Source organism: Loxodonta africana, chromosome 25, assembly GCF_030014295.1.
Source record: "Loxodonta africana isolate mLoxAfr1 chromosome 25, mLoxAfr1.hap2, whole genome shotgun sequence".
In the NCBI taxonomy this organism is placed as follows: domain Eukaryota; kingdom Metazoa; phylum Chordata; class Mammalia; order Proboscidea; family Elephantidae; genus Loxodonta; species Loxodonta africana.
The window spans coordinates 59,245,405-59,389,583 of record NC_087366.1 but is presented as its reverse complement, the minus strand read 5'-3'; the positions used below and the strand labels follow the sequence as shown (position 1 = coordinate 59,389,583).

Below are 144,179 nucleotides of genomic sequence, written 5' to 3'. Positions count from 1 at the left end.
TTCTATACAAAATGGGAGACAATAATGCCTGGTGGGTGAGAGCTGAGCCTTTAGACTCAAATGGATCTTGGCTCAAATACTTGCTCCGCCAATTACTAGTTGTAGGATCCTGGAACAGTTATTCAACTTCCCCAAACCTCAGACATCTCATCTATAAAATCCTAATTTTTAGGGTTGCTGTGAGGATTAAGGAGCCCTGGTGCCACAGTCGTTAAGAGCTCAGGCTGCTAACCAAAATGGCAGCAGTTCAAATCCACCAGCCGGTCCTTGGAGACCCTATGGGGCTGTTCTACTCTGTCCTATATGGTCACTATGAGTCAGAATCAACTTGACAGCACCTGGGTTGTTTTTTTTTTTTTTTAATGAAGATTAAGGAGCCCTGGTGATGTAGTGGTTAAGAGTTGGGCTGCCAAGAAAAATGTTGGCAGTTCGAATCTACCAGCTGCTCCTTGGAAACCCTGCTCTATCCTTTAGGGTCGCTACGAGTCAGAATCGACTTGATGGCAACAGGTTTGATATTCCCATTTCTTTTTTTAATGAGGATTATATAACATTGAATAATATGCAGGTGGGTGCTTTGCACACAAGAATTACTCAAATAACATAAGCCATTTCTAGTACTAAGAACAACAGTATAAAGTAAACTTCAGAATTTCCTAGAAATCTACACCTCCCCAAAGGTCTCATACAGAGGAATCTAAATAAGATATTTCCACATCACTGACCATTTTGAGAGCCTTGGGGGACACCAAATCCAAGAGACAACAATCCGCCCCCTGAAAAGATCCTGTGGGAGCCCTAGAATGAAGAAAGTTCTTCGTGATTCCTTTCTCCTGACTGGTTTTTAACACTTCGTTTTTGTTGTTGTTGATTTCAAGGCGGAACACACAGTGTATTGAACTTAAACCGCCACAGTAGCCATATACATAAAGAGCACAAATTACATAAAACCGGTTTTTGTAGATGTAAGAGTCTTTATTTCCAAGCAGATTGTTAGCCCCCAAGCCTAGAAACCTGAATTCAATTTTGTATTTCCAGCAGTTTTCATGGGACCTGGCACATAGTGGATATTAAATTAATGTTGCAAAAATAAATGAATGGATAAATTATTTTCCTCATCTCTAGAAAATGTTAAAAAATGAGTTTGATCACACCTGTTAGATGAAGAGTGATACCGCTTGAATTTCTTCCCAGGTAATTATATTGTGTCTGAACACAGGCATTTGAGAAGTTTGTGTAGTATTTGAGTCATAAAGAGTCTTTTAAAAAGCAATGTTTATTGATCTTTTTCCTTATATTAATATTTCTTTAGTTTTATTATAATTTATTATCTTTTAATTTATTCTGTGGTGTGCATGCATGTGTGTGTGTGTGTGAGAGAGAGATAAATGCAGGAGTGTGTGAATTTGCCTCCTTCTCAGTCTCTTCAGCTCACTGTCCAGCTGCACTAGACAAAGCCTTTAACTGAGACCTGACTGTGCACACACTTCATTATCGCTGCATTAAATGTAGCTCCCCCTTCACTGCCTGGAAACTCAAACCAACAAAACCAAACTCATTGCCAGTGAGTCGATTCTGGCTCATAGTGACCCAACAGGACAGAGTAGGACTGCCCCATAAGGTTTCCGGGGAGCAGCTGATAGATTCATACTGCCAACCTTTTGGTTAGTAGCCAAGTTCTTAACCACTGCACCTCCTGGAAACCCAGCGGGCAATAAAATAACCTAATTCAGAGAGCTCTACATCCTAAGTCAGGCTAATTTCTATTTGAAATAATGAAAACGTGAATTCAAGTAAGTTTTTCGTCAATTTATAAGACTTTTATTCCCCAAATTGCCCATCCTGGGCTGTTGTTTGTCATTGGCCCTCTTGGCAGCCTCAGGAACTGATCTCTATCTAATGTATAATAGAAATTCTTCAAATAAATGACAGGGAGCACGCCAATTAGCTATAATTTGTGTGGAATAGAAAAAATACAATCCAAATAGCTAAAAATACTTTTTTAGAATGCCAACAGATCAAACGGATTTGAAAACAATTGTTTACTTCGTTGAAACTCAGGATAATGTACGTGTGTTTCAGAGCCTTGCCTTGTGTGGGGCACACAGTAGGTACTCAGTGAACATTTGTTAACCGAGCTTTCTGAAATGAGTAGACATAGCCACAGTGAGCCAGTTTCAGCATTGGCAATGTAGTGGCTGTTCAGTCATTTCGAGGAACAAATAGCATCAGCTGTGCAGTAATCTCAGGAAAACTTTAATATTTTAAAAGAACCAGCAAGCTGAATCAGTACCTTGTATCAAACTGATGTTAGAGACCATTTCCGCCGTAGTCAACAGAAGCATCGTATGATATTACTGCAGTCCAGGAAAAGCAAATAAAGCACAAAACAAAAGCTCAAGGTGATATTATCTTCTAGCCATAAAAATAGACCCGCAGCCCTGATTAAGAAACACCAGCATTGATTTTAACAATAAATACAAAATTTTTAGCAGCAAGGACAAGTGTTTCTTTGCAAGTAGTCCTTTGCTGAAATGAGACAAAATACCCTCAGCAGTAAACTGAATATTTTAGTGGTGTGATCATCTAGAGACCTTGTCCTACATTCGTTACTATAAAACTTAATTTTTTGCTTTGTTTTTCTCTAAACTCTGTTTTAGCGGGTAAATAAATTCGGCAAACTACCTCAAACTGTTGATAAAAGAAAAGATAAATGCGTCCTCTGTCTAAACATCCTCTCCAGAAATTGGTATATCTAGGGATGCAACAAGAACTCTGGCTGCAAAGTGGATTTGAAAGGTAAACTAAAATCTGTCCTAGGGGAATGCAATGCATCCCATATAACACACTGAAGCAGCAGTATGGATAGTGTGGGGAAATGCATAAAGGTGAGTGTAGAATTAAGAAGTATACATACTACCCTGCATATGGTGTCATATAAATTGATTCGGCTATGGAAATTGGGCTCTGCTGATATTGTGATACTACGGTACATTTCTTATAGTACGTTTCTTAAAGTACTTTACAAATGGTATTTTGGTTTCTGATTCCATAAGAGGAAGACAACAAACAACAATAGAAAACAGAAAAATTAGCTATGTGATTCTGCTACTTATGAAAAAAGAAAATAATAGTGTTCCTTGAGTCTCCATGAATTCTGAGCCAACTGAGGAATAAGACAGAAGAGTCAGCGGATAAAACCAAAGTACCACCTTTATTGTCAATAAAGGACAAGTTGGACAATACAGCATATATTGAGTGCCAAATTGGCCTGCTAACTGAACTACAGAATTGGGCAGATTTACCTGCCAATCTCAAGATACGTAGAATTGATGATGGTGGAGCAGTAAATGCCTGCTCCCTATGAGCAACTTCCTCCCAAGATAGAGAAGGATACACCTAAGCTGAGCATTCTTAGTTTATTCTTTCCAATTTGACCAACAGCTACTCCACTTCTGTTAAGAAATGAGAGCCAAAATGCTACCTTGAGCATAACCCACCCGAATTTTGAGGCCATCTCAAGAATAGATTTGACAAAACTCCCTGAGGGACGGAATTGCTGTGCTGAGGGCTGTGGGGAACATGGTCTCAGGGAACATCTAGCTCAATTGGCATAACATAGTTCATAAAGAAAACGTTCTATGTTCTACTTTGGTGAGTAGTGTCTGGGGTCTTAAAAGCCTCTGAGCTGCCATCTCAGATATTCCGCTGGTCTCACCCCTTCAGGAGCAAGGAAGAATGAAGAAAACTAAAGATGCAAGGGAAAGATTAGTCCAAAGGACTAATGGACCACATCTACCACTGCCTCCACCAGACTGAGGCCAGTACAACTAGATGGTGCCTGGCTACCACCACTGACTGCTCCGGCAGGGATCACAATAGAGGGCCCCGGAGAGAGTTGGAGAAAAATGTAGGAGAAAATTTTAATTCAGAAAGAAAGACCAGGCTTGCTGGCCTAACAGAGACTGGAGAAACTCTGAGAGTATGGCCCCCGGATTCCCCTTCAGCTCAGTAATGAAGTCACTCCTGAAGTTCACCCTTCAGCCAAAGATTGGACAGGCCCATAAAACAAAATGAGACTAAAGGGGCACACTAGCCCAGAGGCAAGGACTAGAAGGCAAGAGGGGACAGAAAAGCTGGTAATAGGGAACCCAAGGTGAGAAGGGAGGGTGTTGACATGTCCTAGGGTTGTTAACCAATGTCATAAAACAATATGTTTACTACCTAATGAGAAACTAGTTTGTTCTGTAAACCTTCATCTAAAGTACAATAAAAAAGTATATATATTAAAAAAAAAAATAGATTTGATGCATTCAACGCTAATGACCAAAGACCAGATAAGTTGTGGGAAGACATCAAGGACATCATACATGAAGAAACCTAACGGTCATTAAAAAGGCAGGAAAGAAATAAAAGACCAAAATGGATGTCAAAAGAGACTCTGAAACTTGCTTTTGAATGTAGAGTAGAAGAAATGGTGAAGAAAGAGAGCTGAAAGAATAATTTCAAAGGGCAGCTCAAGAAGACAAAGTAAATTATTGTAATGAAATATGCAAAGACCTGGAGTTAGAAAACCAAAAGGGAAGAACACACTCAACATTTCTCAAGCTGAAAGAACTGCAGAAAAAATTTAAGCCTTGAGTTGCAATTGTGAAGAATTCTCTGTGCAAAATATTGAATGACGCAGGAAGCATCAATAGCAAATGGAAGGAATACACAGAGTCATTGTACTAAAAAGAATTGGTCGTAGTTCAAACATTTCAGGGAGCAGCACGTTATCAAGAACTGACGGTGTTGAAGGACGAAGTCCAAGCTGCTCTGAAGGCACTGGTGAAAAACAAAGCTCTAGGAATTGGAGGAATACCTATTGAGATGTTTCAACAAACAGATGCAGCACTGGAGATGCTCATTCATCTATGCCAAGAAATTTGGAAGAGAGCTACCTGGCCAACTGACAGGAAGAGATCCATATTTGTGCCCATTCCAAAGAAAGGTGATCCAACCAAATGCAGGAATTATTGAACAATATTATTAATATTATATACAAGTAAAATCTTGCTGAAATCATTCAAAAGTAGTTGCAGCAGTATATTGAGAAGGAACTGCGAGACATTCCACCGAGATTTGGAAGAGGACATGGAACAAGGGATACCGTTGCTAATGTCAGATGGACCCTGGCTGAAAGCAGAGAATATTAGACAGATGTTTACTTGTGTTTTATTGACTATGCAATGGTATCCCACTATGAAGATCATAACAAATTATGAATAATATTTCGAAGAATGGGAATTCCAGAAAACTTAACTGTACTCATGTAGAACCTGTACATACACCAAGAGGCAGTCATTTGGATAAATTAGGGGATATTGCATGTTTTAAGGAAACCCTCGTGGCATAGTGGTTAAGAGCTACAGCTGCTAAACAAAAAGGTAGACAGTTCGAATCTACCAGGGGCTCCTTGGAAACCCTATGGGGCAGTTCTACTCTGTCCTTTATGGTTGCTATAGTCTGAATCGACTTGACCACAATGCGTTTGGTTTTTTGGTTTGGTTGCTTGGTTTAAAATCAAGAAAGGTGTGCGTCAAGGTTGCATCATTTCACCATACTTACTCAATCTGTATGCCGAGCAGATAATCTGAGAAAGTGGACTGTATGAAGAAAAATATGGCTTCAGGATCAGAGGAAGACTTCTTAACAACCTGGGATATGCAGACGACACAACTTTGCTTATTGAAAATGAAGAGGGCTTGAAACAATTACTGATGAAGATCAAAGACTACAGCCTTCAGTATGGATTACAACTCAACATAAAGAAAACAAAAATCCTCACACCTGGACAAATAAGCAATATCATGATAAACGAAGAAAAAGTTGACATTGTCAAGGATTTCCTTTTACTTTGATCCACAATCAACACCCATGAAAGCAGCATTCAGGAAATCAAAGGAGGTATTGCATTGTGCAAATCTGCTGCAAAAGACCTCTTTAAAAAGTGTTCAAAAGCAAAGACGTCACATTGAGGACTGAGCTGCACCTGATCCAAGCCATGATATTTTCAATCATCTCATATGCGTGTGAAAGTTGGGCAATGAATAAGGAAGACTAAAGAAGAATTGATGCCTTTGAATTATGGTATTGGCAAAGAATATTGAATATACCATGGATTGCCAAAAGAACAAACAAATCTGTCTTGGAATAAATACAGCTAGAATGCTCCTCAAAAGCAAGGATGGCAAGACTTTGTCTTATGTACTTTGGACATGTTCTCAGGAGAGACTAGTCCCTGGAGAAAGACATCATGCTTGGTAAAGTAGAGGGTCAGTGACAAAGAGGAAGGCCCTCAACGAGATGGATTCACATAGTGGCTGCAACAATGGACGCAAACATGACAATAATTGTGAGGATGGTGCAAACCAGGCAGTATTTTATTTTGTTGTACGTGGGGTCGCTATGAGTCGGAACTGACTCAATGGTACCTAACAATAACAACACTCCCAACCTACTCCCCCACGTGTCTGTCAGTTTGTCGTACTGTGGGGGCTTGCGTGTTGCTGTGATGCTGGAAGCTATGCCACCGGTATTCAGATACCAGCAGGGTCACCCACGGAGGACAGGTTTCAGCTGAGCTTCCAGACTAAGACAGACTAGGAAGAAGGACCCGGCAGTCTATTTCTGAAAAGCATTAGCCAGTGAAAACCTTATGAATAGCAGCAGAACTCCCAAAATGCATATGATATTAATCTATAAACGAAACCAGTTGCCACTGAGTCAAGTCTCACTCACGGCAACCCATGTGTGTCAGAGTATAACTGTGCTTCAGAGGGTTCTCGATGACTGAGTTGTTAGAAGTAGCTTTCCAGGACTTTCTTTAGAGGGGCCCTTTGGATAGACTTAAACTTCCAACCACTCCATTAGCAGCCAAGCGTATTAACCCTTTGTACCATACGAGGATTCCTAACCTACGAGTGAAATAAATAACTTACTCTGGAAGCGATTTCATGTTTTCACTCTGTCCTCTGTAACTCTGTAACCTCATGTATTCTGATTTATGTTACATACTTCTAATGTCCAGGAAGGAGCAAGGCAGTGTAATTATGTTAGCATTGTGCTCAGCACAGTACTACATGCAATTAGGTGTATAACTTGTGCTAATGCTCTGGCCAAAACTCAGTCCCCCTGCACGCCCAGCAGTCATAATTTCTCCATCTATTTGTACATTAACAGTTTAACCATCTAATTTTGAAGGCCATGGGAAGTCAAGAAGACTTTAGCTAGAACAGAGCTATGGTCAGGGCAAGAGAGCACTACCTGTGCCATAAGCACGTTGTTAGCAAACATGAGTCATCGTTTTAGCATCAGCCATTGAGTTGTGTCTTAGTCTACGGTATATCTGCTCTTTTTTGCTTATTTGGGGGTTATTCACCTTAAAACAAGTGTAAAAAATGTGATAATGCTGAAAGAGTTGAAAGAGATAAACAGTCATTATAGAAATAGAAAAGAAACTAAAATTTACCAAGCTACTATGTCCTAATCAGTTGAATAATGTCACACTGGATTTGCTAACAAATAGAATTAGGAAAAACCTTCCAAATTCTAAACTATTTGTGAGGAGAGGTGCTTCTTTATCACATCAAGTAAGTTTTACGTTATAATTCAGCGTTAAATTATTTGTTCCTGTGTTTCAGCATATGCCAGATCAGGCTGAATTGTACCTTATTTGCATTCTGCACAGTAACAATGGAAACTTTTATTCTTAATTTATATATCCAATGCATGCAATTTCGCTGCTAAAATCAAAGAGGGGTTTCCCACTTTCAGATGTTTGGCACAACCGATGGCCTTCCCACTGTAAAACATACTTATTGATGCATTGCTAGGCTTAGAAATAGAAGGGAAAACTTCAAGTCCTTCCCTTCTACTAAAAGAGAGAGAGAAGATCATGGAGACAAAGCTTGGAGACTTTGCTGGGAGCAGCAAGTTGTGAGCAGCCTGGAGGACCAGTGGTGTCCTGAAAGCAATGACAGTGGCAGTACGACATCCTACAAATAAGGTGCCAAGCCTTCAGCCAGGCTGAACTGGAGCTGAACTGGACATCTCCTCATTAGGCAGGATCCTGGAGGGGAGCTGAAGAGGTCTTAGGTTGCTGGCACCACCTGCTCCCAGCAGGGGCAAATATATCTGGAGGAAAGTATCTCCAATTTGACTCTGCGTAATTTCCACAGATAAAAATTGTGCAATTTAGAGTTCACAAAAATCATCAAATTCAAAAGTGAGCAAGGCTTCACTGAAGAGAGTCAAAAAGCAGCAACAAAAGGCAGATTTAGATCCTCATGGGCTTCGTATATCTGAATCATCATAAACAGAATATTGAATAGTCTTGTCCAAAATATTTAAATAACTAAAGGATGGGATCACAAAATGAACAAGCAACAGGAGACCATCAGGAATGACTACACAGAGCTAAAAAAGAACAAAATGGAGCTTTGAAAGTGAAAATATAATTATTAAACAACACCCTCAATGGGTGGGTTAAACAGCTTGAATTAACAAATAGTTAATAAATAGTTCCCTAAAAGCATATCTGAAAAAAATTAATAAGAATGCAGTAAAAACTAACAAGATAGAAAATATGAAATAGAAATTAAGAGAGACAGGGTATGATGTGAGGTCTAATATACTTGTGTGCAATCAGAATTCTAAGAGAAAATCATAAAGGTAATTAGAATTATATTGTTGAGAATTTTCCATAAATGATGAAAAAAATGAACCCACATTCAGGAACTATAACATGTCTTAAGTAGGATAAATAAAAAGAAATCCATATCCAGATATAGCATAGTGACAGTGCAGAATGCCAAAGACAAAGGCTACTTCTTAAAAGCAGCTGGAGAAAGAAAGAAGGCCACATAGGATGGAATGGCAATTTGCCTGACAACAGACTTTTTAATTTCTCCACATCCTCATCAACATCCGTTGCTTTCCTTTTTTTAAATCATAGCTATTTTAGTGTGGGTGAGGTTGTATCTCATAGTGGTTTTGATTTGCATCTCCCTATTTGTAAGTTGTCTCTTCACCTTGTTGATAAAGTCCTTTGGTAAAAAAATGTATTTAATTTTTGGCCAATAAGGAAGTGCAAATCAAAACCACTATGAGATACAACCTCACCCCACTAAAACTAGAGTACCTATAATTAAAAAAAAAGAAGAGAAAAAAAAAAAAGGAAACAACAGGTGTTGACAAGGATGTGGAGAAATTAAATTGGAGCCCTGGTGGCACAGTGGTTAAGAGCTTGGCTGCTGACCAAAAGTTTGATGGTTGGAACCCACCAGCCACTCTGCAGCAGAAAGATGTGGCAGTCTGCTTCCCTAAAGATTGGCAGCCTTGGAAACCCTGTGTGGTAGTTCTGCTTTGTCCTATAAGGTCGCTATGAGTCAGAATCGGCTCAACGGCAGTGAGTTGGGTTGGTTAATGGCTAATGGCATTGAGTATGTTTTCATGTGCTTGTTGGCCATTTTATAGGCTCTTCAATGAAAAGTCTTTTCAAATCCTTCACCCGTTTTTTGATTAGATTGTGTTTTTAGTGCTAGGTTGTACAAGTCTTTGTTTTTTATATTCTGAATATTAGACCCTTTTTAGATATATGGTTCCTAAAATCTTTCTCCCAATCTATAACTCGTCTCTTCACTTTGTTGGTGAAGTCCTTTGATAGACAAGTGCATTTAATTTTTGAGGTCCCATTTATCTACCTTGTATTTTGTTGCTCGTGTTTTTGGTGTCATAGCTGATAACTCATTGTTAAATACTAGGTCCCATAACCTTACTCCTATGTTTCTTCTAAGAATTTTATGGCCTTAGTTCTCACATGCAGGCCCTTGATCCATTTTGAATTGGTTTTCATATATGGCGTGAGGCATAGATCCTGCTTCATCTCAAAGGGTTGTTTTGATGGTTACATTTGATAATCTATGCCAGATAAAAAGTAAGAGCTCAACAAATTATACACAACAGAAGTTGACAAGTATATACACACACACACTAAATTTAATAATATACTTACAGTTTGTGAGGAAATAAGTTGGGAGTTAAAGTGAAGAAGTAGCCCTCTCAAAGACTCCTGGATGGAGTTTGAACTGATACATGGCTTTCCAGAATGTCATTTTGAAGTATGAATGAAGAGTCTTAAAAATATTACATTCCCTTTTACCCAATAATTGCATATCCAGGGTTTGCTCCTAAGCAAACAATCAAAGAAAGGCAAGATTATTTCAATTACAAAGGTATGTATCTCAGAGTTATAGTAGCAAGAATTAGAGACAATCTAAATATTTAACAGTACGGGACTTGTTAAATAGAACACAGTACATTCGTATAAAGGAAATCTATATAGTCAATGGAAAAATGTTTTTAAAAAACTATAATGATGGGGGGAACAATTATAAGGTATTAAGTTAAAAAATATGTTAAAGCAGAATTCTTATAATAATCCAAATTTTATTTTAAAAAATTGATCTGTATTTGTCATCTTAAATCAGAAGTTGACAAACACTGTATAGGACAAGATAATAAATATTTTAATTTTTATGGGACACATTTGATCTCTGTTGCATATTCTTCTTTGTTTGCTTTTAACTCTTTTAAAAATGTAAAAACCACTGTTACCTCAAAGTTTATACAAAACAGCTTTTGTCCACAGACTGTAGTTTGCCAACACCCGGTCTTAGATAAAAGTTAATAGTGATTACCTGTGAGTAACAGGATTTGAAATATTTTTTCTTCTTTATATCTTTCCATGTCGTCTAAATTTTATAATAAAGCATATGCCATTGTAAACTCAAAAATGTTGTTTAAAAATTCCATAGAGATTTTTAAAGTTAAACCCAGATATTTTTGCTTCTTCCTATTACCTCTTTCTCTCTTTTGCTGACCCTCTGCCTTACCAAGCGTGATGTCCATTTCTAGGGGCTGGTCCCTCCTGATAACATGTCCATCCCTGTCCAAAGTACAGGAGATGAGATCTCACCATTCTTGCTTCCAAGGAGCATGCTGGCCTCAACGAGACAGATTGACACAATGACTGCAATAACGGGCTCAAACATAGCAACAATAGGGCAGTGTTTTGTTCTGTTGTACGTAGGGTCACTATGAGTCAGAACCAACTCAACGGCACCTAACAACAACAGTATATTATCTCTGAGATTGAACAAATGAGAGCTAGGCTGATAATATCATTAAAAAAAAAAATTATCGACCCTTAAATCAGAATCAAACTCTTATTTGCTTATGCTACAAAATTTATGCAAGCTTTTAGTGCAAAAAGACAAAAGAAGATGTGCTAGTCCTTACCAGCCCTCAAATGGCTTGGGAGGGGGAGGCACAATGCCATCATTTTATACCTCTTCTCTGGCTATACCTGCTGCTATCAGCATCTGAAATAGTAAAGTAATTGCAGTACACTAGTATTGCCATTATACTGAGGAAATCTCCACTGCAGGAAGAAAGAAAAATGCCATCGTGTTAAAGAAAAGAGTGCTGCTAAATACAACCACGTGGTTTTAAATCATCAGATGGGAGGGTATGGGAATCCCTGAGATTCACACCTTTCTTTCCTAAGAGCAAGCACCCCATTTCCTTTAGTGAAAAGGCACACAGGCATGCTATCATCAAACCAAACTCATTGCCATCTAGTTGATTCTGACTCGTAGAAACCCTATGGGACAGAGTAGAAATGCCCCATAGGGTTTCCAGGGAGAGCCTGGTGGATTCATACTATGGAGACAGACAGATTGTTTTTCAGGAACCTACTTCCAACAGGACAGACTCCTCACATGCCATACACATGACTTTGTATCACTACTCATGCTCTTTCCTCCTATCTAGGATATTCTTGTCTGCGGAAGAAGCTTTGCCTTTGTATTCAAACAGACATGTGCCTCACAAACTAGTTCTGTCACCTTGGCATGTCCACTGATTTCTCTGAACCCTAGTTTACACATACATTAACTGTGGATAACAGTACCTCATTTACATGGTTCTACCACGTCTCTGTCAGTTTGTCGCACCATGGTGGCTTGATTATTGCTGTGATGCTGGAAGCTCTGCCACCGGTATTTCAAACATTATCAGGGTCACCTATGATGGGCAGGCTTCAGTGGAGCTTCCAGACTAAGATAGACTAGGAAGAAAGGCCCAGTGATCTGAAAATTAACCAGTGAGAACCTTATGGATCACAACAGAATATGGCCCAACTTGCTTGCTTCGGACATGTCCTCAGGAGGGACCAATCTCTGGATCATCATGTTTGGTGAAGCAGAGAGCCAGTGACAGCGAGGGAGGCCCTTGATGAGATGGGTTGACGCAACAGCTATATGGATGAACTCAAGCATACCAATGACTGTGAGGATGATGCAGGAACAACCAGCATTGCATTCTGCTGTCAGGAGTTAGAGTAGACACGACGGCAGCTATCTATCTAGTTAGCTAGCTAGCTATCTCTCATATGGTTACTATGACATTAAATAAAATAATATATACTAATTACATGTAAATTGCTCGTAATGTATCTAATGTATAATAGGGGCATAATAAATCACAGATGTTAGATAAAATTAATTTCCTTCTACCATCCCAAATTTTACCAATTCTGCAATGTCCAGCTCTGATCTCAATTTCTCCCTCACTTACTTGCCTCTCTACTTAAGCCAACATTGACCTCACTTGTCTCTCCATTTCTATAGTGTTTATTTTCTGCTCACTAACTATAGCATTTAATTGTATAATATTTGATTTGTCATGTAGCTCTTGTTTAATTTCATTTATTTAGGTAAAAAAGATGAGCTGATTTAAAGAGAACTTTTAACACTAAGGCTGTTATATTAAAATAAATAATAGCCAGATAAAAGAATTAGTAAATAAATAAAAAGAGATATTACATATTAAGGAAAACATTGGAAAGTTACCAAAAAATGACTAAAATTTGGGTAAAGTGGCTGAATTCCATCCTGTCCTCTTCCTTTTGGATTCCTATGGAAACATTTGGGTGATTTGATCCAGCTTTCTCTTCTTTCCTACTCCCTTTCCCTTTCTGAAAGCATAAATGTTGATATCCTAGGCATTAGTGAGCTGAAATTGACTGGTATTGGTCATTTTGAATTGGACAATCATATGATCTACTATGCCAAGAATGACAACTTGAAAAGGAATGGCTTTGCATTCATCATCAGAAAGAACATTTCAAGATCTATCCAGTCAGTGGCAGAATAATATCCATACACCTACAAGGAAGACAAGCTAATATAACTATTATTCAAATTTACACATCAACTGCTGAGGCCAAAGATGAAGGAAATGAAGATTTTTACAAACGTCTGCAGTCTGAAATTGATCGAACGTGCAATCAGGATGCATTGGTAATTACTGGTGATTGGAATGTGAAAGTTGGAAACAAAGAAGCAGGATGGTAGTTGGAAAATATGGCCTTGGGTGATAGAAATAATGCCAGAGATCACGTGACTGAATTTTGCAAGACCAGTGACTTCTTCATTCCAAATACCTTTTTTCACCAACATAAATGGCGACTATACACATGGGCTTTGTCAAATAGAATACACAAGAATCAGACTGACTACATCTGTGGAAAGAGGTGATGAAAAGGCTCAATACCATCAGTCAGAACAAGGCCAGGAGCCAACTGCTGATCAGACCATCAATTACTCATATGCCAGTTCAAGTTGAAACTGAAGAAAATTAGAACAAGTCGATGAGAGCCAAAGTATAAACTTGAGTATATCCCACCTGGATTTAGAGACCATCTCAAGAATAGATTTGATGCATTGAACACTAATGACCAAAGACCAGATGAGTTGTAGAATGACATCAAGGACATCATACATAAAAAAAGCAAGAGGTCATTAAAAAGACAGGAGAGAAAGAAAAGACCTAAATGGATGTCAGAAGAGACTCTGAAACTTGTTCTTGAATGTTGAGTAGCTAAAGCAAAAGGAAAAAATGACGAAGTGAAAAGCTGAACAGAAGATTTCAAAGGGTGGCTCAAGAAAACAAAATAAAGCATTAGGATGACATGTGCAAAGAGAGGGAGATAGAAAACCGAAAGGGAAGAACACACTCAGCATTTCTCAAGTTGATAGAACTGAAGAAAAAATTCAAGCCTTGAGTTGCAATAGTGAAGGATTCTACGTGCAAAATATTAAACAACTCAAGAAGCATCAAAAGAAGATGGAAGGAATACATGGAGTCACTACAGGAAAAAGAATTGGTCAGTGTTCAGCCATTTCAGATGGTAGCATATGATCAGAACCGATGGTATTAAAGCAAGAAGTCCAAGCTGCACTGACGGCATTGGTGAAAAACAAGGCTCCAGGAATTGAGGGACTACCAATTGAGATGTTTCAACAAACATATGCAGCACTGGAAGTGCTCACTCTTCTATGCCAAGAAATTTGGAAGACAGCTACCTGACCAACCTACTGGAAGAGATACACATTTATGCCTATTCCCAAGAAAGGTGAACCAATCAAATGTGGAAATTATCAAAAAATATTATTAATATTACATGCAAGCAAAATTTTGCTGAAGATCTTTCAAAAGTGGCTGCAGCAGTATATCGACAGGGAACTGCTGGACATTCAAGCTGAATTCAGAAGAGGACGTGGAACTACAGATATCATTGCTGATGTCAGATGGATCCTGGCTAAAAGCAGAGAGTACCAGAAAGATGTTTATCTGTGTTTTATTGACTACACTAAGGCGTTCGACTGTGTGGATCATAGCAAATTATGGACAACATTGCAGAGGATGGAAATTCCAGAACACTTAATTGTACTCCTGAGAAATCTGTATATGGGATCAAGAGATAGTCATTTGAACAGAAAGAGGGGATACCGCATAGTTTAAAGGCAGGAAAGGTGTGTCCCAGGGTTGTATCCTTTCACCACACAATTCAATCTGTATGCTGAGCAAATAATCGGACAAGCTGGACTATATGAAGCAGAACGGGGCATCAGGATTGGAGGAAGAGTCATTAACAACCTGTGTTATGCAGATGACACAACTTTGCTGAAAGTGAAGACGACTTTAAACACTTGCTGATGAAGGTCAAGTACTGCAGCCTTCAGTATGGATTACACCACAACACAAAGAAAACAAAAATCATCACAAGTGAACCTATAAGCAACATCATGATAGATGGAGAAAATATTGAAGTCATCAAGGATTTCATTTTACTTGGATTCAAAATCAACACCCATGGAAGCATCAGTCAAGAAATCAGGCAGCATATTGCACTGGGAAAATCTGCTGCAAAAGGCCTTTTTAAAGTTTTGAAATGCAAGGATGTTACTTTGAGGACTAAGGTGAGCCTGGCCCAAACTATGGTATTTTCGATCACCTCATATGCATGTGAAAGCTAGAGAATGAATAAGGAAGACCAAAGAAAAATCGATGCCTTTGAACTGTAGTGTCGATGAAGAATATTGAATACACAATGAATACACCATGGACTGGCAAAAGAAAGAACAAATCTCTCTCGGACGAAGTGCAGACAGAATGCTCCTTAGAAGCAAGGATGGTAAGACTTCACCTCATGTACTTTGGACATGTTATCGGGAGGGACCAGCTTCTGGAGAAGATTGTGGGGATGTCGCAGCACCAGGCAGTGTTTCTTTCTGATTTACATAGGGTTGCTATGAGTCGGAAATGCCTCTACAGCATCTGAGAATAAGAACATTAAGGTATAATTTACATACCATAAAATTCACCCACATTGTAAGTGTACAATTAGTATGTATTTTTTTAATTGACAGAGTTTCTTACATATCTTTTATTTATTTTTGCCTTTTCTCTCTCTCACACACTCTTTTTTTAATCCTTAGATCTCTTTTGATTCCCTCTAGCTCCTGATACAATGTTGGGTATTAGAAGGCAGCCAATAAACCTTTATCGACAGATGAGTACATTATTTATAGATATTTAAGTACCTGACTAGACTTCTTGCTGCAGGTAATTCACTTGAGCTATTCACAAACCAAATCCATCATGACATGAGACTTTTCCTGGTGGCCTGAGCATTAGTGTTCTCTTAGCCCTGGTTGCAGTTAAGAGCTCGTCTGCTAACTAAAAGGTCGGCAGTTCAAATTCACCAGCTGCTCCTTGGAAACCCTGGGGGGAATCCTACTCTGTCCGTATTTAGGGTCACTATGAGTCGGAATCCACTCGATGGAACAGCAATGGTCTTAGCCCACAGAGAAGGGTAAAATGTGTTGTCAACCTTGCAGGGAGTGTTCGGATATACACATTTTGAGAGGGACTGGAGAGCTGGCAGCTTCAGCACTTAAGACTGGCTTGAAGATTGAACCCAGGCTAACTAAATTCCGTTTTTGAATAACCAAACTCTCTTAATTTCCCAGGCAATAACTAAACTTGCTTAATAAGCAGTTAACTTGTGGGGTAAAGTGCGTGTGAGACACAGGCTTTAATAATGCATAGTGAAGTCCTTTCCACCTTCTAAAGGAAATGAACGGAATTGAACATTGTGACTTATTCTCACTTATTTCCCCTGCTGAGTCATTGTAGCTTAGAGGGCATATCTCCTCTCCTCCAGCATTACCTCACACCAAAACCCATTGCCATCAAGTCAATTCAGATTCATAGTGACCCTGTAGGATAGAGTAGAACCGTCCCGTGTGGTTTCCAACACCGTAAATCTTTCTATAAGCAGACTGCCCCATCTTTCTCACACAGAGCAGCTAGTGGGTTCCAACTGCTGACATTTCCGTTAGCAGCCAAGCCCTTAACCACTGGGCCACCAGGGCTGCTTCCTCACACCCAACTTAAAGCTCTTCAATAAATCCTCATTGCTCTAAGTTCAAAGTCCTTAGCATGGTGCACAAGACCTTCTTCATATCTAGCCTATTCTACCTTTAGAGACAAGCCCCTGGCCACCAAACTCGCTTCAAGCCTCAGCATTATCAAATTATTCATATTTTCCAGAATAGTCCCTGTTGTTGCATGTCTTCTGCTTTTGCACAGCATTGCTGCTTGTTCCCTCTGTCCACCGCTCAAGACTGCCTGTGTGGAAAATCTTCATTCACTTTCTAAAGCCCCTTTCAGGATCCTCCTCAGGGACACCCTCCCTGCCTTATACACAAATAGAGTTAAATGTTTCCCTCCGCCTATTGTACTATTTCTGAACCAAGAGCAGAGTTCTATTATTTAACATTTCCCTCGGTGTTGTAATTATTTATTTACATGTCTGTCTCCCCTATGAAATTTGAGCTCTCTGATGTCAGGAACCACTCCTTGTTAACCTCTGTATAGTTCCTACATGGCACCAGGCCTGGCACATGCTCAGTAAATGTTTGTAAATCTCTTAAAATTGGAAGGCATGAACAAATAATATCATACTTTTCAAAATATATCCCTAAATTACTAATGATTTATATTCATTTATTTTGCCTCCAGAAGAAAAAAGTGAGTTTTGCCATAAACTTGCAGCATTGGGTGAGCTTCCTCTCATGGTTACACACGACAGGCAATGGTGGAGTGTACCAAGGTGGGGGCGGAGGGTACGTGGGGCGTGGAATTGTCTGGAAAATATAACCAAATACTTGCTTGCTGCCAGTAAGCCGGCCCCCAACTCATGGTGACCCTGTGCACAACCGGACAAAACACTGTCAGGACCGCTGTGATCCATAGGGTTTTCACTGGATGGTTTTAGATGTGGGTTGCAGGGCCGCTGTTTCTAGCTCATCTTAGCCTGGAAGCTCTACTGAAGTCTATTCAGCATCATAGCAACACGCAAGCCTCCACAGACAGATGAGTGGTGGCCATGCATGAGGTCACTGGCCAAGAATCAAACCCAGGTCTCCCGTATAGGAGGCAAGAATTCTACCCCTGAACCACCATTGCCCCTCTAACCAAAGGCTGGAAATGTGAAAACCGCTACCTTATATTTCTCAGATAGTGGGTGAGGGGCAGAGAGCTGGGAATACTTAATGAATTTGGTACCCTGGGTGCCTCTGGCTGAGTCTCTTTATGACTGGAAAGATCCATGTTGCACAGTGCCCTATCCTAGACACATTTGCAAAGTGAACAGTTAGCTGTGCTAATACTTGCTTTGGGGCAAGTCAAGGTTTTCCTCCCCTTCGTTATTCACAGCTGATTACGTGACTGTGAGTCTCAAGCCCTCTTCTGTCACATTCACACAGAATGAAAATCAACACTATTTTTAGTTCATTTGTTTTGGAAGCAAGGTGCATAAAATAGGAGTACCATGTGCCATTTTTATGCTAAGCTTCTTGGAAAGCTAAATAATTCTCTCCTTTCTCCTGTGTATAACTGTTTTCTAAAGATATTCCCTGTTTCACCAATAAGAGTAATCACATGAGACTTCCCCGCACCAAAGTGTTATTTTGATTTCCAGAATTAAGCTCTAATTGAGCAGCTGAGAAAGTACCTGCTATAAATGTTAACGATGGAGCCAGCTATCTAATGAACTCCGGCTGATAAGGGGGCAGGAGGGAGGAAAGGGGATAAGCAAGTGATATTAGGGGATGTGGTGTATGTTTGCCTACCCAGTAATTGTTGAGCACCTATTATTTCTCAGATACTGTGCTAGGTACTGCACATACAGTAATGAACAAGATAGGCACTAAGCAAACGTAGTATTTATATTGCTACCAGAGTGTAAAATAAGAGGGGTTAGTTCGAGGGTTTGCGGGAGACTTCCCTGAGTCATTGGTATTTTAAATAAGGCAAGCTGTGTGTAGGATTGTCCAGGTGAAAAGGAAGATGTTGAAGACCTTTACAGCTGAGAGAACCTAAACACTGAGAAAATTGTCCAAACCCTGAGATAGGAAGGAGCTTGGGCTAATGGAGAACATGTGTCTGGATCATGAGTGGAGCCATCTGTGACAAGATGGTGCAGGAGACACAGAGAGAACATAATAGAGGTCCTTGTAGGTTATGTTAAATGTTAAAGACTGTATCCTAAGGGCATTCGCAAGTCTTCTGAAGAATTTTTTAAAGATGTAATGTGATTAGAGTCACATTTTAAAGAGATCACTCTGTAGAGAAAAAATTGGACGGAGGCAAGAGTGGGTTCAGGACTACCAGTTAGGAAGCCATTGCAATGGCCCAGATAGGTAGCGATGATGACCTGGACTCTGATCTCGGTAGTGGAGATTTGAATGGATTTAGATCTATTTGGGGGAAAGATATCATAGGACTTAATATTAAAAGAAGAGAGTGATATGAACTTATGTCAAGAACGATTAGGTTACTGGCACTAACATATACTATGTGCCTAATGGAAAAGCTAGAAAAGGAACATGTTTTGGGGAGGCAATATCCCTGAATTTACTTTTGGGTTTGTTTTTGTACATGCCTTTGAGACATCTAAGTAGAGATGTAATGTTGGTCATTAAATATATAGGTATAAACATCAGACACTGTCAGGGGACAGCCCCAGCAAGGAAAGACCCTCGCTGTGCGTCCTGGCAGGTAATCCGAAGAACTGACACAAAGCCCTTTCCAGATTCATACGTTCAGGGAAACTTACTGACATGGGCAAGCAGCTGCACTCCAGTGGCAGCCGGCTGGAGTATTTTCCGCAACCACCTAGCAAGGGACGCAAGCTTATATACCATTCCAGTTGGGACCAAGGCTCGTCGTTTTCTCCCGTGTCCTTGGGCAGTCAGTTTTCCCAGGGACTTCATGTCCAGGCCCAGATGTTTGCCTTCTTGTTGCTAAGGCATTCTTTGGCCTTGGCTGCTGGCCCAGTCATGCCACTCCCGGCCTTGTACCTTAGCCCGAATCCAGCCCGAATTCATCCCCAGCCCCTCATGCTTCGGGAAGAGCAAAGCTGACTCCATTAGGGAGGTGATTCGTATAGCTGAATACCGTTACCCTACAGACACCATCTCTGGTTTGAAGATATAAACTCTAAGTCAAAGAACTAGATTGCATTTGAAACAGTGGGAGTGAAAGACATCATCAAATGAAAGAATGGAAGGAGAAAACAGAACCTGAGAAGAAGCACCCTTAAGGAGTCAGAGATATGCATTAAAAAAAGAAAATAAAGTTGGCAAAGAGACCAGAAGAAGCCTAGGTGGGTGTGATGTATTGAAGCCAAAGGAAAGAAGTGGTTTAAAGAGAAAATGATCAACGGGGTCAAAAGCTGACAGGTGTCTTGGTAAGATGAGAAGGGAAAATGTCTCTTGTATTTAGCAAAATGGAGAGCATTGGCGACCTTAACAAAAACTGTCAAAGTGGAGCCATAATGGACGGATTCAGGAGGTGCCTTGTGGGTCTGTATGAGTTGGAATCAACTCCACAGCCATGGGTTTGGTTTTATAAACCCCAAGAATGTGGAATGTCAGGGTGGCTGGGATTTGATGTTCATCCACACCCTAATGTTTCAGTGTTATAGAAGGCCCTTGAAACACACCTATTCCTCACTTATCGACTATCTCGTTATCCAACATTTTGCATTTACGACGGTGGTAAAAATTCTCCTATCTGACTATTTTATGTATTAACTACATACATCTGGCAGTAACAAACGCCGAGGTGTAAGGTAAGAGTAACACTGGCTGTGATGGTTAAGGTTATGTGTCAACTTGGCTGGGCCATGATTCTCAGTTATGTAATGATATAAATTGGCAGTCGTATAATGGTGTAGTCATCCTCCATTTTGTGATCTGATGCGGTCATCCTCCATTTTCGTATAATGCCGATTTTTGCGTAACAACCTGGTCTTTGGGACCTAACCAAGGTGATAAGTGAAGAGTGGATGTATTTCTGAGCTGTCTGAAATCTGTTTTTTTTTTTTTTTTAATGCCCTGGAAGAATGGAAACTTGACATAGAAATTAAGCTCAACCGTAAAGAAAGTCACATGTCTTTATACTTGTATTGGCCATTGAGACTCTTCTTGTACAATAAAATGAATTTGGGAAGCCTGAAGTTGAAGAGGAGGACATGAGTCAACCAGAAAAGAGAAGGAATATCCAGCACATTCAACCATGGTGAAAAATGTTTTCAAGTTCCCCAGCAAGGGTACCACCAGTTACCGTCGAGTTGGTTTCCTGTGTTTGCAGTATAGAACTGTACTCTATAGGGTTTTCAAGGCTGTAATCTTTTGGAAGCAGATCACCAGGCCTTCCTTCAAGGTGCCTCTGGGTGAGTTTGAACCACCAACCTTTCAGTTAGTAATGGTTTGTGCCACCCACTGACTCCCTAGCAAAGGTAAAGAGATTAAAAATCTTTACACAGGATTTGTATTTTATGCAGCATAGTTGGCTCCCTTGCCCTATTTCAGACCTTAAGCTATAGAAATTAGTATCTGTTTCTCCCAGCCATTCATCTACTCTGGGTTCAAGTAATGTGTGATTTGTCAAGTCTCTCAAGAAGTTCTGATGTTCAAATGGTCAAGGGGGAACCTCTGAGCTACATAACCTCTAATATTCCTTCAACACTAGTATTTTATGATTCAAAGAGGACAAAGAGAGAGGCAATGACAAACCCTGCCTTGGTGGTTTGATAGAGGCTATTTTTTTTTTTTTTTAATCCAGCTCATATCTGGTCTTCAGATGGCAGTATCCAATTATCAGTATGGGTTTCTGGCTTCATTTTCAAATAAAATTCAAAGACTGCCTACATGGGCAGAAACTAGATCCAAGAAAGTTTGATCAAAGGCATATCTTAGGAAGACATTTCAACAGCAAAATCCAAAGCCCTGTGTCTTTTAGTAAGGATCTAAATGTCATGACCTTCATTTAGTATATATAGTATAAAAAATATGTGTTTGCATTTTAAGGGAATTAACCTCATTTTGATAAAAGATGTCTTGTGAATTGAGCTGTCTCCCCAAAAAATGTGTGTCAACTTGGCTAGGCTATGAGTCCTAGTACTGTGTGGTTGTCCACCATTTTGTGATCTGAGGTGATTTTCCTGTGTGTTGTAAATCCTACCTCTAGGATGTTAATGAGGCAGGATTATAGGCAACTATGTTAATGAGGCAGGACTCTATCTACAAGATTAAGTTTTGTCTTAAGTCAATCTCTTCTAAGTTCTAAAAGACAGAAGCAAGCAGAGAGACAAGGGGACCTCACACCACCAAGAAACAAGAGCCAGGAGAATAGCGTGTCCTTTGGACCCGGGGTCCCTGCACTGAGAAGCTCCTCCATTGGGACCTTCCCCCAGAGCCAACAGAAAGAGAAAGCCTTCTCCTGGAGCTGGCACCCTGAATTCGGACTTCTAGCCTCCTAGGCTGTGAGAGAATAAATTACTCTTTGGTAAAGCCATCCACTTGTGGTATTTCCGTTACGGAACCACTAGAAATGACTGTGACAGTGTCCTTTCCAAAGCTTTTGACTTTTGAAATAAACAGTGTTTTTCTCTGAATCTTTTCCCAAAACAGCGTTTATCAGCTTTTTTGTGCATGTTTGCTATGATAAAATACGTGTTTAATCACCAAGCTGTAGACAGAATCTCGTGAACAATAGAATGTGACCACAAGAGATGAGAGGAAATGGCAACAGAGACAGACAACTCTACCATGGGTGGGTAAGTGCTAAGCCCAGCTCCTTCTCAGAAGGGAGCATGCTTCCGGAAGAAGCGTATAAGAAAGCATATGGGGGCAAGCCAGAGAGAGGAGGACAACCCAGAAAAGGCCAGGGAGGAGAAGTCTGCACCAGTATAGGCAGCTCATTTAGACTATTATTTCATTTAGTGCATTCTTTGATTCTCAAAACAACCTGTGGTGTAGTTAGCTTTTATTATTCTCATTTTTAAGATGATAGAATCATTTCTTCAAGAGATTAAAGTACACAGGTAAAAAAAGGTACAGCTGAGACTTGAATCCTGGTCTTCTCCATTATTATTGATAACTTCCAAAGCAATGTGTTGCTTCCCTTAAATATTTTTTACTTGATTCAATGCCTACATCTCAGTAGACATATAATAACTTCATATTCCTGACTAGAATAGTTTTAGCATTCAACTTGCAGAAAATCAATTTTGGTTCTGTTTACCAGTACAGAGGACAAGGTCTATTTTTGTCTCCCTCATTTGTTTAGGGGAAAACACACTGAGAAGAGAGTGTAATTCAAATGTTACTGTATGTCAAACGTACATTTCTTAAATGAAAGTAATAATAGTACTTAACTTACAGGCAGTTGTGAATATTTAAAGAGCCCATGCGTACTGTGTTTTTACGCAAATAACCTGTGCCTTCTTTGTTTGTTTGCCAACCGCGCCCTTTGCTGGAAAAAAAATTTAATATAGCATGTTTATGAAAATACCTCATGAGGGGGAGGACACGGTTGGCAAACAAACGTAGATAATGCTTAGTATAAAACCTGGAACATAGTACGTACTTAATAAATATCAGTCATATTATTCTTACCCTATTTATCTGCCATATGTTATATATTTTAAGGGCGATGTTTTTTTAATTATAACATTATTGGCAGTATGATAGGTTTTTGCTTCCCTATAAATACTTGAATATACATTTTCTTTTTAAAGCTGTTTTTAAACCTCTCTTGACTTGAATTAATTTACAGTGCAAATAACTAGGGAGGTGTTTCTTTTAAATAATTTTGGTATTTAAGACGATGAACTCCATTGATTAAGGGTAGAGTTGCACAGCTGATTATTATAATTGCAGTCAATAAGTTATACACCTGTAGAAAGTTGACAGGCAAAAACTGTGTGATAAATATATTTACAAAAACAACAACAAAAGAGTAGCTGCTGAGACTGCTGATGTACAACCAAACACCTAATGGAATTTGGCTCCTTGGTTTGAGGCTGAGTGCCACAGTTTCATGGGACATCCTGGTTAATTGGCCTAATAACGTGTTCAGTGCTTCTGTTCTACCTCCTAGCTCATTGAGTAGTTTCTAGTGTCTTAAAATTTGCAAGTGGCCATCCGAGATACAACACTGGTCTCTATTTGCCTACAGCGACAGAGGAAGAAGGACAGTCAGGAATAGGAAGGAAGATATGGAGTGTATGGCTAACTGCCTCCATAAACAACTGCTGCCTTTGGCATGAGATTAGGAGAACTGGATTGTGCCGGATTACCATTACAGAACATTTTGATAAAGAATCCTGATCAAGAATTCTGATACAAGAATCCTGATCAAAAGGGGGAAAATGTTAAACAGAATTTAAGAATCTTGTGGACTCTAGACTTTCTGGAGCCAAGAGGGCTAAATGAACCCCTGAAATAATCTTTAAAACTTAAACCAAAAATAAAAGAAGACCTGAAATCTTCTTAAAACTAAACAATAAACCACCAAAACCAAACCCACAGCAACTCATACCAACTCGATAGGGTCTCAAAAGCTGTAAATTTCTGCAGAAGTAGACTGCCACATCTTTCTCCCACAGAGCGGGTGGTAGTTTCAAACCAGTGACCTTTCAGTTAGCAGTCAATCACTTTAACCACGGAGCCATCAAGGCTCCTTAAAACTAATGAATAGTTTAGCTTAACTGGTAAAAAAGATCTGCCTTGAGTATTATGCTGTTTTAAATTTCATGTATCAGTAATTATGTCATGCATGCAAAAACATTTCTCGTATTGTAAAACATCATGCAAATCTAAATTCTTTGCTACTATTTTTTGTTATAATTTTTCCAAATCTAACACCCTCTTTCTATACCTGAGTACTTATGACACCAGGTATAAGCAGGTTGTATTGTTGTTGTTAGGTGCCCTTGAGCCGATTCTGACTCATAGCAACCCTATGTACAACAGAACATAACACTGCCTGGTCCTGTGCCATCCTCACAATCATTGCTATGCTTGAGCCTGTTGTTGGAGCCACCGTGTCAATCAATCACATTGAGGGCCTTCCTCTTTTTCACTGACCCTCAACTTTACCAAGTATGATATCCTTCTCCAAGGACTGATACCTCCTGATAACATGGCCAAAGTATGTGAGCCATAGTCTCGCCATTCTTGCTTCTAAGGGGCATTCTGGCTGTACTCCTTCCAAGACAGATTTCTGTGTTCTGCTGGCAGTCCATGATATATTCAGTATTCTTCACCAACACCACAATTCAAAGGCGTCAATTCTTCTTCAGTCTTCCTTACTTATTGTCCAACTTTTCGCATGCAGGCAGGCTATATAGGATATGGAAATAGTCCTCAAGTTTTGCTGTTCTAGAATAATTCTTGTCAACTAAATTTTGTTAAGTAGAAGTTAACATACTATTCTTGCATTCCAACGAACAGCCTTTAACCGACAGGAAAATCAATGCCATTTCCTCATCTGCAAATTATATTCTACTTCTGTGCATTATAGCACTTTTCTTAGAGTTGATAAATAAGGAAAAAATACTGGATGGTGATTTAACTTAGCAGGATTTACTTAAATGAACTTCCAGAAAAAAACTTAACTCTTAAAAATAATTGATTTTCCTGCACATCAGATGAAAAATGTACACTAGAGTAAACGAAGTCTTTGAAATAAAAGCAATTTTCTGTTTGTTAAAGGAAACACAAAATACACTCTAGGACTGAATTATTCAAATCTTCAGGAAAAAAATACTTGCAGGTTATTCACCTATTTTTACAGCAAAAAGCTTTAAACAGGGTCCAGAGCATTTCCCAACTTGGCATATGCATGGAGGTGAAGAAGTTTCAAACGAACAATCATTACGGCTGTGATGCTTTTCTACGTGCAAACGCACTAAAACAGCTGGATGTATTTAAATGATTTGAAAATGACAACTCTCATGACAGACAGGCATTGACACCAGGGAGACCTAGAGAAAAAAATCCATACTGACCTCACCACTGCTCAACTCCTATTGACACTTGTCACTCAAAAGGTGACATCAATAAAAGCTTTCCAATTTGTGGCTTAAGTTCCCACAGTAGGGCACAATCCTATTGCCTTCTACCCATCTCTCAGACACCTCTTCTCTTCTCTTCATGTTTGCAAACTACTGACAGTTTCTGCTCGGCAAAATTTTTTTTACTGAGAGTGGGTCTTGTTATCATCCATTTCCAACTTTCTTCTTGAAAAATAATCAATTGTGTCTAGTGAGATTCAGGTTTATTATATTTTTCTTAAAACTGTATTATGTAACACCCAAATGCACTTAACTTCCCTTCTGTCTTCACTGGTTTAACTAAGTTTCCTATTGCTGAAACCTTACTATTATTCAAATTGTTTTTTTTTTTTTTCAACTTAATGTTCATATATTTTGAATGCTTTGCTTGTTTATGTTCTTGAAATTCAGGAATTGAAAAAGATTGATTATGGACTCTATAAAGATTACCTATAGTTTAGAACATGTACAGAATTTATAGGATGTAGTCGTATTTAGTCGTAGTCTAACCAAGAGGTCGGCAGTTCAAATCCACCAGGCACTCCTTGGAAACTCTGTCAGGCAGTTCTACTCTGTCCTATACAGTTGCTATGAGTCGGAATCGACTTGATGGCAGTGTTTTTTGTTGTTTTTTTTTTTTTTTCATCCCAAAGAAGTTAGTTGAGGTTAAAATATATTTGTTCAATATTAAATTGCCTACTTATATGATGCAAGATCATCAGGATTTGCTTAATATTTCACCAGACTGTCTGTGTCTTGTAGATACAGTGTAGGATAAAAGGAATAGCAATACTCTCTTCTAAGAGCTCATCCGGTCAGAGATAGAAAGAGAGGCTTACAGGTGTTTTATATCAGAGGAACATAATCGTGATTGTGTAATCAGCCCAAGAACAGTGATTTGCAACCCAGTTTGGCCATACTGGTTTTGCATATCCCCAATCCTCTGGGCACAGGTGGAGGGGGTTTTCATGACATTGGCAAAGACTTACACAGCAGTTTAGGTTCCCATTCAATAATTTCTGCACAAGTTGTTCACTGACCTTGGTTACATTCTTCACAACGCATGAACATTCTCATTGTTTCTGTTCTGGATATTCCATTTGTCTAAAATTATTAATTCATTCAGAAGATATTTTTTCAATACCTCCTAGGTTCTTGATTCATTCCCTATACCTGGATGTCTTTTTCCCTCCATGAACTTCACCCCTATTCAACCTTCAATGTTTAGGACAGATGTTACTGCCTTCATGAAACCTTTACCCACCATTTTTTAAAATCTGTTGGTGGAATGAATCACATTATACTGGGTGTAGTAGTTAATTTTACTTGTCAACTTGGCTAGGTTATGGTGCCCAGCTGTTTGCTCAAACACTAGTCTAGGTGTTGCCATGAAGGTATTTTATAGATGTGATTAACATTTACAATTGGTTGACTTTAAATAAGTAGATTATCCTCCAGAGTATGGGTAGGGGTCATACAATCAGTTGATGGCCTTAAAATCAAAAACTGAGGTTCCCCTGAGGAGGAATTCAGCCTCAAATCTGTAACACAGAAACCCTACCTGAGCTCCCAGTTTGCTGGCCAATGGCACAGCGGTTAAGAGCTTGGCTGCTAACCAAAAGGTCAGTAGTTCGAATCCACTAGCTGTTCCTTGGAAACCCTATGGGGCAGTTCTGCTCTGTCCTATAGGGTCACTATGAATCTGAATCAACTAGATGGCAATGGGTTTGTTTGGCCTGCCCTATGGACTTTGGACTTGCCATCCCCCACAACAATCACAGGAACAAATTCCTTAAAATCACTATCTATCTATGTATCTACCTACCTATCTATATCTACCTATCTAACTACCTACTTATCTGTATCTATCTATCAATCTATCTATCATCTAATTATCTAAATAAATAAACAAAATCTCCTATTGATTGTTTCTCTGAGGACGATGACTGATGAACTGGAAATTTCTTCTTTTTTTTTAATAACATATTTATTGAGATATAAAGTTCATTTTAATATGTAAAATTTAGTGTTTTTTAGTATATTCACAAAGTTGTGCACTGATCACCACTGTCTATTCCAGAACATATTTATCCCCCCTACAAGAAGCCCATCTCATTATCATTCACTCCCCAGCTGCCTCCTCCCCCCAGCCCCTGGAAACCACTAATCTGCTTTCTGTCCATAGATTTGCCTATTCTGGACATATCCTATAAACGGAATCATACAACATGTAGCCTTTTGTGTCTGGCTTCTTTCACTTAGCATTGGGTTTCAAGGCTCAGCCATGGTGTATCATGTCTTTCTGTTCTAGGGCTGAATGATACTTCATTATATGGCTGTACCAGACTTGGTTTACCCATCCTTCGGCTGATAATCATTTGGTATTTTCCCACTTTGTACCAGACTTGGTTTACCCATCCATCGGCTGATAATCATTTGGTATTTTCTCACTTTGTACCAGACTTGGTTTACCCATCCATCGGCTGATAATCATTTGGTATTTTCCCACTTTGTACCAGACTTGGTTTACCCATCCATTGGCTGAAAATCATTTGGTATTTTCCCACTTTTTGGTTGTTACGAATAATGCTGCTAGGGACATTCATCCACAAGTTTTTATGTGGACATGTTTTCAGTTCTCTTGGGCGTCAAGTGGTAACTGTATGTGTAACTTTTTAAGGAATCAGCAAATTGTTTTCTGAAGCAACTGCACCATTCTGTGTTTCCACCAGCAATGGACATGGGTTCTAATTTCTCCACATCCTTGCTGAAGCCTGTCATTGTCTACCTTTTTGATTATAGCCATCCTACAGGGTGTGAAGTGGTTTTGGTTTGCATTTCCCTAATGGCTAATAATTCCCTCATAGCTAACACTGGTCAATGTATACTGGGAGTTTCTTAAGTGTGGGGCCCAAATATTACCTATTTTACTATCTCCAGTGCCAAATACAATCTGGCATATATCAGGAACACAATAATGTTTATAAAAGGAATTGATACATATTTAATATTTAACACTACTGTGCTATGAACTCCTCATAAGAAAGAGCCTCAAGACCTCATAGTCTGAGGCAGCGGTGGTTCAGGGCTAGAATTCTCACGTTTCACGCGGGAGACCTGGTTTGCCTTCCAGCCAGCGCAGCCGTGTGCACCCGCCACCCGTCCGTCAGTGGAGGCTTTTGTGCTGCTATGATGCTGAACAGGTTTCCACAGAGCTTCTAGACTAAAGCAGACTAAGAAGAAAGGTCTGTTGATCCACTTCTAAAAATCAGTCAATGAAAACCTTATGGATCGCAACGGTCCGATCCTCAACCAGTCATGGCAGTGGTGCAGAAACGGCAGCATTTCGTTTTATCATGCAGGAGGTTGCCATGGGTCAGGGGTCGACTCTGTGAAGCTAACACCAACAACTACAAGCACCTACTTCTTAGGAATACCCTTCTCAAACAGATCAAACACATCAGTCGACATACAGGAATGTGAAAACCAGAGACTCTTTAACCTCGTATGTAAAAACCAGGAAAGTAGCTGTTTTTTAATGAGAGCTCACTTTTTTTTTTCACTTGCTTAGATCCAGTTCAGACAAGCAGCATGTTAGGGCTCTTTAGGGGAATCAAGTTTAACCAAACTGAATTGTAGCTGTGTTCTTGGCAAGTTGTTTGTAGGGCCAGAAAACGAAGGTTTGGTGTGTGTGGAAGGCACTGGGAGATAGGGATCTAGCACGAGAGCCTGTCCCTTGAAATTAGAGATGGAGGCGTGATATGGATTTATTTTTCAGGATATGTTTCTTCCTGGATGTCAGATGCCATTTGTCACACCACAGATTTTGCTGTCTATCAAGATCTAGGTAAAATGGTATTTCAGGGCTTAAGGAGTCTCTCTCAAACAAGCATTTTATCCAAAGGAGAAGCCTCAATTCCTCTGAGAAGTTTAAAAAGTTGCAGAAAAGCACTACAGTATACCTTAGTCTTTCATAGGTTAGTTCTGTATCTCAGCTGCTTCCTCACTTGGGAATTTACATCAATCCAGTTATACATTCAGAATTATTTCAATAAATCTCTGTATCTGTGGGCTAAACACGACCCAAACGCGTAGCCCACAGTGTCCAAAAGTGTCAAATGGACTACCAGTGAGCAATTGAGATACTAGGAAAATCAGTTCATTAAGAGTTGCTGGTGAGGACAGAGTTTGACAATATGCTTTGAAAAACTAAAAAAAAAAAAAAAAAGATCACACCTAGCAATGCAGGAAGTTTATTTTTAGGACTGTAACTACAGGAAATAATTAGACAAGTGTGCAAAGACTTATGAACAAAGGTGTTCATTATAAGATTGTTTGAGATAGTGAAAAAGCTATAAACGACAGAACAGTCCAGCAATGGGGGCTCGATTTAATAAATTATAGTACATACACACTGGTGCCCTGGTGGGCACAGTGGTTAAGAGCTTGGCTGCTAACCAAAAGGTCAGAAGTTTGAATCCACTAGCTGCTCCCTGGAAACCCTATGGGGCATTTCTATCCTGTCCTATAGGGCCACTGCGTATAAGTAGGAGCCTACTTGATGGCAACAGATTTTTTTTTTTTGGTTTAGTACATACACATATACAAATTGTACAACACTATCCAGACAATACAAGTCATTTAGTAGAAGACTGTTTATTGATAAAGAAAATTTTCAAGATAACTGAAGTTTAAAGGCATATTTTAAGAATATATTATGTAGATTAAAATCCTCTCTTTAAATATGTCTGTGTGTGTACGTGTGTGTACACACTCTAAATGTGTGTATACAGAGAGGGAGAGAAAGAAAGAGAGAGAGAGGAACATACTTAACTCTGGGTAGTAATGTAGCAAGTGGCTTTTCTAGTTTTACTTGTGCCTTTTTGGATTTTCCACATTTTATAATTAATGCTATATGAGCAAGCACTGCTGCAAAAGACCTCTTTAAAGTGTTAAAAAGCAAAGATATCTCTTTGGGGACTAAGATGCACCTGGCCCAAGCCGTGGTATTTTCATTTGCTTTATAAAAAAACTAGACAGTGAATAAGGAAGGCTGAAAAAGAATTGATACCTTTGAATTATGACGCTGATGAAGAATACTGAATATACCATGGACTGCCAGAAGAGCAAACGTTTCTGTCTTGGAAGAAGTACAGCCAAAATGCTCTTAGGAGTGAGGATGGTGAGACTTCATCTCATATACTTCGGCCTTGTTATCAGGAGGGACCCGTCCCTGGAGAAGGACATCATCCTTGGTTGAGTAGAGGATCCGCAGAAAAGAGGATGACCGTCAGTGAGATGGACTGACACAGTGGCTGCAACAACGGGCTCAAGCGTCGCAAAGATTGTGGGGACGTCACAGGACCGCGCAGTGTTTCGTCCTGTTGTACATAAGGTCACTATCAGTTGGAATCGGCTCAACAGCACCTAACAACAACAACATGATTAACAATTTATTACTAAATGACACTTTGTTGTTGTTAGGTGCCTGCAAGCCAGTTCCGATTCATAGTGACCCTATGCACGACAGAAACACTACTTAAAAAAAAAAAAAAAACTCCTGTAAGGTACCATGTATGTAAGAGGTCCAGATTTTAGGAGATGATGTTTTAAATGGAACAGATTTTCATGGAGGTTTGATGGACATGATGTAAGGGGTGTATACACACACACACACACAGCAAATCACTTTTTGAGGCTGCTTTTAGCTTTTGCTTTCTGCATTTCTTTAATCTCTGTGAACTGGAGTGGCCGGTGTGGAATGTCGGAAGAAATTGGTGATTTCCCTCAGCCTCACATTTCCCTGACTGACGGCTCCAGCTTGAGTGGCATTCCTGGCCTCCCTTAGCCCCTGGCCTTGCTCTTGCCCCTGAGAGAAGGAGGACTTGTTTGATAGGAGCACTGGCTCTGCCCCTTGGGGCCTTCTCTCTCTCTGTGGATGTGCCTGTCCTCAGGACAGACTCTCTGCTTCTCTGTGGTGACCTCCTGCAGCAGCCTGGCGGGCACCTGTGGTTGCTCAGCTGTGTCTAAAAGCCGGTGGCCAAGAGGCTCAATACACAGCAACAGACAGCTACACGCTTGTCATATCTTTAAATCCAGATTCACTCAGTAAGACATCTGAGTTTTAAAATCTGTGTCTGTCTGCCTCCTCTATCCATAGAAGGATTGTTTCCTAACTTGAAAGACTAAGAAATATTTGTTATTTATGCACATCTCTCCCCCACCAACAACAACAAAAAAAAAAAAAAGAGAGAGAGAAACTTGGTGCTATAACATTATGGAAGAGCTGTTTGGAGAAGGTAGGGTTCTCAGGCAATTCTTGAGCAACCCGTAGTGAGTTGAACCTGACCAAGATGCTTATTGGTGAAAGGTGGGACAGATTAGCAAAAGGGACATTAATCTTCTCCTATGTAGTACATCAAAAAAGTAGGGACAGAATTTCAAGTGAGGAAATAAAGCAAAAGAGGCTGGAGTAGGTTTGTTTGATTAGAGAAGGAGGCAAGACAGGCCAAAGGTTACAAACTCAAGCTTAAGAGGCAATGTGCCTTTTGTGAATCTGGCTCTGTCCCTCACAGGCTGTGTGAGCTTGGACCAGCCATTCAACCTCTGGGGCCTCGGTTTCATCTGTAAAATGGGAATAATAATGTCAGTAAGCACTTAATAAGAACTAGTTATAGAACAGAGACTACCCAGGAATGTAGATCCTTCTCTTACAGTCCCTAGTTACTGTTGTACCTCAAGAATAGATGTGTCTGGCTGACTCTTGGGGTAAGGGTCATTTAGCCTAAAGGTCTTGATAAAAGGGGGAGCAAATGCAACAATGAATTCAACCAGGTTGAAGCAGAATAATAGTAAATAAAAAGGAAGACGCAGGCCAAGTATCACAGGTGAGATACCCTCTCTGTTTAGAAGCATCTGCAGGAACTTCCGATCCTTCTTGGAAAACAACGATAACGACGTTCCTATATGAAGCAACACAATGCTCCCTTTGGACGGGCGGGGATACACTGATCTTTTATTAAGCTCACCACGCTTTGCCTCAGGTCTCCTTGAAGTGGGGGAGAGAACTGCCGCCACCTCTTTGCTGTGGCATAATGTGGTTTTGTACAGAGCTAAGGGATGTGGTCAGGTTCGCCTCAGCTTCCTTTATGTGCGAACTTTCTCATCCCTCAGAAATGACTGGCAGGTGCTCCACCGGAAGTCAATAAAATGTGGCTATAGCATTCCGACTCGGTGGCAGTGGGTTTTAGTGGGTATAGCTCAATCATCAGTTTTATTCTTGATATTATTCTAACTAATATTTTTGAGGTGGTTAAATGCTTGTCCAACAGGCCATATAGCAAAGAAGTGACAGGGCCGATATTAGAGTAAGGCTTGTCTGCCATCCAAACTTACACACTTTGAACCGTTAGAAAAAAATTAAAATTCTTATTATAGTGTTAGAGTCAAAATCACGATTTATGTGAATAACTAAATTGAAATCTTATAGGATCAGCATTGGAAAGTATTTTTTAAAAAAATAAATCAGGTTTATGTCTTTGGAGTTACATGACACAAAGTAAGCCAACAAAGTCTTCCAAGAGAGACCCATCCACTGCACTTTCAAATAACTGAGAACCATTTTCAGTTAGCACATTAATTGCTGATATGTGGGTGGGCATTGCTAAAACACTCAGAAATAATGTGTTTCCACTGATAGGTAAATCCATCCCAAGATATTAAAAAAATATATATATATTAACTTCCTAATATTTACTTACCGAGCAAACTTTGTTTATAAGACAGTGCAAAGCTAAATAAGTCTGACCTCACTAAGTTTTTCATTTAATTGAGGTCTATATTTTAAGGCACTCCAAAAGAAATATAACCACAGCATGTGAGCTGAATGGTTCCAAAGGTTTCTTCAAAAAAATTTCTGATCCATGGTCTGCAAAGTATAAATTACCTCATCATCTACTGCCTACTCCTTCTGCCCAAGTGTTAGAATTTCAGCTGGGCACAGAATACTTTCATTTGGGGATGAAGAAATTTTTTTTTTTTTTTTTATGGGTAGAAGCATACCATTGCGAGTATGAATCACTAAGGGTGACATTAAATCTTGCAAAGAGATTATGTATGTCTGTGGTGGCTCAAGAGACAAACAATAAATGTTAACTATTAATAAGATGTGGAGCTTATCACGGATGCTGTCATGAAGTAGTAGCAGCAAAGGAGAAGAGACTGAGAGAAAATAAAAAGCAGGGATCTCCGTAATCGTCTGTACTGCAGTGCACTGCAAATTTCATATTTGGGCAAAAAGTAAATAAAGAGAAATGTTATTGGAACTCACGGGAAAAATACAGGTTTGGGGATATATGAAATCAAAAAGCAGACAATACTCTGTGGAGACAAATAGACAGTGGGCCTTCCTTTGTGCTAGGGGACAAGAGGTAAAATTAGTCTACACTTGGAGGAAGAATCCTCTCATGGAATCTTGAGAGGGAACCCATTTGCTTTTGAGTTCATGGTTTTCCTAACGTCTGCACTTGCTCTGGTGTCTGAAGATCACAGAAACAATAGTGCCTACAGAGGTTGATGGTGTCAACCCATCACTCAGACAGCAAGAGCTGGCTAGGCCAGGACATGGTGTTGCCTCATGGCTCTTCAAAGCCAGAGGCCTTCCAAGTCTCTAGAAGTAAACCTACAGACCAATTACAAGAGAGAGAGAGAGTTTCTGTCAATAACACTAGCTCACCCTGCACTTAATTCTGAAATGAGCCCTACTTTTAGACTCGTTTTCTTCTACCCTGACTACACGGAGCCTGATGGATGATGGGCATTCTGGCCAGTGGTCTCCGAATGAGGAGAAGATGCATTTTCTCACAAAGAAAAACAGGATGGAGAACAGTAAAATGAAAGCTGGAAAAGGCATGAAGGCACTATGCTTAGAGCCATTTGAGGGCTCAACACCGTGTCAGTTTGGATTGCTGCATCAAAAAAGAAAAAAAATCTGGATATACTGAGATAGCAGGTAAAACAGTGAAGGGAAGGATGAAAGGAAAACAGCAGAAGCTGGTTGTAGGGGAAGTCAAGTGTGCACCAGCCCATGGGGGGTATTTGCAGAGTCTCACTGAAGCACATTCCCTCCCCATCTAGATGCAGGAGGAGCTGGAATCTGAGCATGTGTGTGTGTGTGCACATGCGTGCGTGTGTGCATCTGTGTGTGTCTACACATAATTGGGGAGGAGGGAAGGATGAGACTACAGAGTGGAAAAGGACATTGAAAATAGGAGTTGGTATGTGAACAGAGTGTGACCAGAGGGCTGTGTCACCTACACACTTTGGCTTTACAGTATTACTGAGGCCCAGAAGTTTCCCCTTTCATGTGGGAGTCCCCGGTTTGGCTCCTGGCCAGTGCCCCTCAGGCACAGCCACCACTCGTCTGTCAGTGGAGGCTGCATGTTGCTATGATACGGAACATGTTTCACCAGAGCTTCTAGACTAAATGGACTGAGAAGGAAGGTCTGATGATCTCCTCTCAAAAATCAGCCAATGAAAACTCTGCGGATCACAGCGATCCGATCCCACTGTACTTAGTGTGGCCATGAACCGGGGACTGACTCAACAGCAGCTGACAACGCCACCAACTCAGAAGGATGGAAAAGAGATCTTATTTGAAAAGGTTTAAGGCCAATTCTTATTTGGACTTATTTCATCTGGGAAGGGAAGACTGATGAGGACTAAGTAAATATTTACAAGGGCATAAATTGTATTATTTGGAGAATATGTAATCAGTCCCCAGAGAAGGACATCATGCTTGGTAGAACACAGGGTCAGCAAAAAACAGGAAGACCCTCAACGAGATGGATTGATGCAGTGGCTGCAACAATGGGCTTAAGCATAACAAGGATTGTGGGCATGGCACAGGACCAGGCGGTGTTTCGTTCTGTGGTATATAGGGTCGCTATGAGTCAGCAGCACCTAACAAGAACATGTAATATTCTGAGTTTTCTTTTTGTGTGTTGTTGTTTTACATTTTTAAATGAAGAGATTCATTAAGCCAAAGGAAGAAATTCTTGACGAAAGTTTAATCAAATCCTACCAAAGATGATTTTGATTTCTCTCTCCTCAAGGATTGTCTTTAAAAACAGATAGTTGTCCATTTGCCTGGAATGTCTTGGGTTGTGATTTATGTAAAGTCAGAGATTGAGCCTGATGGCTCCTAGTGCTATTTCCAAATCCACATTTAATATTTCAAAGAAAGAAAATGTCTTTTTCAAGAATTCTAGTGATGGAAAAAGGGGCTTTCCTTCCGTGAAGGCACTGCCCTCCGTATGAGGAACGAGGAAGAGGGTCGGATCCCCAGCCTTCATTGAATTAGGGAATGCAGAGCTCAGGTATGGTCAGAGCAGAATGGAAAGCTCACTGCTTCTCACACACAGGAACAGTGGACAGGAGCAGCCCACAGGAGAAGGGTTAAATGACTCTGAAGGTCATACAATTTCTTCTGCTACCAAAAAATTGAATTTGACTTGGTGTCACTGGAGCATATTTTTATCTGGAATTAAAGAAAAAGGAGAATACAATGGACAAGTGGATGAGTGGTGTCCCTGTATGTTTTGCAAAAAGAGTACCTGAGGATGGCGGACTAGGCAGACGCTACCTCGGATCCCTCTTACAACAAAGACACGGAAAAACAAGTGAATCGATCACATACACAACAATCTACAAACCCTGAACAACAAACACAGATTTAGAGACGGAGAATGAACTAATACGGGGAAGCAGCGATTGTTTCCAGAGCCTGGAGCCAGCGTACCAGTCAGGTACGGCACAAGCACAGAGAGCGGCTCCACCCCCCTGAACTAACCCCGGGAGGGGGACCAGCCGGTTCCACGGGCGGCGTGGGACGCAGCCGGTAGGAGAAGTCCCCGGGAGGCAGTGACTGGTCTTGGAGCAGAAAGAGCAGCATCCGAGCCGGGGAACCGTCCTGCAGGGATTTGGACTGGAAGCAGGTACGGCATAAACACGGAGAGTTGCTCCACCCCCCTGAACTAACCCCGGGAAGGGGCCCAGCCAGGTCGCGCAGGCGGCGTGGGACGCAGCTGGTAGGAGAAGTCCCCGGGAGGCAGCGACTGGTATTGGAGCGGGGAGAACAGCGTCCCAGCCGGGACACTCGGTCACGGCACAAGCATGGGGAGCTGCTCCACCCATCTGAACTAACCTCGGGAGGAGGCCCAACTGGTTCTCGGGGACGGCATGGCCACGTGGCTGGAGGGACGAGAAGTCCCCGGGAGGCAGCGACTGATTTTGGAGTCGAGAGTGCACCGTCCCAGTAGGGGAGCCTTGACACTGGGCGTGGGGCTGGAAGCGGAGGATCTGACCGTGACTCCAGCGGGCCAGACCCCCCGGGGGCAATCTCCACACAGCCAGCACACATAGGCGACGAGCCCGCGGGAATCTCAGATATAATAGTCATTACAAGCAAGACAAGCAACTCTGGCTATATTCTGAGATGCTACTCTCCTATCTCTCTGTTCCCTCCCCCACCTTCCCCAGGCGGCTTCATTAACATCTGAATAGCCTGAGCCAGAGGGAGAACTCTGATAGGGATCTGACTGCATTTTTTTTTTAGCGGATTTTCTGGAAAAACTAGTTTCCCAGTGATGGCTCGGAGACAACAATCCATATCAAACCACTTAAAGAAGCAGACCATGACAGCTTCTCCAAGCCCTCAAACAAAAGAATCAAAATCTTTCCCAAATGAAGATACAATCCTGGAATTATCAGATACAGAATATAAAAAACTAATTTACAGAATGCTTAATGATATCACAAATGAAATTAGGATAACTGCAGAAAAAGCCAAGGAACACACCGATAAAACTGTTGAAGAACTCAAAAAGATTATTCAAGAACATAGTGGAAAAATTAATAAGTTGCAAGAATCCATAGAGAGACAACATGTAGAAATCCAAAAGATTAACAATAAAATAACAGAATTAGACAACGCACTAGGAAGTCAGAGGAGCAGACTCGAGCAATTAGAATGCAGACTGGGACATCTGGATGACCAGGGAATCAACACCAACATAGCTGAAAAAAATCAGATAAAAGAATTAAAAAAAATGAAGAAACCCTAAGAATTATGTGGGACTCTATCAAGAAGGATAACCTGCAGGTGATTGGAGTCCCAGAACAGGGAGGGGAGACAGAAAACACAGAGAAAATAGTTGAAGAACTCCTGACAGAAAACTTTCCTGACATCATGAAAGACGAAAGGATATCTATCCAAGATGCTCATCGAACTCCATTTAAGATTGATCCAAAAAGAAAAACACCAAGACATATTATCATCAAACTCACGAAAACCAAAGATAAACAGAAAATTTTAAAAGCAGCCAGGGAGAAAAGAAAGGTTTCCTTCAAGGGAGAATCAATAAGAATATGTTCTGACTACTCAGCAGAAACCATGCAGGCAAGAAGGGAATGGGACGACATACACAGAACACTGAAGGAGAAAAACTACCAGCCAAGGATCATATATCCAGCAAAACTCTCTCTGAAATATGAAGGCGAAATTAAAATATTTACAGACAAACACAAGTTTAGAGAATTTGCAAAAACCAAACCAAAGCTACAAGAAATACTAAAGGATATTGTTTGGTCAGAGAACCAATAATATCAGATATCAGCACAACACAAGGTCACAAAACAGAACGTCCTGATATCAACTCAAATAGGGAAATCACAAAAACAAACAAATTAAGATTAATTAAAAAAAAATACACATAACAGGGAATCATGGAAGTCAATAGGTAAAAGATCACAACAATCAAAAAGAGGGACTAAATACAGGAGGCATTGAACTGCCATATGGAGAGTGATACAAGGAAATATAGAACAATACAAGTTAGGTTTTTACTTAGAAAAAAAGGGGTAAATAATAAGGTAACCACAAAAAGGTATAACAACTCTATAACTCAAGATAAAAACCAAGAAAAATGTAACGACTCAACTAACATAAAGTCAAGCACTATGAAAATGAGGATCTCACAATTTACTAAGAAAAATGCCTCAGCACAAAAAAGTATGTGGAAAAATGAAATTGTCAACAACACACATAAAAAGGCATCAAAATGACAGCACTAAAAACTTATTTATCTATAATTACCCTGAATGTAAATGGACTAAATGCACCAATAAAGAGACAGAGAGTCACAGACTGGATAAAGAAACACGATCCATCTATATGCTGCCTACAAGAGACACACCTTAGACTTAGAGACACGAACAAACTAAAACTCAAAGGATGGAAAAAAGTATATCAAGCAAACAATAAGCAAAAAAGAAGAGGAGTAGCAATATTAATTGCTGACAAAATAGACTTTAGACTTAAATCCACCACAAAGGATAAAGAAGGACACTATATAATGATAAAAGGGACAATTGATCAGGAAGACATAACCATATTAAATATTTATGCACCCAATGACAGGGCTGCAAAATACATAAATCAAACTTTAACAGAACTGAAAAGCGAGATAGATACCTCCACAATTATAGTAGGAGACTTCAACACACCACTTTCGGAGAAGGACAGGACATCCAGTAAAAAGCTCAACAGAGACACGGAAGATCTAATTACAACAATCAACCAACTCGACCTCATTGACTTATACAGAACTCTCCACCCAACTGCTGCAAAATACACTTTTTCTTCTAGCGCACATGGAACATTCTCTAGAATAGACCACATCTTAGGTCATAAAACAAACCTTTGCAGAGTCCAAAACATCGAAATATTACAAAGCATCTTCTCAGACCACAAGGCAATAAAACTAGAGATCAATAACAGAAAAACTAGGGAAAAGAAATCAAATACTTGGAAAATGAACAATACCCTCCTGAAAAAAGACTGGGTTATAGAAGACATCAAGGAGGGAATAAGGAAATTCATAGAAAGCAATGAGAATGAAAATACTTCCTATCAAAACCTCTGGGACACAGCAAAAGCAGTGCTCAGAGGCCAATTTATATCAATAAATGCACACATACAAAAAGAAGAAAGAGCCAAAATCAGAGAACTGTCCCTACAACTTGAACAAATAGAAAGTGAGCAACAAAAGAATCCATCAGGCACCAGAAGAAAACAAATAATAAAAATTAGAGCTGAACTAAATGAATTAGAGAACAGAAAAACAATTGAAAGAATTAACAAAGCCAAAAGCTGGTTCTTTGAAAAAATTAACAAAATTGATAAACCATTGGCTAGACTGACTAAAGAAATACAGGAAAGGAAACAAATAACCCAAATAAGAAACGAGAAGGACCACATCACAACAGAACCAAATGAAATTAAAAGAATCATTTCAGATTATTATGAAAAATTGTACTCTAACAAATTTGAAAACCTAGAAGAAATGGATGAACTCCTGGAAAAACACTACCTACCTAAACTAACACATTCAGAAGTAGAACAACTAAATAGACCCATAACAAAAAAAGAGATTGAAACGGTAATCAAAAAACTCCCAACAAAAAAAAGCCCTGGCCCGGACGGCTTCACTGCAGAGTTCTACCAAACTTTCGGAGAAGAGTTAACACCACTACTACTAAAGGTATTCTAAAGCATAGAAAATGACGGAATACTACCCAACTCATTCTATGAAGCCACCATCTCCCTGATACCAAAACCAGGTAAAGACATTACAAAAAAAGAAAATTATAGACCTATATCCCTCATGAACATTGATGCAAAAATCCTCAACAAAATTCTAGCCAATAGAATCCAACAACACATCAAAAAAATAATTCACCCTGATCAAGTAGGATTTATACCAGGTATGTAAGGCTGGTTTAATATCAGAAAAACCATTAATGTAATCCATCACATAAATAAAACAAAAGACAAAAACCACATGATCTTATCAATTGATGCAGAAAAGGCATTTGACAAAGTCCAACACCCATTCATGATAAAAACTCTTACCAAAATAGGAATTGAAGGAAAATTCCTCAACATAATAAAGGGCATCTATGCAAAGCCAACAGCCAATATCACTCTAAATGGAGAGAACCTGAAAGCATTTCCCTTGAGAACGGGCACCAGACAAGGATGCCCTTTATCACCGCTCTTATTCAACATCGTGCTAGAAGTCCTAGCCAGGGCAATTAGGCTAGACAAAGAAATAAAAGGTATCCGGATTGGCAAGGAAGAAGTAAAGTTATCACTATTTGCAGATGACATAATTATATACACAGAAAACCCTAAGGAATCCTCCAGAAAACTACTGAAACTAATAGAAGAGTTTGGCAGAGTCTCAGGTTATAAAATAAACATACAAAAATCACTTGGATTCCTCTACATCAACAAAAAGAACACCGAAGAGGAAATAACCAAATCAATACCATTCACAGTAGCCCCCAAGAAGATAAGATACTTAGGAATAAATCTTACCAAGGATGTAAAAGACCTATACAAAGAAAACTACAAAGCTCTACTACAAGAAATTCAAAAGGACATACTTAAGTGGAAAAACATACCCTGCTCATGGATAGGAAGACTTAACATAGTAAAAATATCTATTCTACCAAAAGCCATCTATACATTTAACGCACTTCCGATCCAAATTCCAATGTCATATTTTAAGGGGATAGAGAAACAAATCACCAATTTCATATGGAAGGGAAAGAAGCCCCGGATAAGCAAAGCACTACTGAAAAAGAAGAAGAAAGTGGGAGGCCTCACCTTACCTGACTTCAGAACCTACTATACAGCCACAGTAGTCAAAACAGCCTGGTACTGGTACAACAACAGACACATAGACCAATGGAACAGAATTGAGAACCCAGACATAGATCCATCCACGTATGAGCAGCTGATATTTGACAAAGGACCAGTGTCAATTAACTGGGGAAAAGATAGCCTTTTTAACAAATGGTGCTGGCATAACTGGATATCCATTTGCAAAAAAATGAAACAGGACCCATACCTCACACCATGCACAAAAACTAACTCCAAGTGGATCAAAGACCTAAACATAAAGACTAAAACGATAAAGATCATGGAAGAAAAAATTGGGACAACCCTAGGAGCCCTAATACAAGGTATAAACAGAATACAAAACATTACCAAAAATGATGAAGAGAAACCCGATAACTGGGAGCTCCTAAAAATCAAACACCTATGCTCATCTAAAGACTTCTCCAAAAGAGTAAAAAGACCACCTACAGACTGGGAAAGAATTTTCAGCTATGACATCTCCGACCAGCGCCTGATCTCTAAAATCTACATGATTCTGTCAAAACTCAACCACAAAAAGACAAACAACCCAATCAAGAAGTGGGCAAAGGATATGAACACACATTTCACTAAAGAAGATATTCAAGCAGCCAACAGATACATGAGAAAACGCTCTCGATCATTAGCCATTAGAGAAATGCAAATTAAAACTACGATGAGATTCCATCTCATACCAGCAAGGCTGGCATTAATCCAAAAAACACAAAATAATAAACGTTGGAGAGGCTGCGGAGAGATTGGAACTCTCATACACTGCTGGTGGGAATATAACATGGTACAACCACTTTGGAAATCCATCTGGCGTTATCTTAAACAGTTAGAAATAGAACTACCATACAACCCGGAAATCCCACTCCTGGGAATATACCCTAGAGATACAAGAGCCTTCATACAAACAGATATATGCACACCCATGTTTATTGCAGCTCTGTTTACAATAGCAAAAAGTTGGAAGCAACCAAGGTGTCCATCTACGGATGAATGGGTAAATAAATTGTGGTATATTCACACAATGGAATACTAAGCATCGATAAAGAACAGTGACAAATCTCTGAAACATTTCATAACATGGAGGAACCTGGAAGGCATTATGCTGAGCGAAATTAGTCAGAGGCAAAAGGACAAATATTGTATAAGACCACTATTATAAGATCTTGAGAAATAGTAAACCTGAGAAGAACACATACTTTTGTGGTTACGAGGGGGGGAGGGAGGGAGGGTGGGAGAGGGTTTTTTATTGATTAATCAGTAGATAAGAACTGCTTTAGGTGAAGGGAAAGACAGCACTCAATAGATGGAAGGTCAGCTCAATTGGACTGGACCAAAAGCAAAGAAGTTTCCGGGATAAAATGAATGCTTCAAAGGTCAGTGGAGCAAGGGCGGGGGTCTGGGGAACATGGTTTGCGGGGACTTCTAAGTAAATTGGCAGAATAATTCTATTATGAAATCATTCTGCATCCCACTTTGAAATGTGGCGTCTGGGGTCTTAAATGCTAACAAGCGGCCATCTAAGATGCAGCAATTGGTCTCAACCCACCTGGAGCAAAGGAAAATGAAGAACACCAAGGCCACACGACAACTAAGAGCCCAAGAGACAGAAAGGGCCACATGAACCAGAGACCTACATCATCCTGAGACCAGAAGAACTAGTTGGTGCCCGGCCACAATCGATGACTGCCCTGACAGGGAGCACAGCAGAGGACCCCTGAGGGAGCAGGAGATCAGTGGGATACAGATCCCAAATTCTCATAAAAAGACCAAACTTAATGGTCTGACTGAGACTGGAGGAATCCCGGCGGCCATGGTCCCCAGACCTTCAGTTGACACAGGACAGGAACCATCCCCGAAGACAACTCATCAGAAATGAAAGGGACTGGTTAGCGGGTGGGAGAGAGACGCTGATGAAGAGTGAGCTAATGATATCAGGTGGACACTCGAGATTGTGTTGGCAACTCTTGTCTGGAGGGGGGATGGGAGGATAGAGAGAGAGGGAAGCCGGCAAAATTGTCAAGAAAGGAGAGATTGAAAGGGCTGACTCAAGAGGGGGAGAGCAAATGGGAGTAGGGAGTGAGATGTATGTAAACTTATATGTGACAGACTGATTGGATTGTAAACGTTCACTTGAAGCTTAATAAAAGTTATTAAAAAAAAAAAAAAAAGAGTACCTGAGCTTCATTTGGATAAACCACAATTACGTTAGGAAGCCAGATTTGGGGACAGACTGACATCATCTTAACCTTTTCATTCTCTGTGAAGAATAGTATTGCCCAGCACCATAATTCCCCTGTACAGTGTGTACAGGGGTGTCAAAGATGATGATATCTGGTCACTGTCCACAAAACGCATGTTTGAGAACCAGGAAGAAAGATCTCAGTGATATGATAGACCTTAGCGTGTGAGTGAGTTTGGCTAAAAGTAACCTTGCGTTACAGTAGCATATTTTCCTGACATAATTCAATGAAATGGCTTCTGGTGTTGGTTTAGCAGTTCCACAATGTTTCGGCTCATATTTCTCCAAATTCTATGGCTTCTCCATCACTGCTTCAAGATGGATTCTTTAGACCCAGCCATATGTCGACATCCAAAGCAGGATGAAAGAAAACATGGGAAAGGGAATAATTCTGTTGTGTCTCTCTCCTTTTATGGGAGAAACAAAAGCTTTCTCAGAAATCTCCTCCAGTAGACTTCTGGCCGTATCACATGGCCACCTCTAGCTGCAAGGGAGGCTGGGAAATTCAGGACCAGGATTGCCACGATTGATTAATCATGATCCATTACCTGGGCTGGCAACACTGCTTTGCTACCCTGACAAAACCGGTTTCCGTTAGCAAGGACAAAGAACGGAAGTGTTATGGGTAGGCAAATAAGATTGTCTACCACATATGGAAGGAGGCTTGGTGGCACAGTGGTTAAGGGTTCGGCTGCTAACCAAATGGTTGACAGTTCAAATCCATGAGCCAATTGTGAGAAACCCTATGGGGCAGTTCTACAATGTCTTATAGGGCAGTTATGAGTCAGAATCAACTCGATGGCAATGGGTATTGGTTTATCAAATACGGAAACTTGGAAAAAGTAAGGGATTTATTTTATATAGGACTGAGTTCCAAGTCGCAGCTCTAATGTTTATTATCTTGGGTGTAACAACTTGGTTTGGGATTGTATTTAAGCATGTATTCTAATCTCTTAGATAGATGTGATCTGAATTTTTGGTCACTGTTTTATTATATTTTGGGCATCGTCTTACACTAAAAAAAAAAAGAATATAATTTTTTTAGCTAATGAATTTTTCTGATTGACTAGAAATAGACAGTAAAATGGCAGAAGGTCTTTGTCTAACCTGAATGAAGCAGATTTTTTCAGTTGTTGGTGTTGCTTTCAGCTTCACTAGGGCTTTCATTTACCAGTCCTCCCTTTTCTGAGAGCTAACTGTCATCAAGCAAGCTTTGGCAGGCCATTTATCTATCCTGGACCTTGATTTCCTCATCTATAAAACGGGAAGTATAATACCAATCTCACTGTATTATTGTGAGAGTTAAGTGAACCAGCACATGCAAGGTACCACACATTGAGCATAGTATATAGTAGATATGTAATAAATGTTGAATTAAAATCCTTGTTGAACACCTATTGCATACATAATCTTAGGCAAGGTATGAAGTGGGTAGCCTGAAGGGGTATATAATGAAATGGTGACTTACGGCTTAGGTTTATAGAAAATTGAGTAAAACAAGTGTTAAATTCACAAAGGAAACAAGAACAGAATGGCATAATACAATGGAAGTCTGCATGCCAAAGAGGAGTATAAATAACAAAGATTTTGAGCTTTGTAGGAGGTAGATCAAGGATTCTGAAGATTTTTGAGAGCATCTCTAAGGTTTTTATTTTGATGTTATTTTTAATTGATGAAGATCTCTCTTGGCTTCAAACAATTGAGGCCTTTTTTTTTCCCCCCCAAAAACCTGTTTCCTCATCTATAAAACACGGATAATAATAACAACATTGTGAGGACTACATGAAATACAGTGTGTAATGTACTTAGTACAGAACCTGTATTAATAAATGCTCAGTAAACTGTAGCTATCGCTAATAGAATAATTGTAGGGAAGTATAAAAAGCTCCAGAAGCCTGAGCCCTTCATCTCTCTGGGTCTCTGAGGGAATGAAACTAGATGACTAGAAGACTCTAAAGGCCTTTTCAGCCTCTACATCCTATCATCCCGGGCTCAAGGTAATGTGCTATGACTGGGGTTTGAAAGGGTCACAATTCCTGCCCTCACCACCAGCTGTACAATAGGTGTTGGTGGGTGTTGCCTCTGGGGTGTTTCACCACCTTGGAAGATGTTGTATGAGGCAGAGGAAAGATGTATTTTTAGCATTTTGAGGTCAGAGAAACTTAGGTTTGAATTTTGGTCCTGCCGTTTACTAGTCTGACCTTGGCCGAGTGTCTTAACCTCTCTGAGTCCCAGTTTCCAAGTGGAAATAATAGGTCATACTTATATTGCAGGGTGCTGTGAGGAGCAGAGAAGGCACCTGGAGAGCACCTAGTGCAGTTTCTGGCACATGATGGACAACGTGGAATAAACAACAGCTGCTGTTACGGTAGGAGTCCCTGACTGGTGCGAATGGTTAACGTGTTCAACCGCCAACCAAAGATTAGAAGTTCACGCAGAGGCAACTCTAAAAACCAGCCACTGAAACCCTGTGGAGCACAGTTCTACTCTGACACATGTGACATTTCCATGAGTCGGAGTTCGCTCGACAGCAACTGGTACTACTTTTATGATGATGATGAAAATTATGTGTGATTGTTGTTATGACTCAAGTCTTCCTGAACCTAAGTAAAATAGGGAGATGGGAACTTGTCTTCAGCTCCCCCAGGCATTGCCCCTTCTCCTCCCACCCATGTGGCTCGTCTCACTCCCTCGCTTCCACCCTCCTTTTACCGACACCCACATGCAGTCCCACAACGGCTCATGACCATCTTCTCTTGGCCTTGTCCTGGTCCCTGCAGGAACGCTGCAAGCTCCCCTGCATATTTGTATCTCTGTCGGCCTGCTTCCTGTATTTCACACCGTTCCGTGTACCTGGGTCGCTGCTACTGGGCTGCAGATGTGATGCTGTGTTTGATACATGTTTATTCCATGGCCATTGGCAGACATGGCCTTCATCAATTTTAGCAAGTTAGTTTCATTTTCATTTCTACTAAAACCAATTTGAGTGAAAACAAAGTAAAACACATGCAAAAAAGTCCATCATATACAGTAAAACCTGTGAAAGCTGGAACCTGTGCAAGGCGGAAGCCTGTCAGAGAAGGAGAGCTCAAATATTTCCCGCTAATAGAGATCCGCAGAAAAGTGGTTAAGACTGCACCCTGTCAAAGGTGGAAAACGTGCAAGACCCAGAAAAACAAGGCAGTTCTGTCAATTCCAGGTCTCACAGGTTTCACTGCATTAAGTTCTGAAAATAACAATAAGACCACACCCCACAGACACAGCAGGCTTGTGAAAAATGCATTGTGGGAAACAGCTCTCACCAGCAATCCAACTTTGCAAATTAGTCCATTCCAGCCTCACTTCGAACCAGCCAGTCTGATCCCAGGAGATGCTGAAGTCAGAAAACCCCGAGGAAGTGGGGGCAGAAGTGAGAGAAGAGGGTTTCATAAGGTACTCTGTTAACAGCTAAGATGAGAGGCTGACATTTTTAAAAGACAGAGAGGGAAAAGGTGAGAAGCGAGCCTAAGAAGAAGGTATCAGCAGAGTTGAACCTACGATTTCAACTTAGATACGCAACTGGATTGCCAAGACAGCTGCGTCTGAGATATCTTGGGAAGAAAAAACATCCTGGATTGATAGGCTAGACGTGGGGAGTTTGTGGATTTAAAAGCAGCCTGTCTGGGCTGTCTGCCCCAGGTCTCAGCGAAAGTCTGTCTAACTGTGCCACTCAGACGGGAGTTAAAAGTTCCAATTTGGATGCTAGAGATTGCTTCGATTCTTACTCAGCGCTTCTCAGCCCCTGCCTATAGCTAACCGTGTACACAGTTTTTCTTTCTTTTTTATACCTTTCGTCATATGTAAATTGCTTTGAAGACAAAAAATCAGGACTTGCCCAATATTAAATTCCCCACCGCGGCCAGCACAGAGCTTTGCACATAGTGCTCTTCCCATTAAAATAAGCAATGCTTAGAGATCTAAGAAACCAGGGCTTCGTGATTTTCGGTTGATAGAATAATTCCATATTGTGTATACGGGAAGCCATATGAGGTTATGGGGAAAAGCATGGCCTTTTGAGTCAGGCTGATGTGGTCTAAGTCCTGGCCCAGCCACTCTTCACCTTGTGACCTAGGTAAGTTCTTTTGCCACATGTGTTCGTCTTTAAGCTCATCCCCAAGCTACATGTCTCTAAGCCTCAGCTTCTTTAGCTGTAAAATGGGTACTATCACATATAATGATAACAGCATCTACTTCAAAGAACCTAAAGAGTAAGTCCCCTATAATCCTTGGGAGGATTAAATGGCAATTATACAAACAGTCCCTGGGTGGCACAGACAGTTAAGTGCTCAGCTACCAACCAGAAGTCCAGCAGTTCGAATCTACCCCAAGGCGACTCTGAAGAAAGGCCTGGCTATCCATTCTGAAATATCAACTCAATGGCAACTTGATTTTCTGTTTTGTTTTGTGTTTACATAGCTCTCAGCACAGCTCCCAGTCTGGGCTCACCGGCCTCACGTCGGCGGCTCGAGTGCCGCTCTGCAGCCTGTTCTCCAGGACGGTGCTGCTGCGTTTGACCCTGTGCAGAAGCATCGCTGGGAATTATTCGTTTCGAAAGTTACATACTGTGCCTGATGCAGCCAGCCTTCACAGTGAACAACAACAGCGCTTTGGGAGGAGGAGTTCCATGCCACACACAGTGAACAACGACAGCGCTTTGAGAGGAGGAGTTCCATGCCACACACAGTGAACAACGACAGCGCTTTGAGAGGAGGAGTTCCATGCCACACACAGTGAACAACGACAGCGCTTTGAGAGGAGGAGTTCCACGCCACAGAACAGCCTCGTTGATCGTAACCTCCCTGAGTCTGCACGCACGCGCCTTCTGGTTCCTCCGGCACCGTCACGCACTGGTCTTTTTGAGTGGAACATACGTGACTTGTGGTTGGGGCATAACGGAACAAGTGCTCTTGCAAACATCCCCACGTTTTTAATTATCCTTAACTATTCTCTGGTGCCTTCTGGGTTTGGAAGTCCGAGATGTGAAAAAATGTATATATACCTTTGGCACAGATGTTTGAAGGAATGCGTACAGTGAATATCACAATTGCCTTCAGTTTTTATCCACCAATAAACAGTTATGGAGCTCCTGTTGTGTGCCAGGCACCATGCTAGGCTGATAGTGATATCAGGAGGGACCTGGGGTCTTCCCTTAAGAAGCTTACAGTCATGTAGGTGAGACTGACAGTCAGAACAAGAGTTTCACTCTAATTTGGGAAATGCTGGGGTAGATGTAGGCAGTATGCTGGGAGAACCCTGAAAGGCAAGGAGAAGTTGTGGAGGGTGAAGGCAAAGCAAGTCTGGAACATTGTCAAGTACATGAGCCCTGGTGGTGTGTGGTTAAGCACTCTGCTGTTGACCGAAAGGTCAGAGGTTTGAACTCATGAGCTGCTCCACAGGAGACAGATGTGGCAACCTACTTCCATAAAGATTATTGTTAGGTACGTCGAGTCAGTTCCAACTCACAGAGACCCTGTATACAACAGAATGAAACACTGCTGGTTCTGTGCCATCCTCACAAAAATTGTTATGCTTGAGCCCATTGTTGCAGCCACTGTGGCAATTCATGTCCTTGAGAGTCTTCCTCTTTTTCACCAACTCTCCACTTTACCAAGCATGCTGTCCTTCTCCAGGGACTGATTCCACCTGATAACACGTCCAAAGTATGTGAGATGAAGTCTCGCCATCTTTGCTTCTAAGGAGCATTCTGGCTGTACTTCTTCCATGACAGATTTGTCCATTCTTTTGGCAGTTCATGGTATATTCGATATTTTTTGCCAACACCACAAAACACCATAAAGCTTATAGCTTTTGGGACCTTATAGGACAGTTCTACTTTGTCCTATAGGGTCACTATGAATCTGAATCAGTTTTTTTTTTTTCTGTTTTTGGTCTCAGTTACTTGCAAAAAGTTTGGTGTTACTAGATTAGTGGTTCTCTAAGTCTTGTCCCTGGAAAGCTGCCATATAACTATTTGAGCCCTGAGGACATAGAAGGGAAAAAAAACCAAATTGATACAAATGAACACTTAAGGGCATAAGCCTCTGCTGCTAATAAGTTATATTGTTGTTTTTGGGTGCCGTCGAGGCAACCCCATGTGATAGAGTAGAACTGCCCCATAGGGTTTACTTGGTTGTAATCTTTATGGAGTAAAATTGACTATATCTGTGGAAAGAGATAATGGGAAAGTTCAATATCATCAGTCAGAACAATTCCAGGGGCTAACTGGGGAACAGACAACCAATTGCTCATATAGAAGTTCAAGTTGAACTAAAGGAAATTAGAACAAGTCCACGACAGCAAAAGTAGGACCTTGAGTATATTCCATCTGAATTTAGGGACCATTTTAGGAATAGATTTGACTCATTAAACACTAATAATTGAAGACCAGATGAGTTGTGGAATGACATCAAGGACATCACACATGAAGAAAACAAAACATCATTAAAAAGATAGGAAAGAAAGAAAAGATCAAAATCAATATCAGAAAAGACTCTGAAACTAGTTCTTGAATGAAGAGTAGCTAAAGTGAAAGGGAGAAATGATGAAGTAAAAGAGCTGAGCAGAAGATTTTAAAGGACAGCTTGAGAAGACAAAGTAAAGTATTATAATGAAATGTGCAAAGACCTAGAGTTAGAAAACCAAAAGGGAACAACGCACTCGGCATTTCTTGAGCTGAAAAAACCGAAGAGAAAATTCGAGCCTCAAGTTGCAATATTGAAGGATTCTTTGAGGAAAATATTGAACAACTCAAGAAGTATCAAAAGAAGATGGAAGGAATACACAGAGACAGTGTACCGAAAAGAATTGGTTGACGTTCAACCATTTCAGGAGGTAGAATATTATCAGGAAGTAACGGTACTGAAGGAAGAAGTCCAAGCTGCACTGAAGGCATTTGCAAAAAACAAGGCTCCTGGAATTGACAGAATACCAGTCAAGATGTTTCAACAAACAAATGCAGCACTGGAAGCACTTACTCATCCATGCCAAGAAATCTGGAAGACAGCTACCTGGCCAACTGACTGGAAGAGATCCATATTTATGCTTATTCTCAAGAAAGGTGATCCAACAGAATGTGGAAATTATTGAACAATGTCATTAATATCACACGCAAGTTTTGCTGAAAATCACTCAAAATCAGTTGCAGCAGTACATTGACAGGGAAATGGCAGAAATTCAAGTTGAATTCAGAAGAGGACATGGAACCAGGGATATCATTGCTGATGTCAGATGGATCTTGGCTGAAAGCAGAGAATACCACAAAGATGTTTACCTGTGTTTTATTGACTATGCAATGGCATTCGACTGTGTGGATCATAACAAACTATGGATAACATTGCAAAGAACGGGAATTCCAGAACACTTAATTGTGCTCATGAGTAACTTTTACGTATATCAAGAGGCAGTTGTCTGAACTGAACAGGAGATACTATGCAGTTTAGAATCAGGAAAGGTGTGTGTCAGGGTTGTATCCTTTCACCATACTTATTTAATCTGCATGCGGAGCACATAATCTGAGAAGGTGGACTATACGAAGAAGAACAGGGCATCAGGATCGGAGGAAGACTCATTAACCACCTGTGATATGCAAATGACACAATCTTCCTTGCTGAAAGTGAAGAGGACTTGAAGCACTTACTGATAAAGATCAAAGACTAGAGCCTACAGTATGGATTACACCTTAACATAAATAAAACAAAAATCTTCACAACTGGGCCAATAATCAACATCATGATAAATGCAGAAAAGATTGAAGTTGTTAAAGATTTCATTTTTCTTAGATCAGCAACCAATGCCCATGGAAGCAACAGTCAAAAGACGCGTTGCATTGGGCAAATCTGCTACAAAAGACCTCCTTAAAGTGTTAAAAACCAAAGATGTCACTTTAAGCACTAAGTTGTGCCTGACCCAAGCCATGATGTTTTCAATCACCTCATATGCATGTGAAAGCAGGGCAATGAATAAAGAAGACCGAAGAAGAATTGATGCCTTGAATTATTGTGCTCGAGAAAAATACCAAATATACCATGGACTGCCAGAAAAACAAACAAATCTCCCTCTGAAGAAGTACAGCCAGAATGATCCTTTGAAGTGAGAATGACGAGACTTCGTCTCATGTGCCTTGGATGTGTTATCGAGAGGGACCAGTGCCTGGAGAAGGACATCATTCTTGGTAGAAGATCAGTGAAAAAGAGGAAGATCCCCAGCCAGATGGATTGACACGGTGGCTGCAACGATAGGCTCAAGCATAGCAATTACGAGGACGTCACAGGACTGGGCAGTGTTTTGTTCTGTTGTTCGTGGGGTCATTATGAGTTGGAACTGACTTGAGGACACCTAATAACAACAACAATCTTTATGGAAGTAGATCACTGGGTCTTTTTCCCTCGATGCCACCAGGTGGATTTGAACCACCAACAATTTGGTTAGCAGCCAAGTGCTTTCTGTTGCACCACCAGAGCTCCTAATATATTATGTAACCCTAAGTAAGTCACTTCCCTTTTTCTGATTCATTCTTTCCAACTGTACAAAAGGGAAGTTGAAGGAGATAATCATTAAAGCTCTTTTGTCAACTTAGACTCCTTAAGATTCTATAAAATAAGACTATGAAGTGCTTAAATTTTTCAGCAAATATTATTGAGTACAACCATGAGCTATAAACAGCAACTATACACTTGGATCTCGTCAGATAGAATGCATAGGAATCAAATCAACTATATCTGTGGAAAGAGATGATGAAAAAGCTTAATATCATCAGTCGGAACAAGGCCAGGGGCTGACTGTGGAACAGACCATCAATTGCTCATATGCAAGTCCAAGTTGAAACTGAAGAAAATTAGAACAAGTCCATGAGAGCCAAGTATATGCCACACGAATTTAGAAACCATCTCAAGAATAGATTTGATGCATTGAACACTAATGACTGAAGACCAGATAAGTGGTGGAACGCATCCACATGAAGAAAGGAAAAAGACAGGAAAGAAAGAAAAGAACAAAATGAATGTCAAAAAAGACTCTGAAACTTGCTCTTGAACATCAAGTAGCTAAAGTGAAAGGAAGAGATGATGAAGTAAAAAAGCTGAAGAGAAGATGTCAAAGGGAGACTTGAGAAGACAAAGTATTATAAAGACGTGCAAAGAGCTGGAGATAGAAAACCAAAAGGGAAGAACGGTCCAGCATTTCTCAAGCTGAAAGAACTGAAGAAATAATTCAAGCCTCGAGTGGCAATAGTGAAGGATTCTACAGAAAAATTTTAAATGGTGCAGGAAGCCCCAAAAGAAGATGGAAGGAATACACACAGTCACTATAGCAAAAAGAATTAGTCGATGTTCAACTATTTTAGGAGGTAGCATATGATCAGGAACTGATGGTACCGAAGGAAGCAGTCCAAGCTGCACTGAAGGCACTGGTGAAAAGCCAGCCTCCAGAAATTGGTGGAATACCAACTGAGATGTTTCAACAAACAGATGCAGCACTGGAAGTGCTCACTCGTCTACGCCAAGAAATTTGGAAGACATCTACCTGGCCAACCGACTGGAAGAGATCCATATTTATGCCTATTCCCAGAAAGGTGATCCAAACAAAAGTAGAAATTATCAAACAATATCATTAATATCGCACATAAGTAAAATTTTGTGGAAGATCATTCAAAAGTAGCTGTGGCAGTACATCGATGGGGAACTGCCAGAAATTCAGGCTGGTTTCAGAAGAGGACGTGGAACGAGCGGTATCATTGCTGATGTCAGATGGATCCTGGGTGAAAGCAGAGAATACCACAAAGATGTTTACCTGTGTTTTATTGACTATGCAATGGCATTCGACTGTGTGGATCATAACAAACTATGGATAACACTGCAAAGAATGGGAACTCCAGAGCATTTAATTGTGCTCCTGAGGAACCTGTACATAGGTCAACAGGCAGTCATCTGAACAGAAAAAGGGGATACTACGTAGACTAGAATGAGGAAAGTTGTGCATCAGGGTTGTATCCTTTCCCCATGCTTACTCAGTCTGTATGCTGAGCAAATAATCTGAGAAGCTGGAAGAAGAACAGGGCATAAGGATTGGAAGAAGACTCATTAACAACTTGCATTATGCAGGTGACACAACGTTGCTTGCTGAAAGTGAAAAGGACTTGAAGCACTTACTAATGAAGATCAAAGACCACAGCCTTGGATTATACCTCAACAAAAAGAAAACAAAAAATTCTTACACTAGACCAAAAAGGAACATCATGGTAAACAGACTAAAGAATGAACTTGTCAAGGATTTCATTTTACTTGGATCCACAATCAACACCCATGGAAGTAGCAGTTGAGAAATCAAAAGGCGCATTGCATTGGGCAAATCTGCTGCAAAAGACCTCTTTGAAGAGTTAAAAAGCAAAGATGTCACCTTGAAAACTAAGGTGCGCCTGACCCAAGTCGTGATGTTTTAAGTGGCCTCATACTCGTGTGAAAGCTGGACAATGAATAAGGAAGACCGAAGGACTGACTCCTTTAAATTGTGGTGTTGGTGAAGAATGTTGAAGATACCGTGGACTGCCAAAAGAATGAACAAATCTGTCCTGGAAGAATACTACCAAAATACTCCTTAGAAGCAAGGATAGCGAGACTACGTCTCACATACTTTGGCCATATTATCAGGAGGGATCAGTCCTTGGAGAAGGGCATCATGCTTGGTAAAGTAGAGGGTCAGCGAAAAAGAGGAAGACCCTCAATGAGATGGATTGACACAGTGGCTGCAACAATGGGTTTAAGCATAACGACAATTGTAATTGTACCTAACGACATGAGCTATAGACCTGCAATCTGCTCCTGTAAATAGTACGGCTTAGGAAACCCTATGGGGCGGTTCTACTCTGTCTTATAGGGTCTCTAGGAGTCGGGTTCGACTTGAAGGAACACAACAGCTTGAACTTGTCTGATTTCCTTTCTTTCTTTTGTTTGTTTCTTTCTTTTTTTCCTTCCTTCCTTCTCCCTCCCTCCCTTCCTTTCTTGATGATGTCTCTGCTGCCTCTTCCTCCTTTCTTCTTCATCTTGTTCTTCTCTCTCTTTCTAATGCAACAATCACAACCATTTATTTCCAAAACTTTTTCATCACCTCGAACAAAAGCTCAGTACCCACTAAGCAGTAACTCCTTCTTCCCCAGGTCCCCCAGCTTTAGGTAACCACTAACCTACTTTCTGTTTCCATGCATTTGCCGAAGCTAGATATTTCATATAAGTGGAAGCACAATGCATTTGTCCTTGTGTGTCAAGCTTGTTTCACTCAGCAAAATGTCTTCAAGTTCATCTGTGTGGTAACATGTATCAGAACTTCATTTTTCCTTATAATTGAAAATACTCCATCATAGTCTGTGATTATCTTTGTCATTTATGTATTTGGTTAACAAAACTTTATATTTTAGATTGAGCAAAGTTTGTATGACATTTGTCTGAGTATCACCCAGTGCCACACACAGGCACAGGCACCCAAGAACACGGGAGGTGCTGCTGTGTCATTGTGCCCTTTGTCAAGCTGCTCCTTGACAGAGCCCCCTGAGACCCCAAGACAACTGGCTGCTTAGGAAGAAGCAAAGACAACTAAGGCCTTTGTGCCCAGGCTGGGAGAAAGGAGAACCACCCATTCTGCAGCACTCTCAGGTCTGATCTGGACTGTGGCTCCAGGAGATAACTGTGAACCGGCACAGCAGCAAGCATTTACTACTTGTGCTGTGAGCAGACAAGAGCAAAAGGAGCAAAGCTTCTCAGAGCAGCAGACTGCTGTCCTCAAAGTGCTTAATCCTGGCCGATAGGCTTTAGCACTGAATGGCCCACCAGGGAGAGCTGGGCTTCGCTGTGAGTAATTGTTGGAACCCAGGCTTAAAGAAGTTACGTGCTTTGTCCGCACTCCTATGGCACTTTGGTAAGACTGCTACAAGGTAAAAGAGGAGAGAGGAAAAAGAATGTCTGAGATTTCCACTCCCGTATAGTTATGGCTGAAAATTCACAGTTATAAATTACTGCTTGGGTCAAAAACACTGAATAATACCAGGCTGGGTTTATATTGATTATTTTCCTCAAAAGGACTCTAGAAAGATCATAGCATTTTTCTCATCATGACCCTAAAACTATCCATATGGATGGATTATCTGGTTAAAAAAAATTAAATTAAAAGGCACAGCCTGTTTAACTGACCCATTCAAGGTCACCTAGCAAGTGAATAACAGAGTAAGGAAGAAACTCAGATATTCCAACCTTTTTACCATTTATAACAGGCCAGGATAAGTTTCTTATTTTATTTTGGCATTTTCAGGAACTACAAATTAGCCTATATCAAACCTTTACCTTGGGGAAAAATATAATTGGTCCTTTCATTCATAAACTGAGAAATTCAGAGCAGCAAAAAAAAAAAAAAAAAGCCGTGGTGACACAGTGGTTAAGCACTCAGCTGCTAACCAAAAGGTTGGTGGTTTGAAGCCACCAACCGCTCCATGGGAGAAAGATACGGCATTCTGCTTGCATAGAGATTACAGCCTTGGAAACCCTATGGAGCAGTTCTACTCTGTCCTATAGGCTGCTAGGAGTTGCATTCGACTGGACAGCAACAGGCATAGACGAGAACGGGAAGAAAAGCTTCTGAGTTTAATCCCCATTCCACATTCCCTTCATGGGTGGTAAGGAGAGACACTCTTCCTTTCATGCCTGGCTCAGTGCAAGCGCAAGTACTGGGTCCCTCTCTCTCTTCAAGACAAAGAACTTGGAAATGAAGCAGGGTGAGGGTCTGTTGTTCTTGGGGTGAGGAGGAGGGAAACAGGGAGGATGATGCATTGCAGGTAGTTCTCTGTCTTCAGGGAAGCTGCAGCCTCTCCCAAACCTGGTATGACTGTGCTTTTCCAAAGCTCTCAGTGTCAGAGCTCTGTGATCAAAGGCCTTTGACATACAGTTCTACTGGGCAGTGACAGTGACATCAAGTGGATGTAGGAGTGAATTAAACACCCACGTTTACTCAGTGCAGGGGCCTTTTCAGGGGTGGGGGATTAAAAAAAAAAATTATCACCCTGTAAAAGATGCTTCCAGCACAGAGTTATATTTAGGGTTTGAATGTTTGGTTCTGCTCCATGCCCTTGTTCTTTTATGTGGGTGTTTCCCCAGTGTCACCCTTATATAGAAACTTTAGATCTCCTTGCACAGGTTGGAACCCTGGTGGCACAGTGGTTAAGCGTTTGGCTACTAACCAAAAGGTCAGGAGTTTGAATCTACCAGTCTCTCCTTGGAAACCCTATGGGGCAGTTCTACTCTCCCCTGTAGGGTTGCTCTATGTTGGAAGCGACCACGAGTTTGGATTTTTGTTTTTTGTACAGGTGAGTCGTTTTCTGAACTTACACATTCTGGTGTTTTTGCGAGGACTGGGGAAGGGATATGTTTAAGGGATACGTATTACGTGAAGTTGAGCTCAATATGTACGTGTTGGGCACCTACTGTGCCAGACACTGCCTTTGTATTGAGGATTTAAAGACAGTTCTTACACTCAAGAAATTCGCTGTGAGAAAGATGATGAACACAGAGAAGAGGTATCTAATCCATCCTAGCAGAAGAGAGTGACACCTGAGTTGAGTCTTGAAGGGATAAGCCAGCCACACAAACCACTAGGAGGTGGTGGCCTTGGTAACAGCCTGAACAAAGATGTGGCGATGATTAATCACATCCTAAGTGCAGACAGAGATTTTGGGATTAGGCAAACACTGGGCTGAGATCTAGAGAGGTCTCTGAAGTGGTCCCAGCTTCCTCATCTGCAAGATGAGAAGGTGAATGCCAGTCTTTTCTTTCTCTAAGACATTTCCCAGGGAGAAGGTGAACTTGGTGGGTGGCTTTCTTGAGCGGCTCACCCAGGTCTGTATGCCTCCAAGACCTTTTGTTTTTAATTGAGATTTTTTTGCCTTTCAAGTGAGATGTCCCAGGCCACTTTGCTGCAGCACAAGATAGATGGAACTATCCAAACAGTCAAGCAATTCCACTCCTGGAAGAGGGACCTTTCTTTTTTCAGTTGCCGTGAGTTGACTCCAGCTCATGGTGGCACCATGTGTGTCAGAGTAGAACTGTGCTCCATGGGTTTTCAATGACTGATCTTTTAGAGGAACCCAGGTGGCGCAGTAGTTAAGGGTTCAGCTGCTAACCAAAAGGTGGGCAGATCGAAGCCATCAGCCGCTCCATGGAAACCCTGTGGGGAAGTTCTACTCTGTCCTGTAGGGCCGTTCTGAGTGGGAATTGATTTGACAGCAGTGGGTTTGGTTTTTGGTGTGATCCTTTAGACGTAGATCACCAGGCCTTTCTTCCAAAGCATCTCTGGGTGGACTGGAACCTCCAAACTCTTGGTTAGTAACCAAGCGCCCTAACCATATGCACCATCAGCTTTTCCATTCTTGCCACACCACTCCTTCTTAACTGAGTTTTGAAACCATGTCAGAGTTTCTCCTCCAAACCTGGAGCACAGAAGCCACCAGGGAGGCTAGGGCTCCCCCTACAGTTTAAGTGTCCCCTTGCAACAATCTAGGCAATAATAACAGGAAAAAAGTTTCAACTGCGGTGGAGGTGGGAAGGGAGGGGAAGGACACAGAGTGAGAGCCACCAGGGTGTAGGTAAGCACAACCTGTCCATGCCTCTGAAATAGCACCTCCTCCCCTCCTCTCTCTTCCTCTCACACTGGACTGCATTTCATAATCCTGCCAACACTTAAATCCCTTTTGCTTCCTGGGCTGTCCAGAGTAATTGATGATGCTGACGCTTTAGTAAGTAACACTATTCTTCAAATCGGTTTGGGACTAATGCTTCAGCAAGGGGCCACTGGGTTCCCAGGGTTGGCAGAAATCAAGTGAAACAAGAAACTTAGGCCCTGACCACTTCTGGTCCCAAATGACGGCTTGGCACTTCTTACAGGATGGACGCCTTCCTGCTTCTGGCATTAATCCTTGTTTACTGGCCAAGTTCCAATTCAGGTGATTACGTTCTCCCTTGCCCAAATCCCCCTGGCAGGTTTAGTCCTTTTGTATGTCTTCTTACAATCTTTAGTTTTTGCGGTGTTTTGCTCTGGACACAGCGTCTTTCTCAAGGGATTTTTGCTTTTCAGTGAAAGGACAGAGACAGGTGGGCCCACTGGCATTGTGTATCATCCTAAGAAGAATTGTAGGACAAGGTTAATGGTGGTGGAACAACATTGACAAGAGTGGAACCCTAGAGAATGAAAGACCTCATGATCTAATCCTCTCCCCTCTGGTAGGTGAGTGAGTAAAGTACTGATATTATTTATTTACTTCTTGCTATAAAGACTGGAGTTAGGCAGCCAGGCTTATCATTCTTCTGACAAATGATTCTAATTTATTGTCAAATGAAACTTTCATTGCTTGAATATTGCTAATCTACCCTGTGTTTGATTGGCAAATAGTTTATTGTTCAGTTTCCTATGGTTAAGATCTAGGTTTTACCTTGAGATAAAGGGATTATAGAGGTTTATATTATTCTGATGCAAAAATCACCAAAATGTACCAGCAATTTTCCAGTAATTGCACTTCATATATCACCTGACCCTCCAGATGTGATTAATTATACAAAGCACTTCTGCTGAATTCATGAAGCATTTATTGAACACCTGGGGGGAGGATGGCCAAGGGAGAGATATAAATTCAAGTTGTGGATCTACCACCTTGTACGCCTGTGACCTTGGGGAAGTTAGCTAACATTTTTGTGCTCCAGTTTTCTCATCTGCAAATTGAAGATGATAACAATAGCTACTTCTTAAGTTTGTTGTAATGATTAAAGAGTACATGGAAAGCCATTATTATTGTTACACATTGTGTTAAGCAAACATTGTGGAATTTATCTAGAAGACGATGAAATATTTGAAAAGTTTTTTAAATAAGATGAGGATAACGAGGTGCTCAAAATGCTCATGGACTAATGAAGGAGTCACATTTTCTTTTATTGCTGTAATTCTAACACCTAGACCCACGCCTGGCATAAATAGTGGGTGGCCAATACATATTTGTTGACAGAATGAACATGTAAAGAACTTCAACATGAACACACAGAAGGGAAACTATCAACTAGGGAAATTGAGTATAGCTTCATTGAAAAGTTTGCCTTTGATTTGAGTCTTGAAGAATGGGTACAGTTTTCACAGCCAGTGAAGGACATTGAAGTAACTTACTGGAACAGTACTTCCCAGTTTTTTGGGGGTCATAGCATATAATAATACTTATAATATTGATACAAGACACTGGCCAAAGGAAATTGGCTAGGAAGTTCTGGTTACCATTGATTTGAATCCTCTGAAGCCTGAAGGAATCAATATGATAGGCGTACAGGTAACCCATATGCACCTCATCAGTTGTGAAGGTCTACACTAGAATATAATCCCCAAGAGAAAAGGAACTTTAACCATTTTGGTCACTTTGTATCCCCAACACCTAGGGTAGTACCTGACGCATATTTGTTGAATGATAGCAGAGGGGAAAACCTGAGTAAAGACTTAGAGTTGGGCTGTGAGAGGCTTGGTTGGGGCCGTTGGATCACAGGATTCATAAGAAATTGTACAGTCTATAAAGGCAGGCCCCCACGTGTCTGTCAGTTTGTCGTACTGTGGGGGCTTGTGTGTTGCTGTGATGCTGAAAGCTATGCCACCGGTATTCAGATACCAGCAGGGTCACCCATGGAGGACAGGTATCAGCTGAGCTTCCAGACTAAGACAGACTAGGAAGAAGAATGCAGCAGTCTACTTCTGAAAAGCATTACCAGTGAAACCCTTATGAATAGCGCAGAACATTGTCTAATATAGTGCTGGAAGATGAGCCCCCCAGGTTGGAAGGCACTCAAAAGATGACTGGGGAAGAGCTGCCTTCTCAAAGTAAAGTTGACCTTAATGACGTGGATGGAGTAAAGCTTTTGGGATCTTCATTTCCTGACGTGGCACGACTCAAAATGAGAAGAAACAGCTGCAAACATCCATTAATAATCGGAACGTGGAATGTACGAAGTATGAATCTAGGAAAATTGGACATCGTCAAAAATGAAATGGAACGCAAAAACATCGATGTCCTAGGCATTAGTGAACTGAAATGGACTGGTATTGGCCATTTTGAATTGGATAATCATATGGTCTACTATGCTGGGAATGACAACTCGAAGAGGAATGGTGTTGCATTTGTTGTCGAAAAGAATGTTTCAAGATCTATCCTGAAGTACAACGCTGTCAGTGATAGGGTAATATCCATACGCCTACAAGGAAGACCAGTTAATACGACTATTATTCAAATTTACGCACCAACCACTAGGGCCAAAGATGAAGACATAGAAGATTTTTATCAGCTGCGACAGTCTGAAATTGATTGAACATGCAATCAAGATGCATTGATAATCACTGGCGATTGGAATGCAAAAGTTGGAAACAAAGAAGAAGGATCAGTAGTTGGAAAATATGGCCTTGGTGCTAGAAACAAGGCCGGAGATCGAACGATAGAATTTTGCAAGACCAACGACTTCTTCATTGCAAATACCTTCTTTCACCAACATAAACGGCGACTATACACCTGCACCTCGCCAGATGGAACACGCAGAAACCAAATTGACTACATCTGTGGAAAGAGACGATGGAAAAGCTCAATATCATCAGTCAGAACAAGGCCAGGGGCCCACTGTGGAACAGACCATCAATTGATCATATACAAGTTCAAGCTGAAACCAAAGAAAATCAGAGCAACTCCATGAGAGCCAAAATATGACCTTGAGTATATCCCACCTGAATTTAGAGACCATCTGAAGAACAGATTTGATGCACTGAACACGAGTGACCGCAGACCAGAAGAGTTGTGGAATGCCATCAAGGACATTATCCATGAAGAAAGCAAGAGGTCACTGAAAAGACAGGAAAGAAAGAAAAGACCAAGGTGGATGTCAGAGGAGGCTCTAAAAGTTGCTCTTGAGCTTTGAGCAGCTAAAGCAAAAGGAAGAATTCATGAAGTAAAAGAATTGAACACAAGATTTCAAAGGGCCTCTTGAGAAGACAAAATAAAGTATTACAATGACATGTGCAAAGAGCTGGAGATGGAAAACCAAAAGGGAAGAACACGCTGGGCGTTTCTCAAGCTGCAAGAACTGAAGAAAAAATTCAAGCCTTGAGTTGCAATAGTGAAGGATTCCATGGGGAAAATATTAAATGATCCAGGAAGCATCAAAAGAAGATGGAAGGAATACACAGAGTCATTATACCAAAAAGAATTAGTCGATATTCAACCATTTCGAGAGGTGGCATATGATCAGGAACTGATGGTACTGAAGGAAGAAGTCCAAGCTGCTCTGAAGGCATTGGCGAAAAACAAGGCTCCAGGAATTGATGGAATATCAATTGAGATGTTTCAACAAACAGACGCAGCAGTGGAGGTGCCCACTCGTCTATGCCAAGAAATATGGAAGACAGCTCCCTGGCCAACTGATTGGAAGAGATCCACATTTATGCCTATTCCCAAGAAAGGTGATCCAACCGAATGTGGAAATTATAGAACAATATCATTAATATCACATGCAAGCAAAATTTTGCTGAAGATCATTCAAAAATGGCTGCAGCAGTATATCGACAGGGAACTGCCGGAAATTCAGGCTGGTTTCAGAAGAGGACGTGGAATGAGGGGTATCATTGCCAATGTCAGATGCATCCTGGCTGAAAGCAGAGAATACCACAAGGATGTTTACCTGTGTTTTATTGATTATCCAAAGGCATTTGACTGTGTGGATCATAACAAACTACAGATAACACTGTGAAGAATGGGAATTCCCGAACACTTAATTGTGCTCATGAGGAACCTTTACATAGATCAAGAGGCAATTGTTCAGACAGAACAAGGGGATACCGATTGGTTTAAAGTCAGGAAAGGTGTGCGTCAGGGTTGTATTTTTTCACCATACCTATTCAATCTGTATGCTGAACAAATAATATGAGAAGCTGAACTATATGAATAAGAATGGGGCGTCAAGATTGGAGGAAGACTCATTAACAACCTGTGTTATGCAGATGACACAACTTTGCTTGCTGAAAGTGAAGAGGACTTGAAGCACTTACTAATGAAGATCAAAGACCACAGCCTTCAGTATGGATTACACTTCAACATAAAGAAAACAAAAATCCTCACAACTGGACCAATGAGCAATATCATGATAAATGGAGAAAAGATTGAAGTTGTCAAGAATTTCATTTTACTTGGATCCACAATCAACAGCCATGGAAGCAGCAGTCAAGAAATCAAAAGATGCATTGCATTGGGCAAATCTGCTGTAAAGGACCTCTTCAAAGTGTTGAAGAGCAAAGATGTCACCTTTAAGACTAAGGTGCTCCTGACCCAAGCCATGGTGTTTTCAGTCACATCATATGCGAGTTGACACCTTTGAATTGTGGTGTTGGCGAAGAATATTGAATATACCATGGACTGCCAAAAGAACGAACAAATTTGTCTTAGAAGAAGTACAACCAGAATGCTCCTTAGAAGCAAGGATGGTGAGACTGCGTCTTACATACTTTGGACATGTTGTCAGGAGGGATCAGTCCCTGGAGAAGGACATCATGCTTGGCAGAGTACAGGGTCAGTGGAAAAGAGGAAGACCCTCAACGAGGTGGACTGACACAGTGGCTGCAACAATAAGCTCAAGCATAACAACGATTGTAAGGATGGTGCAGGACCGGGCAGTGTTTCGTTCTACTGTGCACAGGGTTGCTATGAGTCAGAACCAACTGGACAGCACCTAACAACAACAACATAAAGGTAGGTAGAAGCAGACGTAGGGCACTTTTGATTTCTGCGCCAGATTGGCCCTTATTCATTAGGGCATGGGATCCGTCAGATTTTGACCCTTTGTCAGTCTATGCCTGGAAAAAAAAAGATGAATGAATGAGGTTGTGATGTGCAGACATCCCTTGGATTACATGTGCTGGCCACTGGGAAGTTAGAGTCAGATGCAATATGACAGGGGACAGGTAACATCTTTGGGTTTTTTTTTTTCCACAAGAAATCTCAAGAATCTAAATAATTTTCTTAACCTTTGTTTTCCTATAGCAATGATAGTTATTTGCAACTCAGCCTTTCCAATCCACATGTGGTTACCTGCCGAAACTTATTTGAAGGGTAGGGAATCAGTCATCCATCTTTTTCTCTTAGGACTAGAATACCTACAGTTATGTCCACAGAAATTCCATCAGCAGTATCAACACAGATTTTCTAGAATCAAGACCTAGAATGAGTTAACAAACACCAACACATTTGCTAAGCTTAAAAGAATATTGTTGTGCGGCAATTGGTAAAGAACTTATTAATTAAGGATATAAGATAGAAATCTCCCAGGAGGCAAAAAGCCATTACAAAGACATTGTGGAACCAATCTAGCAGTTAATGGAATCTCAGAGGTTCTTAAAAAAATAAAAAGAGGGGTCACTTTCCAAAAAAAAATAGGTGTCATCAAATTAGTGATGTTGGAGTTTAGGGGGGAGATTTACCAAAAGGCAGGTAAAATCCAGACTCAAAACAAAACCAAAAACCTCACAAATATTTGTTTTAATACAACCCGATCTTTGTATTATAACATTTCTGGGTCCCTAACAAACACACACATACCCACACCACCATAAAGCGTAAAAGTAAATTGAGATGGAAATCAAAGTCAAACTAGTGTTGCAAATGAGAACTCATGGTACATTCACTTTTGTCCTGATACTGGGGCATCAGAGGCAAAATAAAGAACTCATTTCAAATGGCTGTGAGTTCTTTGTTTAAGAAATAACTATCAAATTAATAAGAAATGCCAGACTCTCCCTCCAGTTCCCTTCTTACGGTGTAAGTTTTCCCCACGCACGTTATCTCATCATATTAGAACAGCAGTGTGTTTTAGAGAGGGATTTGGTGAGATGAATGAAACAGAGAGGGCTACCCAGAGAGCTGCCCTGGGGTGATGATGGTGATCTTACAAGCCTCTTCTTTGAAGATGTTTGTCTTTGGAAAGACTTGATAGCTCCAGACCTATGAGCAGGCACTTCTATGGACCAGCTGAAGAAATCCACCTAACCACACAGTATCACAAGCTCATGGTCGCTGGAATCTCTTAACTCAATGCGCTCGGCCCCACTGAGCCTTTCATTGCTGAGGCAAAATGAGACCTAAGCAATGTCTTCATCAGAGAAACAGCATATGTATTAGGAGCAGGGAGAAGAAAAAAATTAGGAATAGCTTGTTTACTTTGGAGTTCAAATCTAACCTAGTTAGATCCTCTCTATATCAACGGTATATTTTTCAATTAAAACTTGAGAATTATCTATTCTACTTTGTTTTCTTTGCTGAAAGGAAGTAGATGCCTTTAATTTAATCAGCATGAGATGGTTAAGTGTAAAGAACACTGGACATGGAATCCAAAGATCAGGTTTTGATTAGCAACTTCCTAGCTCTGTCATCTTGACTCAGACTTTCTGAAACTCCTCTTTCTCATCTGTTTGTTGTCGTTAGCTGCCGTGGAGTCTGCCTGAACTCATGGCGATGTCATACACTGTTGTGGTCCACTGGGTTTTCATTGGCTAGTTTTCAGAAATAAGATTGCCAGGCCTTTCTTCTTAGACCATCTTAGTCTGGAAGCTCTGCTGAAACGTGTTCAGCATCATAGCAACACTCAAACCTCCACTGACAGACAGGTTGTGACTGCATGTGGGGTGCGTTGGCCAGGAACTGAACCTGAGGTCTCTTGAGAAGTCAAGAATTCTACCACTGAACCACCACTGACTTCTCACTTGTAAAAGGAGGTAAAATAATACTTGCTTTGTTTGCCTCATAGAATAGATGTAAAAATCATAAAAGATACAGGATGCCACAAACTGTTAAGATGGGTTTGGTGATGATGATGATAATGAAGTATTAACTCAAGGTCATCATCTTGGTCTGTATTAAAAGAAAATGGCTAAGCTTTGTGGGTTCATCAGCCCCTACAACCACATGAATCAGGAGAAGCCTCCAGCCTGACACCTGACCCACGCATTTGGGACTTGCCAGCTTCCACAACTGCCTGAGCCATTTACGTGAAAATAAATAAATAAATAAATAAATTTTATATATATTGGAGCCCTGGTGGCACAGTGGTTAAGAACTTGACTGCTAACTAAAGGGTCAGAAATTCAAATCTACCAACCACTCCTTGGAAGCCCTATGGGACAGTTTCACTCTGTCGTATAGGGTCGCCATGAATTGGAATCAACTCGACAGCAATGGGTTTAGTTTGTTTTTGTTTTTGTTTTTGTTTTGGTTATACACGTGAATATATCCATGTGTGCGCACTTCTAGGTTTTGCTTCTCTAAAAAACCAAAACTAAGACATTTGGTACCAAGAGTGGTTCTAGAAGAACAAAATTGTACGAGTTTTCTCAATTGGTTCTCAAGTCTGGCTAGTCTTAAAGGTGCTGATGATTCTGCCTCTAGTAGTTAAGAGAGCACTGTTAATCCATGACATGATGTGACAATGCAAAAAAAATATATATATATATATCACCACCAACAGATTAAATATTTGTGAGAAAACAAGGCTCTGGGTGATTGCATATTGGATACTTTCCTACAATTTTGTCAGAATAAGAAGCATAATGAAGCTGGTTGATTGGTCCTACTTTCACTAGACAAAGTGGGGAAAGAAAGAGATGAGCTCAGAGCTTTAGAGTCACAGCTCAAGAGCCATATAAAAGACCTGAAAGTGGCCAATTGTGCCCTGAAAGAAAGCCTTATTTCTTATAGTAATATACCTAACATTGCTGCAAATCTAACCCAAAGTCTTATCATAAGAGTGGTTGAATTACAATGCCAGTTGAATTCCCAGCCTTAAATGGTGTCTAAAGTTAAAATGAGGGCATTGATTGGGAGGAAATAGGAACCTGAGAGTTGGGGTGGGGACATATGGGCAGGTAATCAGGAACATGGGGACACTGGACCCTTAAATTTGACTGAATCACTCCTGCCAACAGCACCATCCCTCCTATCTGGAGAGATTACTCCATCTTTGTCTGCTAAGCCACCCTCCCCAGAAAAACTATTATCCCTTCCACCCCTATTTGGTGAGATTGACCCAGCTGTGCCTGAAGCTGAGATATCACCTGAGGAGGCATCTGAGGCATTGCCTGGGGTGTTGCCTGAGGCAGATGCCTTACAAGACACTACTAAATGTTCCCAGGACCCACTCCACTTCTCATTTTTGCTTCTAGACCTATAACTGGACCTAAGTTCCAGTACGTAAAGTACAAAGTGTGACCCAGGAAGTGGTATGCTACACTCCAAAAAAACTGCTTGACTTTTCTACTATATACAAACAGAAACCTGGGGACTGCTATTAAGGGTGTGGGATAATGGTGCAAGGAACATAAAGCTAAATCAGCCTGAGTTTACTGATATGAACTCACTAAGCACAGATCCTTCATTCAGTGTTTCAGCTTGAGAGGTTAAAAAAGGATCTAATAGTTTATTTGGTTGGTTTGCTGAAGCATGGATTAAGCAGTGACCTACACTAAATTAAGTTGAGGTGCCAGACCTGACTTGGTATCCTGTAGAAGAAGGTATCCAAAAGCCTAAGGAAATTGGTGTGTTAGAGTGGCTTTAGCAGCCTAGACTCATAGACCCACCCATGGAGTGCCCAGAGGACACATTTTACCACAATGATGAGGAATAAATTTGTGAAAGGAGCCCTGGCATCCTTGAAGACTACTGAGATTGCCATTTTATGTAAACCAGGTTTGACATTGGGAACTGTTCTAACTGAATTAAGACACCTAACTACAGTGGGGTTGATAGGGCGCTGTGATGGTTGGGGCCAACTGGTGACACTTAATCAACAAAGACAAGGTGGGCATGGTTACCATAATGGACAGCAGAGTCAAAGCAGTAACCAGAATAGTCTGATTTGTATGGACTTATGGCATTGGCTACTTAGTCATGATGTCCCTAGGAGTGAAATAGATGGGAAATCTAATAAATATTTACTTGATCTGTACAATCAAAAGAATTCTTGGTTAAGTGAATGGCAGTCTAACTTGAATCATCAGAATAGAGTCACGGTTCCTCAATCAATTCCCAGGCTTGAGCCAGTTTACAGACCCACAAACCCTTGAATGAAGGGGAGGCTGGGTCCCCTTGAAGAAGGACCCGACTGCACTGCCAAAAATTTATATTGTAAATCATTCTCCCAGCCTTTTCCAAAGGGATCTACAGCCTGTTATGAGAGTGACTGTTCATTGGAGAAAAGGAAATAATTAGACTTTTCAGGGATTACTGGACACTGACTCTGAACGGACACTAATTCCAGGAGACCCAAAGCATCACTATGGACTACCAGTCAGAGTGGGAGCATATGGAGTTCAAGTTATTAATGGATTCTTAGCTCAAGTCCATCTCACAGTGGGTTCAGTGAGTCCCCGAACCCATCCTGTAGTAATTTTCCCAGTTCCAGAATGCATAGTTGAAATAGACATACTCAGCAACTGGCAGAACCCCCACGTTATCCCTGACATGTGGAATAAGAGCTATTGTGGAAGGAAAAGCCAAGTGGAAGCCATTAGAACTGCCTTTAGCCAGGAAGATAATGAAACAAAAGCAATACCGTATTCCTGGAGGGACTGCAGAGATTAGTGCTACCATCAAGGACTTGAAGGATGCAGGAATGGTGACTCCCACCACATGCCCCATTCGACTTACCTATTTGGCCTATGCAAAAAAAAACAGATGGATCTTTTAGAACGATAGTGGATTATGATAAACTTAACTAGGTCGTGACTCCAATTACAGCTGCTGTTCCAGATGTGATTTCATTGCTTGAGTAAATTAATACATCTCCTGGTACCTAGTATGCAGCTATTGATCCAGCTAATGCCTTTTTCTCCATCCATGTTTGAAGGAATACCAGAAGCAGTTTGCCTTCAGCTGGCAAGACCAGCAATACACTTACACTGTCCTACCTCAGTTGTATATCAACTCTTGAGCCCTATGCCATAATTCAGTCTGCAGGGGCCTTAACAGCCTTTCCCTCCCACAGGATGTCACTCTGGTTCATTACATTGATGACATTATGCTGATTGGACCTGGTAAGGAAGAAGCATCAATGACTCTGGATTTATTTGTAAGACATCTGCATGCTAGAGGGTGGGAAATTAATATGACAAAAATTCAGGTTCCTTCCACTTCAGTGAAATTTCTAGGAGTCCAGTGGTGTGGACTATGCTGAGAGATTCCTTCTAAAGTGAGGAATACATCTGGCCCCTCGTAAAACTATAAAGGAGGCACAAAGCTGGGTAGGCCTCTTTGGATTTTGGAGGCAACATATTCCACATTTGGGCATGGTTCTCCAACTTATTTATCAAGTGACTTGAAAAGCTGCTAGTTTTGAGTGGGACCCGGAACAACAGAAGGCCCTGCAACAGGTTTAGGCTGCCATGCAAGTGGCACTGCCCCTTGCACCATATGATCCGTTTGGTCCAATGGTCCTTGAAGTGTCAGTGACAGAAAGAGATATTGTTTGAATTCTTCAGAAGGCTGCTATTGGTGAATCACAGCACAGACTGCCAGGATTTTGGAGCAAAGCCCTGTCATCCTCTGTTGATAACTACTCTCCTTTTGAGAAACAGCTTTAGGCTTGTTACTCAGCCTTAGTAGAGACTGAACACTTAACCATGGGCCACCAAGTCACCAGGTAGCCTAAGCTGCTCATCATGAACTGAGTGTTGTGTGACCCATAGAGTCATAAAGGTGGACATGCATAGCAGAACTCCATCATTAAGTAGAAGTGGAATATAAGAGATCGGGCTCAAGTAGGAGCTGAGAGAACAAGTAAGTTGCATGAGGAAGTGGTCCAAATGCCTGCAGTCTCCATTCCTGTCACATTACCTGTCCTCTCCCAGTCTGCACCTCTGGCCTCATAGAGAGTTCCTTATGATCAGTTGACTGAGGCAGAAAAACCTCATGCCTGGCTTACAGATGGTTTTGCACAATACGCATGCACCACTTGAAAGTGGACAGCAGCAGCACTGTGACCCTTTTCTGGGACCTCCCTGAAGGACAGTAGTTGTTGTTACATGCCATCGAGTCAGTTCTAACCCACAGTTGCCCTATGAACAACAGAACGAAACACTGCCTGGCCCTGTGCCATGCTTGCAATCATTGATATGCTTGAGCCAATTGTTGCAGTCACTGTGTCAATAGTGAAGGGAAATTCTCCCAATCAGCAGAACTTTGAGAAGTGCACCTTGTTGTTCACTTTTCTTGGAAGGAAAAATGGCCAGATGTGCAACTGTATACTGACTCGTGGGCTGTGGCAGTGGTTTGTTTGGATGGTCAGGGACTTGGGAGAAACATGATTGGAAAATTCGAGACAAGGAGGTATGAGGAAGAGGTATGTGGATAGACCCCTCTGAACAGGCCAAAGAAGTAAAGATATTTGCATCTCATGTGAATGCTCATCGAAGGGTGACCTCGACAGAGGAGGGTTTTATCAATCAAGTGGATAGGATGACATGTTCTGTGGAAACCACTCATCCTTTTTCCCAAGACACTCCTGTCGTTGCCCAATGGGCTCATGAACAAAGTGGTCATGGTAGCAGGGATGGAGGCTATGCATGGGCTCAGCAACATGGACTTCCATTCACCAAGGCTTACTTGGCTACGGCCACTGCTGAGTGCCCAATCTGCCAGCAGCAGTGACTAGCACTGAGTCCCCAGTATGGCACCATTCCTCAAGGCGGTCAGCCAGCTACCTGGTGGCAGGTTGATTACATTGGATTGCTTCCATCATAGAAAGTGCAATGTTTCATTCTTAGTGGGATAGACACTTACTCTGGATATAGATTTGCCTTCCCTGCATGCAATTCTTCTGCCAAAACTACCATCTGTGGACTCACAGAACTCATTATCCACTGTTGTAGTATCCCAGACAGCATTGCCTCAGATCAAGGAACTTACTTCACAGTAAATGAAGTGCAGCAATGGGCCCACACTCATGGAATTCATTGGTCTTACCATGTTCCCCATCATCCTGAAGCAGCTGGCTTGATAGAACTATGGAATGGCCTTCTAAAAACACAATCATGGCACCAGCTAGGTGACAATACTTTTCAGGATTGGGGCACTGTTCTCCTGGAGGCTGTATATGCTCTATACCAGCATCCAATATATGGTGCCGTTTCTCCCATAGTCAGGATTCACGGGTCCAGGAATCAAGGGATGGAGATGGGTATGGCAACACTCACTACTACCTCTAGTGACCCACTCACAAAATTTTTGCTTCTTATCTCTGCGATCCTATGCTCTGTGGGTCTAGAGGTCTTAGTTCCAAAGGGAGGAATGTTTCCACCTGGAGACACAACACTGATTCCACTGCGCTGGAAGTTAAAAATGCCACCCAGCCACTTTGAGCTCCTCATGACTCTGGATTAAGGCAAAGAAGGGAGTTACCATACTGGCTGGTGTGATCAGTCCTGATTACAAAGGAGAAATTAGACTGCTATTGCACAATGGAGGTAAAGAAGAGTATGTCTGGAATACAGGAGTTCCCTTAGGGTGTCTCTTAGTGGTACCATCCCCTGTGATTAAAGTCAATGGAAAAAAATACAGCAACCCAATTCCAACATGACTACTAAATGCCCAGACCCTTCAGGAATGAAGGTTTGGGTCACTCCACCAAGCAAAGAACCATGACCAACTGAGGTGCTTGCTGAGGGTAAAGGGAATACCGAATGGGTGGTGGAAGAAGGTTGTTCTAAATACCAGTTATGACCTTGTGAACAGTTGCAGAAATGAGGGCTGTAATTATTATGAGTATTTTTACATTGTTTTATTACATGTGTATGTCCATATACGTGTGTGTGTGTATGTATACATATATATATACAATCTCAAATATTTTTGTTTTCTTCCCTCACTTACGTAAAATATAAATGTGGCTACTGTGTTTTCGGTTGTACACGTGCTAATTGCATCATTTTAGGCACGAGAATGACATTATAATTGTCTTTATTTAGAGATTATGCATGGTTTAAGGAGGTGTGTATAGATGCTGTGTTGACAAGGGATGAACTGTAGTGGTTAATGATATGTGTTAACTTGACTAGGCCATGATTTCCAGTATTGTATAATTGTCCTCCATTTTGTGATCTAACGTAGCTGTCCTCCATTTTATACCCAGACCCAGTGCCGATCATGTAATTAAGTGTTGTAAAACCTAAACCTCTACTGTATGTTAATGAGGCAGAAGTAGTGTGGGGTGTATCTTGGGGCATGCCCTTACTAAAGGGCATGACTCATGTTACAGCCTTATTCAAGTTACCGCCTTGCTCAGGTAAGGGGAGTTTCCTTGAGGGTGTGACCTGGATCTAATATATATGAATGCTCTGGTGGAGATCTCTCTCGCTCTGGATTGTGCCTCATCATCGTCCGACTTCTAGTTCTTGGGATTGAACCAGCAGCCTGCCATCTGACCTGCTGAATATGGGATTTGCCACATTCTGCAGCCTTGTGAGCCAGCAGCCTATTGTCTGACCTGATTTGCCAGCTTCCACAGCCCTGTGAGCCAGCAGACTGCTGTCTGACCTGATTCGCCAGCTTCTGCAGCCCCATGGGGTAGCAGCCTGTCATCTGACCTACTGGTTTGAGTTCATCAGCCTCTACAACCACATGAGTCAGGTGAAGCCTCCAGCCTGACACCTGATCCATGGATTTGGGACTTGAGACTTGCCAACCTCCACAACCACACAGCCATTTCCTTGAGATAAATCTCTTTATATATATATATATATGTTTATTTATTTATGTGTGTATATATGTATATATAAATACACATCACTGGTTTTGCTTCCAGCCTAAGACAGCTTGTGATAAATTAGAAGTGAAAAGACAGTTCAATGAGAAGGAAGTTCCATGAGAATGTAAACATCTGTCATAATAGAAATGATTCAATAGTTCTTTAAATACCATTAAACAAAATATATTTATTTGCCCTTGATTTTTAGACAAAACACAAACCACAATAATACCTGCTCAGGACACAAATTAGGACTTATTACCAACAAATAACTGTCCACTGCAATGTCAAATCTTCTCAGGCATATTCCCACATTTCTGCTGCTTCTTTTCCTGGGCCTGCTTCATCTGCATAAGAATCTCGTCAGGGTTGGCTATCCTGGAGCTCAATGACTTTTTCAGTATTCTTGTTCTACATGTTTAATTTTTGAGTATCATTGCACTTAATGAAAAAGGCTGAAGCCAAATGGGAATTGAGTAACTTGGTTTTCTTTCTGTAACCTACCTGCTAAATATTCCACCAAACATCCCACCATATGTATTTCTTCCATCTTTGTCCTCTTGTCTCCAAATATAAATTTTACTTTTATTGTTCTTCCCAGTTTCCATTCTTGGCTTCAGTCTTCCTAGCACTATCTTTTCACAGTATATATATATTTTAATGTAGTTAGATAGTTACAGTGCTTCCTGTAGACTTCCCTTCCAGCACTTTTTTTTTCCTTTGTCATTGGCATTGCTTAGGATTATTAAGCTTAAATTTCCTTTTTAGTGCCTCACAAATAACTTCCTTGACCATCTTTTAGGCTATCTTTTAGAACCTTTGTTCATAGGATTATTGAGTGCTTAAGAAGTCAGCTTATGGAGAATCCCTGTTTATACTCAAGGGTCTCTTCTTTGATATTACAAAATTTCATAGTAATAGCCTGTACTTCCCCGTCATACCATGTTTTCATTAGCTTTTATCCCTTAGGACTTTTGAAACTTTCTATTACCTCTGCCTGGAACATTCTTCCATGTCCATTCTTTACATGCCTGGCTCCTTCTCATTTTTAGGTCTTAGTTTAAACATCATCTCCTCTAGTATAGATGCTCTGACATGTTTAATTCTTCAGATCCCATGCATTAGAGATAAATCCTCCTTAGATGCTTTTTAAGGGAGCAGTTACGGAAAATATTTAGAAAGGAAGTAGGAAGTTAAGGACACCCAGACAAATCCTGATAGCCGGACTCCAAAACCATTAGCACACATTTAAATAGGGTTTATAAAATTAATAAAGCTAGAATCCAATTTTGTTGATTTATCTCCTGTGTTTTTAACTCGCAGCTATCAACTGTGGGCAAAACACCTAGGCTTTTCCAAAGCTGCGTTTACTAGAACCCACACAATGATAATCACAATAACCAAAACAAAGTATCAAACCTGTTGCCTTTGAGTTGATTCCAACTCATAGTGACCCTACGAGACAGAGTAGAACTGCCCCACGAGATTTTCAAAGCCGTAAATCTTTACGGAAGCAGGCTGCCTCGTCTCTCGCCCACAGATTGACTGGTGGGCCTGAACCACCAACTTTTCAGCTAGAAGCCAAGCACCTGACCACTGTGCCACCAGGGCTCCTTTAATAATCAAAATAATTACCGATAGTGTTTACTGTTCATCTTCTAAGTGTTAGATACTGTGCCTGGTACTTTCATAGCCATTCTTTCTAATCCCACAATAACCTTATGAGTAGGTATGATTTCCCTTTTACAAAAGAGGAAACCAAGGCTGAGAAATTAAAAAACTACCGCTAAACCACACAGCTAGTAAGGCGGAGAACTGGAATTCACACCAGGGTTAGCATATGCACTTTCCCCTCTGGCACTTGTCTCCCTTGGATTGATGGCAATGCAATTTCCCAGTTTCCTTTTACATATTAAGGATGCAGGTCATGAGTCCTACACCCAAAGGCTACCTGCAGGGACCACTCCTGAGCAAGAACGTAGAGTCATTGTCATGTATCAAAAAGTAAGTGATTTCACTCTCAAACAGCTTAAGTCTATTATCCTTGGTATACCCCTAGAAGAGCCTCCTCTTCATTCACAGCATTTATTTTTCAACCCAAATTTTGAAGAGGCAAAAAGGAATAATATGTTATCAACTAGACATATTTTCTGTAACTCAAGGCCAAATACAGTACAATAGTACCTTTTGAAACCACTGAATTAAGTTCCTAAAAACCTCACAAAGAAGAGCTGGATATTGAGGAACTTGAGAGGTCAGCACTGAGGCCACAAAAAGCCTTTATAAATATGTTTATGTTCCCAATAAGAAAACAGTGTATAGCACAGTCATCTCCACTAATGACATTTTGAACCTTCCTAAATTAGTGAAACTGGGCACTGTCCTTTTGATGTAATTTAATTACCCATCCCTTACCTCTTAAAAAACCGCCAGTGCTGGTAATATTTAAATATCTCCCTTCCCTCTCAGATTATAAATCATTTCACTGCTGCATTTAATAGGACTTTGTTTTCTGTCCGTCCCACACCAGATGCCCTTATAATTTGAAGACTAGAGTCTCACCTTGGGCTCCAGCTTCTGGGTCCTCAGATTTGCAATCATGTTTAGGCATGTTTGCAGCCCCTCCTTGATAGGTGGCTCCTAACTTTTGTCCTCATTGTACCCCAATGCCTAGGACAGTTCCTGACACACACGGGGACTTAATAGGTGATTGTCACATTGAATTATACATTTTTGTATCCCTGATTGACTTGACGGCAATGGGTTTGGTTTGGTTTTGGTCTTGTTCTACCCCTTACCCCACTTTGTACATGGAATTCTGTAAATATTTGTGAATGGCTCAATTAACAGAGGAACAATTGGAATGACCAGGCTAAGAAGAGATAATCATGATTGTAACCCAGTAAACCCAGTGCCATTGAGTCGATTCCAACTCATAGTGACCCTGTAGGCAGATCTTAAAGGCAGGTAGTCAATGACAATTTTCTTCTATTTTAATTTATTTTAGAAAGACAAGGATTCCTTTCCTTCATCAATTCCTTTTCCTCTATACTCCATATTAGGTATGTATCTTAGATACCTAGAGCTGCTGTAACAAAAAATACCACAAGGAGGTGACTTTAAAGACGGGAAATTTTTTTCTCATAGTTCTGGAGACTAGACATCTGAATTCAGGGCATGGTTCTAGGGGGAAGTCCTTCCTTGTCTATTTCAGCTTTTAGTAGTTGGCAATCCTTGGAGTCCCTGAGCTTCTCGTTGCATCTGCTGTTGGTATCTGACTTCATGTGATGTCTTCCTTCTTTGTGTGTCTCTGAGTCTAGTCTGCTGTTTTTCTAACTCAGAAGTGATTAGGTTTAGGATCCACCCTACTCTGGTATGACCTCATTAACATTAAAAAAAAAAAAAAAAAAAAAAAAAACCTCTATTTCCACAGGTACTGAGGCCAGGACTTCAATACATATTTTGAGGGGGACACAATTCAATCTACAACAGTATCTAAACCTGTTAAAGTAGGCTAGTTTTTCCCCCTGCACGATCAATTTTGTAAACATATTTCCGCCAACTTGCATGCCAGCCATTTTAAGAATCGCAGCCACTTGAACTTTCTCAAAATTTGTGAAGAATTAAGTGACCAAAGACACTTAAAAAGCACAGCTTAGTATTCTTTCAGGTCCCTTGAAAACAGCAGAGTTCTAAAGAAGCCAAATTGCAGAATCCAATTCAGGATGTAGATTACCACAACAGAAAGGAAACAGCGGCAGGAATCCCTCCTTGGCAGGTTACACCCACTAAGCTGAAACCCACGCAGAAGACTAGAGCATATTTTCAAACTAGTTTCCCTTGAGGTAGGACCACTGCTGCTTTGGTTCCTCTTCCATTCACCTGGACCAAACTCGTGTAGAAATGAAGTCATCCAGATGTCCGTGCTGGGCGATCAGGCAGTGCCAGGAGAGCACAGTGGATGAGAAGAGGGCAAGAGACAGGGAAAATGTCACATCCTGACTACAGGGAAACCGGGAAAAACATCTAATCACAGCCGTGCCAGGGAACTTGAACCTGTCCAAAAAGATCCTGAGCTCTCCATGTTTAATTGCCGTTGATGGCTGCTGGCCAGTCATGCGTGACAGTGCCCGTGCGTCTCGCGGCTCCCTGCCTGTGCTCATGCCTGTCAGCTTTCACTCCAGGTGATGAACATGGTCCTCGGACCATGGGAGGGGGGTCTGGGCCGGAGGTGGGGGCGGGGTGGACTGCAGAAGCCCGTCAGAGGCACAAAGCGGCTTGCACTCACATAACCCATGGCCCAGAGGTCTTTAAAACAGAGCTGTGATGCCCACCTTCAATCCCTCACTTCCTTTCTTCAGTATACAAGGTATTTATTTTCCATGAGAGGAAAAAACACAGTAGGCCACATGATGCAAATGGTAGGGCATCTGTTACCCGAGCTATGACAGTTGGCAGCATGAGAGCCACCAGTTTAGTTGATTCTGTTTGAGCACGGGCGTGAGGCTGGATAGAGAACTTTAAATTACAGCTGACTAGCAAAGAGCATTATCTTTTTGGTGACTGGCTGCTTTTAAACTTCCTCCTTCTGTCTTCACAAGAGGCAAAGTCATGTTTCTATTAATTACAATGACAAGAAAAACTCCCCCTATCTCCTGGGGGAAAGATCTGGTTTATCAAGTCTAGCATGGTGTTGACAGTGTGGAAGGGACATATCAATCTTTCCACCGCGTGATCATTCACTTTTAGTGTGAGATGAGCCTAGAACTTCCCTGGAGCTGCAGACCCCCAGATAGGCCTCTTCAACCCTCAACTCAGGAAGAAACCTCAAAGCACAAAAGTTCCAGGCAGAACACAATGGCGCCGGTGAGTTTAGGAACAACTTTCTGCAGAAGGCCTGTCAGGGTGAAGCTGGGAAGAGCTTACCTTCTCTGAGCTTTAATTGCCTTGTGTCTAAAAATAGATGTTTCCACCTCATGGAGATGCTATGAGGGTTAAATGAGCTGACGTCTACTGGCCTACGTCCTCTGTAGATAAATACACAAACTACAGGTACCTAAGGACAAGGAGAGGTGGTCTGTTTGTGTTTGTAAACTTGATGATAGAGCATAATGGTTCATGCTACAGCCTCTGCCATCAGTCAGGCCTGGGCTTGAATACTTACTGTCATTAACTGGCTCTGTAGTTTTGTGTTAATTTTCTCATCTTAAAAGATGGAGAAAGGGGGAGTGCGCTGTCACATTGTGGGGATTGCAACCAATGTCACAAAACAGTATGTGTATAAATTTTTGGATGAGAAATTAACTTGAGCTGCAAACTTTCACCTAAAGCGCAATAAAATTAAAAAAGAAAAAATGTAGATAATTATTCATACCTGATGGGGTTTCTTTTTGAGAAACAGTTGGGATGAGACAAACAGCAAATGCTCAGTAGATGGTAGGTAGCGCCTGTCTCCCAGGTCCTAGCTTATATATGCTTGCATACAAAGAGCAAAAAATTAGAAATAAACTTTTTGAGGATTTTGAAAATTAAATCATCCATGGCAGGAATAAGATTGCTGTTGATTGGTAATTTGATATAATTTGACATAAATTGTGTTTTCAATGCTATGTTATATTCTCAGCAACAACACAAAACAAATAGGAACAAGTAGATTTCATTTCATTGTCATAAAAACTCTTTTCCCCACCATAAACCTAGTTTTACTTTTTTCTAATTATACAAACAATACCTGCTTCTAGTGAATATAAAAAAGGCAATCAATAAAGGTAAAGAGAAGAAAGTAAGAATTACCTGAAATCCCACCCTCTTGTGATAATAACCATTAATATTTAGTAACCATCTTTCTTGCATAGGATTATGCATATATACAAATAAAAATTATAAGTGAGCTCCTATTATATTATAAATGATATTTTTATCTTGGCCTTTTTTAATAATTAAATTCATTTTGGCCTTTTAATTTTTAATTTCTAAAAAGGTATAATGTTGATATTTTGTGTGCTTATCAAGCCCTTTTGCATTTCTACCTGGGCAGGCAGCTAGACTTCATTGCTCAGCTTCCCAAGCAGTCACGGTGGCCGTGGGGCTGATATCCAGCCAAGAAATATGAGAAGAAGTGTTACGTATGGTTTCCAGGTCTGGCCCACAAAACCTTCCCATATTTGCACTTCCTTTTTTTTTTTTTCTCTTCTGCCCTTAGGTTTGATGCAGGTGAATACAGTGACTTAAAAAGCCTTGTGTTGACAATAATAGAATAAAAATAGTGAAAGAAAATTCATTCTTGAATAGTTCACTATAAGAAATCTACTTACCCTTCAGGAGCCCCCATTTTGGACTTCACATGAGCAGGAATGAAATCTCTAAGCCCCTGAAATCCCCAGGTTTATCTTAAAAGTAAGTTGCGTTACATACAGTGTGAAAGAACATTTTCTGACATCTTCAGCAGAAATCTTCTGTTTCTTGCTATCTGAAGTGGTATTTCCTTAAGACCTTCGTTTATATTTCTCTGAGTTAATGTGAATAAATTAAAAATGGAAATTAAGGTTCCCTACACACATGAGTAAGGAGCCCCAGTGTCACAATGGTTAAGTGCTCAGCTTAACCAAAAGGTCAGCAGTTCAAACCCACCAGCCAATCAGAGGGAGAAAGACATGGCAGTCAGCTTCTGTGACGATTACAGCCTTGGAAACCATATGGGGCGGTTCTCTTCTGTCCTACAGGGTTGCTTTGAGTTGGACTTGACTCAACGGCAGTGAGTTTTTATACACATGGGTCTGACCCTGAAGTTTCTATTCTGTCAGTGGGCTATTTGTTCATTATTAAATTGTACCTTAATAAAGTACTATGGTTTTTCAGAATATCTTAATATCCTAAGATATCTTAATATCCTAAAGCTAAGTTTCCCCTCTTACTTTTCTTTTTCATAGGTAACTCAACATTTAGTAGGTTTTTATTTTTCCGTATATAGATTTTAGAATAAATTCTTGATGTGATTCTAGAATACCTTTTTTAGTTCCTCAAACATTACAGCTAAAATTTTAATTTTGATTGTGAGGAATTTATATATTAATTTGGAGATAATTAACACCTTTACAGTATTAAGTTGTCCTACCCAAGAGCATAAAATGTCTTTTTATTTGTATGTTTTAAAAATAAATTCATGGTGCCTGTGTAATGGTAGATGTTTAATAACATTTAGAATATTTTTTATGCACTTTGTCTTAGGCTGGGTTCTCTAGAGAAGCAAAACCAGCAAAGCATATAAACATGAGAGATTTATATCAAAGAAACAGCTCGAGAGATTGTAGAGGCTGGATGGTCCCAAGTCCATGGATTAGGATAGAGGCTTCTCCCCATTCAAGTAGCCGCAGGGGCTGGTAAGCCCAAGATTGGCAAGTAAGCTGATAGCCCAAGTTCCAATAACTGGAGGTCAAATGAACAGGAGGCAGCAGCGGGATCAAGAGTGAGCAAAAAGCCAGAATGTCTGCTTACATTTGGATGCAGGTCACACCTCCAAGGAAACGCTCTTTAAACTGATTGGCTACTCACAGTAGATTCCATCATGCGAGAGATCACATGTAAACACTGAGAATCATGGCCCAGCCAAGTTGACACACTATCTTAACTATCGCACACTTCAAGTTTTCTTTCACATGAAGCAATTTTCTTCATAAATTTGTATCTATCTTTTACTTCCATCTTCTTTTGTTTGAGTGGTTATGATTTCTTTCTCATTCTAAATTTGTCTACTTTCGCTCTTTCACTTTTTCCGTAATTAAGCTTGAAGGGGACTTTCTATCTTATTAGTTTTATTTCTTCTCCTTTCTCCTAATAATCAAGGTTCCCACTTTTTAAATTCTTTCTACTAATTTTTTCTATTTCATTTATACAGTTTTATTTTTATCATTTTCATCTTTCTATTTTTGTTGTAATTGTTAAGATCTTTTTTAAATCTCTTAAAGTGTCTATTGAGGTAATTTATTTCTATTTTTTTAATTTTAATAACAATTTGAACTTCAATAATTCTATTAATTTTAATAGAGCAGTTAAAGTTGTAAACTATCCTAGTTATATTCCTGCATTCTATGAATATATCTTTTCATTGCTTTCTAAGTACTTTAAAATTTCAGTTTGGATTTTGTCTTTGAGTCAAAAGAGTGTTTCTTAATTTCCAAGTATTTAAGGGAGAATTTTTTTGTCAATTTTTAAGTACTTATTTCTAATTATGTTAGGTTACCATTAGAGGATGTGGCCTTTACAGTCATACTTTTAAGATTTTCTTTGCGCTCAAATACATAACCCAAACCCAAACCCATTGCTTTCGAGTCAATCTTGACACATAGTAACCCTACAGGGCAGAGTAGAACTGCCTCATAGGATTTCCAAGGTGATAATCTTTACAGAAGCAGACTGCCACGTCTTTCTCCCTGAGAGAGGCTGGTGGGTTAGAGCCTCCCACCTTTCTGTTAGCAGCCAAGTGCTTAAACAATGCACCACCAGGGCTCCTTAAATGCATGCCAATTTTTGTTTGTATTTCAAGGAAATATGAAAGTAATATGCATTCTCTACTTACAGTAAGTAAAGTTGGTTGATTAATTTTTAATTCCTCCACGTATGTCCTTACTTGTTTTTGTCTACTGTACCTGTCCATTTCTGAAAGATTATCTGTCCATTTCTGAAAGACATGTATTTAAATAATCCACAGTTTTTAATTTGGAAGTTCTGTGTTTTTTTTATACGCCCACTAGTAATTACGTTTCTATTCCTAATAGTCCTAATCAAACACATATTTCTGTACTATTTTATGAAAACAAAATCCCATTTACTTCCCTTCTTCCCTCTATCTTTTCCCCCACTGTACCTGCCCCCACCCAATAAGAAGGGACTTTGAGGAGGCTTTTACCTCCCTAATTCACAGCACGCACACACTCTCCCATGAATACAATTTCTGGAATGCTTTTATTCCCCACTCTTCCTACACCCAATAATTTCTAAGTTAGTTTTGCTTAGATAGTTTCATTCTGTTTAAGAATATTATTGATTTTTTCATTAGAGAATGTCTTTCCTATTTTAAGAATAATTCTTTAGCAGTTATATCACATGTTGCTAATTACTCTATCTTTTTTTTTATTCATATAGATTTCACTATATGCACTGCAGTGTTAGTTGTTCATCACTTGCATTCTCTTCTCTTAAATCTCTGTTCTTATTTTTTGCAATTTGACTGGAGCTTTTCCTTAGTGCTCTTCTCCATAGTACCAGGAGGAAAAATTCTCTGAGCCCGTGTCTATGCACAGATTTCTTTCTTTCATTCTGATAAATAAATATTATTTCAGCTGAGAATAAGTTTATACCTTACACCCAGGAGTCTACAACTGTTATTCCAAAGTCTCATTTTCAGTGTTGCGGCTGAGAAGTCTGATGCTTGTCTGATTCTTCTTTTTTAAATAACTTCTTTCCCTCAGTCTAGAATATGTAGAAGTTTCTCTTGGAGCTCACAAATTTAACCACATGCTGGTTAAGTGCTTTATCATCAAGCCTGCCTATGGCCTTAGGAATACTTTATTTACCCAGAGTGAAGCCTTTATTCTTCCTCTCATGCCTGTAACTTTCACCTTTCCTTCATCTATTCCTTTTATCTCCTTCTGGAACTCCTGTTATTTGTATGTTAGGGCTCCTGGAACTACTTAATTTTTTAAAATTTGATAAGAATTTTTCCAGAAAGCATTCTTAATGCTGTAATTTAGTCTTTTCTTTTTCTTTTTCTTTTTTTTTTTATCACTTTTGGTGGCCATTTAAGTCACCATCTGTTTCCCCCAAAAGTTCTGCTTCATTTTCTGGGTGCTCTGATGGCTTTTCCCCTCCCTGGGTAATGGGTCCCTTACATCAGCTATTACATCACTTTGCCTTCTCATAGTTTGGTTAATCTTTAAGGCTTAGCTCTCGCTGCTGGGGTCATTTGAACACTAACAATCCCAGGGGTGTTGGAGAAGCAAAGCCACTGCCCTGTGAGTCGGTGATAGAAAAGTAAACGAAAGAATAGAATCCACGCCGAGCGGACTGCGACCCGTGCCAACCGTGTGTGTGTCGCAGCAGAACTGCGCCCCAGAGGGGTTTCAACGGCCGGTTTTTTGGAATTAGATCACCAGGGCTTTCTCCTGAAGTACCTCTGGGTGGATTTGAACCACTGGCCTTTGGGTTAGTAGTCGGGTTAGTAGTTGAGTGCTTCACCATTTGCACCATGGAGGGACTCCAGGTCAGTGACGTACCAGCCAGCAAGTAGCCAGTTCCTTGCTCAGACACGCTTTCCTGTTTCTGCAGCTGAAAGTTTGTGCTTGCCCAGTCTTGGTGGTTGTTAGGACTCAGACTGCTTGCTCAATAACTCCTCAGTGTCTCACGGGAACACTCGTGCAGCCCATGAGCTCAGCCCATGGATGCATGACCTCCCTGGTCCATGAATTTCTACAGGCCAAGTATTACCCCTAGAAAATGCCTTGCACCACCTGTCATCACCCTCCAGCCCTGCTTGTCCATGGACGGCTGGAGCTAGTAGTTCAGGAGTGATGTTTGCAAAGAAGTTGTCTGGGGGGGCGAACATAGTGAGGATAGTCTCTTTTCCCAGAATTGCCCACATAAACTCTTAAATCAAATGAGATTTTCCTGTTATTTCTTACCCTGCAGCTATTAGTAATCAAAAAATCATTCAACTTGATGCTTTATATGATACTTAACAAGGAAAAGTCCAGATCTGAGCCTGTACCCACTTGGAACCCACTTTCCTCTACCTCTGTGTCCTTTACCTCTGTGTATTTCTATTGTCCATCATTTTCAACTACTACTGTGTTATTTAGAGTATGCATTGTCTTTAACTTGGAAATGCTTACTCATCTATGCCAAGAAATTTAGATAACAGCTACCTGCCAACTGACTGGAAGAAATTCATACTTGTGCCCATTCCAAAGAAAGGTGATCCAGTGGGATGAGGAAATTATTGAACAATATTATTAATATCACATGCAAGTGAAATTACACTGATGATAATTCAAAAATGGTTGAAGGAGCACATCAACAAAGAACTGCCAGAAATTCAATTTGGATTCAGAAGAAGACATGGAACAAGTGATATCATTGCTGAAGTCAGATGGATCCTGGCTGAAAGCAGAGAATACCAGAAAGATGTTTATCTGTGCTTTATTGACTATGCAAAGTCATTCGACTGTGTGGATCATAACAAATTATGGATAACATTTCAAAGAATGGGAATTCCAGAACATTAATTGTGCCCATGCAGAAACTGTACATAGACCAAGAGGCAGTCATTCAAACAGAACAAGGGGATACTGAGTGGTTTAAAATCAGAAAACGTGTATATCAGGGTTGTATCCTTTCACCATGCTTATTCAATCTGTATGCTGAGCACGTAATCTGAGAAGCTGGACTATATGAAGAAGAACAGGGCATCAGGATTGGAGCAAGACTCTTCAACAACCTGTGATATGCAGATGACACAACCTTGCTTGCTGAAAGTGAAGAGAACTTGAAGAAATTACTGATGAAAGCCAAAGACTACAGCCTCCAGTATGGTTTACACTTCAACAGAAAGTAAACAGAAATCTTCACAACTGGATCAATAAGCAACCCCATGATAAACGAAGAAAATATCGAAGTTGTCAAGGACTTCATTTTACTTGGATCCACAATCAATGTCCATGGAAGGACCAGCCAAGAAATCAGACAATGTGTTACATTGAGCAAATCTGCTGCAAAAGACCTCTTTAAAGTGTTCAAAAGAGAAGATGTCACTTTGAGGACTAAGGTATGCCTGACTCAAGCCACGGTATTTTCAATCACCTCATATGCATGGGAAATCTGGGAAATGAATAAGGAAGACAGAAGAAGAATTAATGCATTTGAATTGTGGTGTTGGTGAAGAATACTGAATATACTATGGGCTTCCAGAACATGAACCAAACCTGCCTTGGAGGAAGTACGGCCAGAATGCTGCTTAGAAGCGAGCATGGCAAGATTTCATCTTTGGACATATTATCAGGAGGGAGTAGTCCCTGGAGAAGGAGATCATGTTTGGTAAAATAGAGGTTCATCGAAAAAGAGGAAGACAACAAGATGGATTGCCACAGTGGCTTCAACAATTGGCTCAAACATAGCAATGATTGAGGTTGGTGCAGGGCTGGGCAGTGTTTCATTCTTTTGTGCATGGCTTTGCTGTGAGTTGGGGTGGACTCGATGGCACCTAACAACAACAATTATCTTTATGAGTTGCTTGCTTCTATTATTTTTTTGTTGTTTTTCTGTTGAAGGGCAGGTCTCTGCAATTCTCTGAGGCACCCCTTTAGAGTATTAATCTAGCGTCTTCATTGTGAAAATACAGACTTGAATAATTGCATGTCATTTATCCGATTGTTACACATTCGCGTGGTCTGACCCCCAACATCCTTCTACTTCCCTCCATTATCTGACTCTAGAGAAGGATGTTTAATTATTTTTTTTTAATGTGAAGAAAAACACCATTCCTAAGAGTGAGAAACAATGGATAAACACTTACTTTTCCTTGGATTTTTACTGGTAAAGAACTACTGACTGGAACTGTTTCTGAGAGTTCGTTTTAAGCACTGCCCTGCAGTCTGTGGGGAGGAAAGTTCACTTTGTGTGCTCATTTAGTTTGGGGACAGAAATCTGACAGCTCTGTCAAAGATGTGGATGTTTGGCTTGCAAGCAACAAATCCTGACAAGTTGGACTTCATCATCCTCCATAGCCTTGGGTGAGAGTGAGGCTGGTGGTGATAATAAACATGAATCAGAACTGGAAATGGAACTTTCTGGAAGGCAGGGAAGTCTGGGAGTAACCACATCATAAACACACACACATTATTCAACAAAGCTATGTGTAATTCAGAAAGATGAATTTTGGATCTCTTCGTGTAGAAATTATCAAAGAAATTCCATTGTCAGATGACTTCTCAACAAAGCCAGATTAAGGCACTTAGTTTTACATGTGATCGATGGCATGCATTTTCTGAGGAAATATGCCACAGTCCAGGTCAAATACTGGAAAATGCCAAGAAGGGGACTATGTCCCTGATCTCAGAGACTAATGCCATTAGACAACCCTTCAAAAGAGGAGTTGATTAAGCCACAAATGGTGAGCTGAAGATACAAACATTATAGGAGTGCAGAGAGAGGAGAGATTGGTATTTTCTGGAATAACCCAGAAAAATTCTGTGAGGTAAGTGTAGCTTGAGTTGAATCATAAAAGATGAATGGGATTTGGATTTGTCCGAAGGAGAAAGAACATTTACAAAGTCACAGAAGTGGAAATAACCACGACAGATGTAATGGAGAAGGAGAAAATTGTTCTGATTTCTGAGCTAATAGAAAATTACACTAAGGGGTATTATGATTTTTTTTTTTTTCCTCTTATACTCTAAGAATCTTGAGGTTAAAAATAATAAATCTTTTCATGGACATTTTTTGAAGGGGGACAGATCCTGGGAATCCTAGTGACTCAAAAGAGTCGGCATATGAAGAAACTATATCTGGAGACTGGCTTAGAACAGAGGCTTGGGGGTAGATGGTGAGGGTGGTTGTGAGGACCGAGGTACAGGGACGTGATAGCCAAGGTACTGGTACAAAATGACCCTCATTGTCTCCATTTCTTTGTGTTTAATATTCTCTTTTTAAAAGCCACTTTAGTGTTATATGTTACTTTCACGGATTGAATTGTGTCTCCCAAAATATGTGTCAACTTGGTTAGGCCATAATTCTCAGTATTGTGTGGTTGTCCTCCATTTTGTGATTGTAACTTTATGTTAAAGAGGATTAAGGTGGGATTGTAACACCTTTACGAAGGTCACATCCCTGATCCAATGTAAAGGGAGTTTCCCTGGGGTGTGGTCTACACCACCTTTCAAGAGATAAAATGGAAGAGAAGCAAGCAGAGACAGGAGGATCTCATACCACCAAGAAAGCAGTGCCAGGGACAAAGCATGTCCTTTGGACCCGGGGGGTTTCTGAGAGTAGAAGCTCCCAGCCCAGGGGAAGATTGATGAGAAGGACCTTCCCCAGAGCCGACAAAGACAGAAAGCCTTTCCCTAGAGCTGACGAGCTGAATTTGGACTTGTAGTGTACTTTACCATGAGGAAAGAAATTTCTCTTAGTTAAAGCCATCCGCTTGTGGTATTTCTGTTACAGCAGCACTTGATGGCTAAGACAGTTGCCATTTAACAAATCTTAGACGATTTGGACATTCTGTGCTTTTGGGTCTGTATGAGTTTCCATTGTGCCAATATGAAGGGAAAACGGGAGGCACATGCTGAAAACAGGAAGGGGAATTTGGGTGTGAGGTAGCATGGACTTGGAGGTGAGTCACTGTGCCCCTGTTACTCGCTGATTGAAGGATACTAACTGGAAAGTGAAGGCCATTCTTTCACTCAATAGTCAGCAGACATTGTCCCACATATGCCCCAGATGCCAGGGAGAAGTGTGACCAGATACCATTCCTGCCCTTAAAGAGCTTTAAAAAGTTGCCATTGAGTCATCACCAACTCATGGTGACCACGTGTGTGTCAGGGCAGAACCGTGCTCACAGGCTTTCAATGGCTGGTTTTTTGGAAGCAGGTCACTAGAACTTTCTTCCTAGGCACTTCTCGGGAGACTCCAACCTCCAGCCTTCTGGTTGGCAGCTGAGGACGTTACCTGTTTTCACAACCCAGGGACTCCTAACAATCGCAACCTTCAAAAATGAAAGCTGAAATTAGCCTGCAGTGGGGGTGAGTGAGTCCCTCACTACTGGACGTGTCTAAGCAGAGGTTAATTATTGAGGCAAGTTTTATGAGGTGACCCCAGTGATTTGGTGCCTCTCAGAATCACTGGGGATGGGGCCCAGAAATCACATTCTTAAAAAATTCACAGATGATTCTGAGGGGCAGCCAGGGTTAAGAACTCCTGTCATATATCTTCTTACTAGTGTTTCTAGCTCTGTCCTCTAAAATTACATTAAACAGAGACAAACTCCCCTTTCATTCAACAGTCCGAATACTTAAAGACGATTCTTATACCAGCTTCCCCAACCTCTCCCACTCCTGCTCTTACCTCTTCCACAGGTTAAAGATCGCCACCGGCTTCATCACTTCTTTATGTTATCTGATTTCTCTGCTCTCCCCACTACCATCACCATCTTTCATTAAATGAATACTACTTTGTCAGTATCCACATCTATTTGTGGTGCCAATATGAATATAAAATCCAGATATGATTTGGCCAAAGGGACATTTGCTTCCCTTGATTAGGACACGATGATCCAATAATGAAGTTTGTTTCTTGGAGCTATCTAGCTGCTTTCTAACCCTATTAGCTCATCTACAATTTGGGTCAAGTAACCCCAATCTCGGGAGCCCTGGGTGGTGCAAACAGTTCAGCCCTGTGCTACTAACCCGAAAGTCAGTGGCTTGAATCCACCCAGAGGCTTCTTGGAAGAAAGTCTTAGCAATCTGCTTCTACAGGTCACAACCGTTGAAAACTCTATGAAGCAAAGCTCTACTCTGAGGCACACGGGGTTGCCATGAGTTAGAATGAACTTGACAGCAACTGGTTTGTTTTTGTTTTTTTTTAACCTTCGCCCTAAGCATTTTCCACATGAACAGTTATCAAGCCAAGACCTGACCCTTTTACTATATTCATGCCATTAATTTTTAAATCTTAATGCAAGGCTTTGCTTTGATACCTATACAATTTAATTTAAGTTAGAGTTATTTAGAACCTTTCATCTCTCATCAATATATTTGTTTTCGATCAATGTTTGAAGCAAGTATGAAAACAAACTGTCAACAAATGGATGTGGATGGTGGATGATTGTTTTCATTTTCTGTTAGTTGAGCTTCCTTTTTAGCAACAAAACACTCAAAACAGAACACAGAGTGGCTTAATATACTTAATCCAAAAATAAAGTAAAAAAAAAGTGAAGCAGAGATGGACCCTGAGCATTCTGGAAGGCAGATAAATTTCCACCTGCAGGCCATTCCTTGAACCAATGGTCACCAAATCTCTGTTTCTCATCAGGCCACCCACACAGGCGCTCAAACGTAGAAGACAGAAGGGAGCAAATCTAATGAGGGTTTCCTGGGCAGGCAGGTATATGAATGATAAAAAACTTCTTAAAGTATCTCAACACAAATTAGACCGGTGCACGCTTTATAATAAGGGCAGTGATAATCAGGATGATTTAGACCCAATTTAATCAAAGACTATATTAGAATGTGGATCCCAGAGGTGAAAAGGCAGTTATAAGTTCACTGACTCACCCCAATCCCCAGGCATTCATAGCTCAACTCACACTGAAGGATTTTCATGTCTTTGTAAAAGAAAATCTCCTTCTGAAATTGCTTGGCTTGTTCAGAGTGGGAATGGTCTAGTAAAGATAAGAAGAGGTAAGGAAAAGATTTGGGAGTTGCAATGGAAAAAAATGAGTTGGAAGTTGAGTGGAAAATAAAGGTATATACATGAAAATTGAGATGGGACGGAAGACTTTGGTGCTGGAAATAATTTATAAATCTTTTGGTCGCATTGAAGTTTGAAGGATCTAGAAATAGACACTAGCAAAATATTTAAGCAGTTAATATATTTTTAAAGTATAATTTAGGAGGTTTACAAAACATTCTAAAGTTATCTATGTACACGCTGACAAATTCCAGGTTTCTGTCTCCAGGCTTGACCTCGTTCGTGAGCTCTCAGACTTTAACTCTCACTAGACAGCCCTACCTGGATGACTAAAAGGCAATTCAAACTTAAGTGTATAAAACACAACTCTTGATTCCTGTTTCCACCCCATAATCCTGCTACTCCCCAGTTTTTCTCACCTCAGTAAATAGCACTACCCGGTTTTTCAGGCATAAAACCTACGAGTCATCCTTGACTCCTCATTTTCCTTCCTACCCCACATCCAATCTATCAACAAGTCTCATATCCCTTCTCATTCCTTCCCTGTACACCCCACAGCCTAAGTCAACAGCCTCTTTCTCCTGGGCGACCACACAAACCTCCTAACTAGTCCCCTTCTTCTACATTTACTCCTTCCAGCTCATTTTCAAAACATGCCCAGAGTGATCCTCTTAAAACATAAATGAGTTCATGCCATCCTTCTGCTCAGTAACCTCCCAAGGCTTTCTGCACCCTCAGGATAAAACCCAGCTCCTCAGCACGGTCTGCAAAGCCCCCTACCAGCCTTAGAGACCTGGCCACATCTCCAACCTCATCACCTATTAGTCTCTGCCTCATTCAGCTGCCCTCTAGCCTCCCTAACTAAGTTCCTTGCTGTTTGTTCTTCAAGCTAACTAAGCATGATCCTATCTCAGGGCCTTTGAACTTGTGGTTCCTTTTGCCTGAAACAATCTTCCCCCAGAGAGCCACAAGACTTGCTCCCTCCTTTCAAATAAGTTTCTGCTCAAATGTTACCTCCTCAAAGAAGACACCCTATTTAAAATAACACTATCTCCCCAATACATTCTATTGTCATTTCTGTCTTTAGTTTACCTCACTGCATTATCACTATCTGAAATTATACCATTATATAATGAATTTATACCATTACCTATATTATGAATAATCATACCATTATGTATACCATGGAAACCCTGTTGGCACGGTGGTTAAGAGCTATGGCTGCTAATCAAAAGGTCAGCAGTTCAAACCCACTAGGTGCTCCTTGGAAACCCGATGGGGCAGTTCTACTCTGTCCTGTAGGGTCTCTATGAGTCAGAATTGACTCGACAGGAAGAGGTTTTTTTTTTTTTTTAATGTATACCATATATATATGCATATGTTCTGGGTTTATGTATACATGGATTCTTAATAGGCCACAGGTGATACCAGTGTGCAGTTGAAGGTGGCAACACACCAAACCCAAACCCACTGCTGTCAAGTCTATTCCAACTCATAGAACCCCATTGGATGGAATAGAACTGCCCCATAGGGTTTCCAAGGGTGTAAATCATTACAGAAGCAGACTGCCACATCTTTCTCCAGCGCAGTGGCTGGTGGGTTTGAATCGCCAACCTTTCGGTTAGTAGCCGAGCTGTTTAACCGCTGTGCCACCTGACATCCTTCTGGACTAGCTGGGGAGAGCAAAATACACAGAACAGACTTTCAACTGCTACAGTGGAATCAGGTTATTTACTACCGACCTTTTGTTGTTGTAATGCTGAAGGGGTGGATGTCTTAGAACCCCCTTCATTTCCATTACGGTGTTGTTAGCTGCCTGGAGCTGGTCCCTGACATGGGGGCCCCGTGCACAAGGCTGCCCAGTCCCACGCCATCCCCACGATAGGTTGTGGATCAAATCATTGTGATCCATACAGATTCCACTGGCTGACTTTCGGGAGTCGTCGATCACCAGGGCTTCCCTTTTAGTCAGTCTTAGTCTGGAGGCTTCGTTAAAACCTGCTCAGCATCATGGTAGTGCATAGCCTCCACTGACAGGCGGGCTGTGGCTGTGCACGAAGTGCATTGGCCGGGAATCGAACCCAGGTCTCCTGCATGGAAGGCAAGAAGCCTACCACTGAGCCAAATGTTTCAAAACAAAAAAGTCTAAGTTCAAGAGTTGCTTGTCTCTTTGTAACGTCTCCCTTCTTGAGGAAGAAGTGCATGGTTGTGAAAGCAATCTGTAGCCAGACAGCTCAGCTTCGAATCCTGGATCTACCACCTGGGCAAAGGACAACTATTCTGAGCTTCAGTCTCCTCATCTGTAAAACGAGAGTAACAACAATAACTTCCCCCAAAAGTCGCTGGGTTGAATTAAGCAGATTCTACATAAAGGATTTAGGGAAGTAGCTAACACAAAGTAAATGCTCTGAAAGCATTTGCTGCTATCTTCGAGGTAATGGCTCTCAGGCAGAAAATGCCTGGGGAAAAGTCCTTTGGCCGGTGATTTTGAAAGTAGCTTGGGGGTTTGGGTCAGACCATTTTCTCTGACACTCTAACTCCAACCAAGAACAGAGTTGGTTAATGATTAGACCCTATAAAATGTTCCATGTCGTGTGCCTTTTCCCCACCAGGCACTAGAAAGTAATTAAGGATTATGGGAAGGGGATTCACTGAGAGTGAGGCATGCCTTTCTAGGGACATGCTCCAAACCCTAACAAGGTTATTGGCACAGGTGTCTCCTGGAAATAAATTAATGGGGAGGCAGAGCCAATCATTAATCTGTCATCCAAACTTGGTGTTTAGAGTCATTTGGGGAGATTGGGCTTCCTTTGCCCAACCTTGGTGGTGTCTGGAGCAAAGATTAGGAAGCAGAGTGATTTCATTAGGATAACAAGGCTGTTAAAGAACAATCTGGCTCTTTAGATGGTATTTATAAAGCATTTCAAAGAAACTGTGTTCTGACAGCTGCTGTCAGTCTCTCAGATAGGAACTGGGGTGATTTATGGATACAGCAGGGAGCTGTTACTATCCTCATTTGCAGAAGTTTTACGCGTACTGAGTCTATCTTGACCATTTGCAAACTTTCCAGAGATGAATGCACCTAACTGCTTTCCCGGTGTGAGGTTTTTATCTAACAAAATATGATAAATTCACCATTACATTGTATTGTGTGCAGTTTTGTAAATTGCTTCAACTCCTTTTTGATAAAGAGGTGGTGTATTTACATTACATTCTCAATTATCTGTAACGTGGATTATAAAACCCGTTGCTGTCGAGTCAACTGCAACTCATAGCAACCCCAAAGGGCAGGGAGAACTGCCTCATAGGATTTCCAAGGGTGTAATCTTTATGGAAGCAGACTGCCCCATCTTTCTCCTGTAGAGCAGCTGGTGAGTTCCAACTGCCGATACTTTAGTTAGCAGCCGAGTGCTTAACCACTGTGCTACCAGGACTCCTTGTCTGTGGATCACCTACCACTAATTCTTCCTCTTGGCTGACACCTTGTTTCCTCCTGCTTGAGCACATTCACATTTCTGGATGCAGTGTGAATCAACAGAAAACACAGGCTAGTAATATTTTAGACAGAGGAATACATAATCACGTAGAAATCAGTGCTGCCCAAAATGTGGTACAATGCCAAAACCAAATAGGAGTAGCTTTTAATTAATCTTAATCTGTATTTATCCATGCTATTATACCTCTCGGGAACCCTGGTGGTGCAGTGGTTAAGTGCTACGGCTGCTAACCAAGGGATCGGCAGTGCGAATCCGCCAGGCGCTCCTTGGAAACTCTATGGGGCAGCTCTACTCTGTCCTATAGGATCGCTATGAGTCGGAATCGACTTGACGGCACTGGGTTTGGTTTTTTGGTTTACTATACCTCTCTGGTTTAGCTAATTGAGAATTGACTATATTTCAGTCAAATCATGAAATGATTTCACTCTACAGTAGGGCAGAGAACATAATACCTTTAAGGCTGCAAAGCATTACACAGTTGGTTGCCATCAGCAGTTAGCAAAAGGCAGATGGGAACTTTGTGCCATCATAAGGAATAGGTGCATCCATTCACCACCGTGTGCTTAGGAGAACAGCATTCCCCAAAACGTTTTTATCAGCTCGTATGCCAGTAGAGTCACAGGATCATTGACTTTTCCTGGAAAGGAAGCAATCTTAGAAACCATCTAGCCCAAACTCATTCATTTTACAATTGAGTTAACTGAAACCCAGGGAGATAAAAAGTCGCATAGTTACTGCTGAGCCAAGACAGGAAAAGTTAGTGTTAAGTCTTCAATGTTTATATTCAACCAGTTCTGCTACTACTACTAGCTTCTGTGGTAGCCAAAGCATTGTCAGCAAGAAAAAACGTAGTCAGAGACAGGGAAGAAGCCTTGCTGGAAAGGCCAGGAGCGATTGGGGTGGGCGGTAATCAGGGCACCTCCTATAATAGAGACTTATACCATGAGTGGGTTTGGCGATACTATTTTCCTTTTGGAAAGAGAATGCCAGGGTTGTCAGGGGAGGGCAGAGGAACCACGTTCTCTCTTCTTCACAAACTAAACTGAATAAGCCAAATATTATACACCGCGCTCTAAAACACTGAGCAAATCAGAGAAGAGGCACTTGAAACCTGACAGAGATAAATTTTGGACAACTTAGGCAAGTACTAATTTACGTAGTGGGTAATAAATGTTTCATTGCACCAAGGGATAGATTGAAGACTGAATAGGTCTCTACCTAGCTTCAATAAATCAATTTGTGGGAGGGCCATGTAGGTTAATATGGAAAGCTAAGATGTTTGGGGATACAGACGTTTCAGGATATCATGAGGGAGGTTATCCCTCTTTTAAAAATGTCCCTTATTGCCACAGTAACTGCTGGAACATGGGTCTGGCAATATGTTCTTCTGTTCTTATTCTGTAAGACATTTTAATTCCACACTTTCCTACAGTGAAAGTTATTATTAATAAATATGGAGGATTTATATTCTACTTTTAAAGTCTGACCTTGAGTATACCCCAGCTGAATTTAGAGACGGTCTCAAGAATAGGTTTGACGCATTGAACACTAATGACCAAAAACCAGAAGAGTTGTGGGATGATATCAAGGACATCATACATGAAGAAAGCAAGAGGTCATTGAAAAGCAGGAATGAGAGAAAAGACCAAGAAGGATGTCAGAGGAGGCTGTGAAACTTGCTCTTGAACGTCAAGTAGCTAAAGTGAATGAAAGGAATGATGAAGTAAAATTGCTGAAGAGAAGGTTTCAAAGGGTGGCTCAAGAGGACAAAGTATTATAATAAAATGTGCAAATCTGGAGTTAGAAATCCAAAGGGGAAGAACATGCTCAGCATTTCTCAACTGAAAGAACTGAAGAAAAAATTCAAGCTCCGAGTTGCAATTTTGAGGGATTTTATGGGCAAAATGGAAACCCTGGTGGCGTAGTGGTTAAGCGCTACAGCTGCTAACCAGAGGGTCAGCAGTTCGAATTCGCCAGGTGCTCCTTGGAAACTCTATGGGGCAATTCTACTCTGTCCTATAGGGTCGCTATGAGTAGGAATCAACTCGACGGCAGTGGGTTTGGTTTGTTTTTGGTATGGGCAAAATATTGAATGACACAGGAAGCATCAAACGAAGATGGACAGAATACACGGAGTCACTGTACTGAAAAGAGCTGGTTGACATTCAACCAATTTCAGGAGGTACTATATGGTCAAGAACCAATTATATTGAAAGAAGAATTCCAAGCTGCACCGAAGTGAAAAAGAAGACCCTCAACGGGATGGATTGCCACAGTGGCTGCAACAACGGGTTCAAACATAGCAGCTACTGTAAGGATGGTACAGGACTGGGCAGCGTTTCATTCTTTTGTGCATGGGGTCCCTGTGAGTCAGAGCCAACTCGATGGCACCTAACAATAATAACAACACATTCTACTTTAGGTTATTCAGGAACTGATACACACACTGTCTCTGGAACTTCTCCTCCTGATCGCCAGCTTTTTGACCACTTCACCAGACGTTATTACTTTTGTGGACTCCTAAAAATTAAAAGAGCCCTGGTGGCACCACGGTTAATTGGTTGACTGCTAATCATGAAGTTGGCTGTTTGAACCTACCAGCGATTTTGTGGGAGAAAAGACGTGGTGATGTGTTCTCGTAAAGATTACAGCCTAGGATACCCTATGGGGCAGTTCTACTCTGTCCTGTAGAGTTTCTGCGAGTCGTAATTAACTTGACAGCACACGATAACACAACAACAACTAAAAATTAAAAGTAGCTGAGTATCTGTGATAGATGCTCCTCTTTGCCCCCAACCAACAATTCTCATCTTCTATCTCAAATTAATGGAAACTTTATTTTTAGTCAGAGGCGTATTGGCACCTCCACTTAAAATTACATTTCCCAGATCCCCATTGGACTAATTCTGCTCACCATGAGATAAGCAGCAGTGTCATGTGCGACTTCTCAGGAGTCTCTAAAAAGGGAGGGTGAAGTCCTATTTCTCCTTTCTTCCATCGTGCTGCTTGGAACGTGTCTGTGTTGGTTAGTATCCACAGCCAAAGCCATATCCTAGCAATGTTGGAAAGGAGCTTCCAAAAAAAGCCTGAGTCCTGATGGCTTGAAGTTGCCATCCCACCACTGCGTTGCCCATCTCCAGATAAGGTTTTATGTAACATAGAAATTAACTGTTTGATTCACTGTTGTGAATATCATTTACTCACAACTGAACCTAATCCTAACCAAGACACTATTTAATTTTGCTTCTTTTTGGTGGAACTCCAGGAGCTTCAGTGGCGTAGCAGTTAAAGCACTTAGCTGCTAACCAAAATGTCAGTGGTTCAAACCTACCAGCCACTCAGCGGGAGAGAGATGGGGCAGTCTGCTTCCATAAATATTTACATCCTTGGAAACCCTATGGGGGCAGTTCTACTCTGTCCTACGAGCTAGAATCAACTCGATGGCAGTGGATTTGGTTTTGGGTTAGTGGAACTCAGAAACAATTAGATTGATTTGAGGAAAAGCTCAAACCTACTGACTTTAAAAAAAAAATTAGAATTCACTACAGACTTCAGATTATGCAGAAAACTCTTGTCCCCTATTGTCTTAGTTAGTCAAGAGTTGGCTATGTTTCCTTTTTCCCAGCCATGACTGGTTTCAATCCTAGAGAACACCTCATCCTTGAATGCTAATCTTGTGGTTCTAACGGCAGGCAATTTAGGTAAGGAAATTGGCAGAGTATTTAAAATTTAAAATAGAAGTTACATTTGCTCTCCTGCAGAACAATAAAATCCTTGAAAGCACTTTCTTGGAATATGAATGAAGAATCAAAGTCATCAGGAATATGTTTATCCTACTTAGTTAATGGCAAACTTTTTTTTTTTCATGTGGCCACAGTTTCATATCCATATTTGGCATAGAACAGAAGAGCTTTTGACTTTTTGACTTGGAGTCAGAAGACGTAAATTCTCATCTTGTTTCTGCAGATTACTACCTATACATATAACATTCACGAAATTATTTAATCTTCTTAGGCTTATCTGCTGAACTTAAAAATGGCAATATTATTAATAATAATTCATAGAGTTGATATGAGTATTATAATACAGATGAAAATATCCAGTGGTTCACATAGTAGTAGCTCTATAAATACCACTTAATCTAATTTAAATAATGTTGCATTCATGACATTTTGAAGGAGACATGAATTAGGACTCAAGTCCCATTTAAAAACGCACGTAGCGTCTTGTCTTTTGTGTATGTCTGTTGGGGCCATAGGGTCAGCCACTCTTCTTCTCAGAAAATCAGCTGAAGAAAAAAATCAATGATTATAAAGCTGCCCAAGGATACATTGTAACTAATCTCTTAATGCTGCAGTCTATGAAACCATACAACACCAACACTATCATTTTTAGATAAGCTGCAGAACGAAATACAGTTGATCAAAAGTTCGGTTGAGATTTTTCAGTAACAAAGTATCTCCAAGAAATTTCTGTGCTTGTAAAAAGTATGCAAAGGAAGCTGAAACCGTTCTGTCCTCTGCCCATTCTCTTCCTCTCTTTTGGGTGTTTTGTGAGTATGGCCTTTGCAATTGTTGAGGATATCGGGAACAATAAAATTGCCTCAAGAATTGGATTTGAAGGTCCAGTAAGGATCAGAAGAAGTGAGTTCAGGATAACAGTAGTCTGAATTTGACATGGTGAAGAGCATGGGGTTGGGTCGAACACGTGTTTCTGTTTGCATTGCAGTAGTATTGGATTCAGTGATATACACAAACAAAACTAAGATTAAGCTTTGTTTTTCATCCAAAGCACCTTTCTCCTCCACAGGCACCGACACTTTATACGTGGCCCAACCGATCCTGGTAAGCAACTTTGTCCTGGTAAAGTGCTAAAGTACAAGTTTCTGATTGTAAGTAAAAGTTTTGGGTAAATAAGTTTAAAATTCTCACCAATGAGGAATAATATGTCTTTAAAGATTTTACCTTCAACATAGTCAGTGAGAGTCAGCTAAGTGATTTTTATAGGTCAAGGAAAGTTCCTTTGCTTAAACAAAATACAAACATTCCAGTCTACCGAATTTTTACAGTAGGGTAAGGAGTGGGGAAAGGAATTAATTGAGCACCAATTATGCATTAGGTGCCTTTACACATATTATCTCTTTTGCTATCACAAGTGCTCTGTGAAGTAGGTGATTTTATTCCAGGTTTAGAAACAAAAAAATGAAAATCAGAGAGGTTAAGAAAGCTGAATAAAATCACAGAACTAGTTAGTGATGAAGCCAATAGTTGAACAAACCCAACTATGTCAGATCCAGAGGCTTTTATTAAAAGACCTTAGTGCTTTGATACTAAGAGTCAGTCTCAGCAGCTGGGAAGAGTTTATTTTTCCCTTTTCTGAGACAGCAAAGCTTATTTTCTGGCACATTGTGGGTCAGTAATGGGCCTTTGATCAGGAGAGGCAGTGGTATGTTGTGAGCAAAGGCGTGGAGAGCAGAGTCACAATGATACACTTCATAGTTTGGCTCTAGAGTATTAACTGTGCGTTTTGACACAAGTCACTCGACAAATCTTAGTTGCTTTGTTTCTAAAACAAAGGGAGTCTAATGCTAACCTCGTACATCTGTCCTAGTGTAGTAGGCAGGGGCAGGTTAACCAGTAAATAAGGTATGCACAGGCTTACTGTAAGCAAGATATACACGGGCTTACTTGTGTTTACTTACATAGTGAAACCCATGTGAAATTGTGCACTACAGAGTAGTAAGTAAACACAAGTAAGCCCACGTGTACCTTGCACATTGGGTAATCTGCCCCTGGTGGTAGGTAGCCTAGAAGATGGCCCCCCATGATACCTCCCTCCCGGTATTCACACTCTTGTGTAATTCCCTTCTCTGAGCGAACTGGACCTACCTCACGATTCACTTCTAACAAAAGTGATGGGAGGTTGCTTCTGTGATTAGGTTACAAAGACTGTGGCAACCATCTTAAGCACGCTTTCTCGTTCTCTGGCTAGGTCTCTCACTCTGAAGGAAGCCAGCTGCCATGTTGTGAGCTACCCTGTGGAGAAGCCCATGTGGCAAGGAAGTGATGTCTCCAGCCAGGAGTCAGCAAGGACCCGAGGCCTGCCAACAGACATACGAGTGAGTTGGAAAGCAGATACTTCTTCTGTTGAGCCTTGAGATGATTGGAGCCCCAGCTGTCACCTTGATTACAGTCTTGTGAGAGTCCCTGGCCAACATCTTGACTGCAACCTTGTGAGAGACTCTGAACCAGAGGTGCCCAGCTAAGATTTACCTGGATTCCCATCCATAGAAACTAGTTGATAATAAATGTTTATTGTTAAAACTGCTAACTTTTGGGGTAGTTTGTTATGCAGCAATAGATAACTAATATACCTGGAAATAAAAATAAATGAAGTATATAAAACACTTGGTACAATGTTGCTGTTGTGTGCTGTTGAGTCTATTCTGACACTATGTAACTGAGTAGAACTGCCCCATAGGGTTTCCTAGGCTGTAATTATAATAGACTCCCAAAAAATATCTGATAGGTTTTATCATTTTAAAAATTGTTTTATGGGGGAAATGGTGGAGAAGGAAGAAAATATCACTATTGGAAGACAATCTGTGTCTACATCAAAATATTTCCTGAATCTTGCCCTGGTATCAGGCAGCCATATCTTTCCTCTTGACAGCCCACTACCCTACACCCACATAATTGGGGAATGAAAAATTGACTCAACAATAATTATAATAATAAATGGCAAAATTCACTTGAGCTTTTGCCTATCAGTCATATGTCACGTTTGTCACTGGGCTTCTAGACGTTGATGTGACCAGTGTCTTAGATCAATGGACAGATGACGAGAATATGAATGATCATAACCACAAATGTCAACTTTATCCCTTTAAATGCACTCAGTGTCCTGCAGATAACCTGAAAGGTCACATCGATAGCCGCCACCTGCTGTGTCTCTCATGCCAAACACCATCAGAAGAGAAGTTGAATGCGGCAGCAGCCTGACGTTTGATAATAGATTAGGGTACATCATTGTCCTATTAAGTAATGGCAATTCTTCTCTGCCTTTCAGATACAGACAGTCTGTGCCCTGCTTCCCTCACTCTGAGGGGTAAAGTTCTCCTCCCTGCCAGGCTAGTCACTTTTAGCTTTTAATTACAGGTATAAGCTGACCAAGTAGGTTTCCCCTGAAGTCTAAGTACCTGGGATACTTTTTTAATAGTTCCCCAGCAATGCAAGCTCCCCCTCAACTACCAAAAGAAAGTCTGAGCTCGTTATTTTATACTATGTAATGGGAAAAATCTGAATTAGTGAGAAGTCTACATTTATAGTATACTTTAAAAGAAATGCAGTTTTAGTACTTTTTACTATGTATAGTAACTTCAACTAATTGCCTAAATAAAGTTTGCTCCCTCTGGTTTTAATGAACAGATTAGCACCGCTGGTATTAGCAACACCATTTGCATAAAATTAATTTGCGAAAGCCCTTAAAAATGGTGTTCAAAGTGGCTTGAATATGCTCACTGCCTATTCACACTATTAATTTGCTAAGCAAAATTTTCTTTTTTAAGAAGGGCAAAAGCGAATTGTCAGTCCAGCCCAAGTTGAATTATCACAAAATTCTAAAATAAGTCAAGTCTAAATCAGTGTGCTTTTCCCACATAAGGGTGATGAAAAATGAGTCTATAAAGTTAACTCACAGTGAACCGATAATACAGATACTTTGTAAAGTATTGGGAAGCAATCAGTAGATCAGTTTTGAACCTGATTTGGCCCTTCCTTAGTCAGAATTTGACTCCACAATGGGATTTTTTGGTGTTTTAGTTGAAAATGCCTGGTCCCTTAGATCCATTTCTAACTAAAAACAAAGTTCCATTCAAACTGACTCCTACTCAGCGGATATTTTGGGTGAGAAGCATGTAGAACTGAGTTGAAATGTTCTTAGAAAGATGGAGTACAAAATGGAAGATTCCAAATATAAATCTGATCATGTATTTTCCTCAGAGAGCATGAAAATTATTTATTCATACTCTTAAAATTCACGATTACATGGGATAATTATTATGTACGTGCTGTGGTACTCCCCAATTATTCTTTAAATTCAAGGCAACCCTGATCGATATATCAAATAAAAAAAAACTGCTGTCAAGTCGATTCCGATTCATAGTAACCTCATAGGACACAGAAGGGTTTTCAAGGCTATAATCTTTGCGGAAGCAGGTTGCCACACCTTTCTCCTGTGGAACTGCTGGAGACTGCCGACATTTTGGTTAGCAACCCAGCACTTAATCATTGCACCACCAGGGTTCCTTTTCAGTATATCAATGTTATTGTTACTGTTAGGTGCTATCGAGTCGGTTCTGACTCATAGCGACCCTGTGTACTACAGAACGAAACACTGCATGGTCCTGCGCCATGCTCACAATTGTTGTTATGCTTGAGCCCATTATTGTAGCCACTGTGTCAATCCATCTCATTGAGGGTCTTCCTCTTTTTCGCTTTCCAGGGACTGATCCCTCTTGATAACATGTCCAAAGCATTTAAGACGTAATCTTGCCATCCTTGCTTCTAAGGAGCATTCTGGCTGTGCCTCTTCTAAGACAGATTTGTTTGTTCTTTTGGCAGTCCATGGTATATTCAGTATTCTTCGCCAACATCACCATTCAAAGGAGTCAATTCGTCTTCGGTCTTCCTTATTCATTGTCCAGCTTTCACATTCATATGAGGCGATTGAAAATACATGGCTTGGGTCAGGAGCACCTTAGCCTTCAAGGTAACATCTTTGCTTTTCAACACTTGAAAGAGATCTTTTTGCAGCAGATTTGCCCAGTGCAATGTGTCTTTTGATTTCTCAACTGCTGCTTCCATGGGTGTTGATCGTGGATCCAGGTAAAACGAAATCCTTGACTTCAGTCTTTTCTCCATTTATCACGATGCTGTTTATTGGTCTAGTTGTGAGGATTTTTGTTATCTTTATGTTGAGGTGTAATCCATACTGAAGGCTGTGGTTTTTGATCTTCATCAGTTAAGTGTTTCAAGTCCTCTTCACTTTCAGCAAGCAAGGTTGTGTCATCTGCATAACTCAGGTTGTTAATGAGTTTTCCTCTAATCCTGATGCCCTGTTTTTCTTCATATGGTCCAGTTTCTTGGATTATTTGCTTAGCATAAATATTGGATAGGTATGCTGAAAGGATACAACCCTGATGCACATCTTTCCCGACTTTAAACCACACAGTATCTCCTTCTTCTGTCCGAACAACTGCCTTCTGATCTATGTACAGGTTCCTCACGAGAACAGTTAAATGTTCTGGAATTCCCATTCTTCACAATATTATCCATAATTTATGATCCACACAGTCAAATGCTTTTGCATAGTCAATAAAACACAGGTAAACATCTTTGTGGTATTCTCTGCTTTCAGCCAGGAGCCATCTGACATGTGATATCCCTGTGTCCAAGTCCTCCTCTGAATCCAGCCAGAATTTCTGGCAGTTCTCTGTCGATATACTGCTGTAGCAGCTTTTGAATGATCGTCAGCAAAATTTTACTTGTGCGTGATATTTATGATATTGTTCAATAATTTCTGCATTTGGTTGGATCACCTTTCTTAGGAATAGTTATAAATATGGATCCCGTCCAGTCAGTTGACCAGGTAGCTGTCTTCCAAATTTCTTGGCATAGATGAGTGAGTGCTTCCAGTGCTGCATCCGTTTGTTGAAACATCTCATTTGATACTCTGCCAATTCCTGGAGCCATGTTTTTTGCCAAAGCCTTCAGTGCAGCTTGGACTTCTTCCTTCAGTACCATCAGTTCCTGATCATATTCTCCCACTTGAAATGGTTGAATGTCAACCAATTCTTTTTGATATAATGACTCCGTGTATTCTTCCCATCTTCTTTTGATGCTTATTGCATCGTTTAATATCTTCCTCATGGAACCCTTCACTATTGCAACTCAAGGCTTGAATTTTTTCTTCAGTTCTTTCAGCTTGAGAAATGTCGAGCATGTTCTTCCCTTTTGGTTTTCCATCTCCAGCTCTTCGCACACGTCATTATAATACTTTACTTTGTTTCCTTAAGCTGCCCTTTTGAAATCTGTTCAGTTCTGTTACTTCATCATTTCATCCTTTTGCTTTAGCTACTCAGCATTCAAGAGCGAGTTTCAGAGCCTCTTCTGACATCCATTTTGGTCTTTTCTTTCCTTCTCGTCCTTTTAATGATCTCTTGCTTTCTTCATGTATGATGTCCTTGACATCGTTCCACCACTTGTCTGGTCTTCATATATCAATAGGGTTTGTAAAATAATATCTGATAAGTTAACACTATAATTCTCTTGGCAAGAGAAAAGCCAAGAATATTTTTTATAAGTGTAATACTTTTAAAGTAGAGACAGTTGCTTGTCCTATCAGATATCAGAACATTTTAAAAAGGCCTTAGTAGTTAAAACACCATAGTATGGCTCAGGGGGAAAAAAAAGATCAATGAAACCACATAGAGAATCCAGAAACAGAATCAGGTACGTATGAAAATTTCTTATATGATAATAGAAGAATTTTCGGTTAGTGAGGAAAGACTGCATCATCAAATTGTGTTGGAAGATTAACTACCCATTTGAAAAATGAAAACTTAGATCACTACATTACATGATCCATGAAAATAAATGACAAACGGTTTAAAGAATTAATAGCTAAAAGTAAAAGCACTAAAAGTAAATATGACAGGGATATAAGGAAAGCATTCTTAAATAAGACATAAAATGCAAAAGCTGTGAAGGAAAAAAATAGATAAATTTGACTAAATAAAAATTTTAAAATTCTGTGTCAAAAGAAATCATTTAAAAAATTCCAAAGCTGGAAAAACATATGTGCTATGTATACAGCATAAAAAGTAATAATATCAAGATATGTAGAGAATTTCTTTGAAACCATAAGAAACAATTTAATAAAACTTAGTCAAAGAACAGGAACAGACAACTTACAGAAAAGAAAATTACGAGTAACAGTCACATGAAAGTATACTCAATTTCATCAGGAGTCAGGAAAATAAAAATTAAAACAGCCATTAAATACCATTTTTCTCTCATCAAATTGGAAAAAAGAAGATTAAGTGACAGCAAGTGTACAGGTAAAATTTCTTCATTTCCTGTTGATGGGAGCAATGCAGGTTATTTGGAGGACAGATTTACCGTATCTACAAGGTCCCTGGAGCCCTGGTGGAGCAGTGGTTACCAGCTACGGCTGCTAATCAAAAAGTTGGCCATTCAAATCTATCAGTTGTTCCTTGGAAACCCTATGGGGCAGTTCTACTTCATCCTATAGGGTCGTTATGAATCAGAATCTACATGAGGGTGGCAAGTGTTTTGGTTTACAAGGTCCCTGAGTGGTACAGTTTGTGCTTGACTACTAACCTAAAGACTGGTGGTTTGAACCTACCCAGCAGCACCATGGAAAAAAGGTCTGGAGATCTGCTTTTGTAAAAACTACAGTCAAGAAAACTCTATGAGCAGTTCTGCTCTGCAAGACATGGGGTTTCTGTGAGTCAGAATTAATTCAACAGCAAGAGGATATTTTTGTTTCTTAAAATGAAATTTTAATAAATCATTTATCAATTTCAATCCTTAATATTTTCCCTCAACAAAGAGCTGTATATTTGCACTGAGGAACATGTACAAGGGTGTCTATTGCAGCACTGTTTATAATAATAACATGTTGGAAATAGCAAAATGTCTGTCAGTAGGGGAATGGGTATGTAAATTATGAACCCTCTAGGAATTTATATTCATATATGTTCAAGTATATGTTCAAGAAAATCCACTGAAAACATTACTTTTTTAGAAAAAGACCAGAAATACCCTATGTGTTCATTAACAGGGAAATGGTAGAATAGATTATGGGATATCCATGTGAGAATATCATGCATTTGTGTAAAAATACGTATCCATGTATGCTAATGTGGAGCAAATAGAAGATATATATTGTTAATGAAAGAAGCAAAGTGCAGAAGGTGTAGTTTAGACTTTCAGGTTTTAAAAAGATGACATACATATATATATGAAGAACACACGTACAACACTAGATAGAAAGCATGTCATATGCATACATGTGTATGTATTATGTGATACACATATGTGCATATGATCATGTATTCAGAGAATGCTTTTGAAAGTCTACGGGGGAACTGATATGGAAAAGTTTAAGAAATCAAGGCTCTGGAGTGGAGAGAGACTCTCTTTCCATCATGTACTCATCTACTGTTTGAAATTTTTATCATATTCAAGAGTTAGTTTTTCAAATAAAACCAGTCACTTAAAAATAAAAACTGTAATGCCATTAATACTATAAAAACCTATATTATACATAGTTAAAAAGAATGAGAGGAATCTGTGTGTAGTGACAGAACTACATCCAAGATATATTGTTAACAGTTAAAATCATGCTGGGCAGCAATGTAACCAGTGTAATATCACTGATGTTAAAAGAAATAAAGAAACCATACCAAACCAAACCCATTACCCTGGATTTGATTCTAACTCACAGCCACTCTATAGGAAAGACTAGAATTGCCCCATAGGGTTTCTAAGGCTGTAATTTTCATGGAAGCAGACTGCCACATCTTTCTCCAGCAAAAAAACTGTTGGGTTCAAACTGCCAACCTTTTAATTAGCAGCCGAGTGCTTACCCATTGTGCCACCAGGGCTCCTTTGTGTATGTATAAATGTGTATATTTATGAAAAAGAATTAAAAAGAACAAAAGTACAGACAAATTACATTTATAATACACATATGCTTATAAATGCTTAGGGAAGATAACTATCTTTTCTAGAATGATACACAGTAAACTGTAATGGTGGTGATCTCTGCAGAAAGGATTGAGTCAGTGGAGTGAGGTTGAGACACTATCACTCTATCTCTGAATTTTTTTTTTTCTTTACAATGAGAATATATCCAGGATTGCTTTAGTAGCTATATTTTTAAAATGAAAAAAATAGTTAAAATATTAGTATTAATTTCTTGACTGGTATAAAAATCTGTCTTACATTTGCCTGGCAAAGTTAAATTATCTCCATAACCACGGAGTTTTAAACCAGCCTAGTATTAACTTTGAAACCCTTTGCCTTTATTTGATCAACACTGAACTGCTCATACCCAGCCCTCCAAAACGAAAAACTAAACCCATTGCTGACAAGTTGATTCTGACTCATAGCAATCTTATCATAACGACCCTATAGGGCAGAGTAGAACTGCCCCATAGGGTTCCAAAGAGCAGCTGGTAGATTTGAACTGTCAAACTTTTGGTTACCAGTCTGAGCTTTTAACCACTGTATCACCAGGGCTTCAATCCCTCCAAAGAGCCCCCAAATTCAAAACCTTCTTAGTTATTTACTCTATGAAACCTGTTGCTAGGTGCCGTTGAGTCAGTTCTCACTCATAGCAATCCTATGTACAACAGAACGAAACATTGCCCAGTCCTGTACCATTCTCACAATCATTGTTAAGTTTGAGACCATCGTAGCCACTGTGTCAATCCATCTCCTTGAGATCTTCCTCTTTTTCTCTGATCCTCTACCTTACCAAGCATGATGTTTTTCTCCGGGGACTAGTCCCTCCTGATAACATGCTTGGAGTTATGTGAAACAAAGTACCGCCATCCTCACTTCTAAGGAGCATTCTGGCTATACTTCTTCGAAGACAGATTTATTAGCTCTCCTAGCAGTCCATGGTATATCCAACATTCTTCTCAACACTCTAATTCAAACGTGTCAATTCTTCTTCTGTCTTCCTTATTCATTGTCCCACTTTTGCATGCATATGAAGTGATTGGAAATACCATGGCTTGGGTTAGAGGCACTTTAGTCCTCAAAATGGCATCTTTGCTTCTCAACACTTTAAAGAGGTCTTTTGCAGCCATTTTGCCCAATGCAACACATTGTTTGATTTCCTGACTGCTGCTTCCATGGGGATTGATTGTGGATCCAACTAAAATGAAATCCTTTACAACTTCAATCTTTTTTTTTGTTGTTTATTGTGATGTTGCTTAGTGGTCCAGTTGTGAAAATTTTTTGTGTTCTTTATGTTGAGGTGTAATTCATACTGAGGGCTGCAGTCTTTGATCTTCATCAGTAAGCACTTCAAGTCCTCTTTACTTTCAGCAAGCAAAGTTGTGTCATCTGCATGTCACAGGTTAATGATTCTTCCCTCCAATCTTGACGGCATGTTTCTATTCATATAGTCCAGATTCTCAGATTATTTGCTCAGCATACAGATTGAAAAAATATGGTCAAAGGATGTAACCCTGACACACACCTTTCCTGAATTTAAGCCATGCAGTCTCCCCTTGTTCTGTTTGAAGGACTGTCTCTTGGTCTGTGCACAGGTTCCTTATGAGCACGGTTAAGTATCCTGGAATTCCCATTCCTCTCAGTGTTATCCATCATTTGTTATGATGCACATAGTCCAAGGCCTTTGCATAGTCAGTAAAAGACAGGTAAACATTTTTCTGTCATTCTCTACCTTCAACCGAGATTCACCTGACATCAGCACCGATACCCCTTATTCCATGTCCTGTTCTAAATACAGCTTGTCTTTCTAGCAATTCCCTGTTGATGTACTGCTGCAACCACTTTTGAATGACCTTCCGCAAAGTTTTACTTGCTTGATGACGTTAATGATGTTGCTTGATAATTTCCACATTTTGTTGGATCACCTTTCTTTGAAATGGGCACAAATAAGGATCTCTTCCATTTGGTTGGCCCAGTAGCTGTCTTCCAAATTTCTTGACATAGACAAGTGAACACTTCCTTTCCATTGCTGCATCTGTTTGTTGCAACATCTCAATTGGTGTTGCATCGATTCCTGAAGCCTTGTTTTTATCCAACACCTTCAGTGCAGCTTACATGTCTACCTTCAATACTTGTTAGTATCCATTTATGAATGTTACACGTTCGTTAGAAAATATTTGAAAAAATACAGAAATTAATAACAACCAGAAATGTATATCCATAGTCTTATCACCATAGTCTTATCAACAACAGTAAACCACAGTTAGCATTTTGGAGCAGATGTCATTATACTTATGAATATTTACACCATATAAACAATATTATTCAGTAATTTTTTTACCTAGTGTTAACTTACACTGTATTTGATACAAATGATGTGTGTCTTCTGAGTTTGTTTGCTGGCTGTGCCCTCTCCTCTCCCCCCTCGCCCAGGCATCCTCACAAGCACCATCAGGTCAACCCTCCTGCATATGTTGCTGTGAAAAAATTACGTAGTGTGCTTACCAGTGTACCTCACAGGGGAGGACGCAGCCAGCAAACAGACTCAGAAGGTGCACATTATTTGCATAAAAATACAGTATGCTTGTCAGATAATTATATTAATTGCTTTCAAATAGCATGTGGCTATATTATAGTTTTCTTAGTCAATCTAGTGTCAGACATTTAGGAAGTTTCTATTGTTTTCACAAGAACAAGGAATGTGATTAATAGTGTGCATAATGATTTTTCTGTATTTTGGAGTATATCTTTAAGACAGATTCTCTGATGTGGAAGGGAGTTCAGCAGAACTAAACTTTCCTAAAATAATTTTTTTCTTATTATAAAAATTATTGAAGTTATTACAGAAACTTGGAAAAATGCAGAAAATATGAAAAAGACAACCCAGAGATAATGTTTTAATTGGTATTTTTTATTATTATTTTTATTGTTTTAAAACATAATTGCAATCATGTTGTTTATATAAATATGGTCTAGTAGCCTTTTTTTTTAATCAAACTTTAAATTGCAAATATTTTCTCATGATTAACTTTACTTGATAATGACTCTTTACTACACGCACGTTAATATTTTTTATAAATGTCTCATGGCTAATTTAACCACTGTCCTATCATTGGACATTTAAGAGGCTATTTATGTATTTTTTTTTTATTATAGATAACACTTAAAAGAACATCTTTCTAAAAGAATGCATTACTTTCTAAGGTTAGGTCCTTGAAGAAAACAACAGATAAAAGATGGAAACCTATTAGCATTTCTACACGTGTTGCCACATTACATTCCAGAAAGGAACTATTAATATACACTCCCACCAACAGCCATTGCATGATCACACATCTGTAAAATGCAAATGGTAACCAGACTAATTATGTCGAGAGCTAGTCACACCTGAAACTATTTATGCAAATAACCTAATTCCTTGGAGGCCCTCTCCAGGTGTATGGATTTACAACTGGAACCTCTTAGACAGCGGTTCCTTGGTATGTAAAAAGTCAGTTTATATTGTCCTTATGAAAAGAGCCTTTTGGAGAAAGTGCAAACAGTACACACTCCCTCCACAGAGATATTTATCATTTCAGTTCATCTATCATTATAGACTCTCTTGGCTAAACCTTCTGGCTGAGGTTTAAAGGCCCCGATGGGTCATTGTCATACACCTGTAGGATCCTCTAACTGCTTGAGTATTGATTTATCCATTTTGGAATTCTTTCCCATTGATTTATTAGGCCTGTACATCTTCTGGTGGCCAGCTCCTGTCTATAAAAGGTGGCTGAGAGAACTGCTTCACTCTCATGTATTTTATAGCTCACTGACATTCATTTACTGACTCTCTTATTTGTCCAATGTTAGTATTAGCACTGATGGGTGTTGCCAGCCTGGCCTTGGTCTGTGTGCATTCTTGGCCCTGCTGGGTATAATGTATAAATAATCACAAATATAAGTTTCAAACTTGCACCAGAAGAGAGAGCATTTGAATCAGGCAGGTTCCCTGTCACTTAAAGGAAGAACAGGAATAGACACGGGTTCATACAAGAAAGAAATGGAATATATTCCTCAAAAGCACCATAAACAACACTGGTGTAAGTTATATTGACTAAGATAATGGGAATTTGGGGGGTGGGGTTCATGAAAGGAAGAGGGTTAAGACGGTGACCACATGCATAGGCATGCCAGAGATTTTCAAGAAAATCTAAACAGTCACACGATTCTAATCCTGCTTAGTTTAAGGCCAGAAATCAGCCACTACTGCCCTCCTGTCCCACCCTGAGATTTAGGTAGAAGGCTCCTGCTTTGGCCCTGACTCACAGAGACCCCACGCACAATGGAATTGGCCACCATATGGTGTATTCCATAGTATCCAATTTTCAGAGGCTAAATCCTATGCTTGTTCTATCACACCATGAAAGAACTTGTAATCTAATTCCCTGACTTCCACTTTATAAGTAATAAGCTCAAAAAACTGTATGTGAGATCTGAGATCAACCCAAGAATCATGGTCCAAATGAAAATTGTGCTATATTATAATTCAGTTGGACTTACAACTGTATTGAACCTTGATGTCATTGTTGGCAATCAACAAGAATGAGTGAACTCTTAAAATAGTCAAGGTATTGATCTATGAGGGTTATAAAAACACAACCAATACTGCCATTATAAAGCACTAAATAAAATTCAAATAAAAGGAACCTACTTCTTTGATTATCTACCATATGCCAATGACCGCTTGTTGTCGTTGTTAGGTGACGTCAAGTCGGTCCTGACTCATAGCAACCCTATGTACAACAGAAAGAAACACTGTCCGTCCTACACTATTCTCATGATCCTTGTTATGCCTGAGCCCATTATTGCAGCCACTTTGTCAATCCATCCCGTTGAGGGTCTTCCTCTTTTTGGCCGACCATCTACTTTACCAAGTGTGATATCCTTCTCTAGGGACTTGTCCCTCCTGACAACATGTCCAAAGTATGTGAGAAAAATTCTCACTACCTTTGCTTCTAAGGAGCATTCTGGCTTTACTTTTCCAAGACAGATTTGTTCATTCTTTTGACAGTTCATGGTATATTCAATATTCTTTGCCAACACCATGATTCAAAGGCATCATTTCTTCTTCAGTCTTCCTTATTCACCGCCCAGCTTTCTCATGCGTAAGAGGCAATTGAAAACACCATGGCTTGCGTCAGGTGCACTTACTCCTCACAGTGACATCTTTGCTTTTCAACGTTTTGAATAGGTCTTTTGCAGTAGATTTGCCCAAAGCAATTCTCCTTTTGATTTCCTGACTGCTGTTTCCGTGGGTGTTGACTGTAGATCCAAGTAAAATGAAGTCCTTTATAATTTCAATCTTTTCTCTATTTATCATGACGTTGCTTATTGGTCAAGTAATGAGGGTTTTTGCTTTCTTTATGTTGAGGTGTAATCCATACTGAAGGCTGTGATCTTTGACCTTTATCAGTAAGGGCTTCAAGGCCTCTTCACTTCCAGCAAGCAAAGTTCTGTCATCTACATAACCCCGGTTGTTAATGAGTCTTCTTCCAATCCTGTTGCCCCGTTCTTCTTCACATAGTCCAGCTTCTCGGATTATTTGGTGAAAGGATACAACGCTGACACACACCTTTCCTGATTTTAAACCATGCAGTAGTATCCCCTTGTTCTGTTCAAATGACTCCCTCTCGGTCTAAGTACAGGTTCCTCACTAGCACAATTAAATGCTCTGAATTCCCATTTTTTTTGCAATGTTATTCATAATTTGTTATGATCCACACAGTCAAATGCCTTTGCATAGTCAATAAAACACAGGTAAACATCTTTCTGTTATTCTCTGCTTTTACCCAGGATCCATCTGACATCAGCAATGATACCCCTTGTTCCATGTTCTCTTCTGAATTTGGCTTGAATTCCTGGAAGTTCCCTGTAGATGTACTGAAATGGAATATATTCTTTTTTTTTTTTTTTGATCATCTACTCTATGCCAATGACTGCTAGTTACTTTTATATATTCATTTATTGAAGAAATATTTAATGAACAATTGGTATGTACTGGATACTGTTCCAAGTACTAGGATTACAAAAGAAAACAAACAGGCAAAATCCTGTACCCTTAAAGAGCTAGTTTATTATCTTGTGGAGTTCTCAGTAACCTTGGCACAAGAGTGTTATTTTTGACATTTTACAGAAGAGGAAAGAGAATCTTAAGGAGTTTAGATAGCTTTCCCAAAGGCATCCAGCTAGTGAGGCGAAGACCCAGAATTTGAATCCTGGTCGTCCTGACTCAAAACCCCTTAAGGTGCACCTGTGCTGCTTCCATCGTAAAGCCCAATATTCATTGTTTGTCCTCAAAGTGAGTCCTGACATTAGAATGCAGTGAACAGGCTCTTCCAGCTAGTGAAAGTGTCTCCACATTGTTGGATAGAGACAGACAGCTGCTGTCAAGTCAGTTCTGACTCACGGAGACCTTACGTACAATGGAATGAAACATTGCTCAGTCTTGCGTCATCCTCACAATCGCAGGCTTCTTCAATTGGTTGTTGCAGCTGTTGTGCCAATCCAGCTCACCCAGGATCTCCCTCACTCGCATTGACCCTCTACTTCACCAGACATTGTGCCCTCCTTCAGTAATTGATTCTTCCTGACATATCCAAAACAAGCAAGTCAGACAATGTCCTATTGTGATTCAAAGGGCTTTCATGGACTCATTTTCAGAAGTAGATTGCTAGGCCTTTCTTCCTAGTCTGTTTTAGTCTGGAAACTCCACTGAAACCTGTCCTCCATGGGTGATCCTACTGGTATTTGAAATATTAGTGGCATAGCTCCCAGCAACATAGCAACATGTAAGCCACCACAGTACCACAACCTGACAGATGGGTGGTGGTGCATGCTGTCACTCAAGAGTTTTTTTGTTTTTGTTTTTGTTTTTTGCATTGCTTGGACTAGTGCATAAGGGAGAAATTGCAGCTGAGACGTAGTACTCAGGTCTGAAGTGGCTTGACATCAGTTATGGGGATCCCCTCCATGCTGGAGAATGACAAAGGCCTTCTTTCCCTCTAGGCTGTGCCACCACCCAAGGGGGCCTTCAATAGCACAGTCCCCAGGAACAAGGTCTCCTCCAGGCCACCACCGGGCACAATTTTGTCCATTCTAACCCTGAAGCAGTGTAAAGCAGCCCTTCGGCTAGAGCTCCTGAAATAAGCAGACTCTTCTAATCGTTCTTTAAACTCAGGAGGCAAGACTTGTTAAATGGCTCCTCTGGCTGGAATTCCCATACTGCAGAAATGTAAATAAGCTGAATTAAGTCTGAAAAAGCATACAAATTCTCACAGATCCTGAGTGTTCTGAAACCAACCCACATTCATCGTATTTGTAGGTATGTTCTCTGTCGAAATTTTTTTTCACATGGGTTCAAGTATTGCGGGTGATTGGGGGGAGTCTTTCCCAGGAATCTGGGTCTCAAGTGTTTTTCAGAACTGAGAGATCTGGTTGCCCTGGCATGCTAAATGAAGGATAAAAGAGCCAGGGAGTTTCCTGGGGGAAACGCTAGTAGCCTCAGGTAGGGCCTGACAATTGTCCTCTTTGCCTTTCTGTGGAGATTAAAACAATCACATGCCTCAGGGAGGATCCCAACTACAATCTTTAAAATCATTTAACAAGATTAGACAGATCCGATTGTATTTCATTTTTATTGTTTATAAGTAAACACTTAGTACTATCTGTATCGTGTCAGGTTTGGAGGAGCAGTACCACCTTGGTTGTCGTTGTTGTTAACCGTTAAACCAAACCCCTTGCCATTGAGTGGGTTCCAACTCATAGCGATGAGATGAGTTGTTGTTAGTTGCCATCATTTTGGCCCCCGACTCATGGGGAACCCATGCACAATGGGATGGGACCCATGTGATCCACAGGGTTTTCAATGGCTGATTTTTGGAAGTATACTACCGGGTCTTTCTTCTTTGTCTGTCTTAGTCCACTGAAACCTGTGCAACAGCATAGCAACATGCAGGCCACCACTGCCAGACGGGTAGTGTCTACACTTGAGGTATACTGGCCTGGAATCGAACCTGGGTCTGCATGTAGAGGGCAAGAATTCTATCATTGAATCACTACTGCCCCCACACTACCCTTAAAAAAAAAAGAAAGAAAAACCTGTCACCGTGGAGTTGATTCCGACTCATAGCTACTCTATAGGACAGAGTAGAACTGCTGCATAGGGTTTCCAAGGAGCAGCTGGTGTATTCGAACTGATGACCTTTTGGTTAGAACCAATAGCTCTTAACCACTGTGCCAACCTTAGATTTAGGCAACAGGCTCCTGCTCTGGCCTTCATCTGACTACGCCCCTCCCTATAGGGTGAGGTGGGTATGTGTCCACCCAGAGTACATGTCCTTCCTGCCACGACACACTCCAGGCAAGCAAGGCCCCAGAATTCTTGGCCCAAATGGTCCTGAGCCCACTTCCGGGTCCTGCGTGGACCTGTTCTCAGGGTCCGGCCTTCTAAGGGTGGACTGTGCCATTAATATACACACCCTGGGGCCCAAGGGATGCTGTTTGTTGAGGAGCTGCACACAAGTGCCTAGAGGCATGTTCGCCAGGTCGTTCACAGTAGGAGTCTAAGCCCGGATGGGAAGAGAAGTACAGCCCGCAGGCTGGGTGCCGGGGTCTGGGCCCACTCTCTCTGTAGTTCCATGTTCTGGATGAAATTCAAGGAGCCTGAGAGCACTACATGTGAAAGTGGCCTTCTGGGTTGTTAGGAAGGTGTCCATCCAAGGCTGCAGTCACTCTGCAGATTATGACTTTTAAACCTTTGGACAGTATTGTATGTGGGCCTCCATTTGCACCCTTGCTCCGGGTAAGGAAGGGCTTAATGCAGATCACAAAGTTAAAGCAGTGGCTCTCAGGCCTTGCTTTGCGTTAGTCACCTCGACAGTAGTTAAAAATCTGATTCCAACTCCTCCAGATATTCAGATGCAGTCAGCTTGGGTGGCTCAGGAAAGCACGTTTTTACTCATTCCTCCAAAACCCCTTGGAGAGTCGCGTAACTACCCAGTGGAGCTAATAATTTCATGGATAAAACAAACACTTAGTGAAACAACTGATGGGCAGTTTTGAAGCATCACCCAGGCAAAGTAAAAATAATAATAATTGACCTTTATACAAAACAAGGATTCGAATATCTAAAGCAGTGCTGTCCGCACAAAGTAGTCCTCTTGGAGGTTACACACTTAACCTAAGCAGGCAGCTATTGCTCAAAACATTTTGACACTGATTTTTTAAAAATTGCCTTTGGAGCTAGATTATGAGCCACTTCAGAAAGCCAATCTCATTATTTCACATCACAGTTTGCATTTGACAAAAATGGCATCATCCAGGAGGATGATGCATATTACTTAGCAGATATAGTTCCTATGTTTTTCCAAGTCAAATACGTAATAAAAGAAGATCTATTATATGAACACACCTGTTTATTTCTGCCTCCTTCTGAAACTATATGAAAGTGACAATGAAGAAAGAAAAAAGGGCATAAATCTGCAAAGACAAAGAAAGGGAGAGAGAAGGTTCAGGATAAAACAGGAATCTAAATTTTAGAAACTAGAAACTGCATGCAGAAGTGGCCATTGACTTGGCCAACCCAGGAAAGCTGGAACCTAAACTGGTCATGAGGGGAAGTGAAGAGATGGGCTGATTTTTACCTCAGAAGGCTGCCTCAGGAATTAGAGGCACTCAAGGAGGCAGGAGTCTGGGTGTGGGTGAAAAAAGGAGTAAAAAAAAAAAAACAAAAAAACAAATTTCCGTAAGAAAACATTAGATCCCCAGGTCCCATCCCCCAGGCAGGTTTCTGTCACCCCGCAGAAGACAGGAGGACCACTCTCTGGAGTCCCAGTCTGGGGAGACACTCTGCATTCTGGAACAAAAGTCCTTCTTAAACATAGATGATTACCTTAAAGCCTCCCGAACAGTAAGATCCCAGGTTCTTCTCTGGCTTGATAATCAAAATGCATCCTTATATCCTCCACGCAGGAGATTGTGGGATACGGGTGACCCAAGACAAAAAAGAGAAAAAGGTTCTTTAGTTGAGGGTCCCCTCCCCTCTGACTCCTTATATGGGGATCAGACCCGCAGTCAAGAAGGCCCATCCAAACACATGAGGTTTCCAGTCAGCTTCCCAGTGGTTCACGCTGAAACGTGAACAGGCAGCCAAGGATCACCTGTGAGAAGACACCTGAGGACAGCTTCTATCAAGAAAGGCAAAGAAAAGAAAACTGGAAAAGTGTGATGCCGTTTGGGTTTGCACAGAGATATCCTTAAGCAGCAAAATTGTATATATACAGCCATATTTGAGGGCAATAACTCTAGAAGCTGAGGGTTATTAGAGTGGGCATGGAGAGTGGCCATGGAGAGTGGCCACTTTTATTAGCTACAAAGACCATGTAAGTGGCGGACCAGCAACACAGACACTAAAGGGCAGATACCTGGATGAGAGCCACATTGGGGAAATCGAGAGAAAGATGAAATGTATAGTTAGTGGACATTAGTTTTGTTTTGGCTGTTGAGCATCCAGCCTTTTGTATGAGTCTTCGATCTCCCTTTTGAGAGAATCTCTCATTGCATATGGTCTTGGTGAGTCAGTGCCCACCTCTCTCCACCTCTCACAATGAAAGCTAATGACCAGGTTCTCACTTTCTCCCCTGGATAGCAGGAGTGGGAAGGGAGGATGGGGCTTGGGACTTCAATCTGACAAATGGCCCTTTCTCTCCTGGAACACTGAATCTTGAATAGGTGATAAGAGAATGAGGAGCAAGTGGAAGGTCCCATTACTGCAGCGGCAGAGCAGAGACCTGACTCACTCTCTCTCGGCTCCCATTCCGCTTGCCTCTCATTTGCTTTGTAAGCCACCCACTAGTTCTGGGAGCCACTTGTATCCTTTCAACCAACACCCAGTTTGCAAAAGGCTGTCAGATTTCTTTTCTCTTGCTTGGAGGCTGAATCCCTGGCTGACACTGAAGAGTTGCTGTAGAGGAAGGATTGGCAGGACTAGGTAAGTGACCGCATGGGGGGTGGGAAGCACAACTCCTAGGGGAACTATGGAATGGGTGATAATGCCGTCAGCAAGGGAGAAAATGAGGAAGCAGAATTTGTTTTGGAGAAAGGCAACGTGTTCATTTTGGTTTTTTTTATTTGTTTTTTTATTGTGTTGACGATTGGTAGATACAAAAAATGTTGTGGATCAAGTACCTCTTGATTTCAGTAAAGCGTTTGATAATCTCTCCCAACATCTTTTTTTATTTTTTATCGTGAATTGTAACTTTTTTTTGTTCCCAATATCTTGCCTTCCACAGGGTTTTCTTGGCTGTACTCTTTGTTGGTGTTATGTTTTTGCTGAGAATATACACACCAGAACATACCCCAGAGTTCAATTTTTTATACTCGTTTTGTTCCAAGATTAAGTTAAACACCTGTGAGCAGCTGGAGAAAGGGGCTACAGAGTAACAAGGCCCATGGTTGAACAGGTATGCTTAGAAGCAAAGTGTGTACGTTACAACCTTCGCAAGAACGTGTGTAATCCTGTGAAGGGGATTATAACGGAGGAAAAGTAGAATTTTAACACACATTTCTTCCTAGAGAAATGCAAAACACAGAAGGATATATTGACTTTAGGGCAGAAAAAGTAAAGACTCATGGAAACCTGAATATATACACTCTTGTCTTGTTTTAACATTTTGTCTCTAATACAAATGCTGAGCTTCAAAGGTCTCAATGTTCTAGGTAACACCATCGATCCATACATAAAGACAGTAGATGGCTTCAGATACAAGTAATAGACAACCTTGATTCAAATTGGCTTAAACAATGAGGGACTTAATTATTGTAGGAACAAGAAGTCCAAATGTAGGACGATATCCAGGAGTGGATATCAGAGCTCCAGCTCTGCTTCTCTGCGATCTCACTGAATCTGGCCTCCTCTGTGCGGGGGATCTGACCTCCGCTTCTCTGTGACCCCATTGGGTCTGGCCTCCTGTGTGTATGAGATCTGACCTCTACTTCTCTGCAATTCCTTTGGATGTGGCCTCCTCTGTGTGTGGGACCTGACCTCAGGTTGGCTTCTTCATAATGGCAAGAAGGCCACATTTAGTTCCAGATGCAACCATGATCAAACAGAAATGTTCTTCACGTGTCTCTTGAATGTAAGAAGTGTTTTCCTAGAATCTCCCTACTCAGCTTTTCCTTCTGTCACACTGGCCATAACTGTGTCACATGCCCATACCTGCACCGTGATTGACTTAGACCCTTCAAGAGTCACCCCCTGGGCTGGAGGCCCACCTGCCCTACAGCTCATGGTTAGGTAGAAGAGGAGTAGTGGAGACCCCTGAACAAAACAGGAGTAAAGACAAGGGGCTACTACAATAGGGGCACAGGAGGGAAGGCAGCCGAAGAATGAAGTCATGAAATCAACACTGTCTGCCCCATGGTGGGAGGCTAATGCCTTGCGTTAAGATTCAATAATTAATTTAATGAGATTTTTGATTTGGGGTAATTTAGGATATGCTTTGAATTTTTTGAAACTTAAAAAGTTCTATCATTACACAATTACACCGTAAGCAATTCCTAAGCCTTTGTTTTTCAGGCACTGTTTATCTCATTTGTAATTTTATTCTTCTTTTCCTCAGTCACTGTCTTTGCCTGCAAAAAAACCTGCAAAAGCTTTTCAAAAATCACACCTAGCACAGGGACAAAACCCTTCTGAACCGCTATCTTGTCCACCACAATTCCACCAAAGCCAGTGATTTGTGGGACTAGGAATGGCATTGGCAGTGGATGCCTGGGTCAGGAGTAATTAAAAAATGTCAGTGGTCAAGGAGGTGGAAATCAGTCCAAGCCCAGCTGAAGCAGTTAGCTGTTTTACTGCTGCATCCTTTTAGGCCTCTTTCAGCTTATAAATATTAATTTAAAGACTACCAACAAGGACAGTAAACGGATTTAGGCATAAAACTTCCCGTCAGGGGTGATTTATATCCAATAAAAGGAGAGCAGGATAGAGAAAGCCTGCTTCGCTAAGTTTATGATAGACAGTGAAATAGTACCATCAAAATAAAAAGGCTTTCAGTCTGCCGTCCATCGGCTGTGTGGGTGTCTCCCTTCTTAATAAGCAGTATGCTAGAATCGTATTGTTTGCTTTTATCAGTGCCTTCCACTGTTGAGGAAAAGTTCCACTGCAATCCTAATTGAACACGTACAGATTTATAGGCTCAAGGCCTGTGAATGAACAAGATTATTAGGACTTAAAAGATAATAGTGCCAGGAAGAAAATTACAACTGCTCTCCCCACTTATATTTCAATAGTGCATCACTTCTACCCCTTATACATCTTACGAAGGAATAAGAATTTGCTTGAAAGAAGATCTGTCTTAGAGTCTATGCAAGGCTGGTTCAATACCGGAGAACGCTGTTGCCATCTTACCTTGCACACAGCCCAGTACTACAGGGGCCTACCCATGTGAGTGTGAAAGTGAAGCTAGAATAAAACTCTTTTCTAGATAACTCGTTGACATCGAGTAGATTGTGACTCATAGTGACCTTGTAGGACAGAGTAGAACTGCCCCATAGGGTTTCCAAGGCTGTAATCCCTGTGGAGGCAGACTGCCACAACTTTCTCCCGCAGATGCTGGAGGGTTGGAACCACCATCCTTTGGGTTAACAGTTGAGCACTTTAACCACTGTGCCACCAGGGCTCCTTGTTTTCTAGGAAAAGGCTCATAACTTGATACTTCTAGATGATCACTGTTGGGAAACCATTCTTCATAAGTCTTTCATATCTTGCAAGCAGAGGCACTTTTTGATCATCAAAAAGTCAAAGATATTTTTTTGAGCCTTTGCTCCAGACCATGTTTTCAGGGGAGCTTGTACAGTGATTCCTCTATTGAGAAGTGTGTCCAAGTGTCACATGGCCCTCTTCGTGTTGCCCTGTGGGAACTGGGGCTCAGGGAACCTGTTCATATACGGATACTTTTGCTATTGATTTTTCTGTGAGTAACGGTGTTCTTTGTCTAACCCAGCAGTCCCATCTTTTGCCAACATCCGTGAGACTGTAGCAAACTAACCTCTTACCTTATAACTAGGTAAAATCTCAGGCCCTTCGCAGTTCATGACATTCACCAGTAATGAGGACTTATAGAAATAATTTTGTTTAATATTTCAAATATAAATGAAGGAAACAAGCTCCTACCTTAAATCATGGTTGTTTCTATTACCTAAAATTTGCAAATCTAAGGGAGTACATTTCCTTTTGGCCATAACCAGAGTGAAGCAAATATGACGGTAGTTGGAAGAGTTAATAAGGAATCTTTCCCTTTTTTGAATCTCTGGGGAAAAAGATCCTCAGCCTTCAGACAGCAAATGAGATGAAGTAAATGGTCATGTGATAAAGTCCTCTGTAGCTCTTTAATTCTCAACTTTCTCTAAAACTTAAGATTTATGGCAAAAGAAACACCAACAGACTACTGTATATTAAACATTTAGAAATGAAAGTTCACATATAACTTCAAAATATTCTAAGTGTAATTTTCTGAAATTTACACAGCGGAGTTCCATTTAAATCCTAAGAGGAGAAGTAAGCTGACGGATGTCGCCTTTGGGGGGTTAGCAGGATGAGAGCTACAGAAGTGCCGTCAGGGTGGTTCCGACCCCTGGGGGCCCCCTGTGTGTCAGGGTACAGCTGTCCCCCACTGGGTTTTCAGTGGCTGATTCTTGGGAAGTACATCACCAAGGCTTTTCTCTGAGGCACTTCTGGGTGAGCACATAACCAAAACGAAACGGAACCATTGCCATGAATTTGATTCCAACTCATAGTGACCCCATAGAGCCCCTAATAAAAAATGCTGAGGTTACCTGACATTTTACATAGAGATCACTCTAAAATTTAAACAAGAAAAAAAGAAGGGGGGGCCTGTATGTCCGGAAGGAAACCCTGAATGAGGGTACACATTTCTTAAAAGAAGAGTGTGGTTGAACAAAGCCTTGATGATGGAATTAACATGAAACAAAGGCCCTCTGAGGAAGATCAGTCTGAAAAGAAATGAAGAATACATAAAACTTTGCTTAATTTATGGAATTTATATGCTGCTGACCAGTGAGTATAAAGTTCCATTCCCTGGGTCCCCACTATCACTCATGTATTACTTGTCAGTAAATGCGATGGACCCAGAACATAACAGCTACGGTAATATTTCTATTCCCACTACAGCTTTACTGCACCCATGAAGCTCTGTAATCTTTAAATTCCCTCACTGTTAACATCTGCTGAAACATTACTGGTCCCAGCATAGCCAAGCTGCTCGGAAATTACATTTAGCAGGGTAGTTAACACTAAAGTATAATTCTAGACGCAACCGTGTTTGAAAAGAGCTTTCTAGCTGGCACAACGACGGTGCACCCTTCAGGTTTTCTTTCTTTCAGATCTGTTTCACACCACAACATCATTGGCTTGGAGCATGCCACTGGAAAAAATAACATATTTTATATACAGTCTTCAGGAAACACCATATTATATTCTGATTTTTTTTTTCTATCTCACTTTTCCTAGCACTTTTCTAATGTGATGAAATTCCATTGCAAGATAGGATTGTCAGCATTTAGAGATTTGAGGTAGGAAATTAATCAAGTTTCTGTAAAAGGAAGATGTTTTGTCACCCAGTGAAGGTGCTTTAAATATTTTCAACTTAAATGATCCTAAAACCCCAAAAACCCACAGAAGCAAAATAAACAGCTGCTTATGACGCCTGTTAATGAGGATGCATTCATTCTGTAATCATGAAGGAGTTAACATTAAAAAAAAGAAAATCTTTGCTTATAAAAACTATCTTTGTTATAAACCCAATCATATAAGCATTGCATTGATGTTGCTTTAGAATTAATATATTGCCAAGATATTTTATATTAATATAATTATTTATATTTAGAGTTATACAGCAGGATGTAACATTTTAAAATTTTAAATATTAAATATTTTCTCCCCAGAGAATGTGCTTCCCAAAATTAAAATACTTAATTTTTATTGAGTTTCCTCATCAAGTACAAATATGCATTAATAATTTACAATTAAGCAAAATCAGGTGGATTTTGCCAATAGCAGTTACAGCCAGTGCGCAGAAACCCACTGGCCAGAAATTCTTTGCTTTGCACCTAGTGCCATCTGCTTGCTGGCTGGACTCTTTGCTTGGGTCCTGTAATCCCTCTTTTTTCAGCCTCTTTTTGGCCAGATTTGTGGGTGTCTGCTACCTATCTGCTTGTAGCCCAGACCTATGGCTTGTGCATGGTCTGAAAGGTGTCCCATCTTCACATGGCAAATGCCTGCCAACCTCCTACTTGCCTGGTACTGACCCTCAGCATCACTGCTTGCCCAGCTGTGCTCTGTGTCCCCATCCCAGATCCCTAAATCAGCTCTGATTACTGGCTGCCCTCCCCAAGCCTCCTGGGCTCCCTCTCCCTTGCCTACTTTTATTCCACCACTTTATTTCTTGCTTTTGGCTCCCCAAACCCAAACCTCTTTCCTTGCATTGACTATCCAGAGTTGACATAATCAAACTATTATTTCTTTTATGGTATTTCTTGCCTTTCATGGTGCACACAGATTTTTAGAGTACAAGCTCTAGGCAAAGAAAAGCAAAAAAAAAAAAAAAAAAAAATTTTGTTTTTAACGTATTCACAAATTACCAGAAAATGCAATACCTTATATTATTATTGGATATTTACCTTTATTATGCTGGTCTCCTAACCTTGTACAAGAATATGTATGCAGGAATCTTATATTTGAAATCCAAGCAGTACCTGATTAACGAACAGCAGTAAATTATACTTGCCAGCTGGTCTTCCAACGTTCAACTGTAATAATAATTTGACTTCATATCTCCTTTTTCTCCTTCCCCTTCCTCATCACGACTGTAAAACTAGAAGCATATGGAATAACATCTATTAAGGCAAGGTGAAATCTGTAGAAAAAACTAGAAAAAGGAGACAGAATGTCTCTAAAAATCACTATGGGGGGTGTTGAGAATTTCTGTTTCTTCTTCAGCTCTTTCAGGACTTGTCATCAACAACACATGAAGGGACTCTATTAAGTGGCCTAAAGAGATACAGTGGCAGTGAGTATCATTACCTTCAGCTGCTACTTCTGTCCTTGCTATGCCTTCCCAGTCCTATGTTGTCAGTGGCTGTTCAGTCAGCTCTGGCTCATATTTAACCCATGTACAACATAACATGTGCCATCTTCATGATTACTGGCATGTTTGAGTCCATTGAGTCCATTGTTGTGCTTAGTGCCTTCCCAACCAGAGGGCTTACCAACCGGCACAATATTGGACTATATTCTGTTCTGATTCAGACGGTTTCCCTTCGCTAATTTTCAGAAGTAGATCACTGGGCCTTTCTTCCTGCTGTTGTTGTTGTTAGATACCTTCGAGTCAGTTCCAACTCACAGTGATCCTATAAACAATAGAACGAAATGCTGCCCAGTCCTGCACCATCCTCACAATCATTGTTATGATTCAGCCCATTGTGGCAGCCATTGTGTCAATTCATCTTGTTGAGGGTCTACGTCTTTTTCACTGACCCTCTCCTTTACCAAGCATGATGTCCTGTACTTCAGGATAGATCTTGAAATGTTCTTTTTGATGATGAGCGCAACGCCACTTGTCACTATGCTTGAGCCCATTGTTGCTGATACTGTGTCAATCTGATATCCCATTTAAATTAGATATACCAAGGGATTGTTGTTGTTGTGTACCATCGAGTTGATTCTGACTCATAGCAACCCAATAGGACAGAGTAGAACTGAGGACTGGGCAGTGTTTCATTCCGTTGTGCATAGGGTTGCTAAGTTGGTATCGGCTGGATGGCATCTAACGACAACAATTTAAATAATTTTTAATTCACATACTAGGAAGAGTAATGTGAAATTGTTCTGTAACATAAAACTTTTCAGTTATATTAACATTATGTCACAATATGTAAATCTGTAACATCCTGGAATCAGAACTGAATTAGGACTCACAAGTCTTGCTTCTGGTCCCGATTCTGTTCATTTAATTACTTACATGATCTTGGACAAACTTTTATCTTTTTGAGCTTTTTTTCTCACCCATATGAAGGCATGAGGACACCTACTCTAAGGGAGACTTATGAGAACAGTATCAGAAATTTGAACGTGGAAGAGCTTTATAAATCACTCACCCCGATTATTACAGTGTTAGTGGTAACAACAAATAGACACGTGGTGTATCTCTGGCCGGGCTTAGAGTCTCCTTTATGTCAGAGCTTTTACCCAGTAAAAGTTCCCCCTCCTTTTTTTTTTTTTTTTTTGCCAATGATTAGCCATAACATCTGTTGAACAGACGAGGATATTTGAAAGTGGAGGAGGTGGAGCCAAGATGGGGGAATAGACAGACACTTCCATCGAGCCCTCTTTGCAACAAAGACCTCAAAAAACAAGTGAAACAAGTATATTTGTGACAAGCTGGGAGTCCTGAGCATCAAAGGCAAGCTTAGACAACGAACTGAGGGGCAGGGGGAGGAAGAGGCCACTCAGAAGTGGAGAGGAGTTACCGGACCTGAATCGCGGGGAGCCCTCAGGCACCATTCCCAGAGCGACAGCAGCGGCAGGCTGGTCCTAGTGATTGGCCGCAGTTTCCTCAGGGAGAAGCAGCAGCCACACAGCCCACTCACACCTCAGGAACCTGAGGAGAACTGCGCTTTCACCAAAAGCTAAGTACTTGCATATATTTTACCGCACCCCTCCCACCCCCTAGCCAGCCCCAGCGGCTGAATCCCTGGGCCTGAGATAGACCCTGGTGAGCACCTAGAGCTCTTCTCCTGGCCTTGGGGAAGGAAAAAATTTGCAACTGGGGGGAAAAGATAATTTGCTAGCTCCATTAACTGGGGAGCTCAGGACAGAAGCAGCTCCTGTTCAGGCATAAACCGTCCGTGGACCTTGAGCACCTTTCCCTTCTGCATGGACCTGCGTGGGACTATTTCGGGAAAATAGACCCTTGTTGGCAAACTCCAACCATTTCAGCTGTGCAGTGGAGAGGTGGGTGTTGGACGTTTGACATTGCTTTGCCTATTAAACAAGGTCCTCACCTACCCACAACAGTGACCTAAGGGCTGGTAGCTCCACTCAGGTCACCCAGTCACCCGTGACAGGGGTCCAAAGATAACTGGTACCTCCCAGTCCTTACAACAAAAACTTTGGGTGCCCATGGTCCCTCTGCAGAACCCAGCCACCAGCATGCTCTAGGGAACAGAGACGTGTTTTCCCCAGAGACACTTGGGTGTCGGTTCTCAGCCCCCTGCCTTGTTCAGAGCGTGGCCCCCTGCTGCAATCAGATACCAGTATATACGCCAATCACCCCTGCCCCTCTAAGACTGTAGGACAGAACCTGTACCACACATTTGATATCAGCTACCTGGAAACCTGAGCTGAATTCATACAAGAAAACTGAATGGACTTCTGGACTGATATACCTGATAACAGCTCTAGCCAGGTGGGGAGAGGACACCAGAGCTCCAAAGGCAAAAATAATCAAGCTAGCTCACTCAAGCAACCCATAGCGGTATACCAAAACAAAACAAAGCAAGCAGCTACGACACAGTAAGCAAGCATAAACTAATACAATAACTTATAGATGGCTCGGAGACAACAGTCAGTATCAAGTCACATAAAGAAGCAGACCATGATCACCTCAACAGGCTCTCAAAACAAAGAATCCAGGGATCTTCTAGATGAAAGTGCATTCCTGGAATTACCAGATGCAGAATACAAAAGTTTAATATACAGAACCCTTCAAGACATCAGGAAGGAAATGAGGCAATACACAGAACAAGCCAAAGAACACACAGATAAAGCAACTGAAGAAATTATTCAGGAACATAATGAAAAGTTGAATAAGCTGGAAAAATCCATACACAGACAGCAATCAGAAATTCAGATTAACAATAAAATTACAGAATTAGATAACTCAATAGAAAGTCAGAGGAACAGAATTGAGCAAGTAGAAGCTAGAATTTCTGAACTCAAAGATAAATCACTTGGCACTAATATATTTGAAGAAAAATCAGATAAAAGAATTTTAAAAAATGAAGAAAACTTAAGAATCATGTGGGACTCTATCAAGAGAAATAACCTATGAGTGATTGGAGTACCAGAACAAGGAGGGATAACAGAAAATACAGAGAAAATTGCTGAGGATTTGTTGGCAGAAAACTTCCCTGATATTGTGAAAGATGAGACGATATCCATCCAAGATGCTCATCGAACTCCACATAAGGTAGATCTTAAAAGAAAGTCACCAAGACATATTATAATCAAGCTTGCCAAAACCAAAGATAAAGAGACAATTATAAGAGCAGCGAGGGATAAAAGAAAAGCCACCTACAAAGGAGAGCCAAAAAGAATAAGCTCGGACTACTCAGCAAAAACCATGCAGGCAAGAGGGCAATAGGATGACATATTTAAAAAATTGAAGGAAAAAATTGCCTGCCAAGAATCATATATTCGTCAAAACTGTCTTTTAAATATGAAGGTGAAATTAAGACATTTCCAGATAAACACAAGTTGAGGGAATTCATAAAAACCAAACCAAAACTACAAGAAATACTAAAGGTTCTTTGGTTAAAAAATCAGTCATATCAGGTATCAACCCAAGACTAGAACACTGGGCAAAGCAACCAGAAGTCAACCCAGACAGGAAATCCAAAAAAACAAAGCAAGATTAAAAAAAAAAAAAGGAAAGTGGAGATGATGAGGAAAGACTAGATTCTCGACATGAGGCAGAGACAAGAGAATTTACGAAAAATCAAATACAGGGCATGAGGAAAAGAAAGGAATTGAAGACTTCTAAAAAGTCATGGGCAGTCATTCCTTTAACAAGCATCCAATCTTCTATAAAATGCTTCCACAAATTCTACTTGTTAATTTGGTAAATAGTTATGGAGTGCCAACTGTGTACTGAGAAATCAGCTAGCCCTTGGGTATAAATCAGAAAATAAATCAGAATCCCAGCCCTCGAGAACTGAAAGCCCTACCGGAAGAAACAATTAAACGATCAACTACGATCGTGTGTAAGAAAACTGCATTGCATGGAGGAAGGGCACCTAGCCCAGCTCTTTCCCACAGGAAGACAAGAACTCAAAGACTAATACGCAGTGGCCAGAGGAGACATGGGAGAGCACTCCGAGGAGAAAGTGTCACATGTGTTCCTTAAGACATGAAGCTTGATCTGCCTTTTAATGCACTGTATACGCAACACTGGGGGAATAATGTAAGCAGCTCATATGCAGTGTGGTGTGGACTTTCTCTTTAAGTGCTTAAGGAATGCTGGATATATGGGTTATCTTGAAGATTCTGGTAAGATCTTCACGATCTTCAGTGTTGAGATGAGCCTTGAAGCTGGGATTGAATTGGTGGAGGACAGAAAGAGGGGCACACGTGTTGTTCTATAACCTTTCTCCTGTAGACTTTGTAAGTACGTGTGTGTGTATACATACATTCATCTCTCTCTATGTATGTATTATATTTCTCCCAACTATATTGTAAGTTCACCGCAAGCAGAAATCCTGTGCTCTTCCTATACATCTGTATACCCCTTGTAACCCTGCTTTGCACAAGAAAATCCTTAAAAAAAAAAAAAAAAAAAAGCTCTTTTCTAAGTTTTTGATATTTTTTGTGCAGTTTGAGTCAAATTAGAAATGCTCGGCCCTGTGTTCTATATACAACAAAAGTCCAAAGTCCAGACCATACCAATGGTGCGGCATCTGCTGTCTGCTCACTCATCCCCAAAGCAGGTCGCTGTCATGACTTCTCAGAAGGGATTGGTAGAGCAAGTGTATTCAGGTATTTTTACTGACCCACTGGCTGCATGGATTGATTTATTTTAATGTATGTCCTTAGCAGACCCTGGGAGTAAGTCTACCCCCTGAGCACATCTCTAAGTCATTATTCTCTATGATGCAATTTGGAAGTGAAATAATGAATTGTACTGTGACTATCTCCAAGTATTTCTACTTGGCTATTCCATTTGTAGTTTATGATGGTATCAAACAGTGGTTTCAGATTATGAAATAGAATACGTAACTTCGCTAACATACCAAAAATTGGAATTAATAAAACAAGGTAAATTTGTTTATTTAGATGTAAATATGGATAAATAAAACAACTTAAATAAACTTATTTATTTCAGGATAAGTAAATAAGGCAAAGGATAAATCAACTTATCCAGGAGTTTGATGTAGGCTTATCTATGATATATTGCAATATCTGAATATACTGTGACCTTTTTTGATCAGAAAAGTTCAGATAAGTTAAAAATGCAGTAGGAGCTTTGTTCATCTGTTTCTATCAACACAGTATTTTAATAAAGAACTTACACGGCAATCTGCCTGCAAAGGATCCCTTCACTTTATAAATTAACTTTAGTACTATAGGTAAGCATACTGTAAAATCTTAAACTAATACCTATACTTTATCAATAGTTATTGGTTTATAAGTACACTATAATTCAATATAGTAGTGACAGGAAATAGTCTTTTAATATGTAGGTTCCTGAAAAGAGGACTCGTAAATTATCCTGGAAGAGTCAATCCAACATCTCTTAAATCATTTCATCATTTCAAATCCAATCATTTTTAATTAAGCAACTTTAATACATTCATGGTGTTTGGAAGACATAAGAATTTAAATTCTGAGCCTCATTTGCTCATCCACAAAATAAGAATAGTAATCCCTACCTTATAAATTTAAGATTGGGATTAAATAAAACACTACATACAAAATTCCTGGCTCCTTTTTTGGCTCAATAATTAGTTGCTACTATTGTTAATAAAAGCTAATATGAAAAGAACACTTGCTATTTTACAGATGCTATTCTAAGTGTTTTATTTAGTCTTCATACCAGACTTAGGAGGACCCTAAAGCACAGAGCGGCTGGCTAAGCTCACACAGCCCGTAAGCGGCAGATGATGGAGCCAGGATTCCAACCACTGCACTATGCTCCTCCACGAATCAGAGAACACTTGCAGTGACTAACACGTAAAAACATTACATCGCAGAAGCAATAGTGATATTAGGGAAAATGGAGCTATATCCACAGAGGAACAATGAAGAATTCAGAAATCTGATCATTCCCCCAGGTCCAAGCTAATTTGAAGTCAATTACTGGCATTTTCTGGATACCACATCAGAATTGGTGGATTCCGGCAATTTTATATTTGAGAGAGCAAGATGAAAAGGGTAGCGCGTTTTACGAACCGCCCCTCCAAACAATACTGTGGATATGGGCATTGTTATTGCTATTTTACTAATCGGGTGATTGAGGGAGGAAGTAATTCACCTTGGCCGAAATGTTTTGTGAATCCAGGCAGGAGAGAGATAAAATAGGTAAGTGATTTCCTGACGGGTACTCAGGTAGCAGCTGCGGGGACTGTGACTCACACCCAGATTCACACCTAGGAAGTGCTCACCATTGACTGAACACCACTGGCTCCAAGCCCGAGTTTTTGTGTAGAGGTGTTGTCCTGCGTGGGCTGTCCCTATTCAGATCACATCAACTCAGGCATGAAATTAAAGGATTTAAGGACATTATCCTCCAACTGCACAGTAGTCACACAACGCATTCATGTGCATACCAGACTCTACAGAAGTTTGAAGAGTTGGAAGGACTTCTACTGCAGTAATAGGTACAACTGAAAACTGCACATTATAAATCCCTGTTATTAACGGAGTGAAGATGACACAGGACCGGGCGTGGTTTCCTTCTGTTACACCTAAGGTTGCTATGAGTCGGGCTGGGCAGAAGGTAAGGGACTTACGCAACAGTCCCTTTGCCATATGACTGCAATGCTTGGCTTTCACTAGAATCTTCTGTCTCTTCATCCCTTCTCAGACCCTCCCTCTTGTTTTAGCCAAGTATTTATCATTCCTTATGCAAAGTAATTTAGCTCTTTTTAGCTTCTGCCCTCAAACCCAGCATTCTCACAAACAAGAACTGGCTGAAGCGCTGAAAATAAGTTCTATGTTACCTCTCCTGATTCAGCTCTAAGCAAAAGTTTCCTCCCCAGTTTCTAAGGGTGAATTTTTTCCTCCAGTTCTGTATCCATTTAAATGTTTTTCAAACAATAGAGGAAAATGGCCTAATAATTTTGTTCTAATTGTCTTTTATACTCCAGTTGGGTTTATTATTATTATTAAAGAGAGTTTTTCAGGCTGAGACAAGCACTTTTTAAAAAAATATTTGGGGAGAAGGATTAAAAGTAAGTGGAAATGTAAAGAGCCGTTCTGTGTACATACCAAAGTCACTGTGGGGTACACGTTAGGAGCCCATGAGTATGTTCAGCAAGTGGTTGATGTGTTAGTTTTAATTCCAAGGCAAATGTTGCTGGAGGACCAAAATATGCCCTGTTGGCTCCTAATGCTGAATTTTAGTGTGGGGGTACCGGCAATGACACCCACATTAGGTTAAAAGCCCCAGTAGACTCTTAGCAAAACATTGCAATTTGTTGATTACATATATCAAATTACATTGTCAAAACCTCTTTTTCTCACATAAAGTAATAAAAAATGGCACAAGTTAAAATAATCTGATAACATACTTCACATAATGCTTTCCTAATAAATACTATATAACCAAAGTGAAAGCCAAAGCCAGTTGCTATCAACTCGATCCTGATGTATGGTGACCCCATGTGTACACAGCAGAACTGTGCTCCATAGCGTTTTCAAGGCGGTGACCTTCCCAAAGCAGATGGCTAGGCCTTTCTTCCGAAGTATCTCTGGGTGTGTCTGAACGGCCAACCTTTATGGTTAGTAGTCAAGGGCTTCACCATTCACACCACCCAAACCAAAAACCAAACCCATTGCTGCCGAGTCAATTCCTACTCATAGCAGCCTTGTAGGTAAGAGCAGAACTACCCCATAGAGTTTCCAAGGAGCACCTGGTGGATTTAGACTGCAGCCCTTTTGGTTAGCACATAACCACTACACCACCAGGTTTCCTCACACCGCCCAGGGACTCCTAAAGTGAACACAAAGCCAGAGAAAATAAAAGTCCTGTCTTAGTTTTGGAGTGGTTACTTTAAAACATTTGATTCTGTCTTAACTGAGTGGGCTAAAAATATAAGCAAAAAGCAACTGCATAAACCAGCCATGAGAAGAAATCATTTAAAAAGATATCTGACTGGTTTTCTTTAAAATATACATACTTGTATTTTTAAATATTGATTCTTAGAACTAATTCAACAAAAAGTTGTCTTTTACTAATACAAAGAATAAAATATAATTGTAAATAAGATTTTAAGACATATTTTATTTTCACCTGGGTGCATAAGATTGTGGCAGGTATGTAGGCATAGTACACTAAAAAAAAAAAAAAAAAGCGTTGCAATTGAGTTGATTCTGACTCATAGTGACCCTATGTACAACAGAAAGAAACACTGCCCGGACCTGCACCATCCTCACAATTGTTGCTATGTTTGAGCCCATCGTTGCAGCAGCCATTGTGTTATCTCTTGAGGGTCTTCTGTTTTTTCACTGACCCTCAACTTTACCAAGCATGATGTCCTTCTAAAGGGACTGGTCCCTCCTGATAATATGTCCAAAGTACTTGAGACAAAGTCTCCCCATCCTCACTTCTAAGAAGCATTCTGGCTGTACTTCTTCCAAGACAGATTTGTTCATTCTTCTGGCAGTCCAAGGTATATTCAATATTCTTTGCCAACACCGTAATTCAAATACATCAATTCTTCTTTGGTCTTCCTTACTCATTGTCCAGCTTTCGCGTGCACATGAGGCAGAGGAAAACACCATGGCTTGGGTCAGCCACACTTTAGTCTTCAAAGTGACATCTTTGCTTTTTAACACTTTAAAGAGGTCTTTTGAGGCAGATTTACCCAATGCACTACCTCATTTCATTTCTTGACTGCTGCTTCCTTGGGTGTTGACTGTGGATACAAGTAAAATGAAATCCTTGACAACTTCAATATTTTCTCTGTTTATCATGACGTTGCTTATTGGTCTAGTTGTGAAGATTTTTTTTTCTTTAAGTTGAGGTGTAATCCATACTGAAGGCTGTACTCTTTGATCTTTATCAGTAAGTGCTTCAAGTCCTCTTCACATTCAGCAAGCAAGATTGTGTCATCTGCATATCCCAGGTTATTAATGAGTCTTCCTCCAATCCAGATGCCCCATTCTTCTTCATAGAGTCCAGCTTCTCGAATTATTTGCTCAACATACAGGTTTAATAAGTATGGCAAAAGGATACAACCCTAATGCACACCTTTCCTGATTTTAAATGGCTTTACCAAAGAGAAATTTGTTCTGTCATAGTTTAGGAGGCTAGAAGTCCAAATTCAGGGTGCCAGCTCCAGGGGAAGGCATTCTCTCTGTGTTTGTTCTGGGGAAAGGTCCTTGTCATCAATCTTCTCCTGGTCTAAGAGCTTCTCAGTGCAGGAACCCCAGGTCCAAAGGATGTGCTCTGCTCCCGGTCCTGCTTTCTTGGTGGTATAAGGTCCCCCTGTCTCTCTGCTCACTTCTCTCTTTTATACCTCAAAAGAGATTGACTCAACATACAACCTAATTCCTGCCTCATTAACATAACTTCTTCTAATTCTGCCTCATTAACATCATAGAGGTAGGATTTCCAACACACAGGAAAATCACATCAAATAACAAAATGGTGGACAATCACACAATACTGGGAATCATGGCCTAGCCAAGTTGACTCACATTTTTGGGGGACACAATTCAATCCATAACAACCAGGTAGCTGTCTTCCAAATATCTTGGCATAGACAAGGGAGCGCTTCCAGCATTGCGTTCATTTGTTGAAACATCTCAACTGGTATTCCACCAGATTCTGGAGCCTGGTTTTCCGCCAAATCCTGGAGCCTGGTTTTCCGCAAGTGCCTTCAGTGTGGACTTCTTCCTTCAGAACCACTGATTCTTGATCATATGCTACCTCCTGAAATGGTTGAATGTCGTCCAATTCTTGTGTCGTTCAATTTTTTCTCCATAGAATCCTTTAATAGTACAACTCAAGGCTTCAATTTTTTCTTCGGTTTTTTCAGCTTGAGAAAAGTGGAGCGTGTTCTTCCTTTTTGTTTTCTAATTCCAGGTTTTGCACATTTCAATATAATACTTTACTTTGTCTTCTCAAGCCACCCTTTGAAATTTTCTCTTCATCATTTCTTTTATTCACTGTAGCTACTTAATGCTCAAAAGCAAGTTTCAGAGTCTCTTTTGACATCCATTTTGGTTGTTTTTTCTTTCCTGTCTTTTTAATTACCTTCAGTTGTCTTCGTGTTTGATGTCCTTGATGTCATCCCACAACTTGTCTGGTCTTCGGTCATTAGTGTTCAATGCATCAAATCTGTTCTAGTCTATTAGATTTAGAGACTATTAGATAGTCTCTAAATTCAAGTGGGATATACTCAAGGTCATACTTTGGCCCTGGTGGACTTGTTTCAATTTTCTTCAGCTTCAACTTGAACTTGCACATGAGCAATTGATGGACTGTTCCACAGGTGACCCCTGGTCTGGTTCTGACTGAGGTTATTGAGCTTCTCCATCATCTCTTTCCACAGATGTAGTCGATTTGGTTCCCGTGGATTCCATCTGACAAAGTTCCTGTTATGTTGTTGAAAACAGGTATTTCCAATGAATAGGTCATTGGTCTTGCAAAATTCTATCTTGAGATCTCTGATGTCATTTCTATCACCAAGGTCATATATCCTGACTACCGATTCTTCTTTGTTTCCAACTTTCATATTCCAATCACCAGAAACTATCACTATATCTTGATTAAATGTTTAATCAATTTCAGACTGCAGAAGTTGTTAAAAATCTTCAACTTTCTCATGTTTGGTGTTAGTGGATGGTGCATAAATTTGAATAATAGCTGTATTAACCAGTCTTCCTTGTGGGTGTATGAATATTCTCCTATCACTGACAGATCGTACTTCAGGATAGGTCTTGAAATCCTCTTTTTAACAATGAATGCAATGCCCTTCCTTTTTAGTTAGTCATTCCCAGTATAGGAGACCATATGATTGTTTGGTTCAAAATGGCCGATGCCAGTCCATTTCAGCTGACTAATGCCTAGGATAACTATCTTCAAGAGTTCCATTTCATTTTTGAAAACTTCCAATTTTCTTAGATTCATACTTCATACCTTCCATGTTCCAATTATTAATGGATGTTTGCAACTGTTTCTTCTTTTTAATTGTGCCACATTAGCAAATGAAAGTCCTAAAGGCTTAACTCCACCCATATAATAAAATGGACTGTACCTTGAGGAGGCTGCTCTTCCCTAGTCATGGTTTGAGTGCCTTGCAACCTGTGGGGCTCATCTTCCAGCACTATATCAGCCAGTGTTCCACTGCTATTCATAAGGTTTTCATTGGCCAGTTTTTTTTAGAAGTAGATCACCAGGTCCTTCTTCCTAGTCTGTCTTAGTCTGGAAGCTTCACTGAAACCATGGATGACCCTGCTGGTATTTGAAATACCAGCAGCATAACTTCCAGCATCACAGCAACACACAAGCTACCACGGTACGACCAACTGAGAGAGTGGTGGGTTAAATAAATAAAAGATCAGATATATGGATGTGGAGATTAAATGCATTATTAGTGAAAAAGTAGCCACAGAAATATATATTTTTTTCTTATCAAAAGATATTTATTTTGCACTTACTGGTTGCTATGGGTCGGAACCGACTCAATGGCACACAACAACAGCAACATATATAAGCACTATGTCCAGCTGAGAATAAAAAGAAATATGATCTGGGCTCTCTACTCAAGGAATTTAGAATCTCATTGGTAAGAAGAATGTGAAAATATAATACTTAAAATTCCTATAAGTGAGGATAGCAGAAAGTTTGTAGAAAATGATACCCAGATAATCATGAATTATTTTTTAAAGCGATCATAATGACTACCTTCTGGATGCATTTACTTTGGCCATTCTGGGAAAGCAATGATCACAGACACCTAGATTTCTGTAGATAGCAAGTTCCACATGTGTATGAACGGCTAGATGAATTTTGTACTTGTGGAAGGACACATTTCAGATAATGCAAACTATACCGCCATTGACAACGCAAACGTTAAATGTTTGTGTTCTTCAGGACTTAGGCTTGGCCATCTTCTTTCCTCCCTCTGAAGAATCTCCTTCCCATTATGGCTTCCACGAGTTCCTATTGGAGGAATATTTCCAAACCTCCATTTCCAATGCAGATTTCTCTCTGAACTCTAGCCCCAAATACTCCTTAGAGGGCCCACCCAGATAGCCGCACAGATACCTCTAGTTCAGTGCTCCTAATAAGACTTTAACTTAGGAAGTTGAAGTTGACTGAGGGAAGGGCGTTGACTGATAGTGGACACAGGGTTTCTTTCTGGGGTGATGAAAATGTTCTGGAATTCGATAGTGGTGATGGTTGCACAACTTTGTGAATATTCTAAAAGCCACTGAATTGTACACTTTAAAAGAATTACTTTTATTGTTTGTGAATTATATCTCAATTATAAAAAAAATTTTTTTCCAACCTGCCTCTATGTCAATATTCACTATTACGAGGTGAGGTGCCGCCATCTAACTACCTTTGCAGGAATCTGTGGGCAGTGACCATCCAATACTTTGTCATATACCCAGGGCCTAGCTCTATGCCTAACTAACAGCAGTAATTAATAATAATAATATGGTCCAAATAGTAATACTAGGCAACCTGTAACCCTGTTGAATCAATACGTTTTTACAATTCATCCTAAACTTAATCCGTTTTCCTACTCTCCACGTCTAGTCAGTCACCAAATCTTACAGAAGCTGTGTCTGTAGAAAAACCAACTTTTTCTAACCACCGTCAACAATGTTGTTGCCTTTTTAGTTCAGGGCCTGGTCCTCTGTCCCTGGATTACTGCCTGTCTTAGTCATCTAGCACTGCTACAACAGAAATACCACAAGTGCACGGCTTTAACGAAGAGAAATTTATTCTCTGACAATCTAGGAGGCTAGAAATCTGAATTCAGAGTGCCAGTTCCAGGCGAAGTCTTTTCTCTCTGTGTTTGCTCTAAGGGAGGGTCCTTGTCATCAGTCTTCCCCTGGTCTGGGAGCTTCTAAGTGCAGGGATCCTGGGTCCTGGTGCTACTTTCTTGTTGATATAAGGTCCCCCGTCTCTCTGTTCACTTCTCTCTTTTATATCTCAAAAGAGATTGACTTAAAACACAACCTAGTCTTGTAGATTGAGTCCTGCCTCATTAACATAAATGCCTCTAATCCTGCCTCATTAACATCATAGTGGTAGGATTTACAACACATAGGAAAATCACGTCAGATGACAAAATGGTGGACAACCACACAATTCTGGGAATCATGGCCTAGGCAAATTGACATACGTTTTAGGGGGACACAATTAAATCCATGACAGTACACTAATCTTCTGTATCTACTTTTCTCTGCATTTCTAATATTTAAAATTTAAAAATAATTTTATTAAGCGTAAACTTCTAGGATTTTCCCTACCTCCACCCTTCAACCTTCTAATTCCATTTCCACTGCTGTCAAAGTGGTCTAAGACTCAAACCTGGTCATATGTGTTTCCTGGGTAATATTTCCAGTGATTCTCCATTGTCCATAAATGGATATAATTAAATTCCTTAGGACGTGACACCTACCTGACTCCCTGCCTTGAAACTTCCTGCCCCTTGTCCCTCTGCACCTTCCCATCTTCACACCCTGTTCTCAGTCCTTGCTGAACAACTCACAGACCCCTGTAGTTATGTCTATTGACTCTTCTCTAACTTAGTTCACTCTGCCAAACCTCTGGAATATTTTTCCTTCCGGTGCTCTACCTGCTTCTGCTCCCAGTTTTCTGACAAACGCTTTCTTTTCTTCAAGAATTCTCACCAGGCATTGCTTCATCTATGAACACTTGCCTGGTGCCTCTTTCTCCCAGGTAGCATTGACAGGTATGCTCCCTTCCCGCTCTATCTAGTACATATGCCTGGGATGGGATCTAGAAGAACCAATTGTACTTATTTAATCTCTGTCCCCATGACTACACGAAAAGCCAGTTGAGGATAGGGAGGAGGCTTAACAAAGTACCTACAGGCTGTTGACGTGCCCTGCTGGAAAACCAAACCTCAAAACTCTTAAAGATGGCACTTTGGTTCTCCTAGCTCAGCAGTTTAGCCCTCCTATCACATCCTGCCAGGATATATTATGTATATTTGTTTGTGGGTAACACTTGAATAAATACTTGGAAAATGATCCAATGCTAATTACTTCCATTCTTCTGCTGCTTCCTTTTCAGCATCTTACCACAATCCTTCACTCAGGGGAGGAAGTATATGATAAGAAAAAAAGAACACCACTCAGATGAGAAGGTTTTTCCAGCCTAATTAGAGCAACTGAGTACGGCAGGGCAGCTATTTTAAACCTATGATAATTTGGGGCACGTTTGTGGATTAGAGTTATTCATGCTATCTCCAAGAGAATTATCTTTAGTCATTTCAAGTTTATTGCATTTGTTTATTTCTTTGACTCTTCAAAAATTAGCTATTTATTGACATTGTCTTGGGGTGAAATACAGAATGCAAGCATCAGTTAATAATCAAATACAAATACAGTCAAGACAAAAGTAGCATCAGGATAAAAAACACTATGCTTAATAAGAGGGTCTGTCAGTGAAGATGATATTTAATAAGAACAGAAAATCCTTAATAGTCGGAGTTACAATGAAATTGGCCAGAATTGAGTACAGCTTCTGTGTGCACCATATATAATCCCTTTCAACAGACATTCAGTGTGAGTTTCTCCATGTGTTTTTCCAAATCAAGATTTTGAGTGGGATGAGCAAGAGTGCACATTCAATTTTCAGGCTGTTGATTATTTACCAATTCCCCGATCAAATAAAAGACCCCTTGGGAAATGAATATTGGCAATTAAAGCTCTCATTTCTATTCCATTTTTATGTCTTTCCCCTTATTGACAGAATTTTCTATCATTGACTCAAAAGATATTCACTGAGTGCCAGACACTGCCTAAGTACCAAAAAAAGGACAGATGAACAGAGTATTTTCCTTGCCTTTAAGAACCCCACTGTCTAGTTGGTAAATTACCTCTGGTCTTCTGTGATGGTTAAGGTTGTGTGTCAACTTGGCTGGGCTGTGATTCTCAGTAGTTTGCAAATTATGTAATGATGTAATCAATTCCATGATGTGATTTGGTAAAATGTAGTCACCTCCATGATGAGATCTGTTATGAGCAGCCAATCATTGAAGGAGTTTCTTTTGGGGGTGTTACCAGCATCCAACATATATGGACTTTCTGGCAAAGTTCACTGGCTTTTGCTTGTTCTGGATCCTGAAGCCGGCTTGTCATCACGTGACCTCCGGTTCTTGGGACTTGAACCAGAGGCTTGCCATATTGCCTGCTCAACTTGGGATTCGTCAGCCTCTGCAACCTGTGAGTCAGCAGCCTGCTGTCTGACTTACTGGTCTTGGGTTCGTCAGCCCCTGAAGCTACGTGAGTCAGGAGAAGCCTTCAGCCTTCAGCCTGACATATGGACCTGGGACTTGCCAGCCTCTACAACCACGTGAGCTGTTTTCTTGATATAAATCTCTCCCTCTCTGTCTACACACACACACACACATCTCTATGTGTATATAGATACATATGCTTCACTGGTTTTCCTTCTCTAGAGAACCCAGCCTACAGCATCCTCCTTCAGCAGTCAGAACCTACTTGACCCCCTGTCCCTGCTTCGCTATTGCCTTCAGAGTGAGGGAAAAGAACTGCTTCTCTCAAGAATCTTGGAATAGTTCTGCCTTTTGCTAGAAAGAATATAAAAAGTCCTACCCATTGTTCAGGGTCCCTGGGTGTTGAAAACAGCAAATGTGCTCAGCTCCTAACCAAAAAGTTGGAGATTTGAGTCTACTCAGAGGCACCTCAGAAGAAAGGCCTGGCCGTCTGCTCTGAATAACCAGCCCTGAAGACCCCGCGGAGCGCAGTTCTACCCTGACACATACCTAGGGGGTCGCCGTGAGTCAGGGTCAGCTCGACGGCACCCGGTTTGGTTTACCCGTTGTTCAAGGACAATATATTCAATCAAAATGGCTGCTGGTGCTAGTTAGGCCTTATACCTAACTGCATTGAGGGATCGGCTCCTTGTTTTATTTCCCATACACGAATCCCTGCTTTAACCTCTGTGTTCACTAATTTCCAGAGTTGTGGTTCTGCTGGCCTCTTTCTAGTCCTTCCAGGTGCTGGGGTTTGGCCCTGAATCCCAGTCTGAACTGCAGATGAAAAGCTCTCATTGCCAGTCCTCCTGCAGGCCCTTTGCCATGGTGGATTGTCTGCTTTTGTGTCTCTCAGTCCTGGCTTCAGCGTAGCCAGGACACCTTCCTAATGAAGCTCAGTGGTGCTCACTCCCTGTCTCCTGGAACTGTCAGATCAGCACTCTGTCTTGAGCCTCTCTGGTCTGAGGCTAGGCAGTGTCCTTCTTTCCTTGGGAGGGATGCAAACAGTCCTCCAAGTCATTCCTGGGAAACATCATCCGACAGGGCTGGAAGCTGCTATTACTAAGACTGTACATAGCGTGCTGTGGAGAGAGGCTGGGGTCTCTGTGACAGCAGGAATTGGAAGTAGCCAAATGAGTTCTTCCTTGTCCCCAAATCTCTGCATTCCCTGAATCCCACAGTTCTGATCCTAGTACCTTGATGCCACTGAATGTGTGGAGAAGGATGGTCCAGAGAAGAGTGGATGACAGAACAGAAAGAAGCCATCTGACAGAGCTGAAGACCACTTGCTTCTCCAAAGCAGCTTGAATCTCCCTGCCTGGGCTGCCAAGTGAAGGACGTGATTAATGAAGAGATGTCAGAGAGATAATTCTTCCTAGCCAGGAAGAATGGGGAAGGAATTTTTTTTCAGAATTATTAAGGTTGAGCGGAAGGAAAGCAAGAAACAGAGCTCGTGGCGGTTGTAAAGAGTGGCAAGAAGAAAAAATGGTGCCACTAGGGGTTTTGAACCCAACCCTCAACCTGGCCTCACCTGTGTCTTTCGGCACCTAGCCGTTCCTGCTCCCGGTGGAGCTGCCAGCTCCCTCCCCTTTGTAAAGAGCAGCACAGATGTTGACAGGAAAACGCTCCCTTAATTACCATACAAACTGCTCTACTTGAGTGAACCGTTTAAGGCAGCCGCCAAAGGAAGTTCAGTCAAGCAATTCCGCAGATTACAGCTAATGAACAATATTTCCTCGCACCTATTTAGTGCTCATTAAAATGTAAAAGCCGTTCATTTTAAACAGACGCACAATAAATAATTCCTCTGTCCCTCTCTGTCTCTGGGCGGCCCCGATAAAAGCAGGGAGGAGAGAGCGGAAGGCATGGGGTGGGCCAGGCTGGGGGCCCTCAGTGGGATGCGGAAAGGGAGACCCAGTAAGTAGCTGGGGGCTCCTTAATATCCCAGCTTGTCTGGTAGGAGGGATGTCTGTGTTTGGAGTTCCAAAGACAGATCCTGGAACCAGACTGGTCCTCCTCACACACCCAGCACAGGCAGCCAGCCATGAGTGAGGACAGCAGGCAGAAGCCACCATGGGCAGTGAGGGCCAGCTCAGGATAAAGCTGGGGATGGCGGAGCCCTTCTCAAGTAATAAATTGCCAGTGCTTTCTTTCTTTAGACTGTCCCATGTCTGTTTTTTGTCATTTATGTTTAGGTCTGAGGTTAGAACATGAAATTCTGGTAAACCTTGAGAGGCTGCTTGTTGCCCATGGGATCAGAGGGCAGCTACCAAAAGTTCATCTGTCCTATAGGACCTTCTATGACCCACCTGTAATACTTTGATCGCTCACGATCCTTTGCGTGTTTGAGTTAACAGTGGGGAATGGTAACAAATAAGGTAGACTTCTCATGTACTGGGTCTGTTCCGTTTGAGATAAACAGCAAACCAAAGTGGACCAGGAATTTGGCGAAACACGTGCCTTGAATGAATTTAAGAAAACTTTTGTTTTATACTGAAAAATCTTTTCCCCTTTAACAGAAGGGTTAACCCAAGAGATTGGTGGGAACAAATCGATGAAATATGTTAGCAGTACTACATTAAAAAAAAAAAATTGCCTTTGAGTTAATTCCGACTCCTAGCAACCCTGTAGGACAGAGTAGAACTGCCCCATAGGGTTTCCAAGGAGCGCCTGGTGGATTCTAACTGCAGAGCTTTTGGTTAGCAGCCAAGTTCTTAACCACCGCACCACCAGGGCTCCAAATACATATAAAGTAAGGAGGAAAGCCCACCATGATCCTGTCTCACTAGTCGTCAGGCAGAAATGAAATTGACAGGGCTAGTGAGGAATGAGGAGTCCCAGGGGGTGCAAAGGGTTAACGTGCCCTGCTGCTAACCAAAACGTTGGAGGGTCAAGTTCATCCACATGCCCATTGGAAGAAAGGTCTCCAGATCCACCTCTGAGGAATAAGCCATTGGAAAGCCAATGGAGCACGGCTCTACTCTGATACACATGGAGTCTCCATGCATCAGAGATGACTCCATGGCAACTGAGATTTTTTAGTGAGGAATGAAAGATTTCAAATTTCGGTCAGCTTATAGGGTCACGTGTGCAACATGAAGTCGACTTAATGGTTAGGATAGACCAAGAACTTTCTTTTGCTTCTTTTCTTTTCTCAGTAGACAAGGAATCTTGATATTATTAAGGAATGTTGTCCTTCTTGTCTTAGTAGACAGTACTCCATTCGGCTCTATTGAATCGTCAGGAAAACGACCATTTCAAGTGGAAAAGGATGACTTTGAAACCCAGCATCTTTTGTTCCAGACAGCATGGGTTTATTACACAAGCGTCGAGTGCCAGATATTGCATGTCATCCGCCGCAGATACAGAAATGAACAAAAGACGTTCCTCCAATGAGCCTGCGGAGGTATCAACACTCATTAACGCTGCAGTGCAGTAAATGCTGGGATGGTAACATGGATGAAAAGTGCAGAAGTTGGGACAGGTGGGGGTTCTAGGACACTCCAGGGAAGGCGGATATTTTGTACTGCAGCTGACAACATTGTTGTCTCCTTATTCCAGAGCTCAGCAAATACTTGTCGATTGATTCTCTGTGTGGTTCCACTCACAGAAGCCAAATGTTTGTTAGGGTGTGGCAGGAAAGCCTGGGGGCTGGGGATGCCCGTAAACATGTGAACCAGTTTCCTGTGAACAAGAAGGAGGTGCTGGTAAAGAAGAATTAAGTCTGTACTTGGCTTTTAACTAAGGTCATTTGAAAATGGTCCTCAACACCCATCTCATTTGCTTTTTTATGCCTGCCAATTTAGTGTTGTATCCAAAGTGATTAATTAGTTTGTAGTGAAGGTTTATTAGGTAATCTTTCTGTCAATCAAAAATCACTAAGTTTTCAGGGCAGGATAGAGAGCACCCAGCAATTTTATAAGGATGGGGAATTTATGTCATTATTGTATTCAAAAATAGGCACAATCTTAAAATTTGAGAGTATATAGAGGAGTTAATGTGGATATTATTAAAGTTGACAGGAGTTATTTGGCCCTCCTGAATATTTATGGTTTATTTTCTATTAGGACAAATTCATTTCCAAAGTATGAATCAATCCTTCCTATTTTTCCTGCAGTAGCGATTTACACATAGAGCATTTCCACTTTTCTTCTCATTCAAACCCATAAAAATGTGGAGAATATGTCCTAATAGAGTAAAATACTTGCTCAAACTATGTCAGGCCTGAAACCAAGGCAAACGGAGAGAGTAACAACATTTCCAGGAATCAGAGATATTTTCCCCGCTAAGAGTAGAGTCTCATTATGCTACCCTCAAAGCAGACCCAAAACCAGGAGCTGCATTTCCTAAATGACAGATCATTACCTGATATTTCTTCACATGTATGTATAATTAACTTCAACTCACTGCTTTTAACTAAAAGTTTTACCACAATGATACTGGTGGCTCTGCCGTCATTGAAAGTTTATCTCATTTAAAAAATTTTAGGAGAATTTGTGGACAGTAAAAAAAAAAAAAAAAATCACTGTATCATTTCCATGTTTACACAGGAATGCTGTAGGTTGTGAACACGAGATGGAAACTACTCTTTGGGATGTTTTAATCTGCATTGAGAGCTGTTTTCCTCTGTCTGCTACACTAACAATTACAATATTAATAGATTCTTTCCCCTAAACATAAATATCAATGCAGAAAAAAATGTCTAGCACAGGGTGAGAACTCAATAAATATTAAATATTATTATTATTGTTTAAATATTTCTTTCCTGACAAAAAGTGTGTTTAACCTAAAAGAATGTTTTAAATTAAATTATAAAATGCAATGACGCTTTGATGATAACTTTGAGAATATGAAATTTTTTTAATGCTAAAATGTTAATATGGCTTTTCGGGGTCATTTTCGCCTTGGAATTAAAAGGTTGTTTTGTCTTTTTGAGTTGGTGTATATTTTTTGTGGATCTTATAGAAGAGATTACCTGAAATATTGCACAAAACATTTCCTCAGGAAAAAGGGCTCTCAGCCATTTCATGGGAATGAAAAAAAAATGATAAAAGAGAATCAAGCATACAAAAAAGTCCACTAAACACTCTACACAGCATTCCTAATTCAGATGGGTTTGGACTCCAGTTTTCCAGAGCGATAAAGTGAATAGTGGTTAGAAAAGGAAAAAGAGGACACATATACATTTGTGACACAAATCAATAATCCATAATCAGGATTTCATTTTTAAATTTTCCAGGTAAGGACCAACAAACTGTGAACAGCAGCCTATCAGAAACTCTGGGATATAGCCTCAATCACCTTTAAATTCCCGCCATAGACTACATTTAAAAAAGAAAATATATTTCATTGATTTACAGAGGCCCATATAAATATAGATATGGCTTGGCCGGGGAATTGTAAATGTAGTCTCAGGTGGGCTTCACATTCAGTCTGAAATGAATCTGCAGAGAGAGGCTGAGTGTTACAAGTTCAGTGGCTCTGGGGGAAATTTGTTACAGATCATTCTGAAAGTCAGCACAGCCTGAAAAATATAAGGCCAAAAAAAGAAAAAAAAAAAAAAAAATCCAAACAACCAAAAAACTCACCGCGCATTGTGTTCAAATCGTGTTTTCCCTCAAACCACACTTTTGACTATGTCCCTATTTGCCCTTACTTCTGACTTGTGGCTTTTCAGAAAAGCAGTTCAAAGCCATTTCTAGTTAAGATTTTATGTATATGACATGAAACGGTAATACAGGCTGTCTTGGTGTGTTGAACGAAGAAAGAAAAACAAAAATTGAGCAGGCTATCTTACTTGTCTCATTTGCCAGACCCCATCATAAAAAAGCAAATGAATTGTTTAGCTGAGATCCCTCAGCAAGATGTAATCACAGCGTTTGGTCCACAGGCCCGCGGCCACGCGGCCACTCCTCACCAGCCCGCCCGAGATGGATGATCGTGATGGCAACCTAACACGCACATCCGCCTGAATATGAACAACAGATTTGTCAGCGTGTGACAGGCTGACAGCCCAGCTCCCAGCTGCTTGTCCACTGTTGTTAAGTCAGTACCTTGTCTGAGGATTCAGCAAAGAGGCAATCTGCTTCCTCCACTCGTGGGAGGCAGGTTGCCAGTTAAAAAACAAGTATTGGCTTCAGGCTGCAGTGCCAGAATGCATTGCAAAGACGCAATTT

General features: G+C 40.7%; 1 protein-coding gene across 1 annotated transcript; it reads left to right on the top strand.

Moving 5' to 3' along the window:
* The first annotated feature begins 77,246 nt into the window (after positions 1–77,246).
* LOC135228674 (uncharacterized) lies at positions 77,247–143,028 on the top strand. The gene is made up of 5 exons (XM_064276964.1): positions 77,247–77,600; positions 97,496–97,530; positions 98,678–98,804; positions 101,308–101,455; positions 141,215–143,028. The coding sequence occupies exons 1-5, from the start codon at positions 77,490–77,492 to the stop codon at positions 141,397–141,399; spliced, it is 606 nt and encodes a 201-aa protein (XP_064133034.1). The 5' UTR covers positions 77,247–77,489; the 3' UTR covers positions 141,400–143,028.
* Positions 143,029–144,179: the final 1,151 nt, after the last annotated feature.

Bases quoted from the DNA above. Each gene is read 5' to 3' on its own strand.
- LOC135228674 (XM_064276964.1), top strand. From the start codon at position 77,490: ATGAGCCTAGAACTTCCCTGGAGCTGCAGACCCCCAGATAGGCCTCTT. The intron at 77,601-97,495 runs GTGAGTTTAGGA...TCTCCTCCACAG, and splicing joins GGCAGAACACAATGGCGCCG to GCACCGACACTTTATACGTG. The intron at 98,805-101,307 runs GTGAGTTGGAAA...TTCTTTTGGCAG, and splicing joins GCCTGCCAACAGACATACGA to TCCATGGTATATTCAGTATT.